Here is a 106,536-nt window from a genome sequence, read left to right on the forward strand (position 1 = left end):
AGAATCTTGATTGATTATACATGACCATTATGATCTGTTAATCACTTTGTTTACTTCTGTGTATAAATATTGATGCTCACCCCTAATAAACTTGCCACACTTATTCTGAAGCCTTTCAAGCTAAGGATAGTGTGAGCCCGTTGATCAACGAATTAGTGTCTGGTCTCTGACAGATTGTGAGCCCCATACCAACTCCGCACAAACTCGGGTGCTGGAGAGGTAAGTAAGGACTTGCTTTTTACCTAACAGTAGTGTGCCTCAGTCTTCCTTTTCATACAGCACATTAGGTCTGGAATGTCCTTTCCCCTGTGAAAAGTTCCCATATTGTTTATATGCATTGCCTGTGAAACCCCAGTGTAACAAGGCCTTTTAACATAACGTGTGTTTTCATGTATTCCTTTTAACATGTCCAAGGGATTCTCCAAAAGATTAGGCACATTGTATATTTTTACAGTTTGTGGCAATAGCAACACATTAATTACAAAATTTAGCAATAACAACAAGTTCATTGCAAGTGTCCATCTACAGTCATGTTTGTCATGCCACCCCTTTGGCTCAATACCATTGGAGTTTGGGCATTTTAGGGTTAACCTGTGGCTTCCCTTTGCAAAATTCAGTTTTCTCTTTCCTCCTTGTCCTGCAGGATCAAACCCTGATTTCTCTTGCTTAACAGAATTCACTGGCTGATGGGGTGGGCCCTCTTCGCTAACAGCTATTAGCAAGTCCTTCCTTTCCCAGCCAGTCAAGTAATTTGCACTACCCCAGACCCGAGCCAGTCCACCAGTTTTCATATTCGCAACTGCTATCATCTCCAAGGCTGGACTCTGTCTTAAAGAGATACCACACAAATCCAAAGAGTCTGCGGGTGAGAGTTTGCTTGCTCTCCCCCGCATCCTCAAGCATTCAGCCATAAAACTGCTCTGCTCTGACACATCAGTAACCAAATCTGTCCTCAAACCCTGAAGCACAAACTGCTCATTTAAAGAATCAGAAAGGAGACATTCCTGTTCCAACACCATTGTCTCCCCAACAAGTTGGCCCCACACAGCCACTTGGTTATAGGGATGCCTCAATTCCTTAACCACTTTTACTTCCTCTGAGACCTTCTCAAAGCTACCCACACTGGATCTTTTACAAGGAAAGTTAGTGGATCCCTTCACAACAGACAATTTTTGGCTGCTAGGAACTGAAACTTCCTTGATTAAATCACTCTCACACCCTTCAATTGCAGGGAACTGCTTGCACCGAGTACCATGAGGATTCCTTTCTCCAGGAGCTTTTCTAAGCAGCAATTCACCCCTCACAGAAATTCTGCCCTTACCCTCTTCACCTAGGGCTTGCTCTAAAGGCACACTTTCCTGAGCAACAACAGACTCTGTCTGGGTCTTACTTACATTCAGGATCACCTTTGGCCCATCAGGCAGATCTCTACACAATCCCCTTTCAGGCGAACCCATAGACTTCCTAGATAAAAGGTTAGAAATACTTCCCTTCTCTTTGCCACACACAAGCTTAGGAATTTTTTCCTTTTTGCTACAAGTTGTTAAACTGTCCGTAGGTAACACAACCAAATTACCTTTCGGCTCTCCTTGTGCCCTGGCTAGGGTATCACCCTGATCAGACAGAGTTGTTACACCCTTCTCCAACCACACATGAGCAACAGGCAAAATACAAGCACCAGAATTGTTTGGTCTCTGGGATTTTGCTAAGCCACTAACTGGATGCAACCTAGTTACGGGGCCATTCTCCCCAGCAGATGCAAACTCAGGACCATTCCCTTCCTGGGCTTTAGTTGAATCCAGAACCAACTCTGAGACAACTAAATTACTCTCAACCATCACAGGCCGAAAGGCACCTTCTGTCTGCTCCACAGACAAAAAAGAGTTGGAGACGCATTTTCCTTTACTAGACATACTGTTTGGGATTTCATTTCCCTTGTCCCAGCACACCGGGCTGTTCACAGACAACTGCTTGGAGACTGGGGTAGCTTCCTCCATAGGCAAGTCAATACCCCTGACAGACACAGGCACATTTCCTTCACTGTCACTATTCTTCGCACAGGAAACAGATAAGGTATAGGGACACTCATCTTCCACTCTCCTTGCCTTCCCAAACTGCTGACTAGATAAAGCCATCAGCTCACAAGACTGCCTAGGCTCATCCAAAATCTCCTTGTTCTCCTCTCCCTTCGCTTGATCTAATTCCAGATTTACTTCTGAGACATTAGATAGACATTCAGAAACTTCATTCACAGCCAAACAGCTACTTTCCAAAGACAAACTTTTGGAGAAACCCTCCATAGGCACAACCTTAAGATCAATCCTCTCTTGTGCCTGGTTTGTATTAACTTGACTGACCATAGCTTTAATATCATTTCCAATCATAATATCCTTAGGGATTATGTCTTTTACTCCCACAACCATGGTGCCCTCCAATCCCTTCCATTTCAGGTGGATTTTAGCCAAAGGCACCCTGACAAAATACTTAGATAAGGCTACAACAGTTACATCTTCACCTGGCAAGACTTGCTTTAACCAGAGTAATATCTGCCGCGGTGTCCCTCCATGCCATACACCTCACTCCATTCACTTCTGCACTGCTAATAAACTCTGCATTATTTCCCCCATATTTAGCTTTAATGTGAGTTTTAAGGTCAAATCCTTCAGAGACAACAGAAACAGCATTTGCACACAGGGCACCAATGCTGGGCTCTGTGTGGCTTGCCTGTGAGTTTACAACAACAGGGTTAGCATTGGCCGTGGCATTTGGGGTTGCTGGTTTTGGGCTGCCCTTCAGTGTCGGGCAGTCTGGTCTCATGTGGCCCAGCATACCACAGCGATAGCATGTAACCTGCTGGGGATGTGAGTTCCTACCCTCCGGGCCCCCTTGAACTCCTTTAGAAGAGTCAGGTTTATTTTTAAATCCTTCCCTCCTCTTGAACTGGGGAGAATGGTGATCAGTTTTCCCCGGGGTTTTACACCCTTCTCGAGCCCTGTTTTGGGTATGGGCATCCGCAATCTCTGCCGCCCGTAGGACTGACTCAGGGTCCCTGTCACACACAGCTGCTCTCACATTGTCAGGCACAATGTCTAAGAACTGTTCCAAAGTTATTAAATCCAGCAGTTTTTCAAAACTCCCATGAACCTTGGCTCCCATAACCCACTTTTTAACAAAACCCATCAGCTTATGAGCACATTCTACAAAAGTACAATCCTTAGGCATTTTAAACTCTCTAAACTTAACTCTGTAAGATTCAGGAGTAACCTTGAATCGCCTTAACACAGAATCCTTAAACCGCTCATAATTTAATGCTTCTTGTTCCCCCAAGTCATTAAACACCTCCCTGGCTTTTCCAGTCAGTCTGGTCAGCAGGACAGGCATTCGCTGACCCTCAGGGATCTGGTACAGATTGCAGAGGCGTTCAAAGGTAGACAAAAACTCCTCTATATCCTCAGTATCATTGTAAATGGGACACATCCTTTCCCAGTTTTTCTCATGGCGGGGGGGAAGTGGAGTACCAGGTGGGGATGACTTTCTCCGCTCTTCCATTACTTGGAGCTGAAGTCTGGCCGTCTCCTGTTCCATCTTGTGAGTCTCCTGTTCCATCCTGTGAGTCTCCTGTTCCGCAGCGAGCAGCTCTAGACGCCCCTTACGAGCTCTCTCTTCTAACTCTGCTATTTTGTGCTTCTCCAGCAATCGAAGATCTGCTAGCTTCTGTTCATGCTCAAATTGCAGTTTACTTGTCACCCTTTGCATCCTAATTTGTTCTGCATCTTCTGCAGCCTCAGGTAAGGGCTGTGCTCTTGCCCCCTGATCACTGGCTATTAGCAGATTTCTCAATTCTTCCTTTGTAGCTTTCTTTCTAAAGCTTATCCTCTTTTCTGAACACAAATTTTCCAGGGCTTTTTTCCCAAGTCCCTCATATGCTCTTTGTTCAGCCATTGCAGCAGCTCTTTAACCAACAAAACTCTCAATCCCAAAATTCAAATTTGGATAGCGTGGGGTTCTGACCCAAAGCTTAATTGACCTGGTTCTGTGGATCCAAGCACGACTACGCCACTGTGACAATGCGGTTCTGGCGGAACCCAACTGAGAGTGCCAGCTCAGGACAAATTGCTCAAATAGGGCAGTTACAGCCCAAGGCTGGGGTTTTTTCCACCTCTAAGGCAAACCAAACCAGCCAGACTAAGAGGACTTCAGTCTCACCCCACTGGCTAACTGCAAGTCTCACAAGCAATCTCCTTAGATACTCCAGTTTCCCAGTATTACCACCAGTACCACTCGTTATGGGGACAAATGGTTATGAAAACCAATACCCCAGTAAAAGAAAAAGGTTCTCCTGATCCCAAAGGACCAAGCCCCAGACCCAGGTCAATATACAAATCAGATCTTACCCACAAATCACGCTGTTGCCAATCCTTTAGAATCTAAAATCTAAAGGTTTATTCATAAAAGGAAAAAGATAGAGATGAGAGTTAGAATTGGTTAAATGGAATCAATTACATACAGTAATGGCAAAGTTCTTGGTTCAGGCTTGCAGCAGCGATGGAATAAACTGCAGGTTCAAATCAAGTCTCTGGAATACATCCCCCGCTGGGATGGGTCCTCAGTCCTTTGTTCAAAGCTTCAGCTTGTAGCAAAGTTCCTCCAGAGGTAAGAAGCAGGATTGAAGACCAGATGGAGATCAGGCATCAGCCTTATATAGTCTTTTCCCGGTGTGGAAAATTACAGCAACATGGAGTCTGGAGTCACATGGGCCAGTCCCTGCATACTTTGCTGAGGTACAAGGCGTATCTGCCTTCTCTCAATGGGTCCATTGTATAGCTGATGGTCCTTAATGGGCCATCAAGCAGGCTAGGCAGAGCTAATCTCAGCTTGTCTGGGATGTCACCCAGAAGCATAGCATAAGTTTGCCATACAGACAGTATAGAGCCAATATTCCTAACTTCGACTACAAAACTGATACACACATATAGACAGCATAATCATAACCAGTAAACCATAACCTTGTCCTAGACACCCCATTTGACCCCCTTTATACAAGATTTGGGTGCCACTACAGGACCTTGGTTGCAACAATGATCTATATGGTCCCAGTTTATGTCAATAACGTCACAGTCATCATAAAGAAGTTACACAGAAACAAGAAGTATGAGGAAACCTTATTTATTGAAATCTGCATGCACTCTCCCATTTTTAAGATATTGCTTATTTACTGAGTTGTAATTTTGTTCAAAATGCTTTCTACAGTATGTTGTTTCAAACAGTATTTGTGGATCATGTTCTATTCATGGATTTACCTTTCTGGCATGTTCACATAACAGTCTAAAAAAATATTATGATTTACATTCACATGATCCTTGTATCAGTTAACATGGTATTTTTATTGTATGCGCAGCACTGTACAAAATAAAAATGACAGTCCCTCCCACAGAAGCTTAGAGCAGTAAGAGAAGCTGACTAATCACACTAAAGGGAATCCAGCTATTATTTCCTGTTGAAAACTTTGTTTGCAGTCACTACAAGTTTTTCATCAGGGGGAGGCTTCCTCTGGCTGCCAGGCTGTAGGAACTTCTTTATTGTGGGGATGTTGCTTATTCTTGCTTTAAAAACCTAAAGTGAGAAAGGGAAGTTTTTCATTGACGGTTTTTGCCAAAAACAAACTAACACAAGTGTCTGAAATAGGCCTGATCTGATATTGATCCCAATCAGAGAGCCTCAGAATGAGACATCAGCTGTCTTGCAAACTGCAGCCTTTTCTTCTTCCCATTCGTTTGGAGGTTCATGAGAAGCCAGCTTTCTAGGAGAATATGATAAGAACATAAGAATGGCCCTACTGGGTCAGACCAAATGTCCATCTAGCCCAGTATCCTGTCTATCGACAGTGGCCAGTGCCAGATGCCCCAGAGGGAATGAATAGAACAAGTAATCATCAAGTGATCCATCCCCTGTCGCTCATTCCCAGCTTCTGTCAAACAGAGGTTAGGGATACCATTCCTGCCCATGTTTGTTTTGTTGAGTGTATTTCTTGGTTCTCAACAGTGTCAGTTTTCAGGTGGTAACTTCTACCTTCTGGAAGGGTATGAGGCACTGCCATGCAATGTTATAATAATTTGGCCTACAAATTTATCCTAACGGTAAACTTAATTGTCAAAAGTAAGTAAGTGTTAGTTCATAAAATTAATACAACAAATGTTCATGAAAAAAAGGTGAAAAAACAAGACAGAAAAAAATTAATTAGTCCAAACCAAAAGCCCTACTGATATAACTTAAGGACTGTGTTAAAAACATGCTGTGTTAAAAACGTGCTTGGAAAACAAAAAAGTGTGGAACAAAAAAATCAGTGAACCAAAATTAGGGTGTCAAAAACTAGGTCTAATTGATGGACAAAATAATAAAAGGACAAGCTAACCCACCCACCAATCCCCTATTAGGTTCCTTAAAAAGAGACTTTTTTGGGAAAAGCTGACTACCACAATGATGGCTGACTAAAAGACAAGAGAAGCGAAAGGAACAAGCATTTGGCTGCCACCCCACTTGGACCATGGACCTTCTTCATCCCAATCCTAAAATATGTCCTGACCAGATCGGGGCCAGATTATATCGTCACCTTCACCAGCTCCAGCTGAATCCTGACCACCACCTGGGATGTGAAATTTTGTCTCTCTCTTTCCTGCCTCCCACAGTGTTCTTGTCTTTTCCTACCTTAGTTCTTCTCTTTCCTGTCTTGCCCTCTTTTTTCCTTCTGTTTAATATAGGGTGACCAGACAGCAACTGTGAAAAATCAGGACAGGGGATGGCGGGTAATAGGCTTCTATATAAGAAAAAGCTTCAAATATCGGGACTGTCCCTATAAAATTGGAACATCTGGTCACCCTTGTTTAATAAGAATCTGGCTTTGCTGACCAAGACTGTGTATTTTGCAACACTGATATAAGCCAGTGACCAGAAAGAGGCTGCTAAAAGCAAAGCTCTAACCAGCCCGATGCTGGCACAAGTGTGCCAGGTCACGGAGTGGCTGATCAGACCATGTGCTGGGCCTGTTTTTTTCCAGCAGTGAGACTGCAAGTGAGAGTCAGCGACAAAGACAGAAGCTGCATTTTCTGTCTTTTCTGTTCCTTTCTCTCCCCTTTTCTGTGTGTTTGTTTTGTTATGTCTTAAAGGAAACGGACTCAGATGTTAACAACAACAACTCCAGCCCATCACAACTAACTTCTCTCTTTTCCTTAAAAGAACAGTTATTACCATCAGTAAGACCATCAAACCAGGGGGATTTTCCTTCTAAAAAAACTCCAGCTAAAGGGAAAGGGAAGAAGGGATGTTGTTAAAATAAAAGCCTTACTTAATACTTGACATCGTACATTTCTGTATCTTGTAAACTTATGAGTAGTGAATTCACCGTATCATTTGTTGATATGGAGAATTCCATTACCTGTAACAAAGGGAATCCGGAGAGAATTGTGGACACTTTCTCTTCTGCCATTAATATGGCTTCAATCAGTTGGATATCTGCCCAGGTGAGCTGGTTGCCAACAAGAAAATCCTGTCCATGATCGTCCAAAACCTAAAGAATAAGAGGTCAGTTTTATGGGCATAGATGGGTCATATTCTAATTAAATACAATTTCAAAGTACATAGTGGGCAAACTCTATTGTAAGGGCTATGTATTAAGGGGAAGAATCTGAATGCCTGGCTAAGTGGAAAACTTCACTTAGGGCCACATCCTTTTCTGACTCAAGAAGGGAGGCAATTAAAGGATGAATAAAGGTTTCAGAAAAGACAGTGCCTATGAATAGAGAAATTTGGAGTATGTTTTAGAGACAGTAGTAGTTAGATTTCCAGGAAGGGAGATTTGCTTGAAAAAAGAACAAGGATAATTGCCAAGATATCCTGGGAGATGAGATCAAAGTACAAAGCACAGGTAGCTCTTTGTCCAGAGTCTCAGACTATTACCAGATGGAAGGAGGACTTGTTCTTGTATATGCGCAGGGAGAACAGAAGCTCCTGATACACATTTTCAATTACTCCATCTGATAGTTCAGGAAGAACCCAATCATATTTAGCTGTGACCGAATACACCCTGTATTTACACACTACGGTAATAATCTTTGTACAAAATATGCTTTATGAGATAGTAATTGAAAACCAATAACTTGCTGGTCAATAACATCATGGTGAAATGTATGTACAACATGTGTATTAAGAAGAATAAAAAAAAAAAAAATAAAAAATAAAAAAAAAAAAATAAACTGAAATTATAATTCAGTGTGTTTACCAGACAAGTCAGTAAACTGGTTTCTCAAAGACAAAGGACCACCTGGTGGCTCTAGCCAGGTGTCATCAGAGTTAATTGGCAATCACCAGCCAAGTGGCCATTCTTTGGCAACAAAGAGGGCAGAAACAGACCAATCTCCTTTTTAGTAGGGCTGTCAAGCAATTAAAAAAATTAATCGCGATTAATCGCAGTGTTAAACAATAATAGAATACCATTTATTTAAATATTTTGGGTGTTTTCTACATTTTCAAATATATTTATTTCAATTACAACACAGAATATAAAGTGTATAGTGCTCACTTTTGTATTTATTTTTTATTACAAGTATTTGCACTAAACCCCCCCAAAGAAATAGCATTTTTCAGTTCACCTAATACAAGTACTGTAATGCAATCTCTTTATCATGAAAGTTGAACTCAAAAATTTAGAATTATGTAAAAAAAATGCATTAAAAAATAAAACAACGTAAAATTTTAGAGCAGGGGTGGACAAACAACGGCCCACCAGCAGCTTTAATCTGTCCCTCAAGCTCCCGCTGGGGAGTGGGGTCTGGGGCTTGCCCCACTCCGGTACTCCAGCTGGGGAGCAGGGTCGGGGGCCATTCCAGGCAGCTCCCAGAAGCAGTGGCATGGCCCCTCTGCAGCTCCTGTGCGTAGGGGCAGCCAGGGGGCTCAGCTCTGGACGCTGCCCCCGCCCCAAGCGTCACCCCTGCAGTTCCCATTGGCTGGTCACCATGGCCAACAGGAGCTGCAGGGGTGGTGCCTGCAGATGGGGCAGCGTGCAGAGCCATCTGGCCGCACCTCCACGTAGGAGCCAGAGAAGGGACATGCTGCTGCTTCCGGGAGCCGCTTGAGGTAAGCGCCGCCCCAAGCCTGCACCCCTGAGCCTCCTGCTGCATCCCAATCCTCTTCCCCAGCCTTGATCCCCCTTCTGCCCTCCAAACCCCTCGATCCCAGCCTGGAGCACCCTCCTGCACCCCAAACTCCTCATCCCCAGCCCCACCCATGAGCCCGCATCGCCAGCCAGAGCCTGGACCCCTTCCAGCACCCCAACCCCCTGCCCCAGCCCTGATCTCCCTCCCGCCCTCTGAACTCCTTGTTCCCAGCTGAGAGTACCCTCCTACACCCCAAACTCCTCATCCCCAGCCCCACCCCAGAGCCCAAACCCCCAGCCTGAGCCCTCACTCCCCCACACCCCCGCCGCAGCCTGGAGCCCCCTCCTGAAACCTTGAATTCATCCTTTCTGGCCCCACCCCGGAGCCAGCACCCCCAACCAGAGCCCTCACCCCCTCCCACATCCCAACCCCAATTTTGTGAGCATTCCTGGCCCACCATACAATTTCTATTCCCAGATGTGGCCCTTGAGCCAAAAAGTTTGTCCACCCCTGTTTTAGAGCCTACAAGTCCAACCAGTCCTACTTCTTGTTCAGCCAATTGCTCAGACAAACAAGTTTATTTACATTAGCAGGATATAATGCTGCCCGCTTCTTGTTTACAATGTCATCTGAAATTGAGAACAGGCATTCTCATGGCACTGTTGTAGCTGGCATCACAAGATATTTACATGTTAGATTCGCTAAAGATTTATATGTCCTTTGATGCTTCAACCACCCTTCCAGGGGACATGCTTCCATGCTGATGACTGGTTCAGTTTGGTAGCAATACAAAGCAGAGCAGACTGACACATGTTCATTTTCATTATCTGAGTCAGATGCCACAAGCAGAAGATTGATTTTCTTTTTTGGTGGTTCGAGTTCTGTAGTTTCTGCATTGGAGAGTTGCTCTTTTAAGACTTCTGAAAGCATGCTCCACACCTTGTTCCTCTCAGATTTTGAAAGGCACTTCAGATTCTTAAACCTTGGGTCCAGTGCTGTAGCTATCTTTAGAAATCTCACATTGGTACCTTCTTTGCGTTTTGTGAAAGTGTTCTTAAAATAAACACGTGCTGGGTCATCATCCAAGACTGCTATAACATTAAATATATGGCAGAATGCCGGTAGAACGGAGCAGGGGACATACAATTCTCCCCCAAGGAGTTCAATCACAAATTTAATTAATGCATTACTTTTTAATGAGCATGGAAGCATGTCCTCTGGAATGGTGGCCAAAGCATGAAGGGGCATACGAATGTTTAGCATATTTGGCCCGTAAATACCTTGCAATGCTGGCTACAAAAGTGCCATGCAAATGCATGTTCTCACTTTCTGGTGACATTGTAAATAATAAGAGGGCAGCATTATCTCTCATAAATGTAAACAAACTTGTTTGCCTTAGAGACTGACTGAACAAGAAGTAGGACTGTGTGGACTTGTAGGCTCTGAAGTTTTACATTGTTTTGTTTTTGAGTGCAGTTATGTAACAAAAAAAATCTACATGAAAGTTGCACTTTCACGACAGATTGCACTACAGTACCTGTATGAGGTGAACTGAAAAATACTATCTCTTTTGTTTATCATTTTTACAGTGCAAATATTTTAAATTAAAAAATATACACTTTGATTTCAATTATAAACACAGAAGACAATATATATGGAAATGTAGAAAAACATCCAAAATATTTAATATATTTCAATTAGTATTCTATTGTTCAACAGTGCAATTAAAATTGCAATTAATCGTGATTAATTTTTTTAATCACGATTAATTTTTTTGAATTAATCGCGTGAGTTAACTGCAATTAATTGACAGCCCTACTTTTCAACAAACAGCATGGAACCTCTTTCATTACAAGACTCTGTGTCTCTGCCCTCACAGCTGGAAGGAACTTTATCTAGGGGTAGCCGTTAGCAAAGTGCATTTCAAAGGGTGACTGGACTATAAAAGTTAGAGGCAAAACACCCAAGGTATTCTATCTTTTTTTCCCTTTCTTCTGAATTGGTAACTCCAGTTAAAGTACCTGACTTTTGTATATTGATCCCTTACAGGGAAAACAGACCTTTAATATCTGAACTCTCAGGAGAGCAGAACACGTTTGGGGGAAAATCTGGGACTAGGAGTGTGTTGGGTGTGACATGTATGCTTTTTGGCTGTTTGTGAGGGGCCCAAGCTGGGAGCTAAAGCAGCAAAGCATTGTGAGGCACCCAAGGTTGCAGCGCACATGGTAACACAACCCCTCACTAGTTTGGATTGCACCCCAGAATATGACAATAGCCTATCTAGTTTGTGTGAGTGTTTTTGAGACACGAAGGGCAAGTCTACACTACAAAATTAAGTCAACCTAAGTCAACTTAGAGCCACCGCAGTAATTAAACTGCTTTTGCATGTCCACACCTGCACCGATTTAACTGTCACTGTGAAGCATTGTGGGCCGACATCTGAAACGCAGCAACAGTTGCAAGTTCTGATTCAGATTGATGACATTCAAATCAAGTATAAGACTTTGTTATATAAAAAGCATCAGCACGCTGGTTCCTTGAAGCCGTCTTTGGATAGGAGGTTTATGTTGCATTGCCTCTCTCTGGGTTGGTACAAATGAATTTAACAGATCATATTCTTCATTGCCTTAAATATAATATGTTTCTCAGAATAGCTAGGTGTATAATCTGAAAATAGACACACTGGGATCGAGCATGGCTCCACATCAAATAAGTCACAATTGAGAGGTTAAACTCTTACTGTTTCCCCCCCATCATCTCTAGTACATTTATTCTTTTTGAGGCCCCAATCCTGCAGTTGACCTGACTTTCACAGAGGGTCCCATTAAAATCAAATTAGGCTATAACTGCAGATGCTTCAGTAGGAACAGGGCCTACAGAATGTGTAGGATAATTATATTTCTTTTTAAAGCCCAGATAAATGGCCAGCAAATTGTTTATTACAGTTACAAGTTCATGAGTTTTCCTTCAGCATTGTGTGCTGACTGTAAATTGTTCCTTCATTGCCACATACCTTTTCATAGACTGGGAAGTATCTGGTTGTGGCCCTCTCCTCAATTAAAGCAAGATTCTTCTCCTTTTCCTTGGGGGGGTAATTTATGGTGAACCCTGATCACATCCATCAAATCTCTTGTTCCTTCCACCTACATATCAATCCTGTAGAAAATAGTGACCCCCTAATCATTTCAGCTTTTCTTTACGACTTAGAAAAATGATTGGTTTTTAGAGAGTTGAAATTTGTGTTATCAGGATTGGTTTTTAACTGTCATGTGAATTGCTCTTTTAGAAAGGTTAAATGGTCTGTAAATATCTGTATTTTCAAAACAAAACATGCTCAACAACAATGCTGAAGTTTCCTCTCTGAAGTGACCCTATCAACATAATCTTTAGCTGCATTACTCTTTTAGCTGAACACTGATATCTCCCAAGTCCTCCACCAAGTCGTGCACAGAGAAGTAACCTATATCTAAGGCCCAAATCCATCCTCCCATTCTGAGTAGCCTGGCTGTCCACAGAGAAGATGCACATGGATCCTTTCCACCCTATGCTCTTCAACCATGCAGGCCCTAATGTGTCTCCTTCACAGGGGAAGGACAAAAATGACAGATGGATTAGATCAAAGCACATTGTCTGGCCTGAGCCCTGCAATTCCCCTACCTGGCTCCAATTACACTGGTCTACAATTATTGAGAAGTCGTCTGCTTCAGAGATAAAATGTGCTATTTATTATGAATTTTGATGGGCTGAATTCAAATATGACAATTAAAGCAACTGATTGGCTACAGTTTCTAAGATATTTAAGTTTTTATATTTTATGTCTATGTATATTGTGTAGATAGTAGAGTTTTAATCATAAATTGTAAACCTAGGTCTTTTCATGTGTTTATGGTTGCTTTACATGATAATATTTCACCTGTCCTGTTTATGTAATACTTTAAAAATCAGCAAAAGGTTTATATAAATAAAATTTATTATGAAACAAAAGGCAAAAAACTATTATGTACATAGTTTAGTCCTATTCAGTGTCTACTCGGTGCTTCTTGGCTTGTCTCTTGTATTCATTAAATGGAGCATCTCTTGTCACTGTCCAGCAATAGTCTGCAAGCATTGATGGGCTCCATTTGCCCTGATAGCGTTTCTCCATTGTTGCAATGTCCTGGTGAAATCGCTCGCCGTGCTCGTCGCTCACTGCTCCGCAGTTCGGTGGAAAAAAATCTAGATGAGAGTGCAAAAAATGTATCTTTAGTGACATGTTGCAACCAAGGCTTTTGTATGCCTTGAGGAGGTTTTCCACCAACAACCTGTAGTTGTCTGCCTTGTTGTTTCCAAGAAAATTTATTGCCACTAACTGGAAGACTTTCCATGCCACCTTTTCCTTGCCACGCAGTGCATGGTCACTCGAAGAAGTTCACGAATCTGAGGACCAGCTAAGACACCTTCCTTTATCTTAGCTTCACTTAACCTTGGAAATTTTCCACGGAGGTACTTGAAAGCTGCTTGTGTTTTGTCAATGGCCTTGACAAAGTCTTCATCAGACCCAGCTTGATGTGTAAGGGTGGTAACAAAATCTTCCTTGATTCAACAAATGGAGGATGCTGAACACTTTTCCTCCCAGGCTCCAATGACTGTCAGAGTGGCCAATCTTTCTTGATGTAGTGGGAATCTCTTGCACGACTATCCCATTCGCAGAGAAAATAGCAGTACTTTGTGTATCCAGTCTGCAGACCAAGCAAGAGAGCAACAATCTTCAAATCGCCACAAAGCTGCCACTGATGTTGGTCATAGTTTATGCACCTCAAAAGTTGTTTCATGTTGTCATAGGTTTCCTTCATATGGACTGCATGACCAACTGGAATTGATGGCAAAACATTGCCATTATGCAGTAAAACAGCTTTATGACTCGTCTTCGATGAATCAATGAACAGTCTCCACTCATCTGGATCGCAAATGATGGTGAGGGCTGCCATCACACCATCGATGTTGTTGCAGGCTACAAGATCACCTTTCACGAAGAAGAATGGGACAAGATCCTTTTGACGGTCACGGAACATGGAAACCCTAACATCACCTGCCAGGAGATTCCACGGCTGTAGTCTGGAGCCCAACAGCTCTGCCTTACTCTTGGGTAGTTCCAAATCCCTGACAAGGTCATTCAGTTCACCTTGTGTTATGAGGTGTGATTCAGAGGAGGAGGATGGGAGAAAATGTGGGTCCTGTGACATCGATGGTTCAGGACCAGAAGTTTCATCCTCTTCCTCATCTGACTCAAGTGAGAATGATTCTGGTGCATCAGGAACCGGCAGTCCTTCTCCGTGGGGTACTGGGTGTATAGCTGATGGAATGTTTGGATAATTCACAGTCCACTTTTTCTTCTTTGACACACCTTTCCCAACTGGAGGCACCATGCAGAAGTAGCAATTGCTGGTATGATCTGTTGGCTCTCTCCAAATCATTGGCACTGCAAAAGGCATAGATTTCCTTTTCCTGTTCAACCACTGGCGAAGATTTGTTGCACAAGTGTTGCAGCATACGTGTGGGGCCCACCTCTTGTCCTGATCGCCAATTTTGCAGCCAAAATAAAGGTGATAGGCTTTCTTAACCATAGTGGTTATATTGCGCTTTTGTGATGCAAAAGTCACTTCACCACAAACATAGCAGAAGTTATCTGCACTGTTCACACAAGTACGAGGCATCTCTGCTCACTTTGGCTAAACAGAAATGTGTCCCTTTGCAAAATCAAACACTGACAAATAAGAGAGCACGACACTGTATGATTTCTAGAGCTGATATAGGGCAATTTGTTCAGCAGAGTGATGTAAGCTTCATTATGATTGCATCATCCATGACTTCTAGGAATAACATGATGCAATTCATATCATGTATGACGCAATACCAGCTTCAGATTGCATCATTCATTGTTTTGCCTAAAAAGCAAGTACTGTCCAAACCCAGTCATAGATGTATTGACTATATGTATTGATATAGGGTTACCATACGTCCGGATTTCCCCGGACCTGTCTGGCTTTTTGGTGCTCAAATCCCCGTCCGGGGGGAACTGCCAAAAAAACGGACATGTCCGGGGAAACAGGAAGGCAGCATAAGTCAGGGTCCGCCCGGCCCTAGCAGGACCCGCCGGGTCCGCAGCACAGCCCAGCCGCCCAGCTACATTGTAGCGAGCTCGGGCGGGGGAAGAAGGGGGGCGCAGCCACAGAAGGCTGCGGAGGGGGCGCTGCTGCCCCCGGAGGCCGGGCGGACCGCGCGCCCCAGCTGAGCCCGCAGGACCACGGGGAGGCCGGGCCCAGCCAGCGGCTCGGGCTTCCCTCATGGGCCGGGACTCCCCGGCTACTGGGGGACCCTTCCTGCAGCCCCGTCACCCCGCGTGGCAGGAAGACGGCTGCGGCGTGGGGCAGGAGTGCGGCGTGTGCCGGGGCTGCAGGGACCTGCGCTGCCCCGGTCGCCGCTGAGCATCCGAAGCCCCCGCCAGGCAGAGGCTGCCGGGTGAGCGGGGGAGCAGGGCAGGCGGGGGTGGGGGTGGGGGTGCAGAGGCTGCAGGGTGAGGAGGAGCAGGGGAGGCAGGGGCATAGAGGCTGCAGGGGTAGGGGCGCAGGGGCAGGGCAGGCGGGGGGGGTGCAGAGGCTGCAGGGTGAGGAGGAGGAGGGGAGGCAGGGGCATAGAGGCTGCAGGGGTAGGGGGGCGCAGGGGCAGAGCAGGCGGGGGGCGCAGAGGCTGCAGGGATGGGGGGGTGCAGGGGCTCCAGGGCCAGTGGGGAGCAGGGGGCACAGAGGCTGCAGGAGCCGGGGGTGGTGGTGCAGGGGCTGCAGGGTGAGTGGGGAGCAGGGAAGCACTTAGCAACTCCCAACCAAGGTCAAAGTGGGAGGGAGGAAGGGGCATGTGGGGTGCTCAGAGGAGGGGGCAGAGTTGGGGCAGGGACTTTGGGGAAGGGGTTGGAATGGGGGTGGGGAAGGGGTGGGGTTGGGGTGGGGCCAGGGGTGGGGTGGGGAAGGGGAAGGGGCGGAGTTGGGGCAGGGCCCCGTGGAGTGTCCTCTTTTTTAAATGTTTGAATATGGTAACCCTAATTCATAGATCCAGTCAAAGATGTATTTTAGTCATTTCTGGTTTAAATTGAGATCCCTTCCCTTTATAACTCACTTATCCTCCGCCATTCCCAAGTCAAGGGTCGTATATACTGACCCAATAGCATATCTTGAAAACTAGAGCCAATCAACAATTTTAAGCATCATTTTCGTTCTCAGTGACCCAGAATTAGTAAAGTTTGACTACATTTATTTCAGAAGCATTTTGGCTGTAGAGCAGTGTTACTTGTATCAGGAAGCTGCCATAGAAGTAGGAAAGCAAGCCTGGGGTTATGTCTATGCCCAAGCAACTGATCCTGAGTAACAGAATACTGAGAGAGGACTGTACTCATTCTCTGTGCCAAAGGTTAAATGTTCAATTCTCTTCTATCAAAGTCAGTGGGAGTGTTGCTGTTCATGTCAATGGGGGCAGGATTGGGCCTAAAGTGAATGCAATGCACAAGAGACAAACATGCTAAGAAATAATTATTCAAATTAGAGTGTCAAAGGCATCTAGAATGAACAATTACCCTTCTGATCACCACCCCAGGTCAGGACTCCCTTATATCAACATTGATTGCTGAAGCTGTGGCAGGGATTATCTGAACCAGTAAATGATTTCCTGGACAAGGTTAATGGAGAGATAGGCTAGGCTAAAGGGTACTGTAATCGGAGTAATTCGATACAAGATTGCGACAGTGGGGAACCTCCTAGTTTAGGAACACCCAAATGAGCGTGGGGAATTACATTGAATCTGCTCTTAAAAGCTGCAAGATAAAGTGGTGTTCTCTCTCTTTGTCTCTTGCTGTGAGAACAGCTTTTGCTTCTGTTCACGCCCTTGGCACAGGATCCAGGGCTGGCTCCTGAACAGCCTGGATGAGGAGCGCTACAGGTAGATGCACAAGACAACAGAACCTGAGACTGCAGAAATGAGAGCCTTGCTGCATACCCACTACGTGACTCCTGCCTAAGTAACAGGGCTAAGGAGGAGATTCTGTAGCTAAGTGCCTCATTTGCATGCCAAGTGTCATTTATACCCATACTCCTTCTGAGATGCCCGTTCTTCACCCTGACCCTGTCCTGTTAATTAATGCAGTGAGAGCACAAGAGGTTTGAGATTCATGCCCAGCGTAAAGGACACCCTCTAGCATTTAGCTTTCCTTGTGTTCACTTGCTGCCTCTGCTCACACTTGCACTAGAGCACAACCACCAGGTGAAGAAAGTTATTGGTGTTTCTTCTCACCTCTCTAGTGTCAGTAGTTATAGTTTATCCCTGCACACTTGCCTGTCTGCCCTTGAGCACTGAGGGACATATTTTGTCTGTTTTGCCCCATCTGTACTTAAAAATGTGTGTTAAGATACGGATTTTAAAAACAAATGTTTAACAAGCTTTCAGCTGATAGTTTCATTTCCAATATGCATAGGGCATAAGTTGCTTAAAATGATTTTGAAATCATTCTGACAACTAAATAGATGCATGTAACATCTCAGGGTACGTCTACACTACCTGCCGGATCGGCGGGTAACGATTGATCTATCGGGGATCGATTTATCACGTGTAGTGTGTAGTGTGGTTGAACAGTAATTTTTTAGAACAATTCTAAATTAGAAAAAGAATGTGTCACATTTATATTAAGGATGCATAGATCGTTTACAAAGGATGAGAAGATGTTCTTAGCATGTTGCAGACATAAGACAGAGCCCTGGATAGGATGATTTAGTTGGTGCTGGTCCTGCTTTGAGCAGGGGGTTGGGCTAGCCGACCTCCTGAGGTCTCTTCCAACCCTGATCTTCTATGATTCTAAAGTAAAATAAATAAATAAATCTGGGAGTCACTCAAGACTCAGTCTTCAGCCTCACCCTGTAGTAGCTTTTCATATTGTTCTCTTGTTTCCAAAAATTCTTCTTCAAACTGGAAAGAGAGTAATAAAAACAAGACAGCTGAACTATGTAACAGGAATTATGAATCAGGAGATATCTGAGGGCTTTTCACTTACGGGGAAATTTGAAAAACCCGATAATACCAGTTGATTAACGAGACAAGTAATGAAATCCCCCAGCTCAACCCCTGTTCTGTGACCTGGGTGTCAGAATGATGTCCACAAATGGAAATAAACACGTTTCCTATTTTAAAATAACGTTAGAAAATCCTCCTCATGTCTGGCAGCTACCACTGTACTTCTCAGTGTGGAAAGGAGCCTCAAAAAGCAACACTTCACCACAGTGAAAAGTGCCACTGGGGACAGTACCTTTTGCTAAGAAGTTTTGCAGCGTGGACTAAGGCTTCCATAATGCAACGTACCATTTCAGCTGTCATTTTTCTTATCTTGTTTTCTTTTCCCTGTTCCCTAAAATAAGTTTACTATCATTTCATGTATCTCGGTCTGATTCAGTTCGTCGTACATAGATTAGGATTACCATACGTCCTCTTTTTCCCCGGACATGTCCGGCTTTTCGGCAGTCAAACCCCCGTCCGGGGGGAATTGCCAAAAAGCCGAACATGTCCGGGAAAATGGCGGCTCTGCTCCTCCCCTGACTCTTCGGCTCTGTTTAAGAGCCGAGCTGCCCGAGCGCTACGGGCTTCAGGCAGCCCCCTTGCCTCCGGACCCCAGCCGCCGGCCAGGAACTTCCCCTCCCGGGCTCCGGCGGCGCAGGGTCCGGAGGCACGGGGGCTGCCCGAAGCCGGTAGCGCTGGGGCAGCTCGGCTCTTAAACAAAGCCGAAGAGTCAGGGGAGGAGCAGAGCCTCCAGCCGCGGCGGCTCTGCTCCTCCCCGACTCTTCGGCTCTGTTTAAGAGCCGGGCTGCCCGAGCGCTACCGACTTCGGGCAGCCCCCGTGCCTCCGGACCCTGCGCCGCCGGAGCCCGGGAGGGGAAGTGCCCGGCTGGGGGCGCAGGGTCTGGAGGCATAGGGGCTGCCCAAAGCCTGAGCGCTACCAGCTTCACGGTTTGCTGGGCAGCCTCCAGACCCTGCTCCCCCGGCTGGGCGCTTCCCCTCCCGGGCTCCAGCTGCGCTGGGGAAGCGCTGGCTGGGGGCACAGGGTCTGGGGGCTGCCCGGCAAACCGTGAAGCCGGTAGCGCTCGGGCAGCCCTTTCCATGTGGCTGGGAGTGGGAGGGAGGAGGGGGCGGAGTTAGGGCAGGGAAGGGGCGGAGTTGGGGTGGGGCTAGGGGTGGGGCAATGGGCGGGGCCAGGGCCCGTGGAGGGTCCTCTTTTTTTATTTATTAGATATGGTAACCCTAACATAGATAGAATCTTCGGGCCTGTAGCAGGGAGACCATTTGCCTGGCTCCTGCTTGTGGCCCAATGTGTTTTCACAGCTCCCTCTCTTCAGGGCCCCGTGGGAGTGCCGTGTATATAGTCTCCCTCAGGGTAATCGTCAACTCTCCTCCTTTCATTTTTAACATATCACAAGTAGGCAAATAGATTATGGTGTGCCTAGGTGAAAGCACATTTGTTAAATGGTTTAGGAAAGGCGGGTAGAGTAACAAACTGTTTGTTAACAGATTAAAAGCAAGGAGCAAAAATGAATGCAGACAAGAGCAGAAGTGTAGAGTGCTTGCAAAGAGAGGAGAAGTTTGAATGGTCTGTAGAAGAGGAGAAGCCAGTGCAGAGACTCAGGAAGTGTGCACATATCAAAGTGGCAGAAGAGAGATCATTTTGGACAGACTGGAATTGAGAGAAAAACCCCCAAAAGAGCTCAGCCCAACCTTTAGGTTAGCTGTTATCTTGACCAGGGGTGATGCAATGGAGCTTAGTGATAAGAACCTCCCACATCAAGGACTTTAGTACAGGACAGCTCTTATTCTGCAACTAGCTTTCAAACACCTGTGTCCAGTAGGATGCTGGCAGAGTGTGCTGTTAGAGCAAGAGACAAGATCAAAGCCTCTGCATTTAAGTTCCAAAAGGCGATTGTTACAGATGGAGATACAGAAAAAAATGGGTTTAATCCTCAAATTATTAAAAATTGTTGAAAACCATATGTTTTACTCTTGCCAGAGTCCAGCAGTACTAATAACCATGTCAAATAACAAGCCACAGATACTAAATAAATGCGGTGAAAGACCAAGTTCATGAGTTCCTGATTGCATGAAGAAAGGTAATACATTTATTCAAAAAGCTTTATGCTCAGTACTAGTACCTGATTGGTACAGCCAGCCATGGTGTTATTCATTAACATACATTGATAAGCCTGTCAGCTTTTTCAAGATCATTGACAATGAGTATTTTCTAATTTTTAAAGCAGCTGAGGATGACACGAACTATTTAAGATTTTTCTTCTTAACCAAACCGTGGTCATTTAAAATGTTACCTCTGCTTCTCTATTTCCAAACCTGAGTTCTGGAACTGCAGAAGTCTCCTTGCCCTATAAAACTACCCCTTTCCTCTTACTTTTGACAATATCATCACCTTGCTTTTATAACAAGAATTTTCACTGTAAAGAGACAGTGCTATCCTAGCATTGACATGGCCAAGTCAATAGGGCTCTCTGTGAGGACAACACTACAGTGCAATGAATTGCAGGATCAGGGCTTTAATGTCCAACTCTAGGCTATTGAAGGAGGAATCCAGCATTGCGGCTAGCAGTATTTTTAATAAGAGCAGATAAAATCTGTTCTATATCCTCAGTTAAACCCATTTTTTAAGTTATTTATTCATGACTTGAACTGCACATTATCTTTTCTACATTTTTTAAAGCAAACTTCACTAAAAAATTGTCTTGCTTGAGTTTTATGTTGGAAATTAAGATATCTTCTGCCCTGGAAGACTGTATACACAATTCAGTGGACGGGAACTGGGTAACTATAACTCTATTGGAGTGTTTGTTTTTTTTCCTATTACCCGGAAATAAATTCAACCAATCTATATGAAGTCACTTGATTTCTTTATAAAGAACAAACCTCGACCCCAGCTGCTGCCAACAGCCAACGTATGGATTCCATTCGTCCTCTTCCATTGAAGTAGTGAAGTTTGGGTTTCCCAGCCATGAGTGCAAGTGTCTGGTCTCCTGATGAAGAAAAAAAAATATTTTGAAAATCAACTTTATAATCAAATCTATTCCCCTCTCTCTTTTCCTTCCATACTCCTAGAAACTGATGCGTTTTTCCTAGACTAGAGACTGCATTCACCAGCACTTGTCACTACATACTAAATGAAACATGGGGAAGAAATACATTAGCTCTAACATTTATTCTGTTATCAATCCCACTGTGGAGATTCTCAAACAGCTCAGGGTTTAAGGAAGTGAGTTTTATTTGAGTCTTGGTACTAATCTTCTTCGAGTTCCCTCCCAGCTTCAGCACTTGCCTTCCCATTCTTAAGTGAGGAAATGTGCCTCTAATAATGCAACATTTGAAACTCCTCCCTGTAGTAGGAGTTTTCAGTCAATCTGAGCAGGAGACTCCCACTTCTGTTAATGAATGAACCCAATCCTTTGGCCCCTATTTGTCAGTAAGTACATTTCAGTCTGTTTCCTAATGCTGTAGTGTGGGAAGATATTGTTCTCAATGTGCCAATGTTTCAAAGGGGTATCCCTGATTACTACAATGTGACATTTCTTTTTCATACCTTTGGGATTTCAGTTCCTGTCTTCTGAACCGTAGTACTGGAACAAACATGAATTCTTCAATGGTTCATTGGGGATTTTCTGGCTTTCAGGAGGTTTGTTAACTAAATTCTATTGTACTTCGGGCTAGTTACTATATTTTTGCCGTTACTTTTTTTTTTTTATTGTTAATTCTTCTACAGTCAGAAAAGTACCTCATAGCAGGACAGAGAGCCTGATCTATGCATATTTATAGAGGCTGATGCCTGTGTATTTTTCCATATTACAAGGTTTGCAAACTTTACCAAAAAGGAGAAAACGATGAGACTGGAGGGGAAATTTTCAAAGGCACAAGGGCAGTTATGTGTCTGGCTTCTATTGAAAGTCAGGCAATGATGACTTTTCAGAAAATAAAGTGTCTTGTAACATTCACTGTATTTCAGCATAAGTGCCTAGCACTTTCTGCAAATCATTCCTAATGACTATCGACCCCACTTAACAAAGATGTGAACAAACTGAAATAAGTTGATGATGATCCTTATAAGCTCATTTAGAACCTTCCCACTAAATAAGGAAAACTGCCAAGGTGCCTGTTATAAGAAATGCTAGGGGACCTTTGTGTTACTTTAGTCTGACACTGACCCCGACCTAGTTGCACTCTCCTCGTTTTTGCCATAAGGTAGCAGTGTACTGAGAGACCCCTGGGATATCTTGTTTAGTAGAGGAGAGCACCATGACCTACCAAACACAACGCTATGCATTTTGTTTTGTCCCAAAAGTCCCTTGCACCACTAGGAGCCAGAGAGCCCTTGGCCACCACATGTACTGAGGGCCAAATCCTGTTCCCATTAAAGCCAATGGAAAAGTTCCCATTGATTTTCACAAGAGCAGGATTTGGCCCTAAGTACAGGAAGCAACACTGTCCAAATGCCTGCTAAACACAAGCTGTGGAGAATGAGGTGGTTATCTGTATTATTTTTAATTAATATTATCTGTACCTCAGTTTACCTGTTTGATGTTGTCCAGCTTGAGTGCCTGGAATTCAATCAAATGAACCTGTTAGGGGGGAAATGAACAGGAAACAAAACAATTACGAAGACAAGGTACCACCAGAGAGAATCTGTAGGGTCCTTTAGGCAACAACAGGGGAGCTATTAACTGGGAAATGCCCCCATCTGGCTGCAGGCAAGCAGGTAAATTTTTCTCAGGTTGGAGCCCAGGATCCAAGGGGCACTAAACCATTAAAGACCCCAGATTAGAGTGGAAGGGGTGTGAGCATCATCAGCTGCTGTGGGGGTGGAAGTGGGGAGCTGGGAGAGAAAACACTGCAAGGGGAAAGCCTGTCTTTCCCAGTCCAAAGGTGGAGGCACTTGAGTGAAGTGGAAACGACCAAAACTTGCAAGGAAAGGGTAATGTCTAGGTGAGGCCAGATGCATAGTGACTATTGTTTATACCCTTCTCTCTGCTTGCTGTGTAACTCTGGTCAAAAATTCATTTGTTTTAAACATACTGATTTTGAGTCACTTTAACTGCAGACAGGCTCCCTGAGGGAAATTTCTTCTGAGTGCCAAATACTGCCAGGCCTGTCCTTTTAACAGTTCGAAACAGGGGGGGCTGCTGCCCTGAGACCAGTCTGAGTGTAAGTGAAGAAAGGAGAAGGAAGTGAAACCTGTCACCTGAGGTGTGCTCTCCTGAGGGGCTGCAAAGGGGTGGAAGGCACTGCTCACACAACACAGGATGGCAGGAACAGGGTGTGCTGTAGCCTGGTGAGCCAGCCTTAAGTGGGGTGAACTGCAGAGTCTAGCTCTGGGAGAAGTGCAAGTAAAGACCTGTCACATGGAAAGGATGCTCACAAAGAGACCGGGGCAGCAACTCACCCCTGAACCAGGACACAAGCATTCCAAACCGGTGCTGCACCCAAACCTGTTGCTTGGGGCCCAATTCTGTGACTCCCTTACTTATGCAAAGTAGTACTTACTCCTGAGTGGTTGTGATGAAGCTGAAGCGGCTACCTGCACTAGGGCTAATTAGCAGGACAAAGGGTTGCAGGCATCTGTACATCCCAACAGACAATCTAAAAATCTCAGTGCTTCTAAATATTAAGGCATGAGCTTAATTCCAGAGTTGTAAGAGAGGCTTACCTGAAATTCAGTCACTGAACAAGGTGTTGGAAAACATGGTGATCCAATGGAGAGAAGGCTGGAGACACTGGGATGCTCAGTACAGAATGTTTGTTCTTATCCCTCAATGCTCACATTGAACAGGGCCTTTGGCTTAGGAAGTTGCAGAGCAATGTGTCTCACTTATATTGCAAAGGCTGCCCAAAGCCCATTAATAATTAGTACCAAGGAGCTGCACTAGGGCATGGTTCAGTATTTTACAGCTCTTTTTTGGCTGATTATTAAATATTTGGGACTCCTGAAGAGCAATGGACTTTAGTCTATTATCCCTTTCTTCTGTATTGTGAGATGTGTGATCGAAACTGGACCAACTTCTGCTGGTGAGAAACAAGCTTTTGAGTCACACTGAGTTGTTCTTCAGGCCTGGAAAAAGTATATAGTTTTCAGCAGCCAGTTCAGTATTCCCAACACATTGATGAGTGTCTCTTATGCTTGTCACCTTGTGCGGCTCTATGGTTCGCCAACTGAGAAACCTAGAGGCCCCTCTAGGAAGGTTTTTCACAAAAGCCATCTGTGACATTCCCCTCTGGTGTTATCTGGACTGGTGATCTGCTAGGTCACCCCAAAACTGCCTTCCCCAAAGTTTGGAGAATAATAATGAATATTCTATAGGCTCTAGTAACAGAGGGACGAGACACTGCCAGGCCTGGATGTGAACAGCACTGAAGTGAGGATTGCTGCCTCCTTAGGTATGTCCCTACCCTCTTCCACTGCTATCTGAGAGACTCCACAGGCTTCAACCTGCATGAATGGGGAGAATGGCCTGATGTTTCTTTGGAATGCTCCACATGGGATGAGAGTTGGGGAGGGACTGGGCTGCAGAGACCAATCCATAGGGAACAGGAGCTGCCTGCATGCTGCACCATCCATGGAGCTGCCGGACCACACCCCCATGTCAAGGGCAGTCACCACATCGGTACTTTGCCTGCATATCTGAGAATCCTCCCCTCCTGCCCAGCAGGGGAGGGAGAAGGTGCAGCATAGGAGTTATTGATCCCTTGAGCAGCATTCATTCCCCTTCAGAATAGCCTCATGCCTCAGAGCCAGGCAGCTGCTCCTCTCCAACCTTGTCCTCGCTAGATCTGTGAAGATGGTACAACTCCAGGCTCACAGACAGGAAGACACATGCTGTGGAATCACTAAGGCCCCTCACCCGCAATTCTGGGTCCCAGGAACTATTCTAGTGGTTTCTCCTCCTCTCTGTGACAGGAAGCCAGGCAGCAATTCAGATCATGTTAAGTAAAAGTAAAGTTAAGTATTGGAAGTAAAACACTGGCAGTAGCAATGAAGACACTCAAAAACCCAGCCTCCCTTCACTCCCTCTCACACAGTGACTATTTGATCCTGAATTGAGAATGTTAGAAAGTAACTTATCAACCACCTGGTGGCAGCAAACCACTGGGATTGGAGAACATGACAGGCTACTGAGCCAGAACTCAGGGAGAGCAACTGGCAGGTGTTCATCATCTAAGGGTATGTCTACACTACGGGATTAATCCGAATTTATATAATTCGGATTTGAAAAACAGGTTGTATAAAGTCGAAATGTATGCGGCCACACTAAGCACATTAATTCGGTGGTGTGCGTCCAAGTACCGGGGCTAGCGTCGATTTCTGCACCGTTGTACTGTGGGTAGCTATCCCATAGCTATCCCATAGTTCCCGCAGTCTCCCGCGCCCATTGGGATTGTGGGTTAAGATCCCAGTGCCTGATGGGACAAAAAACATCGTCGCAGGTGGTTCTGGGTACAGCCTCACCTCCTCCCTCCCTCCCTGCATGAAAGCAACGGACAGCAGACAACCATTTTCGCGCCTTTTTTCCTGGGTGGGTGAACACTGCAGACTCCATACCACGGCAAGCATGGAGCCCGCTGAGCTCAAGACAGCAGTCATGAACATTGTAAACACCTCGCGCGTTCTCGTGGAGTTTATGCTCAGCCAGGACCAGAAAAACGAGGCGAGGAGGCAGCGGCGGCGGCAGCGCAGCGACAAGCATGATGAGGACATTGACATGGACATGGACACGGACACGGATACAGAATTCTGTGAAACCATGGGCCCCGGTGCTTTGGAGATCATGTTGTTAATGGGGCAGATTCTATCCATGGAACGCCGATTCTGGGCAAGGGAAACAAGCACAGACTGGTGGGACCGCATAGTGTTGCAGGTCTGGGACGATTCCCAGTGGCTGCGGAACTTTCGCATGCGTAAGGGCACTTTCATGGAACTTTGTGACTTGCTGTCCCCTGCCCTGAAACGCCAGAATACCAAGATGAGAGCAGCCCTCACAGTTGAGAAGCGCGTGGCGATAGCCCTGTGGAAGCTTGCAATGCCAGACAGCTACCGGTCAGTCGGGAATCAATTTGGAGTGGGCAAATCTACTGTGGGGGCTGCTGTGATGCAAGTAGCCAAAGCAATCACTCAGGTGCTGCTACGAAAGTTAGTGACTCTGGGAAATGTGCAGGCTATAGTGGATGGTTTTGCTGCAATGGGATTCCCTAACTGTGGTGGGGCGATAGACGGAACCCATATCCCTATCTTGGCACCGGAGCACCAAGCCACCGAGTACATAAACCGCAAGGGGTACTTTTCAATGGTGCTGCAAGCACTTGTGGATCACAAGGGACGTTTCACTAACATCAACGTGGGCTGGGCGGGAAGGGTTCATGACGCTCGCGTTTTCAGGAACACTACTCTGTTTAAAGGGCTGCAGCAAGGGACTTACTTTCCGGACCAGAAAATAACCGTTGGGGATGTTGAAATGCCAATAGTTATTCTTGGGGACCCCGCCTACCCCTTAATGCCATGGCTCATGAAGCCGTACACAGGCAGCCTGGACAGGAGTCAGGAGCTGTTTAACTACAGGCTAAGCAAGTGCAGAATGGTGGTAGAATGTGCATTTGGCCGTTTAAAAGGTCGCTGGCGATCATTATTGACTCGCTCTGACCTCAGCCAAAGAAATCTCCCCATTGTTATTTCTGCTTGCTGTGTGCTCCACAATCTCTGTGAAAGTAAGGGGGAGACCTTTATGGCGGGGTGGGAGGCTGAGGCAAATCGCCTGGCTGATGATTACGCGCAGCCAGACACCAGGGTGATTAGAAGAGCACACCAGGAAGCGCTGTGCATCAGAGAAGCTTTAAAAACCAGTTTCATGACTGGCCAGGCTACAGTGTGAAATATCTGTTTGTTTCTCCTTCATGAAAACCCGCCCCCTTTATTGACTGATTTTCTGTAAGGAACCCACCCTCCCCCTTCCCCCAGCTTTCTTTCAAACCAAATAAAGTCACTATCATTTAAAAATCATTTATTCTTTATTAATAGATTAGAAAAAGAGGGAGGGAACCCGGGTGGTATTTGGGAGGAGGATTGCTGGGAAGGAAAAAGCCACAAAGAAAAGGTTAAAAAAATGACAGCCTTTTGCTTAGGCTGTCTACTGGGGTGGAATGGGAAGGTGTACGGAGCCTCCCCCCCGCGTTCTTACACGTCTGGGTGAGGAGGATACGGAACATGGGGAGGGGGGAGGGTGGAACAGGGGCTGAAGCGGCAGTCTGTTTTCCAGAAGCCGTTCCTGAAGCTCCACCAGACGCCGGAGCATGTCTGTTTGCTCACGCAGCAGCCCCAGCGTTGCATCCTGCCTCCTCTGGTCTTCCTGCTGCCACCTCTCATCTCGAGCGTCTCTCCTCTCCTCACGTTGGTCCCTCCTCTCCTCACGTTCACTGGCTTCTTTCCTATACTTTGAAACTGTTTCCTTCCACTCATTCAGATGAGCTCTGTCACTGCGGCTGGATTCCATAATTTCAGAAAACATCTCGTCTCGCGTTCTCTTCTTACGACGCCTTATCTGTGATAACCTTCGGGATGGAGGAGGGAGGCTTGAGGAATTTGCAGCTGCTGTAGGGAGGGGAAAAAAGAGAGAATTGTTTAAAAAGCTACATTTTGCAGAACAATGCTTATACTCTTTCACGGTGACCAACACTATTCACATTACATAGCACATGTGATTTCTGTGCAAGGTCGCATTTTGCCTCTTAATGCTGAGTGCCTGTGGCTTTGCTGCTAGAGATCACAGGTCTGGGCAACAGAATTCGGCTTGCATGCGGCCATGGTAAGCCATTGTCTTACAGCTTCTGCGCCCTCCTTTCCCACATACCAAGCATAGCCTGTAGAGTGCTGCGGTTTTTCTGTTAACATTCAGCAGCAGCAGCAGAAAACAAACTAACCACCCTCCCCTCTCGCCATGAATTCTCTGGGATGATCGCTGTACCCCTCCCCCCACCGCGTGGCTGGTAACAGGGAAGATCCCTGCTAGCCAAACGCGAAAAACTCAGGGCCAATTTCCCATCTGCGCTTGGCTAACTGCAGGGAAGGATTTATTTTCCGCCACAGGCAAACAGCCCAGTAGGAACGGCCACCTCTGTCCCCTTAATTAAGTTCCCGTATTTCAACCAGGTTACCAGGAGTGATATCACTCTCCTGAGGATTACACAACAAGATAAAGAACGGATGTTGCTTGAATGCCAGCAAACACCGGGACCATACGCTGCCAGGCTTTGTCAGGCAATGATACCAGATTACTTGCTGCAAGCATGGCGTGGTCAAGTGTCCTACCATGGAGGAGGGAATAAGGATGCACTGCCCAGAAACCTTGTGGCAAGGCTTTCGGAGTACCTCCAGGAGAGCTTCATGGAGATGTCCCTGGAGGATTTCCGCTCCATCCCCAGACACGTTAACAGACTTTTCCAGTAGCTGAACTGACCGCGAATGCAAAGTCAGGAAAAGTAATCATTAAAAACCGTTTGCTTTTAAAACAAGTTTTATATTTTAAAAGGTAAACTCACCTGAGGTCCCTTCCATGGGGTCAGAGTCTTGGGTACTGGCTTGGGAGGCTTGGGAGGGTACTTCAGTCAGGGTGAGAAAAAGATCCTGGCTGTTGGGGAGAACGGAGTGCTGTGTGCTCTCTGCAAGCTCATCCTCCTCCTCCTCCTCCTCCTCTCCCCCATCGGCAGAATCCTCAGGCGTCGCTGATGAGACTATCCCCGACCCAGAATCCACGATCACAGGTGGGGTAGTGGTGGCAGCCCCCCCTAGAACTGCATGCAGCTCGGCGTAGAAGCGGCATGTCCGCGGCTCTGACCCGGAGCGACCGTTTGCCTCCTTTGTTTTTTGATAGGCTTGTCTGAGCTCCTTGACTTTCACGCGGCACTGCTCAGAGTCCCTATTGTGGCCTCTCTCCATCATGCCCTTGGAGATTTTTTCAAAAGTTTTTGCATTTCGTCTTTTAGAACGAAGTTCTGCAAGCACTGAATCCTCTCCCCATACAGCGATCAGATCCAGTACCTCCCTCACGGTCCATGCTGGTGCTCTTTTTCGATTATCAGCCTGCATGGTTACCTGTGCTGATGAGCTATCTGTGGTCACCTGTGCTCTCCACGCTGGGCAAACAGGAAATGAAATTCAAATGTTCGCGGGGCTTTTCCTGTCTACCTGGCCAGTGCATCCGAGTTTAGATTGCTGTCCAGAGCGGTCACAATGATGCACTGTGGGATAGCTCCCGGAGGCCAATACCATCGAATTGCGGCCACACTATCCCTAATTCGAAATGTTAAAATCGATTTTGGCGCTACTCCGCTCGTCGGGGTGGAGTACAGAAATCGATTTAAAGGGCCCTTTACATCAAAATAAATAGCATCGTTGTGTGGACGGTTGCAGGGTAAATTCGAATTAAAGCTGATAAATCTGAATTAAAGTCGTAGTGTAGACCAGGCCTAAGTTTCCTGGAACTCAGGCTTGGGAAGGTAAATTATTTCAGTGTCACATGACAGGTCTCCTGTACTAGGATACCAGAGCCAGTAGGGAAAGCTCCTGTGGCAAAGGCGGTAGGATAAATGAGATAGTTCATGTTCTCTTCTTAAATGGTTGCAAGCACTTTGGCGGACAGGATTAGAAATCAAAACTGTGACAAATTGGAGAATTGGTCTGAAATTACCTTTACTGAATTTAATCATGTTAAGTGCAAAGAACTTCCTTTAGGAAGGAAAAATCAAATGCACAACGGGGAATAACTGGCTAGGTGGTAGTACTGCTAAAAAGGATCTGGTGGTTATAGTGGATCACAAATTGAGTATAAGCCAACAGCATGATGGAGTTGGAAAAGAATGCTAATATTCTGGGGTGTATTAACAGGAATGTCATACAGAAGACACAGGAGGTAATTGTCTCCCTATACTTGATGCTAGTGAGGCCTCAGTTGGAGCACTGTGTCCAGTTCTGGGTGCCTCACTTTAAGAGAGATGTGGACTGACCTAAGAGGAAAGGTTAAATAAACTGGGTATGTTTAATATTGAGAAATGACTGACGGGGGTCCTGGCAGTCTTCAAATAAGTTAAGGGCTGTTATAAAGAGGACTGTGATCAATTGTTCTCCATGTCCACTGAAGGCAGGACAAGAAGTAATGGATTTAACCTGCAGCAAGGGACATTTAACTTAGATATTATGAACAATTTTCTAACTATAAGGATAATTAAGCACTGGAACAGAATCATAGAATATCAGAGTTGGAAGGGACCTCAAGAGGTCATCTAGTCCAACCCCCTGCTCAAAGCAGGACCAATTCCCAGCTAAATCATCCCAGCCAGGGCTTTGTCAAGCCGGGCCTTAAAAACCTCCAAGGAAGGAGACTCCACCACCTCCCTAGCTAACGCATTCCAGTGTTTCACCACCCTCCTAGTGAAATAGTTTTTCCTGATATCCAACCTGGACCTCCCCCACTGCAACTTGAGACCATTGCTCCTTGTTCTGTCATCTGCCACCACTGAGAACAGCCGAGCTCCATCCTCTTTGGAACCCCCCTTCAGGTAGTTGAAGGCTGTTATCAAATCCCCCCTCATTCTTCTCTTCTGGAGACTAAACAATCCCAGTTCCCTCAGCCTCTCCTCATAAGTCATGTGCTCCAGACCCCTAATCATTTTTGTTGCCCTCCGCTGGACTCTTTCCAATTTTTCCACATCCTTCTTGTAGTGTGGGGCCCAAAACTGGACACAGTATTCCAGATGAGGCCTCACCAATGTCGAATAAAGGGGAAGGATCACGTTCCTCGATCTGCTGGCAATGCCCCTACTTATACAGCCCAAAATGCCGTTAGCCTTCTTGGCAACAAGAGCACACTGTTGACTCATATCCAGCTTCTCATCCACTGTGACCCCTAGTTCCTTTTCTGCAGAACTGCTACCTAGCCATTCGGTCCCTAGTCTGTACAGTGCATGGGATTCTTCCGTCCTAAGTGCAGGACTCTGCACTTGTCCTTGTTGAATCTCATCAGGTTTTTTTTCGGCCCAATCCTCTAATTTGTCTAGGTCCCTCTGTATCCAATCCCTACCCTCTAGTGTATCTACCACGCCTCCTAGTTTAGTGTCATCTGCAAACTTGCTGAGAGTGCAGTCCACACCATCCTCCAGATCATTAATAAAGATATTAAACAAAACCGGCCCCAGGACCGACCCTTGGGGCACTCCGCTTGAAACCGGCTGCCAACTAGACATGGAGCCATTGATCACTACCCGTTGAGCCCGACGATCTAGCCAGCTTTCTATCCACCTTACCGTCCATTCATCCAGCCCATACTTCTTTAACTTGGCGGCAAGAATACTGTGGGAGACCGTATCAAAAGCTTTGCTAAAGTCAAGGAATAAAACTTCCAAGGGAAGTTGCGGAATCCCCATCATTGGAGGTTTCTAATAACACCTTAGACCAGCACCTGCCTGGGATGGTCTAGATGTACTTGGTCTTGCCTCAGTGCAGGGGGCTGGACTAGATAATCTCCAGGTCCCTTCTAGCTCAAATTTCTCAGATTAATCCAAGGATTAAACTGGAGCTGCAATTAACATTAGGCAGGTGTCAACAGACATGAGCCAAGGTAGACAGATCAGCCCAAAACTTCTCTTGGATGAAGGAAATACAGCCCTAATACTGAAATGTCTGGTCAACTTCAGGCTGGGGAGCTTCCCAGAAGAGCAGGGAATCCACTTGGGTGCGGGCAAGCATACTGTATTGTAATGAGTATGCTTCCCATTACACCACAATTGCCACATAAATTGGTTATTCTTACTGAGCAGCATCTCCCTTCCTACCCTGCAACTATTGCAGAAGTTGAGCAGTGCCAATAGAATGGGGAAAAATCTTTTTACCTATAAAATGAGCTCACTTGACAAAATTAAAATGTTATCACATTCTATCAGTGCGTAACTGTACTTCACCTGGCTCAAGAGTTGATAAACACACATGAAATCCCTCTGAAGATTCATTTTCCATGAAACCGTACTAAGAGCAAAACATGGGTTGGGGTAAAAGATGCATGCCTATTTTCTCTCCTGCCCCCCTGTATGCCTTGTCTGTCTACAATAGGAGGAGCATTAGATTATGAATTTTATTAACCCATATGCAATGGATAAGTTTTAGGAGGAGATGTGTATAGTTTGTATTTTGAAACTGGGAGAGAAAAAAGTTGTATCAGGTTATTAAAATCATGGGAATGTCTAAGCTCTGATGTTCACTTAACTTAAAACATGTTTCAACGATTAGATCAACAAATAATAAAAAAAAAGCAATACTACCCACATATGAATGAAATTACTTTATTAGGTTAAATACATTATATTTCGTATTATATTAAATACAAAAGGTCTTCCATGTTATTGTTGAATGAATATTTATGGAACAAGTTAGCTACAAGACGGCTACACTCCAGTGATAGACTGTCCTAAGATGGTTAATATGGGAGGGGGGGGGGGGGGCAGAAGGAGATAAAAGTTTGATACAAATACAGAATGTGGATATTTTAGAGCTATGATGTTTGTGTCTCACAAACTTGACTCACTTGAGAGATCTAGTAACATCCTCCTGGCTTTTTAAAATAATAAAAGAAAAAAATTTCTTGTTTTCCAGGGGTACGTCCACCATCAAAAAGCTAAGTGCAAGCGAAACAGAACCCTTTATCCCACTGAAATCTTATCTGGATTTTAGAGTAAACGCTTGGAGTTGGCAGAAAACGCTTATACTAGTGAAAAGTGATTACGCTGGAGGTTTCACCTTCCCCCAGAAAATCAAAATTTTCTAGTTAGACAAGGTGTGTATTCATTTCATTAACTCAGAACAGCAAGAGAAATTTAATAAAAATACATCTTACTAAATGTAGACAAGTAGCTTAGTAATTAATACTTGTATATTGTGTTTTCTATTTGTTATCCACCTCTCTAGCATCACATATTGTTCAGTTAGCTATTCCATTCAAGTGTGATGTACCTTTATCTGTAGTTTACCAGCACATGTACATTCTAAGCAGTTTAAGTGTGAGTATTTGCTAGCATTGAGCTCATCACTGCTATTTTAACCAGCCACATTAATTTGCTTACACATTAAAAGTTCATTTGGAGAACTCTCTTCACAGTCTCCGTGTATTTATCATCAGGGACAGGTTTCCTCTGGCTGCCAGGCTCCAGAAATTTCTTAACTGTGGGGATGTCGCTTATTCTTGCTTTAAAAGCCTAAAAACAGGAAACATCACAAGAATATTTAAAGGCCAGAAAGTGAGAAAAAAAAATTACATCAATTTGTGTTAAAGCAGAGGACTTGACTGAAGAGGGCAGTGTTTGGTTGCCATTTAACCCTAAGAATGCCAAAGTTTAAGGTAGACAAGGTGGGTGAGGTAGAATCTTTTACTGGACCAACTTCTGTTGGTGAGAAACAAGCTTTCGAGTCACACTGAGTTGTTCTTCAGGCCTGGAAAAAGTATGTAGTTTTCAGCAGCCAGTTCAGGATTCCCAACACATGGATGTGTCTCTTATGCTTGTCACCTTGTGCGCTCTATGGTTCGCCAACTGAGAAACCTAGAGGCCCCTCTAGGAAAGCTTTTCACAAAAGCCATCTGTGACATTCCCCTCTGGTGTTATCTGGACTGGTGATCTGCTAGGTCACCCCAATCCTTGACTCTGGGAGCCAGCCTTACCCTGTGAGAACCCCCACTCCTGGGCTGTTCACACACAGCCTCTGGCATGTAAACTGCTCCTTGAATTGTGCAACTGAATGACACTAGCCAATATCTCCGGTCCCAGACACAACCCTAGGAACCTCCGTCTTGCAGTATCCAGTTGTACCCGCTGGACATTGCAAGTTTATTCGTCAATTTAACAAAGAAATTGATATATCCCAAGGGGAGTCTCTGACACACTTCAAACCAAACACACTGCTTCAGGTAGAATAAACAAACAGGTATATTAAATACAAAGATAACATTTAAGTGATTATAAGTCAAAGCATAACAAGTCAGATTTGGTCAAATGAAATAAAAGCAAAACACATTCTAAGCTGATCTTAACACTTTTGGTGCCCTTACAAACTTAGATGCTTCTCACTCTTCAGCCTGGCTCTCTCCTTTGATCAGCACTTCAGTCGCTTGGTGTGGTGTCTGTAGATGTAGGTGGAAGAGAGAGAGAGAGAGAGAGAGAGAGAGCGCGCGCGCATGGCAAATGTCTCTCCCTTTTATCATGTCTTTTCTTCCCTCTTGGTTTTGCCCCTTCCCCCCACCCCAACCCTTCAGAGTCAGGTGAGCATTATCTCATTGCAGTTCCAAACTGACCAAAGGAAGGGGGGGGTGACTCACTCAAGAGTCTAACAGATTCTTTTGTTGCTGCCTAGGCAAGCATCCTTTGTTCCTGTACGGCTGGTCTGGTCTGGTCCCATACATGCCCTGATGAGGTGTGAACTGCCTCTCAGCTCTTGGACTGTTTTTGCCTGGGCTTATTTTTAAGCCATGAGGATACATTTTCAGCCTCATAACTACATACATAAAATTATAACCTTACTATAACAACCATGCTCAGTGTGTGATGAGCCTTCCGAAGACACCTAACATGACAAACTTTGCATTGGATACCACACAATCATTTTATAAAGATGAACATGGGGGTATAGGGTGATCCCCCAAGGTATAGAGCATCACACTCTCCCAGGAAAGGGTATTCTTACCTTGAAATGTATAAAGAATTTGCATTATGAACCTGCAATTCTGCATTGTTCAGGCAAGTGAGGGAAATGCTGTCCAGAAGACAGCACCAAATATCTTGTGGTTTACTGTAAATGCATGGCCTCATCTCAGGTGCCCCTTGTGATAGACCTCTCAGGTCCCCAGTAACTCCATGCAAGCTTGTCCTCTAGTCCATCAACAGTTTATTGACAAAACATAGTGCAAATAGTCCATAATAGAATCCCCAGAACACAGTCAATATCGCCCAGTTCTTGTTCTGACCATACCCCAGTGTCTTCCATCACAGGTAGGCTCATCGGTCCTCATCCATCCCTCTGCCAGGACCACCAACCCAGCCCTTCCTTCTGGGGTGCAACCCCACTCTTCCCAGTGGAGGCTCCCACAGCCTTTCGATTGGGAGCATCCATCACTCTCCCTGGCCTTCTTACTGTTCCTCAGGATCCAGTTCTCCATCTCCAGGAGATGTCAGTGGGTAAGCCCCTCTGGTGCTCCCACTTCTTTCAGCCCTGTCTCTCTGGCTTGCGGACACCAGCCAGAAAATGCCTCTTTCTGCTCTCCTGACTTCAACTGTCTCCCAGGAACCACCTTCTGTTTCTAGCAGCTCTCACTTCCTGCCCTTTTCCTGTCTCAGTCTGCTCAGTCTCTTTCTTACTAGGCCTCTTACATCCCGAGGTGCTCTCCCAGCCTGCTAACTGACCAAATGGGACCACCTGGACTGGAAAAGCACAGCTGGACCAGTAAATTAAGGTAAGTGTAACAGGGTAGCTGAACCCAGTTTAAAGAACCGACACCAATCTTACTGTAGAGAACAATGGAGGCCAATAGAAGTGGTAACAAAAGTAACAGAAGGTGCCCATCTTTGTCCCCATTTCTGGGAGAATAAATTAAGAAGTGTACAAATGATAAACGGGAAAACGAGAAGGGTTGTCACCTTGCTATGTTCAAATTGCAGGGGCTGTCTGTACCGTAAGGTACATGAGTGAAGTTGTATGGAGACTGATGTTTTAGGATCCAGAGTTCCCTAGGGCTTGTCTACATAGGCCACTTTAGGGAACTCTCCCTCCATCATTTTAGCACCAGTCCAGCTCCAGCACGGAGAGCTAGAATACACCAGCTGCTAGTGTTTTTAATACCCTGTTGTCAACACCTGCTCTGAATATCTACACCACATACTCTCACCATTGTTAGTATGGTGGAGCTCAACTAGTGCTAATGCAACAAAGGAAGGGCTCCCAAAAATTGAGAGTGTCAATGCAGTTCTGCCCAATTCCATCACATTATTCTCACTAGTGGTAAAGGGATCACAGGGGATATCTCCTGTCCTGTATCGACACACAGTGAAGGGAAAGCATCAGTTATCTGTAATTTTAATATCACCTCATACAAGTCACATCTTGTGATCTGGAGCTATCGTCTACTGAATAGCCCCAGAGAACTGAAAGGAGAATGAAAAGCCATTGTACAGAATATGAAACAAATTATATGTTCCTATAACAGGGATATCATTTTCTATTGGATCTATGAGGAGGTTTTCCAGAGGGAAGCAGTGGGGACTGGAAAGAAAAGGGATCAGATAAAGGATTCATAGAATGACAAAGTTAAGAGAAACACTGTTCATGTTTGTGCAGTGTTTTGAAAAAAAATCATCGTGCTACATGTGCAAAGGTTTATTTTTCAAATGGCCTTGAGACATTTCTGTCAAGCATTTGTTTTACTTGTTAGTGTAGTTACCTGTAATAGAGGGAACTCCGAGAGAACACTGGACTTCTTCTCTTCTACCATTAAAATGGCTTCAAGCAGATGAACATCCGCCCAGCTGAACTGATTGCCAACAAGAAAACTCTGTCCTTGGTCTCTTAAAATCTGCAAGATACATGCAAAGAAATGCCACAGTGTGGACACAAGGAACTCTAATCAGTACCTTTTAAAGTGCTTGAGCCAAAGCCTCACTATCTAGACCACGCACTTCCAATGAAGCTGCTGGGCCTCTTTGCTGCTATCTTTCTCTACCTTACAAGAGGAACACCACTAGGTAGGCCATGGGAGAAGTCAGTTCAATTCCTGCTCTGCCATGAACTTCCCGTGGACCCTGGGCAAGGCACAGAGGAAGGGACTTAGTTCCCATGAAGGGACTTAAATGTTGCAATGTTGAGTGCCACATATAAGGTGTAGGTGGCTGGGGGGGGTTGGGGGGGGGGGAATTACAGGAGTAACAAATGTAATTCACAGTGCCTGAGTTAGGCATGCAGGCTCCTATACAGTGCTTGGGGAGAGAGAGGTGCACTACAATGGGACCCACAAAAATCAGCTAGGCAGGGAGCTGCCTAAGCTAACCAATAGAAGATGCTGAAGAGAAGAGTATGTCCTAAGTCTTGTCCTTCTCACAGAGCTAGGAACCTAAGTGAGGGCTGCAGGGAGGCATCTAGCTCTGCTTGCAATCCACAAACTGGGGAAGATGGGGGTTCAGCCACTTAACTTGCATGCAGGGCCCAAAACAAAACTGGAAGAAGAGAGGAGGTGCTTTCTTTAACCTTTTGCCTAGCGCAGGAGTTCTCAAACTTCATTTCACTGCGACCCCCTTCTGACAACAAAAGTTACTTCACAGCCCCAGGAGGGGGGGACCGAAGCCTCAGCCTGCCCAAGCCCCACTATCTTGGGTCGGGGGGCCAAAACCCAAGCCCCACTGCTCCAGGTAGGGGGACCAAAGCCGAAACTCAAGGGCTTTAGCCCCAGGCAGGGGGCCTGCAACCTGAGTCTTGCCACCCAGGGCTGAAGCCCTCGGGCTTTGGTTTCGGCCCCAGACCCCAGCAAGTGTAAGCCAGTCCTAGCAATCCCATTCAAAGGGGGTCCCGACCCACAGATTGAGAACTGCTGGCCTACTGGTTTGGATACTCACCCAGAACGTGGGAGACCCCTGGTTTCAAGTTCCCCCTCCTGATGCAGATAAGAGATTTGACTATGGATCTGCCACCTCTGGGGAGTGCCCTAACCACTAGGCTATAGAATAGTCTGACATGGGACTCCCTCGTTCTGTCCTACTCAGGTTGTTCCACACTAAATAACTGAAGTAAATATTAACTGGGCCAGGGAAAGTTAGAATGTCTCTATAGCCAAGCAAGGATTTTGTGGATCATAGTGATGCCTAAAACTGGGACACAGGCATCTAAGCATCTTTATGGATTGTACCCTTAGCCTTTCTGTACCTGAGTTCCCAATGTGTAATATAGGAACAAATAGTGCTCCCTTATCTTCACAACATGCCTGTGAGGTAACTGCAATGAAGAGTGTGAGGTGCTCAGATACTACAGTGGTCAGGGACATTAAGTACCTTAGATAGGGAGATATTAATATGCAGCTGCTTTGTGAAGTAGGTATGTTAATATTTTGTAAGTCAGCCAGTTTTGGGTCACAGTTAAATATTTTTAAGTCTCCAGGACTGGCTAATAGTTGCTGTTTAACATCCTCCCTAGTTAATGATGGAATAGAAAGTATTTAATCACTGTAAGATATTAATACATCATTCTGCTTCTTTATCCAAATAAAATAGAAATATCAGATTACTTCTGCCTGTTCTACATCGTGATTGACAATTACCAACCTTATTTCATATCAGACCTATACCCCTGCTAAGATTTAGTTTGTTTTACTATATTTGAAGAATTCCTTCGGTCTTCAAACCTCTACTGGCCATAGATTTCTTTATTTGTCTGTTTTTTAAGCTTCCCTTATCAACTGTCAATTCCTTAACTGCCAATCTCTGCTCATTGCTATCAACCTCCCCATTTTTCTATTTGTTTTATATATGGAAATTTATTATTTCACTCATTTAATGTTTTAACCAGGTTTTTGAAGAACAAACCAACCTGAAGAAGCCTTCTTTCATGATTTTGGGCAGAAAGCATCTAATAGAGCATTTTTAATCAATTTCCAACTACACCTCTACCCCGATATAACGCGACCTGATATAACACAAATTCAGATATAATGCGGTAAAGCAGTGCTCCGGGCGGGTGGGGCTGTGCACTCTGGCGGATCAAAGCAAATTCGATATAACGCGGTTTCACCTATAACGCGGTAAGATTTTTTGGCTCCCGAGGACAGCGTTATATCAAGGTAAAGGTGTATTCACATTTTTATGTTTTACGTTTGTCCTCGCACTCAAGTTTGCTCATGATTGTTTTCAGCCTTGGGAAGTTGGTGCTTACTGGATGGGACTATATTGTGTTTCCACATAAGTTAAGTTGTGATCAGTTGCACTTAGACACCATCAGTTTTTAGTTGAATGATTAATTTAGCTATCGGTCAGAAGGAAATATTTTACAGAATTACCTCCAGTAGATTATAACTTATTGTCATGAAGTATTGCAATCTATAATTTTTAGAAATTCTAAGGATGTTTTAATAGTGGCAGCATGTCCTCCAGCCTGAAATTCCTCACTATAACACAATTGTTATAGGCAGAGGTGTAAGGTACTGCTCATCCTGTTCCTTCATCTGATTTTGGGTCTAACAGACCCCCACTAGAATTTGTCTTGTGATTTACTAGTTACAACATTGATCAAAAAGCAAGTCCTGTACTTCTGCCTTCTGTTATGCCCACTCTACAATCCTGCATTGCATCATTAAGAACTCTCAAGAGTAACATGAGTGAGCAAACGCATTTTGCCACACACCTTTTCATAGACTGGGAAGTATCTGTTTGTGGCCTTTTGGATTATTACAGCATGCTGCTTCTCCTTATTCTCAGCTGATAAGAAAGGGCACACTATAATTAACCCCATTAGATCAGTTGTTCCTTCCACATACATGTCAATCCTAAAGAGAAATAGAGATTGTCAGTTAAAATGCACTTTTATTTAGGCTAAAGAGGCATCACTAGTCAGCTTTGTTTTGCAGTAGTACAAGTATAATTATTTTCCTGCAGGAAAAGCTGCTTCTCCAGTTTAAGAAGGGAATCTGGTGTTCATAAAGAGACTGTTGGATTCATGCTATGGCCCTGACACTGCTGCTCCTCTTGCCCCCATCGCATGAGCTGATCTTAGGGATCTTAGTAATAGTAGGCTTTTTTAAACAACACTACATTGATGCCAATCAAAGTTTTGCTGCTGCCTTCAACTGGAGTTAGAGCAATTTCTTAGTTTATAGTAGACGGCAGTACCTAGCCAGATTTGATTTAGTGTAGCAATTTTCAGATATCCCCCTTTATTCAGTTTTCTGGATCAGAGATATCTGGACATTGTCTCAAAAACATAATACCAAAAGGATTTAACAATTAAAGATGACCCGGTGAGATGGCCTCCTTGGATCCATTCAGCCTGTCTCATTAGAAATTAGAGGCTCATCACACAAGGGGCTGGAGCATCCACAGGGAAAAATTTGTGGAAAAATTTCAGTTATGCTAACTCTAATCCCACCCTCTATTCTAAAGAGAGAGTCTCTTGAAAAGCTCTCTCAAAAGGACCCAATTCATTAATTAGGAGACACTTTTAGACACCAGTGCAAACTTTAGCCTCTGTCAGCTTCACAACTGGAGTCCTATTTAGCTTAAAAATTAGGATTATCTAGAGCAGATTACTCTGGAACAATCACTGGTAGCTCTTCTACACCTTCCCCACATATATTCTAAGGCACTTCAAAAAGTTTCAGCCACATGCAATAAGTAATAAGGTTGGCTACCATACAAGTGTGAATCAAGTCATCTGGAAGTAGGCTTAAAATGTAAAGACTGCAGCTCAAGTTAAATCTAGAGGTAATTAACAAGGAGGTATTCTGCTAGAAGAAAGATTCTAGGTGCCGACTTTCCCTCTTTCCCATGGGTGCTCGGCCCCACTCCACCCCTTCCATGAGGCCCCATCCCTGCCCTGCCCCCATTCCAACCCCTTTCCCAAAGTCCCCGCCCCAACTCCACTCCCTCCCTGCTCCTATTCCAACTCCTTCCCCAAATCCCTGCCCTGATCCCACCTCGTCTCCTGAGCATGCCACGTTCCAGCTCCTCCCACTCCCTCTCGGAGCGTGCTAATGCTGCCAAACAGCTGTTTGGCTGCGGCCGGGCAGGAAGTGCTGGGAGGTAGGCAGAGGAGCAGGGACGCAGCACACTCAGGAGAGGAAGAGGTGGGGCGGGGGGGAGTGAGGGGAGCTTGGCTGCTGGTGGGTGCAGAGCACCACAAATTTTTCCCTGTGGATGCTCCAGCCCCGGAGCACCCACCGGAGTTGGCACCTATCCAGAGGTCCAAGACCCCAGAGAAGCAGGTCACAATTAGACTGGTAGATACAAAGGAAGTAATTCGATTGGATGTAATTTCAAATTAACCCAAACATCTCCCAGTAGAGATTAAACACCCTTCCCCCCAGCTACTGAAGGAATACTTGAAAATGTACTCTTTATAATGCTGCTATATAATGTGATGCTACTTGAAGTCAACATCACACTATGAGAAGTCGGATTTTGCAGCAACAGGAATAATATTGAAGTTCTGGTCACCAAACCATTTTTCTTTGTAAGAGACTTGGATTTTAACTCCATCACCTGATAAACCCCTGCCAACTTCTGTGGTGGTTGCCTAGCCAGACTGATTAAAATCAGAGCATAGCAACTTACTGACTCAGATCTCAGTTAAATATAAATCATTAGAATACGATGAATTAGTGGGCCAGAATCTGATCTCAGTTACACCAGTGTAACTCCATTGACGCACCGACAACAGTTTACTAGATAAGCTTTAGTTGTTAATCAGTTGGTTACTACAAGAGACTGAGTAAGAATAGTGCTGCTACAGTACATTGCTCTCTCCTTCAGGTCCTTTCCATAGAGGTTGTATTTTGCTGCTATGTAGCTGAGAATTGCTCTGGTCTGCACCATCTTCATCCTGTCAATTTCCACCAAGGGCACTTGTTGAAAGAGCAGATATCCATCTTTGGAAAGGAAAAAGGAAACAGTCACATAGTCCCACCCCAATCTTTTATATTGCCCTGGAACTGGGGTCCAATAACGCTCTTATATGTAAAAAGCAACAGAGGGTCCTGTGGCACCTTTAAGACTAACAGAAGTATTGGGAGCATAAGCTTCCGTGGGTACTTGCATCTGAAGAAGTGAGGTTCTTACCCACGAAAGCTTATGCTCCCAATACTTCTGTTAGTCTTAAAGGTGCCACAGGACCCTCTGTTGCTTTTTACAGATTCAGACTAACACGGCTACCCCTCTGATACTTGACTCTTATATGTTTCCAGTTGCCTTCAGAAGAACTGCTACTTTGGTAATGAAATTGATGTGAACAGTCAATGGGAGTTAGTAACAAAATTGTAACAGTGGAGGCACTCAAAAGAAAATCATTAATTGCTGGAAGGACCCCAGCTATTTTCAGAGATGAAGGAAAGAAAGAGTTACTTTGGTTCAGCAAACCTGGTTTTAAAAATAAGTTCTCCCTCACCATGCCAAGGCTTGATTGTACACTTCAGCATTTAAGTTGGCACTGCAATACCGGGGAGGATAGCTACCTTAAAAGCATCAACAAGACTGAAGTATTTAATGCTATATTGACACCCCAAATGCCAACATTTAAAGTAACCTACATAAGGATTTTTTCCCAGCAGAATGGGAGCAGAGGTGGAAACAGAGGAGAAGCCGTTAATACTATTCTACACAGGGGCCTTCGAACAACCCAGGGATTGTGTTTAGATATTATGCATGTGTCTTGTATTATGCTTTATCACATTAGGATTAAATACCAGTAAAATGACCAAACTAGATAAATTGCTCAAAATTCTTAGCTTTTGTATTAAACACAAGATTTCCCAGGAAATAAGATGTTACCCTGAAGCACAGAAACTTAAAACTTTCTAGCACATGCAATGTAGGTTTGGCTGGCACCGCATATGCTGCTGTAAGCTTTTGCAGGGAGTTAAAAAACGCAGACAAATTATATAAAAGTGTTCATGGGAAGGGAACAAATCTCAAAATACCAATTTACTCCATGGAACTGCTTTTCTCATTAATAGGGAAAGCTCATCAATTCTGACATTATACAGTTCTAGAGAGAGTTAGGCAAATATCCAAGAGACTCCTATCATCCTGGTATTAAGGGATGCAAATAGTTATCATCAGTTCTGGTATGAGGAGAACTGCATGGTTTGTGAGCCAAGAACAAACAAAAGTCACTATATCCAGTTTCAACATTAAGTGCATACTAAAAATAACAGGGCCTGATTTGCCACATGGTAGCATTTCACACAGGTTTGAATTACTATACAAGGTACAAGAGTGTAAAATCAAAGTGACAATTTTGGTTTCACCCCTAGTGTGATTTTTGCTGACAGAAAGGATTAATGGCCATTACAAAGGCACTGGCTGACGTGGAGAGAGACAGAACACTGACACTCTGCCGGGTTAGCCTTTAGAACTCAGATACGTCTATTAATCCTTAGTAAGTCACTGTGACTGTCTGAAGAGCATGCTTGTCAGTGCAGGGCAACCTTCCCATCTGCCGATGTCAGTACTCCATTTCACCTCGCTAGTATGTGTATGGGAGAGATGCAATTGACTGGTCCCAAACTACCAAATCTGCCCTTAGCCCACCTTTTCCTAGACAAAGAAAAACTTGGTCAAATATTTCAGATTTCATCTGGACTCACCTTGTAAAAGCTTCTCATATTGTTCCCTTGTTTCCAAAAATTCTTCTTCAAACTGAAAAAAAGAAAAAAGCGCCACCCAGGATATGAACAGAGTTTTTTCAGAGTTCTAGTACCAAGAGCATGGTTACTATAAGGGAGAGCAGAGAGGCAAATGTTATAGAAGTTAAGAGAGAGCTTGGATAAGCACAAGAAGTTGGGGGAGGTCTAGGTTGGATATTAGGAAAAACTATTTCACTAGGAGGATGGTGAAACACTGGATTATCTAGGGAGGTGGTGGACTTTCCATCCTTAAGAGGCTTTTAAGGCCCGGTTTGACAAAGCCCTGACTGGATGATTTAGTTGGGGTTGGTCCTGCTTTGAGCAGGGGGTTGGACTAGATGTTCTCCTGAGGTCTCTTCCAACTCTAATCTTCTATGAAGTTAGAAATCTGACATCACACTAGACATGACTATGGCTAATGTCAGTTTCCTTTTACTAATTCACTTGCCTGTCTTTCCCCCTCTGCTCAGAAGATGTGCATTGCATCCAGCAGATCCTGATCAGTTTGCTCAATATTCCCTGCTCAGCCTCATACATATCAGAGAAGACAAAATGCTTTGGGATGCAGTTAATTCTCTGCCAGAACTAATCAGTCAGCTGAAGCTGCAAACCTTGAGTAGGAGTCTCACTGGTAAAAAATTGAACACCATGGAAGTGGAAAGACCAGTCCAAAAGAAAGATAAAGCAGACAGGTGGCAATCCTGCCTGCCCCAGATTGTGCATGTTACCACCATAACTGATGAGCTGGATATTAAACATTTCACTGACAACTAATGTAGCAAATATTCAGAATCAAACTTATTCTTTAGCATAGTTTAAAGTGGCTTTGCCAAAACACAGTCACACCCCTTTATCTACCCAGATTAACGCAACATCTAGTGCAGGTACTAAGAACTGCTGTTTTGCTCATACACAGTTAATTCCACTTTATTTTTTGTTTACCCCACAAAGCTTTAAGTTTGACCTTTGAGGCAGGCATTGTATATACACAGGTTCAAGATACCAAAACAAACCTCAACCCCAGCAGCTGCTAACAACCAGCGAATCGATTCCATTTTGCCTCTCCCATTAAAGTAGTAAAGTTTGGGTTTTCCAGCCATGACTTCAAATCTTCAGTCACCTGATAAATACATGGAAATGAAGAATTACTACAAGGATCTCCTGTAAGTTATTTTTATAGAAATGGTTTGCAGGATGCCTGTCTGAGATGATGAAATGTTTTCTCTAGAACTAATTCAGCATCTCTTCAAGTAGTTTTTTCTAAGTTGAGCTGTTTTTACCAATGTATAGCATTTAATTGCATCTGAGTATTTCTTTTCACTCCAGGAACTTAAGAAAAAGCATGAGCAATATAAGCACTGATTTCCTAGAGCTGGAAGCTGCAGCAATGGCTCTAATATGTATCCATTTTCGGATTTTATACTCCTGCCCATCACTGTAGTTTGAGTGCTTGCCACATAAAAATCAATTGCAATAGCAAAGTTCCTAGCAGATTTCATGGAGTCTCTGGCACTTCTCCCTTTTGGTGAAAAGGAACCAAAACCAACAACTCTGCTTGGTAGAGGGGTTTTGTGGCAAAAGCCATGGGGAGGAGGAGAGGAAGAAGAGGGTCAGTGCTGAATGTCACTCTTATAGTGGTCTATTCTCAGTGCACAGTGTGTACTATAACTAATGTGCAGCATCCCCTCCACACATTACATATAAACATTATAGTCATCCTACATCAAATACCTCCAGAGTGAATTTCGTAGCATGGGTTTCTCCACACCAAACAATCTTTGTAGGTGTGAAGGGACACATACTTTAGAAGTGCTACACAATGCAGAACCAGAATATTAGATCCCCGTAATAATATTTGCAGTAAAATCTCATATCCAGAGATTTTTATGACTGGCAAAAAAAGCATTCCTTGGAATGCACGGACAAAAAGCCTAGTTTGGAAGGCAGCGAGAAAAGGAAACTAAAGAATAAGTTAAAAATTTTCAACAAAAGCAGTAACTCCCACTGCTAGTTCAAATAAACCAAACACCATAAAAACATTAGTGCTTGAGTAATCCATGCCAAACTGTTGATTGTGTTACAAATGGCCCTTCCCCCCAAAGCAATTCAGCCTAGTTCAAGAGAGACCACGTGTTTTTTTCCAATTTATTGAAAACGACAACAGGATCTAAATATATGATCCTCAGCAACATTTACAGCAAGTAAGTAAAATCTCACTCCCTGCTGGGTGGTCCAGTGCGACGTACTGGTTGCGGTCAGATGAATTGATTTCTCTAGCTAGAGTGTCACCACTGCACCACACAGAGAAGCTCTTAACACACTCATATATACTGTAGCTCAGTGGTTTTCAAATTTTTTTTCTGGGGACCCAGTTGAAAATTGTTGATGCCCGCGACCCAACGGAGCTGGGGATGAGGAGTTTGGGGTGTAGGAGGGGCTCAGGGCTGGGGCAGAGGGTTGGATGCGGGGGTGAGGGCTGCAGAGTAGGGCTGGAAATGAAGGGTTCAGGGTGTGGGAGGGGGCTCTGTGCTGGGGTGCAGAAGGGGCTCCAGGTTTGGGGCAGGGGGTTGGGGTGCAGGAGGGGGTCAGGGATCTGGGCTGGGGCCGGGGATGAGGGGTTTGGGGTGCAGGAAGGGGTTCCATGTTTCGGGGGGTTTTCAGGGCTGGGGCAGGGGGTTGGGGCACCAGGGGAGGTTCAGGGGTGCAGGCCCCGGGTGGTGCTTACTTCAAGCGGCTCCTGGAAGCAGCAGCATGTCCCTTCTCCTGCTCCTAGACGTAGGCGCGGCCAGGCAGCTCTGCACACAGCCCTGTCCGCAGGCACCACCCCTGCACCTTCCATTGGCCGCAGTTCCTGGCCAATGGGAGCTATGGGGGTGGTGCTTGGGGCGGAGGCACATGCAGAGCAGAATCCCCTGGCTGCCCCTACGCGTTGGAGCCGGAGGGGGACATGCCACTGCTTCCGGGAGCCGCACGGAGGATCTCGAGGGCTGGATTAAAACAGTTGGCGGGCTGGATGTGGTCCGCCACTCGTAGTGTGCCCATCCCTGCTCTAGAACATCCCTTTCTAGCCCTGGTGAGTCAGGATTTACTGGAACTTTAATGATTTCTTAGATCGGCAGTCTGTCACACTGGTTAAGACTTAATATAGGAGATGGATTTCTGACTGGTGTAAGTTTGGGTCTGTCAAGGCTGGATCCCCACTTTGAACTTTAGGGTACAAATGTAGGGGCCTGCATGAAAACTTCTAAGCTTAACTACCAGCTTAGCTCTGGTTCTACTGCCACCATTTCGATGGATTCCATTCCTGGGAAACCTTGAAAAACCTTCACCAAATCCCTGGTGAATACAAATCCAAACCCCTTGGATCTTAAAACAAGGAGAAATTAACCATTCCCCTCCTTCCTCCCACCAACTCCTGGTGAATCAAGATCCAAACCCCTTGGATCTTGAACAAGGAAAAAATCAATCAGGTTCTTAAAAAGAAGGTTTTTAATTAAAGAAAAAGGTAAAAATCATCTCTGTAAAATCAGTATGGAAATTAACCTTACAGGGTAATCAAACTTAAAGAGCTCAGAGGACTCCCCTCTAGTCTCAGGTTCAAAGTACAGCAAACAAAGATAAACACTCTAGTAAAAGGTACATTTACAAGTTGAGAAAACAAAGGAAAACTAACACGCCTTGCCTGGCTATTTACTTACAAGTTTGAAATAGGAGAGACTTGTTTAGAAAGATGTGGAGAACCTGGATTGATGTCTGGTCTCTCTCAGTCCCGAGAACGAACACACTCCCAAACAAAGAACACAAACAAAAGCCTTCCCCCCCCCCCCCCCAAGATTTGAAAGTATCTTGTCCCCTTATTGGTCCTTTAGGTCAGATGCCAGCCAGGTTACCTGAGCTTCTTAACCCTTTACAGGGAAAAGGATTTTGGAGTCTCTGGCCAGGAGGGGTTTTATAGTACTGTACACAGGACAGCTATTACCCTTCCCTTTATAGTTATGACAGGGTCCATGAATAGTGTCTCGTTTCTCTCTCTGAATAGCTCTTATAGCAGCAAGTAACCATTCAAACTTTTTAAATTGCTGAGCTAAACTGTGCTGCCAGGAAAATTATGTGCTGAATAGACTAGAGTTTGGCTCTCAGTAGGAGCTGAATTCCATTCTGCAGCCATAAGCCAAGAGAGTGTAGAGTTCCAACTCCAGCAGTAAGTCAGCTAAGTAATTGCTCTCACCAATGGAAATTGGGCCAGCAAAGGATATTACCTGACTCTCCATTACCCTGGGACCAACATGGCTACATCAACTGTGCTTATAACTGCATAATGGGAGGTCTCTGCTGATGTGGAAAATGCTTCCGTCTGTACGGAGGTTTCTGAACCACAGGTGCAGTGATCTGGGAAAGTGTATGCTGGCATGTGAATAATAGACTACAGTTTTCAATGTTGCAGTGTCCCTCTTGAATAGGGAAAAAGTGGCCTGTGAACGGCCTTGAAGATAGCTGTAGTATTGCTCAAGACAACTGCTTGTTAGTTAATGGACATAAAAACAAAAGCCAAATGCCAGACTCCTGCTAGTTACTGATGACCCAGGAATAAAAATGACTGAAGCTAGCCAGCTGCAACAAAGAGTCAGGGGCCTGCTCCTATTCTCTTAGTCAGTGGAAACAAACATTGCCCGATAATATTTGCAACCCTAATATTGCAGCTTTGTTTCAGTGCATGAGAACCTGTGATTATTCTACTGCCTAAGCTGAGCAAAATGCAAAAGTAAGAGTCTTCACCATTTATGCTTTCAGTGTGTTTTAATGGTCTACGGCAGTGATATTTTCAGACCTCAGTGGTTCAGGGGCCAAATTAGTGATCAGCATTACCCAAAAGAGCCACAGTAGTGTGAATTCATTGTATCACTTGCTATAGTACTATTCATATATAAACAGTATAACGGGAAATATTTAGTTACTATTCTCATAGGAAATAATGTAATTGGTTAATAAGACAGTAAAGCATCCTGATTTAATTATAACCAATCAGTGTTTAAATATGTGCTGCAAAGAGCTGTAGGAGATGCATTAAATAGCCACTTGCGGTTTGTCAGCCACAGTCTGAGTATCACTGGTTTATGGTGTCGGTTGTAATACAGATAAAGACAGTTAAAAAAACTTTTTTTTTTAAGTTGGTTAAGGGGTTACACAAATTTGTTTTTCCTAAAGTGAACTGTGAGACTTATGCCCAAATGCAGAGCAATTATTAATCTTTATAAAAAAGATTTTAACTTTAACATGCCCAGGTCTACTAAGCTGGGTAGTAGAGAGCACACACCTTTTCAAAGTGATGGATGCTAGCTTCTTAAAACACAAACAGCCTCACAGTCTGATCCAAGGCCCACTGAAGTCAGTGAAAGAGTCATATTGACTTCAATAGACTTTGGACCAGGTGCCTAGCACTCACATAACAATAATGGGTACAAGATGGGCATCAAAGCACCTCTGCTGTGTAAAGCTAAGTTATAGGCCTTATTTAGATTAGGGAGGAAAAGGTACCCTTTTCCCAGCTGTTAACCTGATTGAAAGCTCTACTTACCACCAACACAGACACGGTATAACCCAGGGGTCGGGCAACCTTCAGCACGCGGCCCATCAGGGTAATCTGCTGGCGGGCCACAAGACATTTTGTTTACGTTGACCATCTGCAGGCATGGCTCCCCGCAGGTCCCAGTGGCTGTGGTTCGCCATTTCCAGCCAATCGGAACTGCAGGAAGCAGCGGCCAGCACATGCCCGCAGAACCATTGGCCAGGGCCTGAAGCCACAGGGATTTGGGATTTTGTTTGTGTGGGAGAAAGAAGAAAGGACATGTGTGTTTGTGAGGGAGAGTGAACAGCAGATGCTAGGACTACTCAGAGAAAGGGGTGGGGGAGATAGTGTACATATAAATGAATAAAGCTTAGAGTCAACATTCTGTCCTCCGAGCCTGGAGTCACATAGCAGATCTTGATCCTGCTTCTGCTCTTCCTAATGCCATAAGGAAGAAAGCACATAGGACAGGGGTGGGCAAACTACAGCCCGGGGGCCACATCTGGCCCTTCAGACATTTTAATCTGGCCCTTGACCTCCAGCCGGGGAGCAGGGTCTGGGGCTTGACCTGCTCCACATGTGCTGTGGGTCCGCATGGCTTCCAGAAGCAGCAGTATGTCCCCCCTCCGGCTCCTACGTGTAGGGGAAGCCAGGAGGCTCTGCACATTGCCCCTGCCCCAAGCGCTGCCTCCACAGCTCCCCTTAGCCCGGAACCACAGCCAATGGGAGCTGCAGGGGCGGCACCTGTGGACGGGGCAGCATGCAGAGCCGCCTGGCCGCACCTCCGTGTAGGTGCCGGAGGGGGGACATGCCGCTGCTTCCGGGAGCTGCTTGAGGTAAGCACGACCCGGAGCCAGCACCCCTGACCCTCTCCTGCACCCCAACCCCCAGCTCTGATCCCCCTACTGCCCTCCGAACCCCTCGGTCCAAGACCGGAGCACCTTCCTGCACCCCCAGCTGGAGCCCCCCCATCCCACACCTCAACCCTCTGCCCCAGCCCAGAGCCCCTTCCTGTACCCTGAACTCCTCATTTCTGGCCCCACCCCAGAGCTCACCCCCCCCAGCTGGAGCCCTCACCCCCTCCAGCACCCCAACCCCCAATTTCATGAGCATTGATGGCCTGCCATACAATTTCCATACCCAGATGTGGCCCTCGGGCCAAAAAGTTTGCCCCCCCCCGACATAGGGAGTACCAAATATCAGACACTAACACCATAAAACCAGAGGGAAGCCTACAACAAAAGGAAAACATTTCCAAGTAGCATTTCAGCATCATTCTTTGTAAGTAGGATGCATCTCTGACCTTCCACTCCTACCTGCTATTTTTCTGATTTTATTCTTTCCCTTTGTGATGCTGTATAATTGAATATGGTTATTTATATCATTGATATTACCACCACTGTTATACAATTGCAACAAATCTTGTACAAAGTATGTCGTAAGGTGTCAATGGAAAAGTAATGATTTGCTAAGTATGATTATCCTGTTTATATGCACGTGTCATCTTTGTATCTAAAGTTATGAACATTGGCCAAAGACTTGTATCATATACAGGTGTTGTTTTACTGGGTAACACCCAACAGATAAGATTTCCTTCAAAGCCAGGTGGCTGTATGTTAATGGCCCATGAAGGGCACTTCACTAACAATGGGCCATAGAGGAAACTCATCCCACCCAGTAAACCTTCCTGTGGATGCCTCAGTAAGAATGATCTTCCAGAAAACACCATCCTAGCCACTATGGACGTTGAAGCCCTCTACACCAATATTCCACACAAAGATGGACTACAAGCTATCAGGAACAGTATCCCCGATAATGTCACAGCTCACCTGGTGGCTGAACTTTGTGACTTTGTCCTCACCCACAACTATTTCACATTTGGGGACAATATATACCTTCAAGTCAGCGGCACTGCTATGGGTACCCGCATGGCCCCACAGTATGCCAGTATGGCTGACTTAGAACAACGTTTCCTTAGCTCTCGTCCCCTAACGCCCCTACTCTACTTGCGCTACAGTGATGACATCTTCATCATCTGGACCCATGGAAAAGAAGCCCTTGAGGAATTCCACCATGATTTCAATAATTTCCATCCCACCATCAACCTCAGCCTAGATCAATCCACACAAGCGGTCCATTTCCTGGACACTACTGTGCTAATAAGCGATGGTCACATAAATACCACCCTATACCGGAAACCTACTGACCGCTACACTTACCTACATGCCTCCAGCTTCCATCCAGGACACACCACACGATCCATTGTCTACAGCCAAGCTCTAAGATATAACCGCATTGCTCCAGTCCCTCAGATAGAGACAAGCACCTACAAGATCTCTATCAAGCATTCTTAAAACTACAATACCCACCTGCTGAAGTGAAAAAACAGATTGACCGAGCCAGACGAGTACCTAGAAGTCACCTCCAACAAGACAGGCCCAACAAAGAAAATAACAGAACACCACTAGCTGTCACCTTCAGCCCCCAACTAAAACCTCTCCAGCGCCTCATCAGAGATCTACAACCTATCCTCAAGATGACCCTTTACTCTCACAGATCTTGGGAGACAGACCTGTCCTCGCTTACAGACAACCCCCCAACCTAAAGCAAATACTCACCAGCAACCACACATCACTGAACAAAAACACTGACCCAGGAACCTATCCTTGTAACAAAGCCCGATGCCAACTCTGTCCACATATCTATTCAAGTGACATCATCATAGGACCTAATCACATCAGCAATATCATCAGGGGCTCGTTCACCTGCACATCTACCAATGTGATATATGCCATCATGTGCCAGCAATGCCCCTCTGCCATGTACATTGGCCAAACTGGACAGTCTCTACGCAAAAGAATTAATGGACACAAATCTGACATCAGGAATCATAATACTCAAAAACCAGTGGGAGAACACTTTAACCTGTCTGGTCATTCTATGACAGACCTGCGGGTGGCTATTTTACAACAGAAAAACTTCAAAAACAGACTCCAATGAGAGACTGCTGAGTTGGAATTGATATGCAAACTAGACACAATCAACTCAGGATTGAATAAGGCCTGGGAATGGCTGAGCCATTACAAACATTGAATCTATCTCCCCTTGTAAGTATTCTCACACTTCTTATCAAACTGTCTGTACTGGGCTAGCTTGATTATCACTTCAAAAGTTGTTTTTTTTTCCCCCTCTCTCTCTTACTTAATTGGCCTCTCAGAGTTGGTAAGACAACTCCCACCTGTTCATGCTCTCTGTATGTGTGTATATATATCTCCTCAATATATGTTTCACTCTATATGCATCCGAAGAAGTGGGCTGTAGCCCACGAAAGCTTATGCTCTAATAAATTTGTTAGTCTCTAAGGTGCCACAAGTACTCCTGTTCTTTTTGTGGATACAGACTAACACGGCTGCTACTCTGAAACCTGTCAGTAAGAATGGGCAATGCAATGGTCGCACCTGTAAGTCAAAGCACATAAGGACACGTGATATGCTCATGTGACCCGTTCTTCGGTCAAGGGTTTACGGTAGCTGCGCTCCCCTGCTAGAACCTCCAAACAAGCTCAAGGTTCATTTGTAGGAGAACATTGGGTAGTCAGGATTCCAAGACTCTAGTAACTATCCACAAACAAAGGCTGTGAGCTTTGAGACAGTAAATTTTCAGGCACCCGGTGTAGGCCAAAAGCCTAATGGGAAGAAATTGTCTCAAGTAAAATTGTACTCCATTTTGCTTATTTTGCCTTGTACTCCATTTTACTAGCTTTGAATTAGTACAATAAACACTGCATGTTGCCTTATCCCCTTTTAAGAGATTCCGTGTGCTTCTTATAAGCATAAAAATGGCAAAGGATATAAAAGACCCCCAGATACCTCCATTTTGCCTCTTTCCTGCCCTGATTCTCAGGACTGTGGATTTACATCAAAAAGGAGCATTTTGAACTATGGATTTTGGACCTTCCAATCTTTTGGAAGTTACCAGAGAGACTTTATAATCCTGAAGTCTATTCCATCACTGCTACAAACCTGATATAAGGACTTTGCAATTATTTGTATGAATATGATCTAATAACCATTATTAATTAATTTTATTTTATTATTAAACATTAAGTTATTAAAGGATTGGTATCAGTGTGATTATTGGATAATATTGGGGTTATATATTGACCTGGCTAAGTGGCTGATCTCTTCAGATTAGAAGGACCCCTTTTGATTAAATTAGGTTTCAGTAGCCACTCATCAGAGTATCTGGGTGGTGAGCTAAGAGCTGGAATGCCTAAGGAAATTGCTTTTTTGTCTTCTTGTTAACAGGGGTGCTTGAACAATTTGTACAGTGGGGGTGCTGAGAGCCACTGAACCAAAATGTAAACCCTGTACATAATGGAAACTACTTCAAGCCAGGGGGTGCAGCAGCACCCCCAACACTCCTAGTTCCAGCACCTATGCCTGTTAACCAGTGTGGTGAGACAGAAGTTCACTTTTGTTACTGGTATAATCTAATGATAGAGTAAATCACCAGTTTAGGGCGAGTCTGCCCTATTTCTCAGCAGTTTGTCCTGAATTTGGCATTCTCAGCTTTGATCCACTGAGGAACAGTGACACCCCTCCAAGAATGCAGTTCTCAGATGGATGGAAACAGCACATCCCAAGGAGGCTGCTACAGACAGTTGGGTTTAAATAAGGAATCCCAGCTCTACATAAGATTGCCAGCTGTTAGGGCAGGTAGTCCCTATGCACATATGGCCAGCAGCAGGGCCATTGGGTGCTGAGCAGAGCTCTGTCCTGCAGTCTGTTCCCCTCCCGGTTGCTCTCTAGCTCAGAGACACCACACAGGCAGTTTCCCTTGCCCAGCTCCACAAAAGACAGAGGAGCGCCACATATAAAATTGGCAACATTTTCCCCGGTCAGTGTTATATGGGGATTTACAGAGCCAGAAGTAACAGCTGTTGGACTCTCCCTGAAATATGTAAAGTCGGAGAGGTTCTCGGAGGTGGGGTGGGGGGTCACTAGGGTTGCTCTGTGCCCTCCACCCCCAGTTGTTTCATAAAACAAGGATCAAACTACATTTTACAGAACCCCAAAATAGTTCGTCTAGCCTTAAAGCTACAGGCAGAGACTGATTTGCTTTTATATAGAGAAAGGTACATTATAACACTCCCCCCCCCAACTGCATTTAAACACCCCCTCTCCCCGACAAGAGAGTTGCATTAATGCAACTCCTACTAAAACGAAAAGGATTTGCCACACAGGCCTAACAACGTGCATAAAACGGCCCCTGCACCAGCTGCACAAAAGCAGTCGACCTGCACCTAACGAAAGGATCATGCACCGCGCCCCACTCCCCCCAAATGCTGCAGGAAGCTGAAATGACCCAGACTCGGCCGCAACCATTGCCCAGAATCAAGCCCAGCCCCACACAAGCTACAGGGGATTATACATAAAAGCAGGACTAGCTCAGCCCCCGGGGGCGCAAAACCTCTTACCTGCGGCGCGCGCGCGGAACTACAGCTTCCAGCCTGGGTCCCACGCACTAACCCCGCCCGCCTCACGGTTTGCAACACCAGTGGGCGGGGGCAAGCGGGGAGAACCACCAGTAGAGATGCTGGTAATTTGCAAATGCTGCAAAGGCTTTTGGGAGAGAAATATAGTGCAAACATTTGGGGCTGTCTTTGGATAGGATCGCTTTTCACCACTCCTTGTGTCTGTTACACACTAAACTGCACTAACTGTACTTAATTGGTCCCATAAGCACCAACTAGCTATTCACCCTAACTGTAAAACCTCCGTGTAGACCAAGCTTTATATAGTGAGCTAGCCCCAGTATGCTTTGGATGTGAGGGCGATCTGGCTGCGACATCTGTCACCCCATTGATCGCCAGGGTTGATTCGGCTGATCTGGCTGGCTAGGCGGGTGTCCCCTTCCTCCCTCACCGCTCCATGTGCGTCCCTCCCGAAGCTGCGCGCTCGGTCGAAGAGGACGACCTCCCAGATAGAGGAGTACCGTTCTTCGGTCAAGGGTTTACGGTAGCTGCGCTCCCCTGCTAGAACCTCCAAACAAGCTCAAGGTCCATTTGTAGGAGAACGTAGGGTAGTCAAGCTTCCAAGACTCCAGACACATCCAAGTGAGGCGCTGCATGTGGCAGTCTGCCTTTCTTTTTCTTCCATTCCTAAACCAGGAAATTTTAATGTTATGTTTCAGCTACAATGAAATTTGATCAGGACTGGCTTTTAGTTGTATTACGGTACTGATGCGACAATAAAAAAAGCAGATCTTTTCTATAGTAATTTTACATAGGGGGAGCTGAGACAGAAATTGTGATTTGCCCAAAAATCACACAAAAAGCATGAGGTACCACAATAACAGAAATACAAATGAAATAATACAGCATAGAGAAATAGTGAAAGTCTGCTGACATGTAGGTTACCTTGTAGTTCTATAGATGGCTGTTTAAAATGCATATGAAGATAGGGGTTGTTAAAAGTATATGGGCAACTTTATGTGTCATGTCCTGGCTTGAGTGTTTAATCAGGACACCTTAACATTCTGCTGATGTATTTTTTCCCCAGATGGAACAGTAATAATCTCTATTAGTAAAATATTTCTAGGATGTTTTATTTCACCATACTGCAAAACAAGATTTTGCATTATTAAAAATATTTTGCCTTAGGCAATTTTAGATGTAAACATTAAAAAAAAAAAAAAAGGGGGGGGGGCAGGGAAGTCAAATAGTTCTAGGTGTCCTAAAAAGTAACCAAACTTGCAGTAACAATGACCACCAGCAGCACTGAATACTCAACATTAACACTGAGCAACTCAAAACCAGAAAAGCCCTTTTCCTCTCTCCCAGGAACAAGTCTTTCAATCTTCCTCACAATCTCTCTCTCAACTACATGGCTTTGGCACCATACCTAGAAGGAAAGTAGATTCCGGCTGTGAACCAAAGGGTGGACTGAGGTGGGAAGTAAGTTCCAGCAACCTGTGGCTCTTAGAGTATCCCCCATCAACAATCTCCTTTGCTTTTAAAAGAAGGCAGATCCAATTGGAGCATCTCCACTGACCACAGCTGTGGCAGCATATCACAGGTGATCTCATATAGGCAGGTCTTGGGCCATTTAGAGCTTTATAAATCATAATGAACATCTTAGAAATTATCTAGGCAGGAGCACTGGTACCATATACTGCTAATGGTATACCTCATTTAATAAGGATTCTGTACCAGTTTCAGTCTTTGAATGGTTTTAAGGCCAAGTCTCATGCCACATGCTCAAGGAGGCCAGGGGGTGGGAGAGCAAGCCTACCCCACACACAAACCACAGCAGTGGCTCCTGAGCCCAGCTCCATACTTTGGGCATTGCTGCTGGGTGGTTGGGGTTGCAGAGCCACTGAGGTTTGGCCCAGCCATCAATCTCTAACTCTCCAACACTTGTCACCTGTTGGCTTTAATGGAGAGGATCCCAGTGTTTAACTGTAAGGGACAGAAGCTTAGAAAATGTCACATATTTGGATGAAGATCATAACCCAGAACTTGCAGGCAAGAAGATCTTTGGTAGAAGCAAAATTTTTAATGCGAAATTCAAAAAGGGATTAGTTAATTATTTAAAAATATAATTAACAATCCCTAGATATTAGCATCTGAATGAAAAACATAACACTTAAGTCAACATCTCTTCAAGAATAACTTTATTCTGGGCAGGAGGCTCTTTACACAGAAGGAATTAAACAGTTTAAACATCCACCCCCACCACACAATCTTCTGGGTTTTCATTTCTTTCAATAAATATTTTTCTCCCCATTTTATAGTATGTACTTCCACTAAAGCATTTTTAATGAATCTGTAAACAGTGTGGGGAGGGTTTCAGTACTAATTTCATTTTATTTATCTGCACATAACTTAAGAAAATCAAGATAATACAGATTAATATGCCATCCAAGGTCTGACTCCTTCATATTAAGGTCATATTATTACACGAGTATGAGACACTATAAATTGTAAAATAATTCTAAAAATCAAAATCATATACTTAGCATAAAAATGCTGCAGAACCTGCTAAGAGATAGGTAATATTTTGCATGTGATATGTTTTCTTACAAATATATTGCTTTTGGTCAGGTTTTCAATGTAATATACAGCCCCTACTTTTTTCCATCTAAATGGCACAAATCAGAGAAAACAAAACAAACACAAACAAACAAGATATAGCCCAACCTGCAGTCCTTATTCAAGCAAAAAAACCCAAAACAAAACAAAAAAAAACCCCTCTCATTCATCTCAGTGTGAATTTGCCGGAGTAAAGATTACAAGATTGTGCCCATGATACACTTGCTACTGAGTGAATCTATACATCTATAAAATAAATCTGTTTAATTTAAAACTTGAGTAGACAATTTTTGAATGTGAGCTGTTTAGGTTTGACAAATAAAGGCCCCACATTTGCAAAGGGGTTTGAATGCAGATCCTTATTCCTGCACCGAGTAATCTTATGACCCTTCTTGTGGATCCCTTTGCAGGACTAGCCATGATTCTGAACCTTTTACTCAGACAAATTACTTGCTTGCCTGAGTAAGCATTGCAGGATTGGGCTCTAAGTACTCTATTCTGACAATGATAGGAACTACAACCATTAGTGAGAATTAGGGGCATATGGTCACAGCAGAATAGACTATTTACAAACAGCTAGTTAGATATTTGTATAGGTTCAAACATCTCTCGTTAGTGTCAGTTCATTCATTATAAATAAATTAAAAAAAATCTCTAAATATAAATGCAGATTTTGATTTCCAGAGAGGAAACAGTCAGTTCTTATTCTATGACAGGTTTCAGAGTAGCAGCCGTGTTAGTCTGTATCCGCAAAAAGAAGAACAGGAGTACTTGTGGCACCTTAGAGACTAACAAATTTGTTAGTCTCTAAGGTGCCACAAGTACTCCTGTTCTTCTTCTTATTCTATATGGTTTTAAGAAATGTAAATACACAATTTTGTCCTTTTCCACTTGGCAAACACTTCTCCCACCCCACCTCCCAAGTACATCCATCTAGTGCTGCATAATTCAAAATGGCTCCGTTTTACTTCCTTGTGTGTATACCAACATCACAGCTCTGTTAGCAAGTACTTATAGGTTTGAAATGAGTGTGTGTTAGTTAACTGGTAACAAAGCCTGGGTGGTGAAGGTTAGAGAGCCATGATGCGGTTCTGTGATGGTCCTACGTACATATTAATTTTTAAATAATGCAGACCATTTTGCTCCCTCATTGCATCGTGTGGAGAGCAGCATATGCTGCCCACGTGGTCACAGTGCACAGAACAAAGGCACTGGCCACTATCTATCATGCTCTCTCCTACAGCGGAGTCAGCAGCTGCACTCTCTCTCTACTCATGAGTAAATCATATTTGGTGCTCTGATGATTTCAGAAGGGGACCAGCAGAGAAATTGCTCTAGGGTACACTCTCCACCCAAAATGAAGTGGTTTTTGTAGGGAAGTCCAGCAGAAATTAGTCCACAGAATTACCTTCCAATCCAGCTTCTGCCCTTTGGAAGAGGAGGCAGTGTGCAGGTAGATTGGGGAAGCCCAAGAGCAATCTAGCCCCTAGGCTAGCTCAAGGGAAGAGAGTCTTGGAAAGGGTGCAAAGAAAGAGGTACTCTGCATGGATATGCTGGGGTTGGGCCCAGGCTTGCCTGTGGATTATCAGGCTCCATATGAATGTGAGGCCATTCCTAAGCCCTTATCCCTGAGAGATCAGGGAGGGTTTTCTGTGCGGTGAAATACACAGATTTTTTTTTTCTCCTTTTTCCACATTTTTGCTAGAAAGGGGAGGTGGCCTTTTCCAGTGCACTTTGATAAGCTAAGCATTTAGAATGGAGAGAACAATCCCACTCAGTTTTGTATCTGTGCTATTTGGCTGCTTTCCTTGGTCAGTAACCCTTGTAACTTCTCTACCATGTTACTTTTTCCTTCCTCCACAAGTCAAATCCTGGTCTCAATGAAATCAATTGAGATTTCGCCATGGACATCACTGGGACCAGAATTTGATCCTAAATGCTTACTATAACAAAATAACCAATAAGACCTTGTTTATGGAAACTGATTATATTTTACAATATGGGAAGGTGAGCTAAATCAGCACTGTAACTGTTGACTGAAGTTTACTTGTTTAGGGAAACTGCATCTGGATACATTAAGGGAATCAGGCTGGAAAACAAAGCAATAGAAATTAAATCAGCTGCATATATAGTTTCTTAAACTTTGCTGCTGGTGCATCACTAATACTAGGTTTCAGAGCTGCAGCCGTGTTAGTCTGTATCCGCAAAAAGAACAGGAGTACTTGTGGCACCTTAGAGACTAACAAGTTTATTAGAGCATAAGCTTTCGTGGGCTACTGCCCACTTCTTTGGATGCATATAGAGTGGAACATATATTGAGGAGATATATATACACATATACAGAGAGTATGAACAGGTGGAAGTTGTCTTACCAACTCTGAGAGGCCAATCAGAGTTGGTAAGACAACTCCCACCTGTTCATACTCTCTGTATGTGTGTGTGTATATATGTTCCACTCTATATGCATCCAAAGAAGTGGGCTGTAGCCCACGAAAGCTTATGCTCTAATAAACTTGTTAGTCTCTAAGGTGCCACAAGTACTCCTGTTCTTTTCACTAATACTATGTTAGTCTGCCTGTGAACCAGCTTTGTCATATTCGATATTGCCTCAAATATTTCTCCAGCTCCTACTTGCCCTACAAAAACAGGGCCTGACTTTGCTTCGTGGAAGTCTTTAGGAACGTTATAATTGACTAATAGGAGCAGCCCCCTAGCGGGAATTTGGCCTTGGGATTGCAGGATCAGCCCCAGAACTGAAAAACTGACAGGCAGCACAAACAGTGTGAAGACAAATTTACAAACACCAGCCAAAGCTAAAAAACACCCTTCAATAAGCCTGTGATTGACATAGGGCCCAATCCACCTGCCGTTGACCTCAAGGAGAGCAAGTTCAGGTCCTTAGTCTTTCAGCCCAAAGCAGGTGAAAGACTGACAATCACATCCAGCTGGTGCAGCATGGCACTAAAATAAGGCTGGGTTATTCAGTATGATTGACCGCCTTGCCTCATACATCCCATTCAGAGCGTAACGATCACAAAACAATATTTGGTGAATTCCTCTTTCTCACAATTACATCTCCTTTGCAATACTGCCTCAGTCTGCTACGTTTTATTTACTTGTATAAAATATTTGGACCTGACAAAGGAAATATTAAATTTTTATCAAGTTCATTACAAAGTTTATCGTATAAAATGCCAAAAACGTCAAGCCATATGTACAAAATGTATTGGTTTTAAGAAAATAATTGGACCCTATCATATAACAAAACAATTTTATACAAAAAGGTATACGACTGCATTCAAATCAATACAAACAAAACTAAAAAAAAGTCTTGAAATGTCTTGCTCAAAGAAGATAGGGTTTCTTTAAAATCACAGGCTTACAAAGTCATGGCAAATGGTCTAGCATTGGTCACCATTTCATGAGAAATGTGCACTGCTTCAACAGAAAGTGCTTTCTGCAAGTCACCGGTGAGCTCCGTACTTTGAAGACCAGTCAGTGCGTCCATGGATTGGCTGAATTGGCGGTGGACGCGGCATTAATGCTGGTGTGCTTTTTGAAGGTGTATTAAATGATGGCCGCCCAATATGAGGTCTGACAGACTTCAGAGAGGCGTAATCTACAAACGAGAAGAAGAAAAGCCATTAGATAAAGTTTCAGTGACTGTGTGACAGGGTGCTGGGCTGGAACCCCTGAGCCTGGCCTCTGCCACACCAGCCCCAATCCAGGGAGGTAAACTGGAGCTGGCTAGAGAAACCTGTGTCTGATTGGCAAAGGGGAAAACAGCTGCCAACCAAATTAGCCGTGGCTATATACAGGCCCGGAGGAAGGGAGGCAGAGAGTGGAAGGACAGGGGTAACTCTTTCCTCCTGGCTGAAACCTGCAAGCTGTATGTGGTGGGATTGCACCCTGTAAATAAACTGCATTGGTGACTGTTGAGCCAGAAGGTCTCTGAGTGGTTTTTGGAACACAGCAGAGGCAGGAGCAAAGGAGGCCCTGTTACAGACTGGCTCAACTGGAGGAACTGCTCCTTTAAAAAGCCCCTGGAAACTCTCTCTGTTAGAAGCTGCAACTTTAGAGCCAATTTGTATTTAAAAAAATAAAGTAAAAAATCAGGATATGTGAAATAATAATACCGTGAGACATTAGCCAAGATCGCTACTCAGGCCAGATTCTCTACTGTGCCTGGTATCTGCTGGATACAGCAAGAGATGGGTTGCAAAGGAACCAATTTGCAGCTTGCTGATTTTGGGGCCAGTTCTATGCCTCACCCCAGCATACTTTAGAGCAGCCTCAATGCTGCCCTAAAATATCCTCACTAGATATGACCACAAAGGGCTACCTGCTAGCAGAGAATAACTGGAGTAGACCTTTCACTGGAGGCTGCAATGGAGGGGTGGTATAGAAGTGGATTACTCAGGTTTTGTGCCATCAGTAGAGTCCCCATGACAAGGGAATCCCAAGCTGAGGAGATCTGGTTATTCTCCAGCCCGTTTGTGTTGCCAAAAGGGGTACAGGAGGGATGGAGCAGAATGTGAATCTGTGTCCCAGTGTTTACTCTGTCCTTACTCAAGCGAAAAATAAATTCAATTTTCTATAATGAATAGACAATTTAGTGTGGGGTTTTTGAGACTTGTGCTCCTAAATCACTAAGGTGCTTCTGAAAATCCCACTGTGATGGGGCGTTGACCCACACTGGCAGAGAAGGGGTTAAAAGCAGCCTAGGGAGGCTGCACAGGGAGCAGCCAATCTGGGCCCAGCAGCCCCATATTAAAAAGGCCATAGGGCAGAGCAGTGTCAGCCTCTGCCTGGAGCTCAAGGGGTGAAGTCTGTGTCTCTAGCAGGTAGAGAGACCTGTGGCATGTTGGACAAAGCAATTGCTGGGAGGTACTGGAGGAGCAAGAGGAGCTCCTGGCTGGTTGCTGAGACTGAGTAATTGCAGGCCCTGATGAAGGGTGAAGAAGGTGCTGGGGCTATAGAGATGTGGCCCGGCGAGACATAGCAGTGGTGAGTGATGTGCACTGTCACACCCACCCTTGGTGGTGGTAATAGCTGTGCATTCTGGGAAGGCTGTGTTGTGGAGTACAGGCTATATGTTTGTTTAATCGGTAAAACTGATGTTTTATAACAGTTTAAAGAAGTCAGACTAGACTTAATCCTGCAACCCTTGTAACAGAAGTAAGTGTTGCAAGATCAGGACCTATAGTTCTAGTGACTCACTTCTTTACAATACAGTCAAATATAAAAACTGAGTATTACAGCAGCTACAGACAGTAACTACAGACACTAGTTGACTAATATGATGGCTAGCATGCATCATAGATTATCAGGGTTGGAAGGGACCTCAGGAGGTCATCTAGTCTAACCCCCTGATCAAAGCAGGACCAATCCCAACGAAATCATCCTAGCCAGGATCATCAAGCCTGACCTTAAAAACCTTTAAGGAGGAGATTCCACCACCTCCCTAGGTAACCCATTCTAGTGCTTCACCACCCTCCTAGTGAAAAAGTTTTTCTAGATATCCAACCTAAACCTCCCCCACTGCAACTTGAGACCATTACTCCTCGTTCTGTCATCTGCCACCATTGATAACAGCCTAGCTCCATCCTCTTTGGAACCCCCTTTCAGGTAGTTGAAGGCTGCTATCAAATCCCCCCCCTCATTCTTCTCTTCTGCAGACTAAACAATCCCAGTTCCCTCAGCCTCTCCTCATAAGTCATGTGCTCCAGCCCCCTAACCATGTATCATAATATGCATTATCCTCACCATATATTAGTATACATTAAGCACAAATATTGTAACAGTGATATAGCCTAAACTGGCCTAGATCACAATCCTGTTCACTTATGCTAAGTATCCCATAACACCTTGCATTAGCTGAGGTAAGCTTTGGCTTAAGTAGATAGGAAAACTGACAGTATCAGGACATATAATTGTTTCCTCATAGCCACAGAAAGGGAGTTACCCTCAGACCTATTTATCTTGGTACAGGCCTAGGAGGGGTCTTCACACCCCTTAGTACCTGGAATGCATGCACCCAGAACAAAGATAAGGGTGCATCCTGACCTGGAATGTGTGGGTTCAGAATAAAAGATAAAAGGGTACATCATGGTACCAGAAACAAGGTAAAAAAGCTGATTAATTGAATCTAGTTTCAGGTGACATATGTAGTACCTTTTTATTGGTAAACAAGCACAGTATAAGAAGATAGCTTTCGGAATGCAATTTTGAGGAGCTGTATGTAAGGTGAATGTAATGTCGCTGCACAGGACTGCTCTTTGGAGACTGGTATCATATAGAACCTGTCTCCTGTATCATATTAATAAACCTGACTGACATTAGTTATTTGGTCTCTTGAGTATATTCCATAACGAAATAAAATGTGGTCAAGCAATTTTAACTATACAGTTTATCAACAGACAGCATTATTGCCCTAACGAGTAAACAGCCAAGCTCAGAGTTACACTTACTAGAAGATGGATCTGCAATTGGTGCTAACTGAACCCTCTGCCCAGCAGAGCCTAGTTCCTTTTTCAGAAATGAAGGGATATAACCACCCGTCAACCTGCTCGATCCTGAGTGCCCTGAAAGAATTTGTAAATGATGAGAAACACTTAAATCAATGTGCAATGGAACACACACACACCTCCACCCCACCTTCCTGCAGATATTGTCAAGGTATTTCATAGATGGTGCATTGGTGGGGCACACTGAAGACTGGACCAAATTTTTACCTGGTGTAAGTCAGTTAATGGAGCTATGCTGATTCACACCAGCTGCGGATCTGGCCTGTTACGTACTTATCTGGAAGGCTGGCACCATCACACTGCATGAAAGTAAGCCCTGGTCTGCACTTGGCAGTGAGGTTGACACAACTACAGGCTAAGCGCCACACCTATACCGACCTAACCGCCAGCATAGACACAGCTAGCTACCACTGCTTGGGGAGGTGGAGTTCCTATAGCAATAGAAACCCCTCACCCCCCATCTGTCACTGTAGGAAGTGTCTACACTATAGCACTACCATAGCGTAACTATAGTGCTGTACTGTGCTGCTATAGCACCAGTTGTGTAGACATGGCCTCGCAGAGAAGAGACATAGCTGAGGGGGCCCAATTCCTGCAGTCTTTCCTTAGAGCTGATCTTAAATGCGCTGAGCATCTACATTAGGGGCTTTTTATTACTGTGTAAGATTAGGCCCTTTATTACTAGGCAAAATTCTCATTGAAATCAGTGAGTTACACCACACTAATGGGAGCAGGAATGTGTCCCAAAACAGAATTGGGTGAACAGATTTTTTGATTTGCTGTTTAAGAATAATTTAAAAAAAAGTGTTTCAACCTGAAACATGTTTTGTAATTTTTCAGCAAATCAAAGTATAAAAAAAAATCTGTGTTAATGTTTCAGTAATATAACAACTTTTTCAGGCCTTCGGGCACAAGCAGGCGGAGGATTTGTTGTGGTGACAGCTCCTGGATAAGCTTTGGCCTAGGGCACTCACCTCAGATGCGGGACACCTGGCTTCAATTCCCACTTCTGCTTGATGTGGAGAAAAGATTTGAACCTGGTTCTCTCCCATTGCAGGAGAGGGCCCTTGCCAGTGGGCCATGGGATAGTTTAGTATGGGGCCTTTTCAGGCTCCTCTTGAAACTATTCCACTTTTTATAAATAGTAACTGGAGCAGGAACTTGAACTGTGGTGAGTGCCCTGTCTATCAAAACTGCAGAGTCATTCTCTTTCCCTGGCTAGTGACTGACTATCATTTCGAGTGGTAATTTATAGTAATTGTTTAAATTAAAAAAAAAAAAAAGGTAAAGAACTCCCTCATTATTTACTACAAAATCAAGTAACAGGGATTGAAAGAAAAAATAAAAAAATAAAACCATGAATTTTTTGTTTTTGTTAAAAAGGGACACTGGATTTATTGCTTATTACAACAATCTATAACCCACTAACAGCTTCCCCACCGGCTTCTTTCACCTCTATGACTGGAGGGGTGTTAACTGGCCACTTCTCCTTGAATAGTCCCTTGTTTAGCATAAGTAGTTGGCACATATTTCAATCTCTTCCAGCTTGTATTTAGCTGTGATACTCTGAGGGCTTGTGTACACTTACAGCGCTGCAGCTGTGCCACTCTAGCACTTAGAAGATGCTACCTACAGGGGTGGCAGGTTTGTATAATTTTTGGTGGCGCCCAGAATGGTTCAAGTCCCGCCCCCCCACACCTGCTTTATAAGCAGATTATAGATTTTAAAATAATGTAAAAATGGACTGGAAACAGAAAGCGTTTAACAGTTCCCTATATTGCACAATAACACTATCATAAGAAAAATGTATTTAAGACTATCAACTTTATTAATACTCTTTTGAATACAGAAACAACCAAGAACTCTTGGATCAATAATCCTCAAAAGCAAATACTTTCTAAAATTAAAACAAAATGTAGCCTCTTCTTTTGTGATATTCTTCAGGAGGCAGCAAACACTTTTTGTCATTGTTTGATTCTTGAAATGAAGTCATCCAGGAGACTTGTAATGCGCCAAGTGATTTAGACATTCTTGGCTCATTGTCGTTCGCAAATAATTTTTCAGTCTGCGCAGGCAACTGAATGATCACTCAGCGGTGCAGGTTGTAGTTGGAATTGTGTAGAATAATTTCAAAAGAACTGTAACTCCTGACATGTCACTCAAGCCTTCGTTTTGTTTCAGAAATTGCTTCACTTCGCTCACCAAATTAAGCTGGCAATTTCTCGATCTGCAACTATCACTCAATATTTCTAAATGAAGAGATGTTAATGTCACCATGGAAAGCTTCACTTATTGGGACAATGTCCTGTTTCGAGCCATTTGCTGCATCAGTTATACGCTTATCCAATTTTATTGTGAATGTAAGGCTTTCCATTGAAAACCTCTGTTAAATGGCAACTTTGATGCTTGCAATGATACCAACATGTATTTGATGAAAATACTTTTTGGGGTCACTGAAGGTGTGAGGAAGGCTTCCATTGATCTCTGTGGGTTACATTTCATCTAAATAAAGATTTCTTGCTTTATCTACTGTTGTTTCCCAGAAGTGACTGTATGATGAGTCAGTGTGCATCCCGCTCAATATCTCTTGCAACAGGCCAACTTTCTTCGTAACGCTTGCCAATGACATGCTTGGGCTTTGAATTTTTGCATTAGCTTCTACAGGACCCACGGATTTCACAAGAACTGTCAGCGTAAAGTACGTTGAAAAAGATTGAAGTTGCTTCAAGAATCCACTACATTTTGAGCTAAATTCATCTGAAGAGTGACTAAGTTCATCCAGGCAGTTCATTATGGCCTCGTAGTTGTTGAGCAATAATTTAATGCTGCTGAGCCTTCGTGTCCATCTTGTTAGGCACAATGGTCGTAAAGACGGCTCCCCTTCACTCTGAAACTCTCTGAATGCTGCCATACACTGACTCCCTAAAGGCACTGATGAGATCTTTCACCATCAAAAACATATTACAACATTCTGGAATATTATGCAGGGCATCCTGCGTGGCAAGGTTAAGGGAATGTGCAGCACAGTGCACAAATTCCACTCTTGGCTTGGACTACAGCAAATTTACCAGACACATTACTGGCTCCGTCGTAACACTGGCCCCGGCAATCAGAAAAGGGCAAATCACACCTGAGAAGTGCATCTTCCACAATTTTGAAAAGAGAAGCAGCATCCATTGTGTCAGTTTTCTAAAACCCAATAAACTCCTCATAAATCTCCCAGTCTTCACTAGAAAAGAACCTTAAAGAAAAACTTACTTGTTCTTTTCTTGACAAATTGGTTCTCATCCATTATGATGGCGTAAAACTTAGAAGCCTTATCTTTTGCACAATTTGTCTTAGCGCCATTATTTCGTTAATAACCCCATGTGACAGCCACTTGTATTTTGTGCAACTAAGCCACTGTCTCAGTTCCTCTGAATCTGTACTGCATAGCAACAAGAACGGCATCCAATTTGAATCACTCTCATTATGTCCACGTAATGCTATTCCTTGTTGAGCTAGGTATTGAACACTGGTAAAAATGTTGTGCAGTGCATTCCTAGTGGATTGTGATTCTTTTGTGTAGCTGGCCGACATTAGTGCAGAAACATTTACCTACGATTGCAGAGCAGCATACTTCATTACTGCTTCCTTGTGACAGAAGGATTTTTTGTTTGATGTAAAACCATGGATTGCGTGTCTCATCTTGAAATCTGGATGAAATAAACGTTGGTTCGGCCTTCGTAGAAAATATTAAGACCTTCTTTTCAGAACAGTTTTTGCAGACCGAGCAAAAAGCTCTGTCTAATTCACTACTGTACTCCAACCATGTAAATCTTGATAGCCAAGATTGCTGAAAACTCCTTTTCTTATCTTGTAGATTTGTCGCATTTTTTTTTGTATAACTTTAGTTTGCAAGCTGGGTGTCGAACTCAGGCAGTCACTTGATGAATTATCCTTTTCTTTTTCTGTGGGTAACTTTATTAAGCATTTATCCATTGTTGATTATTATTCTTGATTCGTAGGACCAGTAATTTGTTGCTGGGATAAAATGAAGCGACAGCGCGCTGGTGCCACAAGATTACAAGGGGTAATTAAAAGTGGAAAGTGAGAAGCAGCACTCGCTTGCTTCAATACATTATATTTTGTTGTATGCTTAAAAACCAATTATATACTTTAAAGAGTATAAAATCAAGTATTGTGCTAAACACAACCATACCCTAAACTGACTGCTGAATTTAAGTTGCGTGTTTTTTTCCTCTCGGGCACTCACAGTATATGGCTGTGTTCCCTCTAATTTTTCCTCACTCGTGCGAAATGAATCTTATGTGCACCAATATGGAGGTGATGTGTGACAAATCACCTCCATATTAGTGCATAAAACAAAATTAATGGGGTGGGGCCGAGGGGTTTGGAGTGTTGGAGGGGGCTCAGCACTGGGGCAGAGGGTTGGGGTGAGGGCTGCGGGGTGGGGCCGGGCATGAGGAGTTCATGGTGCAGGAGGGAGTGGTGAGTGCTCTGGCTGGGGATGAAGGGTTTGGGAGTTCATGGTGCAGAAGGGGGCTCAGGGCTGGGGCAGAGACTTGGGGTGCAGGGGGGTGAAGGCTCTGGGGTGGGGCAAGGCTGCGGATGAGGAGTTTGGGGGTGAAGGCAGGCTGCCCCGGGGCTGGGGCCAGAGGAGGATTCCACAGTCCTCCCAGCCTTCTCCCTGCCGGCAGCAGCAAGCTCTGGTGAAGGGGCTCCCCTAGCAGAACACTCATCCGGCACCGGCACTGCATGTGCTCCTAGGAGCTGGGTCCCTCTCAGATCTAGGAAGTCCTCTCACCTCCCCTGTGGTGGTGCCCGGGGCAGGGGGGAGAAGGGCTGCCATCACGCGTGCGCCTCCTCCCTCTGCAGCTGCCACCTCAGCCTGCCACTGGCGTTGCTCCCTTTAGGTGGCAGCAGCCGATGAGGGAGCACAGTGCTGAGTGGCAGGGCAGCTGCCTGCTGCCCCTGGGGCGCAGGTGGGGGGATGCTCCGGGGGAGACGCAGGGGGCGGCAGGTGGGGCCAGGGGAGAGAAACGGCCCCAAACATTGGTGGAGTCAGGCTCCTGTGCCCTGAATTTGCTGGAGCACGGGCACATATAACTCACCGCCCCTGGCTCCTTATGACGATGGGAGAGTTATACAGACATACGTTTGTAGTGGAGACCAGGGCTATGGCTTGGTCTACACTACAAACTTCATGTCGGCATAATTAAGTTGCTCAGGGGTGTGGAAAATCCACATTCCTGAGCAATGCACTTACACCGACCAAACTCCCAGTGTAGACAGCAGTATGTCTATGGGAGGGCTTCTCCTGTTAACATAGCTACTGGCTCTTGGGGAGGTAGAGTCCCTGCGCTGATGGGAGAAGCTCTCCCGTTGGGATAGGTGGCATCTTCAGAAAGTGCTACAGCGCGGTCGGTGTAGACAAACCCTAACCGTTTCCCAGCCCTGAAGAAGAGCTCTGTGTAAGCTTGAAAGCTTGTCTTTCTTGGCAACAGAAGTTGGTCCATAAAAGATATTACCTCACCCACCTTGTCTCTCTAACCACCAACTTAAAATCCTGCTTCCCTCTGGATTTTTTTTTTTTTAGTTACAATTGTTCAATAGCATCTAATATACTAAAAGAGGATCAATGAGAAAAATTGTTTGATTACTTCATGTATTTGACATCACTTTGTACAGTTTAATTCATTCTTCTATACAGTCAGCTTTCCCCATTTGTGCGACTTGTTTATATGGCAACAGGGAGAGGGGAAAAAATTGGAAATATGAAAATGATTTCACAAAAACTGGCAAGGGAAACCTGTCATTAAACTGATTAGATTTCAAACTGTCAGTCAAGCTAAACATTGGATAGATCAACTTGGCTTTTGGGAGCCTAAGACCCAAAGTGGATTGGAGTAACTGGTGGGCCATTACAAAAATTCTCACCCTGCCTCATTCGCAGTTCTCTTAGAATGTCTGAATACCACTTCTTACCTGAATTTGTTCCATTGACCCCTCCTCCCACACCTGAAGCTTTTCCAGGCAAACTAGAAGTGGGCCATGGATTAGACGCAATAGAATCCTTGCTTGAACTGGAGACTATGCTATTCCTTGTGCTTATCCCTGTTGGGAAAAGAAAGAGACAATTAACCATTAAGAAATCCTTGTTATACACAATTATTATGCAGCTTTGCACCTGCAAATAAATGGAGCAGGTGTTTGCCCCAGTGACCTTTAACCAAAAATCTCTCCACATTCTACTATTCAGCATCTACTATATTTGGGTTACTTCCTATACTCTCACACCAGTTGCTTATCACTGATGTTACATGGGCCCTGTTCCTGCAAAGATAACCACCTGTTTAGGCGCTCGCTACTGTACTGAGTCCCACTGAAGTCAGTGAGTCCATGTCAGAATAAGGATCCAGGTATTTACATACATGTCCTAATCGTACAAGGGAATCTAGAGTGCTTTGGTATCCTGGTGGATGAACAATGCTACATAAATGTAAATTATTCTTATTAAATACAGCATTTTATGCTAACATCTGGTTACCATTTTACGCACTCAAATTAGGAAAGGCAATTTAAGGTTTTCACAATACCCTATTCTACTGTGTTATCTGTGTAATTTACACTGAAGTCAGTGAGAGTTGTGCACACATTGTAGGGTCTTTGGGACAGGGTCCATGTTTTTTTTTTTTTTTTTTAATTTTATGTGGAGTGCCTAATGCACATTTGGGCATGATACAATAAATTCTAGGTGATAGAAGGTTCAGTCTGATTGCGTTTTAAGATCTACATCTAGCATCCTAACTAGTAATCCAAAAAATACCATTAAAACACTGAGTGTTCAAAATTGTAACCTTCATCTTACAATTACATGCACATTTGTATTTAAGGGAAGAAAAAAATAATTAAGACCCAGTCTGCCACCATAAAAATTAGAGCCGCACAAAGTTTCAGCTTTTTTTTTTTTTTTTTTTTTTTCTTTCAGAACACTGAAACAATTCACAAATTCAGGTTAAATTTGGCAAATAGTTTCAACCACAAAGCCAAAATTTTCTGAAATGTAGAAGTGATTTGTTTAGAATAAAAACGGAAATGACATTCCATGTCAAAAATAAAGCCCTACCAACTCAACATTCAAAACATTCTATTTCAACCCAAACAAGTTTTGTTGAGAGAAAAAAACTGAATCAGTTGTGGTTTGAAACAAATTGAATTTTTTTTGTTTGGCCTCCAAACTGAAAAATCAATTACTCAGTTCAAAACCTAATACAGTAGCTTTGCCCCCAACATTCATGTGGAGTCCCACTGACTACCTGGTACGCTGATCTCTCTACTTGTTGCACTGTGTTCCGCCAGAGGCACATAGCTGAAATCTTGTAACTGTGGAATTCCACACTGAAACTCGGTCAAAATAAATTCAGTAAAAACAGGACATCATGAGCTGCTTATTTTCTTGCTGGATGCTCACAAACACACACCTGAGGTGCCTAGAACCAAAGCTTAATTTGTACCAGGTCCTGCCAGCACTGAGCCCTGGCACCTCTAGGTTTGGCCGTTCATTGCCTCAGCACCTCTGGGCTTGCTGTGTCAGTTATGAATGAAAAAAAATTGCTTGAGCCCCTGCACCTCTTTCATTACAAAATTAAGTACTGCCTAGATTGAACCTTGTGACATGAATGGACAAGAGAGGACCCAGTCTTATAGTGACACAAATAGGGGCATCTTGTTCCCAGTGAAGGCTATGCCTCAGGAGAATCGTGCGTGTGCACATGCACACACACTTGGATTCTGCCCCATTGCTGGTGCCACCACACTGAGGATGAGCAGACACACAAGCAGGTGACGCCTCTGCATAAGAGTAGGGTTTGATTCCACACATTGGGCTGCTTTAATACGCTGCAGGGTGCACTTAATTCCTGCCCTGGGCAGCAGAAAAGTTAATGCCAGACTGCTATCACCTAGCATTTACTGCTGCTAGTATTAGTATTATATGTTCACTAGGCAGCTTGGGGGTATGCTCCTCCTCCCATGCAGAAGATCAGCCACTCTTGGGAACATGTGCCAGGCTCTGCCTTATCAACCGGGCACATTTCCTAGCATATGCAGAATAGCTCTTTAGCACACAAGCCTGACTTCTCTTGGTGCACAGGAGAGCTGCTCCTGACACCTTATCCCTTTCTAGCATACCAGTGGGCAGGATTTACCTCAGTTTCTGGCATGCTAGAACCTTCTCTCTTTGTTGTAAGCCTCTTTCCATTAACAAGGTAGCCCCTTCCCACCCCAGGGTTCTCTGTTTTCTTTAAAGCAATAGCCCTTCCTCAGAGTCAAAGATAAGGCCCAAAGTATCCATTACCATTTCCCATTTCCATTAAAAGGTCAAGAAAATATTTCCTACTAACCAGGTAAATACCTAGAATGTTTCAAGTAATGCTGCTTGGCTGCAGAAACTCGCAAGGTGGGTGTGTCCTGCCGTGAAAAGGACGCATGGGAAGGGGCACTGTTGCCAGAACCTAGATTGTCCGAAAGCTTCAGATCCAAAATGCTTTCAAACCTGTACCAAGAGAAATCACCATGCTTAGCCCCAAGCTCAAAGCTTACACTTCATCCACACGGAGTGTTCCTTTCACCTCACTTCCACAAATTATTTGTTCAAAATGGTTTTGGTGCTGTACGGATAAAGGAAGACATTGCATACCCTTAAGCACTTTGCTGATGGTATGTTTATGCTGCATTGTAAACCTGGGTTTGTGAGACCCAAGCTTGTGGACTCAGTGTTCTGAAGCCTGACCTTCAGTGTTCATGCTGTTTTGTAAACCTGGGCTTAAACTAGCTGGACGCAGAGCGCCCAGACATACTAACAAGTCTGTACTGCACTATGCAGACCTTCGGTCTGTGGCCTGAGATGCATCCGCACTGCAGAATGACAAGGCTTGGACCAAAGTCCCAGTGGGTCTCAGGTTGACCCTCTCCTTCCTCCCCAGCAGAGTCCTAGGACCCAGGTCCTGCGTACTTGTTGACCCATGTCAGACTGATGTGTGCGTGTGTACATATGTACAGACGGGGGCTTGGGCTCAAACATGAGTCAGAGCCCAGGCTTAGTGTGCAGTGTAGACATGACCTAAGGTACGTCTACACTACACACCTGTAATCGGTATAATTACGTCACTCAGGGGTGTGAAAAAGCTGCACTCAGAGAGGCTGTTCTAAGCATAAGGGACAGCATTGAAGAATCAAAGCGTCAAGAACCAAGATGGAGTACAAATGTAGAGGATCAGTTACCGGCACTATAGCTAGGCAGAGACAGCCCAGGGAGAAAGTGCTAAGGAGCAAGAGGAGATGTAGGAGGAAATGAAAGCAAATATCTAGCTGGGATGGGGTGAGAAAAGGAGAAATCAACTTACCTACAAAGAACGTCATCACTCTGTCGCCTCTTGTTTTTCAGATCAGTTCTGGTGAGGGAAGAGCTAAAATCCAAGTCTTCCAAGTCATCCCACTCTTCAGAACCTTTCATTGTTCTAGTAATATGTCCCCATCTTCGCCTAGTCTTTGGTTTAAGTTCACCATTCGTGTTCTCTGTCCCAATTTTCTGTTATTACGAAGAAGAAAACCAAAACATTTGCAATACAGAGCTATGGAATTATGAGGAGGGAAATCAAAACACAGTTGTTCCTTCACAAAGCAAGTGGTGATCTTGCTGTAGCAGCATAAATCCCCACCAGCTCCACTAATATACTGAGGACCTGCTCTGTGACACACAGGTGTTCATACTATCTTCTGCATCTCCTCCTGCCTTGATAGAGTCCTGCACTGGCAGAAGAATGAAGCTCTTAAGTCTCTTTCATCTCTAATTTCCATACTTCTTTCACTGTACAGGCTACAAAAAGTGATCAGCTTATGTTGAATTTTCAGTCCCCGACTCCACTTGTGGGTGCAAAACTACATGCACGTTCATGTGCCTGCACTTCAGCTGCCAGGGCCGCATTAAAATTTGTGCCAGCAAAACCTATTTGTCTTAACAGATTTTGCAGGCGCAAATTCTGACACTTGTGTCCTTGCAGCTGTTAAGGTGCATATGCATGTTTGAACTTTGTGCAATTCTGCATATGCACAAGTTGAAGGTCACATATAGGTTCTGCTGAAGACTTGGCTCTTAGTTTCAATACTGGTGGGCCCAATTCTCTTCTACTTTGGGCCTGAGTCTCATTTACACCAAGACCACTTTACATCACTCTGGCAGTGTAAAATGGCTTGAAGAGAGTAAGCGACAGTTCCATCCTCTTTAAGGCCATTTTACAATGCCAGAACACCGTAAAGTGGTCTTGGAGTAAGTGAGAATTGGGCCCACTATTTGTTTTTACACCAAAAAACTCCACCGACTTCAGTGGAGCTGCTCTCACTTTTCACCAGCATGAGAAGAGTGCCAAACTAGTCTTTATTCTCATTTCTCTCCTTTTTATTAAAAGGTACAACGATAACCGTGTTGGTTTAAGGTACCAAAAAGAAAAAAGAAAAAAATCCAATTAAGGAAAAATGCACAAAGTCATCAGCAGGTTTATCAGTTATCCCAGATTCCTTCTCACCTGCTGAGGAACTTGACTACGAAGTGCTGGCAGAAGCACCTGAGCAGGCTCGTCCTCGCTTAACTGGGTCCCGTGGTCAGTCACCAAGGAGTCTGCTTTATATGGGTACATGAGGTACTGGGAAGACTGGCTTTGCTGGAATGGTCTAGATGAGAGATGGGCATGGGGTTTTGTAGGGGGTTGTGCAGGAGGGACCGGTTTAACATGGTGCAGTGCTGCTTTATCATGGAGTTCTTTCGGCTGCTTGCCCAGTTCCTGAATGCAGAGAGAGGTGCCCAGTGTGTGCCCAACCTGGAAGTAGGGATATCGAAGTGCCTAAAACACAATAAAGGTATTCTACAAGGGAAGCCAGAGTCGCTGACTTAGCTTAGTCATATGGGACAGCTCCCATGTTACCTTACCCTCTTCCCTTTCCCATGTGTTGGAATATGGAGATAGAACTCTGTACAACACATCCTACTGCTTCAGGTTAGAGTAAGTTCTAATGACAGCTTAACCTCTAGGCAAAAGCTTGTCCATGTAATGCAAAAGTAGTTTTAAAAAAAAGGTTTCCATACTAGCCTTTTTTGGTACAGAGGCAATATACTATTATTTACTTTGTAGTGCAATAGTGTGCAAAGGCCCAGTCAGGATCAGGCACTGCACAGTAAGTAAGAGAAATAACATCCTCCAGAACTAAAGACTTTTAAATGTGTAGCTGTAATCAACAAATACTTGTCAGTGCGTGCTAGCAGATTTTTTCAATCACATGCCCAACTTGTATTTGATTCTGGGAGATACCAGCATTCCGAATTCTTGAAAGATACATCATGTAGCTATGACAATCTTGCTCCGCTTTACAGGTAATTAAGTAGTTGCTGCTGGGGGTGCAATAGTGGTCTTCTCCCTAGCTTCTGCCAACTAGAACAGGTTTTCAACATCTCTCTTCCTCACAGATTCCCCACCACATTACAATCTTGTCTCATTTGTTTTGCAGGAAGTGCTATTTGCTTGTAATTGTTAATACTAAATCACCTGAAAACAGTTTAGCTTGTCCTTCCCTTCAAGTTTCCCTCTCCCTCAATTTTACTTTGTAACTGCATTATTTAAGTCTACAGATTTTTGAATGAAAGACTATATGCAAAATAAGTACCCACTCCTGCTCCCACGGAACTCCCTGGGAGCTCGGACCTAAGGTTGGGTCTATCCAGCAAATGCTTGTTTCATTATGTAGGGACCTATCATGCACAGCACTGAATTCCCTTAACTGCCACTGAAGTCAATGGATTAACCCAATATTGATTATTTAAAGCCCATCATTCAAACTGCTGAGCATCCTCAGCTCCTTCTGATTTGCAAAATCAAGCCCTTTCTAAGATTAAATTAATAGGTTGATCACAAAGCTCTTTTCAGGCTTTATAATCATCTAGTCAAGCCTCCTGAATAACACAGGCCATAGGACTTCCCCGAATTAATTCCTGTTTGAACTAGAGCACATATCTTTTAGAAAGACATCTAATCGTGTTTTAAAAATTGCCAGTGACTGAGAATCCACTACAACCCTTCATAAATTGTTCCAAAGTTAAATTACACTCATCATTAAAAGTTTACACCTTATTTCCAGCCTGAATTTCTCTAGCTGCAATTTCCAGCCTTTGGACCTTGTTATATCTTGGTATTCTAGACCAAAGATCCTGTTATTACATTTCTGTTTCTTGTTTGGACTGATCAAGTCACCCCTTAATTTTCTCTTCATTAAGCTAAGCAAATTGAGCTCCTTGAGTCTTATCAGGCATGTTTTCTAAACCTTTAATCATTCCTGTGGCTCTTGTCTCCACCCTCTCCAATTTACAGCCACAAGGGTAATTAATGACAGTCTGGGGCAAGATAGAGTGCAAGTAAATGCAACTATCAGTTGCACAAAGCAAAGACATAGTAAAGAAAATGGAAAACAAACCTGACTAGCTGTTGGTCGCTTTTTGGGGTCCCATTGTAGCATGTCTCGCATGAGCTGAACTGCCTCACTGCCAGCATTAGGAATTAGGGTCTTTAGGTTGTTAGGTACACACTGGGGCCAGCGAAAATTCATGGTACCTGCAAGTTGGTAGCCTTCAGGCCAGTCATTCTGAAAGAATCAGTATTCTGATCACTGAAAAACCCAACCATAAAGAGCTCTGATGTCTAAGTACCAATACTGTTCACTTTCAGCACCTCTCATCAACCATATTAGAGTTCTTTACAGGCTTAATTAACCTCGAAGCACTGCTGTGACAATTTTTTTTTTTTTAAAAGACATCAGGAAACCTGCCATACAGGAGCATGCACCAAATCAATGGCAGAAATGGGAGCAGAAGAGACCGTCCATCCCCCGTTTGTTCTGGCCACTGAACCAGAACAGACATGTGCACCCAACTGTAAATGAGACTTTCATTCCATAGAAAGGGCTTAAGAACATTGGAAATTTTAAATAATTGTTATCTGATAAAATTCTTCCTTTTTGGACAGGTCTTTTCTAATGTCACAATTTTCAAGGATACAATTTTTAACTGTTGACCTCACAGATAATACAAGTTTTGTTATTTCACCTCTGAGATCAGTACTGGACTATGGCAACAACAAGCATGAATAGGATAAAGTGACATTCTATTTTATATCCTAGGCCAGGGATGGGCAAACTTTTTGGCCTAAGGGCCACACCGGAGAATAGAAATTGTATGGCGGGCCATGAATGCTGACAAAATTGGGGTTAGGGCATGGGAAGAGGTGAGGGCTCTGGTTCGGACTCTGGGATGGGGCTGGGGATGAGGAGTTTGGGTTGTAGAAGGATGCTCTGGGATGCAACTGAGGGATTCGGATGGCGGAAGGGGGGGGGGGAATCAGGGGTGCAGGTTCCAGCTGGGGTGTGGGCTCTGGGGTGGGGCTGGGGATGAGAGGTTTGGGGTGCAGGAGGGTGCTCTGTGCTGGGATTGAGGGATTTGGAGATTGGGAGGGGAATCGGGGCTGGGGTGGGGGGGGGGGAGAAGCTCAGGGATGCAAGCTCCGAGTGGTGCTTACCTCAAGCAGTGGCACGTCCCTACTCTGGCTCCTACACGTGGAGTGGCCACCAACCCTCAGAGCGAGGCTATGCTGCAGCTTCCGGGAGCCACGTGGTGCGGCCTCCGAGCAGGCACCCTGGCTGGAGCTCGCGGATCGGCTTAAAATGGCTTGCGGGCCGTAGTTTGCCCATCCCTGTCCTAGGCATAGTATCATTGATGCACTAAACAATACACATTGAAGATGTGGATCTTACTTAGCTACCTTTTTCGGTGTCCCCAGTACTTGGCAAATCTTGAATATAGTATCTATTTCACTGGCACCAGGAAAGAGAGGCCTTAATGTGTAAACCTCTGCCATTATACAGCCGACAGCCCAGATATCAATGGGAGAGCTATAACTGGTGGACCTCAGAAGAACTTCAGGAGCCCTATACCTATAAAAAACAACAGTTTATAGCATTCACAAATCAAACAAGTACTGCATAACATGGTTACCTCAAGTGGGCCAGGCCGTGATTTTTCATTCCCTGCCTTGCTGGAGACAGAAAGCATCCTTTAAAGCAGGAGTAGGCAACCTGTGGTACGCGAGCTCATTTTCAGTGGCACTCACACTGCCCAGGACCTGGCCACCGGTCTGGGGGGCTCTGCATTTTAATTTAATTTTAAATGAAGCTTCTTAAACATTTTTTAAATGTTTAAGAAACCTTATTTACTTTACATACAATAGTTTAATTATATATTATAGTCTTATAGAAAGAGACCTTCTAAAAATGTTAAAATGTATGAGTGGCACACGAAACCTTAAATTAGAGTGAATAAATGAAGACTCGGCACACCGCTTCTGAAAGGTTGCTGACCCCTGCTTTAAAGGATTCCCAGCAACCCCCACTCAATGCACAAGACTATCTTTTTTAGAGTCAGGGTTTGAAGTCACACAATATTCCCAGAATGCCCCGCCACAGCGTTCCATTATTTCTTAGACAATGCACATCATGAAGGACTTTAAGAGCTGAAGGCCCAAACCTGTGAGGTAATGCTCAGCACTCCTTCTCCCACGAAGTCAATGAGAGTAGAGAGGGCCAAGCACTTTGCAGAATGGGGCCCTATGCACAGAGTACAGATTTATTCTCAGCAACTGAAGTTGTGTGGCAATTTTCCTCCCACTTTCATTATAAAAAGCAAAGTTGATTTTCAGTGAAAACATTAAAAAAAAGAAAATGTGGACTTAACACAAGCTATGCTGAAGATTTTGGTCATCACTGACAAGGTCCTAACCCTGCTTAGCAGGAAAAAAAACCCCACTGTTCCCACCTATGAATCTTTGTCTCAGATTCAAATTTATTTCAAAGTTCAGAGATGTGTTCGGCCAACTCCTCTTTGGTGAAGCAAGATATGCGGTTTTGCCTCAGCCACCCACATAGGCTGATGAAGGAAGCTGACAAAGTATGGATGCTTTTGGTTTAAGATTAGAAGGATGAGTGGGGGTCATCTGTTAGTATTAGGTGGGCAGATGGCAGGAATCATTGATTAAACTGGGTTCTTTTGTCTTCCTTTTCCCTGGTTGCTTTTATAGTAACTCTTCTCTCCCCTACCCCCATGCTAGTTCTCAGTGCTCAACCAGAACAGCACTACTAATGCTGTAACAGCCTTTTCAGTTGCTCTATAGTAACTGTGGTGGCCTCTGACCACTGCTGGTTCTGGAGACTATTCTTCATATTCACAGTAGGTTAAGCAGTATCTATTCGTTTCAGCGATGCTACTGCCATTTGTCTGTACATCCATTGTCTTACACATTTTGAAGCCTTTTAATTATGCTAAATTAAAAATGTGATGCACTGGTTTTATAGACCAACAATGACATTATCCTTAGCTTACGTTAAAGCTTTGTCTTATCTAAAGGCATGACTTCTAGACATGTAATTTCATAAAACGTAGCCAAACATTTACATTGCATTTACCATCTTGTAGATACGTAGTCTGTATAAGGAGGCCTAGATCGGATTTCTCGGGCTAAGCCAAAGTCCGCTATTTTCACAAGTTCTGGTCCCATGCAAAGGAGGTTTTCAGGTTTCAAGTCTCTGTGAAAGAACCCTGCAATTCAAATTAAACATCAGTCTGCACTGCAGTTTTACACCCATTTGTAGCCTTTATTTTTTCCTACCTAGATTTCTTCACTTCAGTTGCCACTATTGCAGGTCCAACAGCAGGTCACAACTGTCTAAATAATCTTAACCATGCTAGTCTACATATTTTAGTCAGCCCATGAGGGTAAGTACACAGATGTTGAGATTTTCAAAGCAGTGTAGCCAGCTCCCTGCCCATCTTCCTTTAATGTTAATGGAAGATGTGCAATTTTAATGTTAGTTTTATTTTGTTTTAATAGGTGAGCACTTAACTAGCAAAAATCTCCCCCTAGTTTAATTTAAGCAAAATTCTGTGGGGGGGGGGGAAGAATTATTCTTTATATTTCAGTTCCTTCCATCTAAGCATCTCTAAACACTTTACAAAAGTTTGTCTTCCCAGCCATGGTGGAAAGCGGCAGGGGCACTTGAGCTTCAGTGGATACAAATGAGGGTGTTGCTAGAAAAGTGCTCACCATAAGGAGTCTTTCACTATAGAATTTGCTTCCCTTCTTGCTCTGCCAAAGCCTAGATTTCTTAAACTTCTAGGCATGCTGGATAGCCTGTCTTTTCTTGCAGGCATTAGGGGACAGGGTGTGTGGGGGGGAGTGGGGGGTCATCTCAGAGATGGAGTGACTGGAGGTTGAAGGAGGATTTAGGTAGGATTTTTGTGTTATGGTTGGCTGGAATGGCTTAGGAGACAGTCTATTCACTGGCAAACTTGTAGCTAGAACAACTGATTAAAGTTCACTATTGAAAATTTTGGTTTGTGGGTTTTAAGTTTTGGAAGATGCTTAGGGATCTGAGTAAGCACCAAAGAAACTGAAAAAAAGAAAATCAATATACTTGTTTTACTGTGCTATAAAAATTATCAAGTATGTGTGTGGTTTACAGTTAGTGAAAACAGAGACAGAGTTTGTGACTTGTTTCTCTGTTGCAGAAATACAAAGAGAGCCCAGGTCTCAGGACTTGCAGTCTTATGCTATTAGCCACAAGACCATATTGCCTCGGTTGTGGCAAAATCTTCCAACTCTTCCTTGTGACTGATTCACAACATCTTGGTAGAAATCATTTAAAATCCAGAGTGCAGGAGATCAGCGTAACAATACAGTGGTTTGTCCAGGACTGATTAGTTACATTTTGTACAGCAAGAATATGCAGGACAGAGATACAAAATATCCTGAATGTTTGTGCTTTCTTTGCCAGGTTGTACCAGTGAGGACTTAATGTAAAATGAGCTGTGGACAGATCTCTTAACGTTTTAAAGTATTTGATTTTCTGTGGTTTTTCCCTTTGAGTATGTCTAAGGCCAGGGGTGGGCAAACTACGGCCTGCGGGACCATCCTGCCCAGCCCCTGAGCTCCTGGCTCAGGAGGCTAGCCCCTGGGCCCTCCCCTACAGCCTCAGCTTGCTCGCTCCGCCGCAATGCTCTGGGTGGCGGGGCTGTGAGCTCCTCGGGCAGTGCAGCTGCAGAGCCCGCCCTGACCCGGTGCTCTGTACTGGTGGCGGCAGCGGCGGCGTGGCCCAACTCCAGCCGGGCGGCACAGCTGTAATGCCACCAGTCATCGGTGCTCCAGGCAGCAAGCTAAGGGGGGCAGGGAGCTGGCGGGGGGCGGGGGGGGTTGGATAGAGGGCACGGGAGTCTGGGGGTGAGGTCAGGGGGCGGGGGTGTGGATGCTGGTTGGGGGGGGGGGGAAATGGGGTTGAATGGGGGCAGGGGTCCCTGGAGGGGCCGTCAGAAAAGAGGCTGTTGGATGGGGTGGTGGGGGTCTGTGGGCAGTCAGGGGACAGGGAGCGGGGGTGTGTGGATGGGGCGGGGGTCCCAGAGGGGCTGTCAGGGAAAGGGGGGAGACGCAGATGGGGGTCGTGGCCCGGCCCCCACCTCCTTCCCCTAACCGGCCCTCCATACAATTTACAAAAGCCGATGCGGCCCTCAGGCCAAAAAAAGTTTGCCCGCCCCTGTCTTAGGCCTACTAATGTGAATGGAGGAGAATAAAGCCATTAGCAGGAACACATCTTATAAAAGTAAAATCTAAGCATGTTAGGTAATTTTCAGATTCCAAAGCCAGAAGGGACCATTGTCATCATCTAGTCTGACCTCCTGTAGAACACAAGCCAGAGAACTTCTCTAAAGTAGTTCCTAGAGTATATCCTAGCATTCCTAGAGATATGGGGGGGGGGGGGGGGAAGGAAATTGTTCTCTTGCCACAGAGGCAGGACAAGAGGCAATGGGTTCAAACAACAACACAGCAGATTTAGATGAAATCTGAGGGAAAACTTCCTAACTGTAAGAACAGTTGACAATAGAGCAAATTGCCTCGGGAAGTCATGGAAGCTTCTTCACTGGAGGTTTTCAACAGCAATCTGGATTGCCATCAGTCTTGGATGATCCTGCATCTTGGCAGGGGTTTACACTAGACAACCCTCAAGGTCCCTTCTAACCCTATGGTTCTATGATCTTTTTAAATCAAGATTGGATATTTTTCTAAAATGGTCAGTGATGGAGCATTTACCCTTTGTAACTTGTTCCAATGGTTAATTATTCTCACTTTTAAATTGTATGCTTTATTTCCAGTCTGAATTCTAGCTTCAACTTCCAGCCATTGGATTGTGTTATATGTTTCTCTGCTCAATTGACGAGCCCATTATTAAATATTTTGTTCCCCATACAGATAGACTGTACTCAATTCATGCCTTAACCGTCTCTTGAGCTAAATAGATTGAGCTCAGCACTATAAACCATGTTTTCTAATCCTTTTATCATTCTTGTGGTTCTCAGAACCATCTCCAACTTATCAATATCCTTCTTGAATTGTGGACACCAGAACCGGACATCGTTTTCTAGCAGCCGTTACATCAGTGACCAGTATAGAGGTAAAATAACCCTTTACTCCTACTTGAGATTCCCCTGTTTATGCATCCCAGGCCTGCCTTAGCAGTTTCGGTCACAACATCACACTGGGAGTTCATGTTCAGCTGATTATCCACTATGATCCCCAAATCTTTGTCAGAGTCACTTCTTCCCAGGTTAGAATCCCTCCTTCTGTAAGTTTGGCCTACATTCTTTTCTCTTAAAGGGGTACATTTATGTTTAGCCATATTAAAATGCATATTGTTTGCTTAAGACCAGTTTATCAAGTGATCCGGATCACTCTGAATCAGTGACCAATCCTCTTCATTATTTACCACTCTCCCAATTTTTGGATCATCTGTAAAACTTTATCAGTGATGATTTTGTGTTTTCTTCCACTGTAAGGTTCCTGTAAGCCCACCACCCCCAGAGCTCCACTGATGGTGTTCTGCCTATGGAGGGTTCGCAGGATTGAAACCCACTGTTGTAATTTTAATATACTTACAAGACAGTTTTGCAATGCATGGGGAACATTAAGAGCAAACTCTAAATTTAAAAGAAATAATTGCTTGATTCAAACATTGGTCTTGTTTTTGTTGGCTGGCCAACAAAGTCAGTTCTTATTGTTATCGTAAGACTATCAAAGCTATTTATCACAGGGATATTTTACCATAAAGTGTAATAATGTATTAATACATTTCACACATATATACATACCCCCTGCCCCCATAATTTAAGCCATGAGAAGTGCCAAGTTATAAAATCTGGAGGTAGAAACCCTCGTTTGTCCAGAGAACAGGTACAGCACAGCTAGCACCAGTGCAAATCTTATCACACTGTCCCACCAAGATGCTGTAGCCCTCACCTGAAATGACTGCCTGGAGAGGCTTTAGTCTCCATGCCCAATCTTTGGGGTCTTTTCTGGGATGGTCAACAAGGATGCCCATTAGTGCCAGTTGTGCTGGTAGTTTTGTGATGTGGAATCTTATTCATTAGGAACTGGACAAGCTGCCAGATTAGTTGAACATCACAGGCTACCAAGCAGATAATTATTTGTGGTCACTGGAAACCTTGCCCAACTTGGAATCAGTGACCTGAAAGTGAACAGCTCATCTCCTATGAATAGCCCCCATCACTCCGTTTAACAGAGGAATTTTATTATTTAGTTTAAAACTAACACACAGACACTATCTTGCTTTAGTTAAAAATATTTAGAGCCAAAATACAGCCTACCATGTTTATGGATAAATGCAAGCCCTTGCAGGATCTGATACATAATATTCCTAACCGTAGATTCAGGAAACAGTTTGTTTCTGTAGGGTAAAAAATAAAGAAAAAAAGTTACTGATGCAGTGAGACAGGGAGTTTCTTATCATTTCTTAGGCACCTACAGGAAAAGGAACAGTTAGAACAGCTAGAAAAGCAGTTGTAAGCAGTGTACTTTGCTTTTCAACAAGAGCTGTGCAGTCTTTATGCTCACTGCCATATCCTGTGGTATTTAAGCTACCTTTGATACCAAATGCTGCAAGTAAAAAAGCTAGTCAATAAATTGAACAACATGATGTAAGACTTAAAACAAAAGAGAATGCCTCAGGCACATCCCACAACACTGCAGGGATTCAGAGAGAGTCCATCTCAGTAGAATGCTTTTCACTGTTTTTTTCCCAATGATCTCACTTCTGCCATATGCGAGATCAGACATTTTACTTGGTATGGGGCTTCTCTTTATGGTCTTTTCTGGCTTCATGAAGGTAACCCTCCCCACTGCTATTAATATCAGAGCAGGGGCAGTTCCCCTTGCAATGGCCTCCAAGAGCAGGGCAGCAGGTGTATGATAGCCCTTGCTATTGAGGAAAGGAAGATCAAGACCCATGGGCTAAGTGATAAGCACCTGCAGCCCCAAGGCATCTCAGTAGGCAGGGCAGTAGCCTTGAAAAGATCAGTGACAGAATTCCCTGGAAAGAGCCTACCAGTAGTGAAACGAGAGGTCTGTACATTCTTTAACTTCTGTACTTGATCCCTCCCTTAAACTCATTCAGCCCATCACATATTTTAAAAGTGAGGTCAGCAACTAGTCAGACTTCCATTTTAAACTGTAGTGGAACCGAGTTGAGTCTCTTTTCTCACCCCTCCAATGTGTAAAAATTGACAGTTTAGGTCTAAAGAAATTATCAGAGTTTAACAGGTTTATGTTTAAAAATTCTTAATAATTTTGCAGGTTTTCTACCATGCAATATTTTCTGCACTATAACATTCCCGAATGCACATGTGCAACTCAGTATCAAGCCCTTTTGTTTCTATTAGTATGTAGAATCCATAGATCCTTTCTAAAAAGCATTCTGAGATACATAAGAACATAAGAAAGGCCATACCGGGTCAGACCAAAGGTCCATCTAGCCCAGTATCCTGTCTACCGACAGTGGCCAATGCCAGGTGCCCCAGAGGGAATGAACCTAACAGGCAACGATCAAGTGATCTCTCTCCTGCCATCCATCTCCACCCTCTGACAGACAGAGGCTAGGGACACCATTCCTTACCCGTCCTGGCTAATAGCCATATAGGAATAATTTGTATTCGTGGTGGGGCAGGTCCCCATCCCAGTCAGGAAGAGGATAAGGAGCTCTCGGGGGCACAATCAGCCACAACCCAGCACATCTGTAAGGCCTGCCAACCTTTGAGAGGGGCAGGTCCCTAAAAGGGAGGATCCAAGCGCAGTGCAGGGTGGCAATTTGATGTAAGCTGAGCTAGACCACAGAGCACAGGCTGGTTATTAGCAAAGCTACTGAAAAGCCTCTGAAGAAGTAGAGGGGTCATCTTTGCTTTGCTGTATTCTTTAGAGCCTGGGGTGGTTGAGCTGGCCTATAGACACTCTGAAGGGGATCTGGGTTCGCAACCCCCTGAGACTACTCCCCTCATGGAGAACAGCAGTGGACCATTTTGAGGGCAGGAGGATTATTTTGTTTGCCTGTTTCATTTGGATTGCTTTATGCCCCCAGAAGACGGTGCAGTCTCTAAAATATACAGCTGGAGGACCACCCCCAAACCAATTCTAGAGAGATGTCAGCATTCAGGAAAGGACATCAGAGAAAGGGGCCCAAGGGGGTAGCCTATGACAGTATTGTAAAATCAGTATTCATTTTCTTGAGGTACAGAACTTCATACAACAAAGGCCTGATGTCTAAAACACATTTGTCCACCTGACCATACCTGTGCATGCATAGTGGCCACATGTGCAACCAAATTTTCATTTTAGTTTCTAAATATCCATTTGCGTATGCTCAAATGCCTAGTTTGTATATGCAATTGTAGTACCTGTACATTCAAAGCGACAAATATGTTCTAGACCTTGGTCTTCAATTTATGAAAGCCTGGCCTATCAATTGACCTCTACTAAGGACTTGTCCACATTAGGGAGTTTTACACTGGTTTTGCTATACCAATGAAAATTCCTAGTACATCCCTGAGCTGCATCCATATGAAGAGGGGCTTGTACCAATGTAACTTGCTTTGCTTTACACTGGTGCAATGTGAGCACATTGGGGGTTTGCATCAGATATAGTTACACTGGTGCAAAAATCCTTGATGTAGCTGGGCCCTTAAATAGAGCAAGAGCCACATTTTCTACTGTAATATACAACTTTAAACTAAGATTGTGTTTAGAGGCTAAATATAACTGCAACCTTTAAAAGACATGGATGTCAAAGACAGCTAAGAAATGAACTCATTACTGTTATAGTTAAGTTTGTATCAGGAATGTGTTGATGATGTAATTTACATACCTTTCTTTCATCAATTGGTAAAGATTTTCCTTCATGTATTCAAACACAAAATAAAGATGATCATTTTCCCTGATAACTTCTTTCAGTTTTACTATATTGGCATGGTTTAATTTCTTCAAAGACTAGAAGCACAAAATACAAAAGAATGTAACACACTGTTATAAGGAAGGATTCCATGTCACTTACCTTGAAGCCCTTGTTGCACAAGCTAAACTGAAATGCTGTTTAATTGTTTAAGTAGCAGGTCGCTACAGATTTAAAGACCAGATTTCCTAAGAAAGCAATTGACATATACATTTGCAAGTGCTCTGAGTTATGTGTGCAGGCTGATTTGTGCCAACATATTGGCTTTGAATTGTGCTAAGCTTGCCAATTAGACACACCCAACTGACTCACTGTTACACATCGGATTGGCTGCATCTTCTCCCAACACAACTTCTCACTGGAGGATCTTCCACTCTACTTGTGCACCTATGCTGCCAGAAGCCAGATCAGATTTTGGAGTGAGCTAAGTCCTTAATGCACCTGTAGGTCTTTTCCCTCTAAAATTTCCCACCTTTTTGATAACCAGTGGTAGAAACAGCATAGACAAATCCTGCTTTAAGCGGGGCTAGAAGAGATGTGATTAAAGTTTTCTACACTTGTGCTCCCACTGACACTACTGCTGTTGGAGCTGCATTATTTGTGTCTCTGGTCTAATTATCCAGGAACAGGACTACCTTGCGTGGAAAGGAGGAGTGTATGCACAGATGCTGTTGGTAATGAAGGGCGTATAACCTTCAAATCCATACTGCAATGCTACTCCCAGTTCCGGTTAGAATTCTTGCAGTGCAGCCCTGCCATAGGAACAGCCAGAATTCAGATGGCTATCTTCTCCCTTGGGCAGCTGCTGCTGACTGCAGGTTTGCTGGCAGGAGCCTGCTCCCCACCAGCTACAATCTGGCACCAGTTGTCTACAATCAATAGTTTTTAGCATTACTACAAAACAGCACGTGATAGTTTTAAAGGAAGAATGACGAAACGGCAAAGCTACCACAAACATACTCCACAGCTAATACTGCAGGGACTGCTAAGGAGGCTCTTCTCAGAGCTAGAATGGGTCTATGTTACCTAGAAACAACAGGGAGAACTGTTCTAATGTAAAAGGCCTTGTAAATGCTGGGGTGAAAAATAACCATCCTTGGAATTAACAAGTACCTTAACTTCTCGAAGATTCATGCATTCCTCCCAAGAGTAGAACTTTCTCTTCATCCTGTGGAAGCAGAGGGGAAAAAAAAAAAGATTAATAACACAGTCAGTGCCATTACAGTCTGAACTCCATAAGTCTCTGCACCTCAGTTTCCCCTTCTGTCAAAGCACTTTACATCTCTAGATGAAAGGTGCTATATGGGAGTTAGTATACAAAATACAATGCTGTACAAGAATACCTTTTTTTTTTTAAATAGCATTAAGAAAACACCCTACAATTCAAGGTAAGTGACTTTGGGCCCCACATGAAGCCAAAGGAAGTAAGCGGTTTACAAAACAACCAAGCTCTAACAGTTAACTAAGGCCTGGTCTACACTAGCAGATTATGTCGAATTTAGCAGCGCTAAATCGAATTAACTCTGCACCCGTCCACACAACAAAGCTATTTAGTTCGACATAGAGGTCTCCTAAATTCGACTTCTGTACTCCTCCCCAACGAGGGGAGTAGCGCTAAATTCGACATGGCCATGTCGAATTAGGGTAGGTGTGGATGGAAATCAACGCTAATAGCTCCGGGAGCTATCCCACAATGCACCACTCTGACGCTCTGGACAGCAGTCCGAGCTCGGATGCTCTGACCAGACACACAGGAAAAGCCCCGGGAAAATTTGAATTCCTTTTCCTGTCTGGGCAGTTTGAATCTCATTTCCTGTTTGGACATCGTGGCGAGCTCAGCAGCACTGGCAACGATGCAGAGCTCTCCAGCAGAGATGGCCATGCAATCTCAGGATAGAAAGAGGGCCCCGGCATGGACTGATCGGGAAGTCTGGGATCTGATCGCTGTGTGGGGCGATGAGTCCGTGCTTTCGGAGCTGCGATCGAAAAGACGGAATGCAAAGATCTACGAGAAGATCTCCAAAGCCATGACAGAGAGAGGATACAGCCGGGATGCAACGCAGTGCCACGTGAAAATCAAGGAGCTGAGACAAGGCTACCAGAAAACCAAAGAGGCAAACGGACGCTCCGGATCCCAGCCGCAGACATGCCGTTTCTACGAGGCACTGCATTCCATCCTAGGTGCGGCCGCCACCACCACCCCACCACTGACCGTGGACTCTGACGATGGGATATTGTCCACGCCCGCTTCCTCTGAGATGGTAGTGGACGGGGAAGAAGAGGAAGGAGATGAGGAGGACGAGGCAGTCGACAGCGCTTACAACGCTGATTTCCCAGACAGCCAGGATCTCTTCATCACCCTCACAGAGATCCCGTACCAACCGTCCCCAGGCATTAACCCGGACCCAGAATCAGGGGAAGGATCAGCCGGTAAGTGGTTTAAACATGTAAACATTTATTTTTAAAATTTATAAAAGAATATTAATATTAACTGTGGCTTTTTCATGATTAGATTGTCCTAGGCACTTAAAGTTCTAGTCTTTGGCAGTGCAACTGCTGCAAAAAAATCTAACAATGTCCGGTATATCTTGATTGGTTTGCCCTAGGCGCTGTACTGTTTAGCCCTTGCCAGTGCAGCTACAGTAAAATTCGGTCAATATGTCCGGGGATAGAGCAGAAATCCTCATGGGACATCTCCATGAAGCTCTCCTGGAGGTAATTGGAAAGCCTTTGCATGAGGTTCCTTGGGAGAGCGGCCTTGTTGTGTCCTCCGTAGTATGAAACTTTTCCGCGCCAGGCTACCATCAAGTACTCCGGTATCATTGCCTTGCACAGCATGGCGGCATATGGCCCTGGTCTTTGGAGGCTTTCCCGAAGCATGCGTTCTTTGTCGCTGTCTGAAATACGCATCAGAGTGATGTCGCTCATGGTGACCTGCTTTGAATTAGGGGAATGTTAGTATTGGGACTGCTTCCCTGTTCCTTTACAGAACTGTAACCGCCGGTTTACAGCCATGCGGTGGAGGCGGGAGAGGGGCAGCATAGAGGGATCTTTCCCAGGGACAGCCGCGAGGGGGTGGGACAGGGGCAGAGTTCATGCTTGCCGGTTTGCTGGCAGCAGGAACTGGCCAACGCTAGGAGCATTGCTTTGAACGTGAAAGTAGGGCAGTGCTATTATTAAAGTTTTAGGCTGCCACAAGTCTACGGCTTACCATGTCAGCCCACTACACAAATTCCGCTGTGCTGTTCCGATTCTGTGATCTGCACTGCGGGACCCCAGGGACTGAATGCGAAGGCCGAAAATTCGACCTTGTCCTGAGTGCGCAAGTGATAGGTGCTGTGAATGGTCTTTTTCACAGAGAAAGACTATTTTCTTTGTTCACCCAAAAATTTATCTTTCTGAGGAATTCACTCCCTTTTTCCCATCCCACAGCTGTGGCTGTCTCCCGATCTACCCTGTCATCAGACTCCCAGAGGCTGTCGCAGATTAGGCGTAGACGTAAAAGGACACGGGATGACATGTTCTCAGAACTTATGGGCTGCTCCCGAGCTGAGTCAACCCTGCAGAGTCAGTGGAGGGAGAACTTGTCGCAAATGCACCGATCACACATGGAATGGGAGGAGAGGTGGCGGCAGGAAGACCAGCAGGCGACTCAAACACTGCTTGGACTAATGAGGGAGCAAACGGACACACTCTGGCGCCTTGTGGATGTTCTGCAGGACCGGAGGCAGGAGGACAGAGCCCCGCTGCAGTCTATCTGTAACCACCGTCCCCCGCCACGAAGTCCCATACCCCCCTCACCGAAAGTACCAAGAAGGAGGGGCTGCAGAGCCCGTGAAAACTGTCACTCTACCCTGCAGACTGCTCAAGTGGCAGAAGGCTGTCATTCCCCAAAATTTGATAAGTCCTTTCCTTCCTGCATCACCCAAGCCCCCATCCCAGTTTCATTGTCCATTTGCTAATAAAAAATACGTTTCTGTTAATTGCTGTTTCCATCATGTTTTTTTAGAGGACAGTCTGTTTTAAGGGGGGGGGAAAAAGGTGGTTGGTACAGACACGGGGGCAGGTTCAGCAGCAGGTCACACACACAGTGCAGTCACTAGGCACCCTGGTCAGTCTGGGAGGTGGTTTTCATTGTCTGGGGGGGAGGGGGAGGGGGCTATGAGACTTTGTGGCGGGGGAGGGCGGTTACAGATCTTATGCAGCGGTCCTTATCCTGGATCACAGAGCCACGCAGCAGGGAATCTGTAACCGTCCTCCCCCTGCCACAAAGTCACATAGCCCCCACACACAGAGTCCCGAACAGGAGGGGTGGCAGGCTCCGTTCAAACAATCAGTCCGCCAGTGTGGACCACTGTAGAAGCAGGAGCCTGGCATTCCTCGAGTTTAGAAGCGTCCTTTGCATGAGTACACTACACCCGCTCCCCACCACAGTCTGCGTCCCAGTTTCAACACTTTACCGCAAAAACAGTAATAAATAAAACGTTGTTCATTAACAAATTTTCAGTGATTTTATTTTTAAACGTGGGTTGGAAGGGGGTGAACGGGGTATGAAACTGGAGAGGATTGTGAACAGTCACTGGGTAAAGAAACGGGGGCAGGTTCAGCTTCTCTGTAAACCAACATAATTGTCACAGGTTACCCTGCTCACTCAGGAACCTAGCGTTCAAAGCCTCCCGGATGCACAGCGCGTCCCGCTGGGCTCTTCTAATCGCACGGCTGTCTGGCTGGGCGTAATCAGCAGCCAGGCAATTTGCCTCAACCTCCCACCCCGCCATAAAGGTCTCCCCCTTGCTCTCAGAGATTGTGGAGCACACAGCAAGCTGCAATAACAATGGGGATATTAGTTTCGCTGAGATCGGAGCGAGTCAATAAGCTTCTCCATCTCCGCTTGAGACGTCCAAAAGCACACTCCACCACCATTCTGCACTTGCTCAGACCGTAGTTGAAGAGTTCCTTTTCACTGTCCAGGGTGCCTGTATAGGGCTTCATGAGCCATGGCATTAGCGAGTAGGCTGGGTCCCCGAGGATCACTATAGGCATCTCGACATCCCCAACAGTTATTTTGTGGTCCGGGAAGTAAGCACCTTCCTGCAGCCGTCTAAACAGACCAGAGTTCCTGAAAACACGAGCGTCATGAACCTTGCCCGGCAATCCGACGTAGATGTTGGTAAAACGTCCCCTATGGTCCACCAGTGCTTGCAGCACCATGGAAAAGTAGCCCTTTCGATTAATGTACTGGCTGGCCTGGTGGTCCGGTCCCAGGATAGGGATGTGAGTTCCATCTATGGCCCCACCACAGTTTGGGAATCCCATCGCTGCGAAGCCATCTATGATCACCTCCACGTTTCCCAGGGTCACTACCTTTGACAGCAGTACATCAACGATTGCCTTGGCTACTTGCATCACAACAACCCCCATGATAGATTTGCCCATGCCAAAGTGGTTCGCGACTGACCGGTAGCTGTCTGGCGTGGCAAGTTTCCAGAGGGCTATGGCCACTCGCTTCTGGACAGTCAGGGCTGCTCGCATCCGGGTGTCCTTGCGCTTCAGGGCAGGGGACAGCAACTCACAAAGTTCAAGGAAAGTTCCCTTCCGCATGCGAAAGTTTCTCAGCCACTGGGATTCATCCCAGACCTGCAGCACTATGCGGTTCCACCAGTCAGTGCTTGTTTCACGTGCCCAGAATCGCCGTTCCACGGCATCAACATGACCCATTGCCACCATGATGTCCACGGCGCGGGGTCCCGTGCTTTGTGACAGGTCTGTGCCACTCTCAGACTTCATGTCCTCATCGCGCTGCCGTAGCCTCCTCGCCCGATTTCTCACCATCTGCCTCTGGAAAAGGTAGCTGATAAGGTGCGAGGTGTTGACAACGGCCATAACTGCAGCGATGGTCGCAGCGGGCTCCATGCTCGCAGTGCTGTGGCATCCGCGCTGTCACTCAGCAGAAAGGTGCGCGAACTGATTGCCCGCCGGCGCTTTCAGAGAGGGAGGGCGGGAGTGACAGTTGGATGACGACAGTTACCCAAAACCACCCTCGACACATTTTTCCCCCCAGCAGGCATTAGGGGCTCGACCCAGAATTCCAATGGGCAGCGGGGACTGCGGGAACTGTGGGATAGCTGCCCACAGTGCACCGCTTCCAATGTCGACGCTTGCCCCATTAGTGTGGACTCACACAGTCGAATTACTGTTCTTAGTGTGGAAACACAAGTTCGACTTTGTAATATCGATTCCACATATTCGATTTAAGTGACATCGAAGTACTCTCGTAGTGTAGACATACCCTAAGTTTCAAAATGTTGAACAAAACAAGTTTATTTAAAAAATAAATAAATAAAAAACCCTCCACGCTTTTATAACAAGGTCTATTTTTGTTCCTCCTTTCCCTCGCTACTTCCTCCTTTTCTGCACCTTGATTTCTTCTTGTGCCCTCTATGCCTTTCCCCCCCCTCTTCTATTCCTCAATGTCTTCACTTTTCAGTGTCTAGGTTTCCCCACGCTTTTTAATTGCCCCCTCCCCAAAAAGATTCTCTCCCCCACTAACTTCACCGAGACCTGTTTTCTTGTCCACTTTGGCCTCTCTCCCCCACTTATTAAACAATATTGCTTTAAATACAGCCAGTTTCATAAAGATTGTTCACTCTTTACTTCCAACCTGTAATAGTATTTACCATGTTACAACTGTGTAAACATAGTGTGTTATAAGAAGAACAGGAGGACTTGTGGCACCTTAGAGACTAACAAATTTATTAGAGCATAAGCTTTCGTGGACTACAGCCCACTTCTTATGCATCCGAAGAAGTGGGCTGTAGTCCACGAAAGCTTATGCTCTAATAAATTTGTTAGTCTCTAAGGTGCCACAAGTCCTCCTGTTCTTCTTTTTGCGGATACAGACTAACACGGCTGCTACTCTGAAACCTTTCATAGTGTGTTATGTACCACCTAAGTAAAGCATACTCATTTCTTTAAAATGCAGTTAATTTCCATAGTAGACAGTGTGTGTGTGCACACAAGAGCTTTGTCACCTCAGTACAGAATCACTAACTGTTACTGCAGGCATTTTTCAACTTGGGGAAAGCAACTTGGCATTTTGATTTAAAATATATATCATTCCAATTGGCTTGGTTTGTTTTGCAGTGACTGCCTTGTGCCTGAAGATGCCATGCTTTTGGCTATCACTTCTTCCACTGTGCTGGTTTGTTCCACAGGTTCTGTTTGGCATTATGATGAAGCCTCAAAAGGGAAGTAGTTGCTATCAAGGCTTTGGATAGCAAAAAGCACACTACACAAGTTGGACGTGGAAACCATGCTACAGCTGTGGTGGCTACATCAATGGTGATCAACAGCTGTCCAACATTACTTTATACGGGTTAGAAGCAATCTATGTTACACTGTAGTGAAGACAAGACAGTTGTAGTTTTAACCCATATTAGCTGGTTGAGGTAAACCCCTAAGTAGAGCTACCATGTGTCTTCACTAGAATGTAAAATGGGTTAGTTTAACACATAAAAATACACCTTTCTTCCCCTAGTGAAAACACAGCTTCAGCAGTCTTTAACATGGCTAGACAAGCACTGTGAAAGCCTCAGGCTGTCTCTATGCTACAACACTTTTTTTTTTTTTAATTTATTAAAAGTAGAGGATTGATCTTCTACAACTGGGGTTCTCAACCTTTTTCTTTCTGAGCCCCCCACCCCACATGCTATAAAAACTGCAGGGCCCAGCAGGGGCCAGGGGGCCTCAGGGGCAGGGACTTTGGGCATAAGGTGTAGTTTGACTTCTATTTCGGGGGGGAGGGCAGAGGCCAGCGCAGCCTGAGCCAGCTATGCATGGTGGGGTCCACAGAGGGATTGCAGCCTCCACCTCCTGATTCACCTCAGGAAGCCACCTAGCCTGTCTGGGTTTTTTTTTTTTTTTTTCCAGGGCAGGGGGGGGGGGCGGGAGGGAAATGCAACCAAAATAAATCATAACTCAAAAAGGTGGGGGGCTCAGCACTAAAAAGTTTGAAAACAGCTTAGGGTGCAGGGATGGGGTAACTAGGGGTTGTGTGCTGACAGGGAGCGGTGCACTAGGGGCTGTGTGCCAGCCAGGGTGGATTAAAAACAAAAACAAAACAAAAAACCCACAATGATTTAAAAATAAATAAATACATAAAATCAGATTTTTTTTTATAAAATGCTTTTTGAGGGAAAAAAGCAATCTAAAGATAGTTTTAATTAAGATATTTTTGAGCTATAATGTATCTCATCATGGAATAGGGATTACTAATTCTATACTATGAGACAATGTTTAAGAAAAGTTTTGTAAATGAGTTCCAATAGTTCATGGATTATGGACACAATCTTATTGGGGTTCCAGGGGCTTCTGTATAGATTAACCTAAATAATCTTTCTATCTACCCAGTGGGACTCAGTGCTCAGTCTAGAAGATACCATCAGAGATACTTAGTTTTGAGGTTCTCAAACTGTGGATTTGGTGTCTCCAGAGATGACATGCTTGTTAACAGCAAAAATGTTTTTAAATATTTATTTAATTAGAGGTGAGAAACAACAGACCTCAACCCTATTATCCCTCTGCAAATTTGTGTGCAAAGAGTCAATCCCTTACCTTTCTCTAAAAGTGCAAAGTTTCAAAAAGTTCAATGAATAAAAGATTTTTGGGAGTGGAACAGATCTGGACAAGGAGAAGTCTGGAGATAAATGCGAGAAGGGAGGGACAAGCAATAGAAACAAAAGTGAAACTGTTTGAGCAGCATGTTCCAGAAGTCTTGAGGTCTTTCTGATTTGAGATCTACCATGCCATTCTCACACTAGAAGGAAAAAACAATAATGGCAGCAGGCTGTAAAAGAGACCCAGTTTGGGAATAAGAACCATTCAAGAAATATATGTTTGCTGATGATGTTTTAAAGAAAGTCACACCAGTGAACTGGTGGAAGTCACTTAAGCACTTGGATTCAGAGACTGTTGACATGATAATCTACTTTTAATAGCAGTAGCTTCTTCTGCCAGTGCCGAAAGAATATTTTCTTCCTTTGGACTAATTCACTCCAAATTTGAGAAATTGTTTGGGACCTGAAAAAGCAGGAAAGCTTTTCTCTTTTCCAGATTATGAACAAACAGGAAAATGAAGGTGAAGATGACTGAGTTAGCTGCAGAAGCCAATATTTTAAGTTTCTCATGTTGACCTGGCTGGCATAGTCTATTTAATTTTTTAAAAATATTTTATTTAACTATTAGTTAAAAACAATATTAACAAAAACAAACCTGGTTTTAAAAAACTTGAATGTTTAAATTAAAAAATTCATATGCTTGTTTTGTTAAAATATTATATGTTTGCTGTTGAAGAAAAAAAAATCCAGAATACATAACATTGTTGTTTTAGTTAAAACAAACAATTTAAATGTCTGTCTAGTGATGTTCTCCTCCTAATACAGCATGGCAAGAAAATCCTCCAAATATTTATGATTAACCTGTTGGAAGCAGATATATATATGAAGTCATTGGGAGGTGAACTATCCAATTCAATTGCCTTTGGTAAATGAAATAACCCATCATTTATTTTCTGATATAGCTGTAAAACTAATCTGAAAAGTTTTCAAAATAAATCACTTAAAAAAATGTATAGTGTGTACCTTCTAAAAATGAAACTACATCTATCTCTGAGTTGTGAAGAATGTGTGTGTTAAGGTTATAACAACCAACAAGAATGAACTTTTATGTAGAAATCCATGATTAAATCGAGTCTTCCTGAGTAGTGATTTAAATCAAATCCACCCTGGTGCCAGGAGGGCTCCCCTGCGGTCCTGGTTCCCGGAGAGCTCTGACAGCCACAGACCCAGGTCCCCCCACCCAGGCGGCTCTTACCAGCTGCCTTTGCATGAGCAAAGGGGGCTGGGAGCTGAAGGAGCAGCTTCAACCTCAGGCACCAGGAAACAAAAGGACTCTGTGACTACCTACTCCATGGGACCAGCCAGAGCAGCAGCCGTCCCGCACTCCCTGGCTCCAGCTTCCCTCCTCTGACCTGGTCAGGGGATGGGAAGAGAAAGAGGAGATGAGAGGGGGGTGCAGTTCAGGGGGCAACACCCTCCATGCCTCCCAACTCTGCCCAGGGACTCGGCTTCTGCCCCATGGGGAGCACCAGGGCTCAGGGCTCCAGGATTCAGAACCGCTGTTCCCGGCTTCAGCCCTACGGGGGGCCCCAGGGAACAGGGCTTCAGCCCCACAGGGGATGCTGGGGCTCAAGCTCTGGGTTTCAGCCACAGGGCCCCACAGCCCTCTTGAAAGGGCTCTCAGACCCCCAGTTGAGAATTGCTGTTCTACAAGCAACAAAACATCTGACCTAGAACCAGAAACCTGCTCCGCACAAACTCTCAAAGTCAATAGGAGCTTTGTGAACACGGGGCCAATTTCTGCCCTCAGTTACCAGACTTACACCAGTGTGTCAATATAGAATAACTCCATTGTCAAAAAACAGTTACTTCACGGTTATACCAAGAATTTGGCGCAGTGAGTGTATATGATTTGGATCATTCTGCTATGGAAACAGTAAGAAATGCTTTCCAGATGAATAGTCTTGACACCCAAGGAGCAACAATAAGGGCTAAATGTTCAGGACAGAATGTTTCCATCTGTTACAGAGAGAACACACTTAACTCTTGAAACAGGAAACAAAGCATTTATGGTATTGGGAGGGGGGGGGGAGGGGAGGTAAATTCATTTGAGTCTTATCCTTTCAAGGGTTTGTGTACACCTGACTTTGCCAATTCACCTGAGGAAATGAAGGCTTGACTTGCACTTAAAAGTTAGGTTGACTTAGCTACTTTGGTTGGGTGTATGAAAAATATACACCCGACTGACATAGCTATGCCAACCTAACCCCCTAGTGTAGACACAGCAATGTTGTGGGGAGAATACATCCACTGGCATAGCTACCATTGTTCAGGGAGGTGGTATTCCTACACTGAGGGCATAAACCCTACCATCAGTATAGGCGGGGTCAACATTAAGGAATTATACTGGATATTTATGCCAACATAGTTATGCCACTGTAGTCTCCGTAGTGTTAGAGTATGTCTACACATTAGTAAAGACTAGTTTTGACTGGCAGAAACATTTGGGGAGTGTCCACAAGTGCCATTTCACTCCACATAGAAAATGTAATCTATTAGAAAACCGTGCATAGACATCCCTTCAAATACCTGATTTAAAAATCATAAGATAATCTTTTTGCCTGTATCTATTCCCATGACCGATTTGCAGTAGTAACTCTGCGTTTCGCTAGCATGAATCTTTGCTCACAATCCCTGCAATGGCCATGAGAATACACAGCTGACCTGCTATGCTACTGTAGTGCCGTAGCATAGACATTTCCTATGGCAACGGAAGGGAGTTTTCCCATCATTCTAGGTAATCCACCTCGCTGAGCAGTGGTAGCTAGACTGGTGGAAGCATTCTTTCATCATCCTAGCTGCATCTACACCAAGGGTTAGGTTGGCATACCTCTGGCACTCAGGGGTGTGGATTTTACACACTTAGAAGCAACGCAGCTATGTCAATTTCCATTTTAAGTGTAGATCAGGCCTTAGACAGGTGGGCCATTTAAAAACTCACTAAAAGTGATCTCTGAAGCCGTTAAGTGAGACGCTGGAAATTAAATAGACCTCAAACAATTTGGGTGAAATGTGAGGGCTGTGTATTACAAAGGGACGTAAGTAACGGACAAAGGTGACGTAATCAGTTCACTCCTCAAGACAACTGTCACTGGGTGATTAGACCATTCATTTTATGTTCCATATTTAGTGGCTGAGAATTAAGATGCAGAGTTGTATATTCTCAGACCTTGTTGCAAAACCAATTGTATATACTGAACACATGATGTATATTAGTTGGCTATGTACCAGTGTAATACTATTACATCAAGGAATAATAAAGTGACTCACTTTTTAATGGCAATTAGCTCCCCAGAGTCAACGCTTCTCCCTAGGAGGACGGAGCCATACGTCCCATCACCAAGCTGTTTGATAGTAGTGTATCTATTCATGATGTGGATCCTTTGGCTGCAAATTCATTTCAGTCCTTAGTAAATGCTTCCCTGCAGCTGACGTGTTTCTCCTCTGAGTGTAACCAGTTCTTTCTGTGGCAGCATAAATACAGAGTACTCAGGACTGCATGAATAGCCACAAGAGTCATGTTTTCAAGGCTCAGCCTCTGGTCTGAAATACAGAACACAATCCAGTGGATTTGGATTATTTGCATTTTTCAGAGTTGTCTTGTTTGCAGCCTCCTTTCTTCCCAAAGACATCCGGGAGCACAAACAGGCTTTTTTCCTGGTTGTCCAAAACTAAAAGAGCCAGATTAGGTCTGGCCTTAAATAGGCATGTGCACAAGGAGACCTCCCACTCCTTTACACCCTGCCATCCCAGAAGCCAGCCGCAATTGCAGAGCCTGTAATTAGCATCAGATGTGATGGCAACCCCAATGGGTAGCAATAAGCAACACTACAGTTACCAAAAGCACAGAATGAGTTCTCATGGCCTGGAAATAGCAGCCCCAGCAAGGGAACTGAGCATCTCTAATTATGTGGCAGGGTATCTGTTTTAACAAAATTATTTAGCAAATGGATCGGTAACACAGGTCATATTGCAGTCAGTGCAGAGCTCTGACAAACCACCTTTCCTAACTTTCCAAGATGTCCCTCTGTAGGAGGGGTAGAGTCATACATATCCTTTAAAGGGAAAAGATACTCAAGACAGACAAGACCACATTTATCTCAGGGTTGTTACCCCAGGAATAAGTTTGGCTCTAGGAATACTTTATATACCCAAATTACCTACCAAACCCATCACCCTGACACAGTGCAAATAAAAGAATAATAGAAAATAAAGATCAATAGTGTTTATTAGCTTCTCTAGTCCAACCCCTGCCAATGATTCCTATGCTGAAATCAACTTACCTACAAAAAGGAAGAAAATGTGACCTATACTATGTAAATTCGTCATACCCTTGGAATTAAGCTAAATAGTGGGAACAAGAATCACATCTGCAAGCTTGTCTGTGTTATGGTCAGTTCCATGCCTTCTTACTCCTCTTATTAAGAACTTAATATCATCTGAGCAGAAGAGCAGTGGCTTTTGCCTTTGTAAGCTGTGTGTGTAGTCTGAATTACATGTCAACAGATTTGCTGCAGTACCTTTATGTCCATACATGCTCCCTGTGCTGCCTTAACTGGGAAAACAGATGATGTTTTAGTGATGGAGAGAGCTGCAAATAAATTTCCTGCATCCTCTTTTCCCAATAACAGGACAGGTTGCCCAACCGCTGTCAATGTCACCAGTACATAAAGATATACTCTTGCAATGATGCTGGCATCAACAGCAGTGTGTTACAATAAGTTGGGATGGTCCAACTGAATTAAGATGTTAGCAATTTTTTCCTTTTTTCTTAGCATTTAAGCACTGCCTGAAATAAGCTGCTTCTCCATCCCACTGGGATCTGTAAACCTAATGCACTGATGTGGGAAAGAAATCCTAATGTCAAAACAGCTTTTGTCAGTTTATGTATCATGTACAGAGGAGACAATCACTCTCCCTACCTAGAAGGCACTTATACTCCACGATTCATCAGAATTTGCCTCAAAATCCACACTTTGCTGAACAATTGTGCTGCATCAAAGCTTCCCTTAAACTTTTTTTAAACCTTGAAATGGAAACTAAATACAATGCAGACGGGCTGCACAGCCAGAACCAATTGCCCATTCATCCCAATAGACTACTAACTGAAACCTGAAGATAAGCAATTTACATGTCAGCAGAGTATTTCACTCTATAATTTTAGAAGAAATATCCAGTAAATATGTATAGCTCACAATCCCAGCCTCCCTCAAAGTTGGAAGTGTAAGATAGATTTAAAACAAAATACAAAGAGGGGCTACTGTACGGATTGTATTATTCATTTTTAGGTTTACATTAAATACTATAGGTTTGTCAGTAATTTAAATGAAGTTGCCATAGAATTCCCAGCCTGCCATACCAGAATACTGCAGAATCAAGGGACATTGTCACAGAATGTAGGTCTGTTATGCTTGACAACTTGTCATGGAACATGCAAGACCTGGCCCATAGCAGCAACGGTTTGGGGAGCTTTGGAGTACCACTTGCTTGTTGGCCACTTTATTGGGTAATTGGGTATTCAAGTGTGAAAGTTTTGGCGTAAGTGATTTAAGGAGTCAGTGGCAGACCCAGGATTTTAACTCTAACTCCTTGTTCCCAGACCTGTGATCAGACCTCTCAATATCAAATTTAGACAACAAAGCAAGACTCCTTGTGTTTTTCCATCAATGAAAAGGTAATAAATAATAATGGCACAAGAAATGACTTTGTACAATTTTGAACTGAACACGGAAAAAATGGCAAATCTGGCAGACCTGTAGAATTCTCAGCAAATACTTTCCTCATGAAAGGGGCACAATGCATTAGTCAGGGTCATAATGCATGATGCATTAGTCTACATAATGGAACAAATATTTAACAACAGACTTCAATCCAGCAGACAAACGTATAACAGGAAATGGTGGTTGGAAGCCAAAGCTAGACAAATGCAGACCGGAAATAAGACATACATTTTTAACAGTGAGGGTAATTAACCACTGGAACAATTCTCCACCTCAGGAAAAAAAATTAAATCAAGGTTGGATGTTTTTCTAAAGGATGTGCTCTAGGAATTATTTTGGGGACCTTCTATGGCCTGTGTTATACAGGAGGTCAGACAGATGATCGCAATGATCCCTTCTGGCCTTGGAATCTATGAATCTAAGGCTAGGTCTATGTTACTGGTTCTACAGGAGTCTGTGCCATTGCAGTGCTGTACCACAGATGCTTTCTACAGTAATAGAAGGGGGTTTTTCCACCTCTCGGAGCAGCAGTAGCTAGGTTGACAGAATAATCTACTCTGGGGGTTAGGTCAGCTTAACTATGGAGCTCAGGAGTGTTATTTCTTCATACTCTGAGGGTTTGTCTCCACTTGCCGGTGGATTGACGCTGCAGCGATCAATCCACTGGGGGCCGATTTAGCGGGTCTAGTGAAGACCTGCTAAATTGACGGCCAATCACTCTCCCGTTGACTCCGGTACTCCACTGGAACGAGAAGCGGAAGGTAAGTTGACAGGAGAGTTTCTCCCATCGACCCAGCGTGGTGTAGACACTGCAATAAGTTGACCTAAAGTAGGTTGACTTCGGCTACCTTATTCACATAGCTGGAGTTGTGTAACTTAGGCTGACTTAACCCCATAGTGTAGACCTGTCCTGAGTGACGTAGCTAGGTCAACCTAAATTTTAATTGTAGACCAGGCCTAAGAGCCTTGACACAGTGGAAGTGAATACTCCCAGAGAGGGAGGATCATTCAGCAGAACTGATGCTTCCTCTCCTTTGTGCTCCTGCCCCATCTCTTCCTGCAGAGAAGGAAAAGGTTTTTGGGGCCTAAATCACTATCTGCCTGCCTTTGCTTTTGTTAGGGCTATGGTGTGGTTGACAGCATCCCCATACACCTCTTGCAATAACTTTCAGTTACATGCCTAATGAGCAAGATTAGTTACAAATTTCAAACTATTTGACTAGAAAATTAAGTGAAAAATACATGTTAAAAATCACACCGCTGTGCAAGGAAGTTAATGAGGCTCCACATGACCACAGACGTCCACCCACAGGTTGCTCAATGCGGGATCAGAGCCTAGTTTTGGATGCCAGTTGGAGAGGTTTGGAACCTGAAGTTAACTGGAGTCCTAGGTTCTCTGAACCTTGGAAAAATCTGGCTGTAGGTGTTTCAAGTTCGCTAAACAGGAATTTAAGTACCAAAATTAATGGATGCTTTTGGTCTAACTATTTGGACAGAGAGACACCCACACAGAGGCAATGATCAAGTTGAAAAAAGATGCTGGTTTTGAGTTTTTAAACTTGACCTACCTGGTATTAGTAATGTAGGTATGGTCTTGTGAACATGAAAATATTGAACCCCATTTAATGAAGTCAATTTCTAAGCTGATTTATCTCAACCAGTACAGTTTTCTTGTTGAAGAGGCCTTAGGTTTTTAACCTTGTTCCAGTAATTCCATTTCCTATTCACCATTTATGCTCCGTTTTCACTTTATGGTTCTCTCGGTTTTGATCATGGAGACAGCTTAGCCCCAAATCCTACAGGATGCTCCATGCAGATGGAGTCCTACTGACCTCAATGTGACTTGGCAATAGTAGCACAAGCATCTGCCTGTGCAGAGCAGCTCTAGTCAGTTTCACTTTTGCTTATAATCTGATTTACTTTCTGGCTGCCATGCAGCAGGTAAAAACTACAGGAAGTTTTTCTGATGTTGAGAGCGGGGGTTTGGGGTTGGCTTGAAATTTAGCAAAATAGTGGTTTTGTTGTAATAATAATAATACTAATAATAATTAATAAAATAAGAGACCAGAGATTCAGTTTTGTAGATTTTTTTTTTTTTTAAGTCAAAATCTGTAAATTTTGGGCCTAAATCAACAGGCCAGAGTCCCTTAAAACAAACAAACAAAAAAACATTATTGCACATCACCCTGAAAACAAAGCGTTAATTATTACTTACAGGGCATTGTGAACTGAAATTCAGCCCATCTTTTTGTAAACTCAATAAAAATGATTCATTTTTGAGATTTTATTTGCTTAAATACTTATTCCCCTCTAGTGTTTGAAAGAGGAACATTACAGCACTGAGAATCTGAAAGTGAAACTGACTATCAAACAAATTGAAACGGACTTTATTAATTTTCATTGTCAAAAGTTAAGAGAAATGCAACCCCCCCCCCAAACAAACAGTGACAAGTCAATTTTAAAAATTCTTTCAATTGTGATCTAATTTGTTGTTAAGTAATCCCTGCAAAGAAATCTGTTGGTTTAGAATATATTGTTTTAAGTTAACACTGTTTAGCTCTGTATCCGTAAAGCATTTTGAAATATCATATGAAGAACATTATACAAACTAGCTTGAAAGAATCTTTTAAGAATGAAAAGCTCCCATTGACAGTTTCGTAAGTGTTTAAGTATGAGTCACATCCTCTAAACTCATCTTTATGCCTTTTGGCTACCAACAGTAGATAAGCCACAATGCCAAAAACATCCAGCAACTCGTAGGCTCCTCACCCTTACCATCACCCCCACAAGAGGGACAAGGACTGATTCAGAGTGCCATCCTAGAAACATGTATGCAGGTGAGTAATCCCACTGAAATCACTGATTTCAATGGCACTACTCGTTTAAATTTACCCACATGCACAAGTGTTTGGAAGGTCAGGCTGTTAGAAAGAGTAGGGAAATTTTACAAACATGTATGATATTGAGCTAGATTCATGTGATGATGGTATGTATGGATGGATTTCTCTTTTCTGTTTAACAGAAATTACTTCTAAAAAAAACCCTAAAGCAAACAAGACAGTGCTAATGCCTATGACGGAGTTTCACTGTTGTTATTATTTGTTTTTAAACCCTGCAAGGATGGAGGCAATAGCACAGTTTTTATGAAATTCTGGCTCTCTGTAAAGAAGTTTATCTGAAATCTGATAACTAGCAATAGAGCCAGCAGCATCCTAACTAACAGCACTTTCCGTGAACACGCATGCCATTTATTAGTAAAAATAAAAACTAATTTACCTTTGATGAATCCAGCCCATTGTATGGTAATCACTCGGTATTACGCAACTCTAGCAAAAGAATAATTAAACTCCATTATAAGAGTTTTCTGTACTGTTGTCTATACAGAGAACAAATTTAACGTTTGCCTTATGATTTGTGTACGAACAGTCTTAAACATTTTCAAAGCAAAAACAAAAGACAATTTGTATTAATTTAACAGGTCATATTTGTAGGCCACACGGTATGTTCCCCATAGAATAATTTTCATTTACACTTACATAAATGAAGTCATACTAAATCAAAACACCATCTGAAAATCACATGAAAAATGGTTGCTACTAAACAAGAATTTAGTATCTTGAAGTCCCTCCCATGCAGGCCTAGTCAGAAAACTTCTATGTACAGCTCTATTTTAAATGTCACAAGAAATGGCCTAAAATCATTGTGTGGGGAGTGGGGGGTAGACAAATGATGTTAAAGAAACACAATGTAAACACCAATCCAAAGCAGCTGATATTCTCCTTTTAAACCCAGCTATTAGAATCAGGGCAAGATCCACACGACTGTGGTCAGAAAAACAGAGGATTAACCTGATTCTCGGGCGCCTCCAAATCTGTCATCATGTCCAGGGACATTTATGTTACAACCTACTAATAATACTGCTCTAAAAGACAATTTGCAAATGCTCGTAGAGCCCTTAAAAGGGATTTCCAGCAATTTGAAAGTAATAGAACAGCTGTTAAGAGGAGCAGTCAGACAGTTTGTACAACATGCTGTCTACATCTAGGAGAAAACTGCACTAGTAAATCACAACATACACCGTACAAACCCAGCTACAAGAAACCATGCGGCAAGTCCATCTGAGGGAAGCCAAGGCTGATCTAGCTGCCAGAGGATCATTGCACTGAGACCGAGAAGAAAAGAAAAGAAAAGGAGTTTTCCGCTCACCAACCAGGAGAAAAACAAACAAAAGACAATGTGGCTACTAATCAGGGACAACCAGGAGCTTTCCCTGGTGAAAGCTACGCAGTAGCTCCCCTCTCTGGCCTTTCCTTTGCACAGTACTCTCTCTCCACAGCCAAACAGCATGGGATTCATTTACTATATGGACACGGTTAGGTTTTTTTTCATTAAAAACAATCTCCACGTGAGAGAATCTAATAACTTCTTAAGACAAATGTAAGTATAAAAAAACCACAACAAGCTAATGCAAAAAATAAACTTTTTTTGTGTGGATATAGACTAACACAGCTGCTACTCTGAAACCTGTCATTAATAAATTGTTACTGAGCTTACCTTGAGCCAGTAAGTGTAAATATCTTATAAATGACCAGCTAGGCCCTGATCCTACAGCGAGCTGCCTAGAGATTCATCAACACAGAGCAGCTGAGATCAAGGCCTACAAACCGGAAGGGCCTGATCCTTCATTCCTATATAGGGCTGCATTAAGAACTGGGAAGTGGAGGAGAATAATCATAATCAATTGGGCACCGAGTACTTAAGCACCAACACCTTTGCCAGGAGAGGATGTCTTCTCTCTCCCTCTTCCCCCACCCTGATTTATACTTTTTTTTAAAATGGGGAAACAGGCACATGTTTATTCCCCTCCCCCCTACCATACAGGGTAGTATCTGAGTGGGGCTTAAAACTCAGGAATGCTACCTGCTAGCCTTTCAATGTTACCTAACAATATATTCTGCAGTGGAATACATACATTTTAAAAGCCTGACTTTATATAACTCAGTGACATGGAGCAATAGTTAGTTTGAGAAAGCCACTGTGAAATATCTTAATTTGAAAGTGTGATAGAACTTCCAGAAATGTGGTTTAAAGATTTGAGAAGTTAGATTTTATACCAGATACAGATTTCAATAGATCTTGACCTTTGCAGCATTTAACTTTAATTTTTTATTTAAAACAAAAAATGAAGGGTCACATTCTGCCTGCACATAAGCATACATAATTCTTAGTGAAGCCAATAGGAGTAGTGTATGTTTATTGAAGGGAAGAATCTGGCATTAAATCATTATTGTAATGTCTCACATCTATGTATATAAGTGTATGCCCCAGTTTTACAAAATTCTACTAGCCCATTCACACAAGTATATTTTGTGTGGGGGATGATATATGTTCATGATAGTTCTGAAAAGCTGTCATCTGCTCCTCAGTTATCCAAAACTCTCCGCTGTCTAAAACAGGGTCATATCCCCTGAGGTCTATTTATACTTACTCTGAAAATTTCCACAGCTATTAGAAACCTCTGTTATCCAAATTTACTCATTTTGACATTTGGCTAATTGAGGCACCACTACATTTATTATTTTTTAAATAACAGGTGACCTGAAGAGTTTTGCTGAAATTTTTTTAAAGTTCTCAAGAGATAAAATCCATCTAAAGCTTGGCTATTACTAAACATACTTAGCACTAAAAAAAAAATTAGGCCCGGATTCTGCAATTTGTTCCACGTGGATACATCCTGGTGTCCATATGGAGCCCGAGAGAAGTCAGTTGGGCTGTGTGCGGGTATAGGGGTCATCCTGCATGAAAAATGTTACACGATCAGAGCCTTAGAAATAATCTTTAGGCTCTCAGTCATATTCCTACTGAGGACTT

General features: G+C 44.1%; 3 protein-coding genes across 24 annotated transcripts; all 3 read right to left on the reverse strand.

Moving 5' to 3' along the window:
- Nucleotides 1–5,150: 5,150 nt before the first annotated feature.
- LOC101948857 (glutathione S-transferase-like) lies at nucleotides 5,151–21,576 on the reverse strand. 3 transcript variants are annotated; one of them, XM_065587791.1, is made up of 4 exons: nucleotides 21,526–21,576; nucleotides 21,120–21,226; nucleotides 7,433–7,564; nucleotides 5,151–5,613 (listed from the first exon to the last, which is right to left on the reverse strand). In XM_065587791.1, exons 2-4 carry the CDS (start codon nucleotides 21,204–21,206, stop codon nucleotides 5,488–5,490), a joined length of 345 nt encoding a protein of 114 aa, XP_065443863.1. In that variant the 5' UTR covers nucleotides 21,207–21,226; nucleotides 21,526–21,576; the 3' UTR covers nucleotides 5,151–5,487. The 3 variants fall into 3 exon arrangements, with proteins under 3 accessions (XP_065443863.1, XP_065443862.1, XP_065443864.1); XM_065587790.1 differs by having other exon boundaries at nucleotides 21,405–21,527; XM_065587792.1 differs by lacking the exon at nucleotides 5,151–5,613 and adding an exon at nucleotides 5,627–5,800 and having other exon boundaries at nucleotides 21,405–21,527.
- A 10,983-nt stretch (nucleotides 21,577–32,559) lies between these two features.
- LOC101946100 (glutathione S-transferase 3-like) lies at nucleotides 32,560–56,142 on the reverse strand. Of its 5 annotated transcripts, XM_065587789.1 has the most exons (8): nucleotides 54,694–54,830; nucleotides 44,662–44,768; nucleotides 43,610–43,661; nucleotides 41,761–41,893; nucleotides 39,655–39,796; nucleotides 36,713–36,844; nucleotides 34,331–34,402; nucleotides 32,560–33,482 (listed from the first exon to the last, which is right to left on the reverse strand). In XM_065587789.1, exons 2-7 carry the CDS (start codon nucleotides 44,746–44,748, stop codon nucleotides 34,346–34,348), a joined length of 603 nt encoding a protein of 200 aa, XP_065443861.1. In that variant the 5' UTR covers nucleotides 44,749–44,768; nucleotides 54,694–54,830; the 3' UTR covers nucleotides 32,560–33,482; nucleotides 34,331–34,345. The 5 variants fall into 5 exon arrangements, with proteins under 5 accessions (XP_065443861.1, XP_065443859.1, XP_005313577.1 ...); XM_065587787.1 differs by lacking the exons at nucleotides 34,331–34,402; nucleotides 54,694–54,830 and adding an exon at nucleotides 56,120–56,142; XM_005313520.4 differs by lacking the exon at nucleotides 34,331–34,402 and having other exon boundaries at nucleotides 54,694–54,829.
- A 4,255-nt stretch (nucleotides 56,143–60,397) lies between these two features.
- CILK1 (ciliogenesis associated kinase 1) lies at nucleotides 60,398–105,321 on the reverse strand. Of its 16 annotated transcripts, none has more exons than XR_010599466.1 (15): nucleotides 104,742–104,907; nucleotides 103,942–103,991; nucleotides 98,216–98,488; nucleotides 87,384–87,438; nucleotides 86,187–86,308; nucleotides 83,641–83,720; nucleotides 79,395–79,527; nucleotides 77,699–77,870; nucleotides 76,359–76,526; nucleotides 74,423–74,737; nucleotides 73,244–73,428; nucleotides 72,253–72,393; nucleotides 69,825–69,953; nucleotides 63,780–63,893; nucleotides 60,398–60,928 (listed from the first exon to the last, which is right to left on the reverse strand). XR_010599466.1 is itself a non-coding variant. In XM_065587796.1 (15 exons), exons 3-15 carry the CDS (start codon nucleotides 98,314–98,316, stop codon nucleotides 60,774–60,776), a joined length of 1,881 nt encoding a protein of 626 aa, XP_065443868.1. In that variant the 5' UTR covers nucleotides 98,317–98,488; nucleotides 103,942–103,991; nucleotides 105,220–105,321; the 3' UTR covers nucleotides 60,398–60,773. The 16 variants fall into 16 exon arrangements, 14 of the variants coding, with proteins under 14 accessions (XP_065443868.1, XP_065443871.1, XP_023957334.1 ...); XM_065587796.1 differs by lacking the exon at nucleotides 104,742–104,907 and adding an exon at nucleotides 105,220–105,321 and having other exon boundaries at nucleotides 72,242–72,393; XM_065587799.1 differs by lacking the exon at nucleotides 104,742–104,907 and adding an exon at nucleotides 105,220–105,236 and having other exon boundaries at nucleotides 72,242–72,393; nucleotides 98,216–98,409.
- Between the last annotated feature and the right edge of the window lie 1,215 nt (nucleotides 105,322–106,536).

Source organism: Chrysemys picta, chromosome 3 (genome assembly GCF_011386835.1).
Source record: "Chrysemys picta bellii isolate R12L10 chromosome 3, ASM1138683v2, whole genome shotgun sequence".
NCBI lineage: Eukaryota > Metazoa > Chordata > Testudines > Emydidae > Chrysemys > Chrysemys picta.

Bases quoted from the DNA above. Each gene is read 5' to 3' on its own strand.
- CILK1 (XM_065587796.1), bottom strand. From the start codon at position 98,316: ATGAATAGATACACTACTATCAAACAGCTTGGTGATGGGACGTATGGC. The intron at 76,527-77,698 runs GTAGCTAAGTAA...TGATTCTTTCAG, and splicing joins TACTGGGGACACCGAAAAAG to AATGACTGGCCTGAAGGCTA. The intron at 60,929-63,779 runs GTAAGTGTAACT...TCTCGTTTGTAG, and splicing joins AATTGCAGATCCATCTTCTA to ATTACGCCTCTCTGAAGTCT.
- LOC101946100 (XM_065587787.1), bottom strand. From the start codon at position 44,748: ATGGCTGGAAAACCCAAACTTTACTACTTTAATGGGAGAGGCAAAATG. The intron at 41,894-43,609 runs GTGAGTCCAGAT...TCCTTTCCAAAG, and splicing joins ATATGAGAAGCTTTTACAAG to ATGGATATCTGCTCTTTCAA. The intron at 36,845-39,654 runs GTGTGTGGCAAA...TGTATCTTGCAG, and splicing joins ACTTCCCAGTCTATGAAAAG to ATTTTAAGAGACCAAGGACA.
- LOC101948857 (XM_065587791.1), bottom strand. From the start codon at position 21,206: ATGGCTGGGAAACCCAAACTTCACTACTTCAATGGAAGAGGACGAATG. The intron at 7,565-21,119 runs GTTTGTTCTTTA...CTTATTCTTTAG, and splicing joins TGGCAGCAGCTGGGGTCGAG to GTTTTGGACGATCATGGACA. The intron at 5,614-7,432 runs GTAATGGAATTC...TTCTCACTTTAG, and splicing joins CCGGATTCCCTTTGTTACAG to GTTTTTAAAGCAAGAATAAG.